Source organism: Cricetulus griseus, chromosome 4 (genome assembly GCF_003668045.3).
Source record: "Cricetulus griseus strain 17A/GY chromosome 4, alternate assembly CriGri-PICRH-1.0, whole genome shotgun sequence".
Taxonomy (NCBI): domain Eukaryota; kingdom Metazoa; phylum Chordata; class Mammalia; order Rodentia; family Cricetidae; genus Cricetulus; species Cricetulus griseus.
Genome location: NC_048597.1, coordinates 556,965 through 684,402, shown reverse-complemented (window position 1 = coordinate 684,402; position 127,438 = coordinate 556,965). Strand labels below are relative to the sequence as shown.

At 46.3% G+C, this 127,438-nt stretch overlaps 2 protein-coding genes and 1 long non-coding RNA gene across 4 annotated transcripts; 1 reads left to right on the top strand and 2 right to left on the bottom strand.

The window, feature by feature from the left end:
• Positions 1 to 15,979: 15,979 nt before the first annotated feature.
• Bace2 (beta-secretase 2) lies at positions 15,980 to 94,795 on the top strand. Of its 2 annotated transcripts, XM_027415710.2 has the most exons (9): positions 15,980 to 16,279; positions 57,874 to 57,962; positions 67,104 to 67,320; positions 71,168 to 71,296; positions 72,427 to 72,561; positions 73,712 to 73,813; positions 80,651 to 80,800; positions 83,207 to 83,375; positions 94,542 to 94,795. In XM_027415710.2, exons 1-9 carry the CDS (start codon positions 15,980 to 15,982, stop codon positions 94,793 to 94,795), a joined length of 1,545 nt encoding a protein of 514 aa, XP_027271511.1. The 2 variants fall into 2 exon arrangements, with proteins under 2 accessions (XP_027271511.1, XP_035300388.1); XM_035444497.1 differs by lacking the exon at positions 80,651 to 80,800.
• Positions 91,362 to 94,321, bottom strand: LOC118238785. The gene is made up of 3 exons (XR_004769910.1): positions 94,276 to 94,321; positions 91,555 to 91,665; positions 91,362 to 91,406 (listed from the first exon to the last, which is right to left on the bottom strand). It is a non-coding gene; the product is annotated as an uncharacterized LOC118238785 (long non-coding RNA).
• An 8,140-nt stretch (positions 94,796 to 102,935) lies between the features above and the next one.
• Positions 102,936 to 118,601, bottom strand: LOC100764653 (interferon-induced GTP-binding protein Mx1-like). The gene is made up of 13 exons (XM_035443432.1): positions 118,569 to 118,601; positions 117,718 to 117,910; positions 115,396 to 115,533; positions 114,469 to 114,623; positions 114,098 to 114,236; positions 112,474 to 112,672; positions 111,657 to 111,735; positions 110,516 to 110,638; positions 110,065 to 110,206; positions 108,548 to 108,706; positions 106,891 to 106,967; positions 105,643 to 105,894; positions 102,936 to 103,343 (listed from the first exon to the last, which is right to left on the bottom strand). Exons 1-13 carry the CDS (start codon positions 118,599 to 118,601, stop codon positions 103,113 to 103,115), a joined length of 1,920 nt encoding a protein of 639 aa, XP_035299323.1. The 3' UTR covers positions 102,936 to 103,112.
• Positions 118,602 to 127,438: the final 8,837 nt, after the last annotated feature.

Here is a 127,438-nt window from a genome sequence, read left to right as displayed (position 1 = left end):
CATTCAAATCTGAGGGAACACTTCACCACATGATCTGTAACAGCTGGAATCACTAGAGAGTGACTGTGAAAAGAGACTGTCACTTGAACAGTCTCTTAAACGTCTTTGTGTGTTGAAGGTTTGGTCCTCATGTTGCACCACTGGGAGATCAGAGGGACTCTCAGGGATTAAGGACTAAGAGGTCTTTAGGTCATTGGGAATGTGCTCTACAAAGGTAGAGTGGAACCTGGAACCTCGACCTACTGTTCTTGTGTGCCCTAGTCATGGATAAGTGGCTTGTCTCCCTCACACACTACCACCATGATGTGCTGCTTCAGCCCTAAAACAATGGGACCAAGGATCCATAGACTGAAGCCTCCACAGAAATGAGCTCAAATGGACATTTTCTCCTTGAAAGTTGATTGCCTTAGTGACAGAAAGTTGACAACAGGACCCAGAAGAAGACCTTGACATCTACAACACTAAGAGGTTGAAAGGAAAAAAGGAACCAACAGTAGAATGTGTGTGTGTGTGTGTGTGTGTGTGAGAGAGAGAGAGAGAGAGAGAGAGAGAGAGAGAGAGAGAGAGAGAGAGAGAGCATGCTGAGGAAAATAAAAACCCAGATGACAGCTAAATCTCATCAACTTTGTGCTAGGGTTAAGAGCAATGTTTCCCATGCCCTTGATTGTCCTTTCTTAGATGATTCAAGCCCAGAGTTTACACTCTATTTCTATCAAGTTTAATGTCAATAGTTGGCACACAGATCCAAGAAAATGAGCATACATATTCACCTTCGAGAACAAAACACCAACTCAAGATCCACAAAGGAAGTTTAAAAAACAAAAGCCCTGCAGCCACTACATTCCCAAGAAAAAGAAAAGCAAGTTCATGGCCAGAACACTACACTCGTGGGCATGAAGCCACCAATTTTCAGGGTGCAATAAGACAAGACTGCTCCTATTTCTCAGAGTGAATGCTGTGTTCTCCAGCCTTAGGATTGATGGGGGATGTCCTTCTGTATGCTGTGAATACATGTTTCTCTTATTGGTTGGTGAATAAATGCTGATTGGCCAGTAGCCAGGCAGGAAGTATAGGTGGGGCTACCAGATGAGGAATGCAGAGAAGAGGAACAGAGAAACAGAGAATTGCTAGGGAGATGCCATGTAGCTGCTGAAGGAGTAACATGCCAGAACACTAAGGGTAAACCACAGCTTTGTGGCAATACATAGTTTAATATAAATGGGTTAATAATTAATAGAGAGCTAGCCGAATAGAGCCATTGGCCAAACAGTTTTTAATTAATAGAAGCCTCTGTGTGTTTGTTTGGGACCTAACTGCTACGGGACCAGGTGGGACAGAAACTCTGTCTTCAGAGGGTGGATAAATGAATGTGGACGCTCTGTTCTCTAGCCTTAGAAAATGTGGACACATGAACCTGGACACCATGTTCTTTAGCCTTACAAAGAGTGGATTTGTGAAAAGGGACATCTTCTCTAGCTGTAGGAAGAATATATACATGGACACCATGTTCTTTAGCCTTACAAAGAGTAGATTCATGACATGATTTTCATTCAAGAGCAGACGAAAGGCTTCTCTGCCAAAAAAAAAAAAAAAATCTAAAAATGACAACAAAGCGAAAACCCAAAGGCCCATGTAACACTCAGATAATCTTCTGGTTACAATGAGATTCATTTCTCTCGTGGTCAGATCAAATGTCTCTACCAGGAGCAGCAAGACCTTTAAGTTCCATTAGTCTCCATAATGTCACTTTAAAATATGGATAAGAATACCCATGTCTTACAATAGCCTAAGAATCTAACGAGATGCACCATAGCTGTCATTGGTGACTCATCAATACTATGACCATTTGGCTCCCCTTCCCAAGAAGACAAATTCTAGTGCTGCCTTTGCCGGATGGGTCTAAAAACAGACTGGCAACACCAGCTCCAACATACAGAATCCCACAGAACTGGGTCAGCCCTGCCCAGCTCTCATGAGTCTCACTGAGACTAGACCAATGGGCTCCAAGACTGCGGAAGAAACACCTTCAGAACTTTCTCTGTCCTCATCATGCTGGGGTTGAGGCTTTTTTGGGAATCTCAAATGGCCAAGAGCGGTAGAGCTAGCTTATGATTCCTATTCTGTGTTTGAGATTTAAAAAGCCAGCATCTGCTGCTGCTACACCCAGGTCTCCCCTCCCAGGTCCAGATACAACCATGTCTCGGGAACATTTATTTGGGGGTAACACTCCTCTGTGGTGAGGTTATATGAACTTTGATGATCACAGATTAAATGGAAGTCAGGAATTGATGCATTTTTTTTAAACATGCTGGTAAGGACTTCAGGAAGGCAGTCATGGCAAAGCCAGGGAGTCTCTGCTGTATGCCTTGAATTCTATCTTATGGCATTCTTAGCTTTGGACTTGGTGGCAGCTAGGAATCTGCTAGGGTAACACACTTCAAAGACTTTTTGTGTGATAGTCAAAGGGATGTTAGTTCAGACACAGAAGTGAGTGATAAGTGGCCCAAAATTAAGGAGACTAAAGGTAGCCAATGATAGTTTTAGACCTTGATCAATAGCACTTTCTCTCTCTCCCTCCCTTTATCCCTCCCTCCCTCGCTCCATTTACTACAATAGGTCAACTATTCTATAGCATCTTTATCATACACAGGAACTCAGTTCACATTTTTTGGGTACTTTTTTGGGGTGCAGGGGCATGGGCCTCCATCCATCTGAGAAAGGCCGTCTCAGTGTCCCAGGAAGTAAAGCAGACACACCTTCCCCTCCAGCCCAACCTAATCAACATGGACATCTATGAGTAGAACCCAGGGTCCAGTCTCATGGCTCATCAAGGATGGGCCCCATCTCCAGAATCCTGGGATCTTCTTTCTACCGGGAGAAGGGCTCTTGATGAGTTTGCTGAAAAGAGTTTAAAAACTATGTTTGAATTCATGATATCATGTCACTGAGACAAACAATAATTATTCATTGAAGCAATATCTTTTGGCTATAATTAAAGCATGGACATTTTGTGTGGGGTGATTGGCATGTTATCACTTAGTATTACAAGTAATCAGTGATGTAGGAAGCTGGCTTTCTCTCCAGTTCTACAGCAGAGGAAGCTAAGCTGTGAGGAAGTGTCACAGTCTATGGGAGAGTATACAGCGAAGGCTCCAGGATTCAGTCCTGACTGTGGCTTGGAGAGTCCCTCCATGCCTCCCATGTGACCTCTGGTCACAATCAACACCCTTACCCAGGAAGGACTGTGGGAGGTAGCTCTGCCCCTTCATTTTTGTTTCCTCATGCTCATGCCCATCCCCTACTTGAAACAATCTGGAATATACTTTGTGTTACTTTATGGTATTTGTTTTTATAGCAAATGTGCTTTACTTCCCTCTACTCTTGCTCACAGGAGAGATAGCTTGACTGGGTAGAATTCCAAGTTGAGTCCCCTTTACTTCTGACCTCCTGTTCTGTCCCTACGATTTGGTCTTCTGGAGAGATGTCCAGACCAGTTGAAATGCACATGGACCTGTGAGTGTGGCGACTTCTCCTTTTTTTCTTTTATAGGAGGTGCTAGGGGTGAAAACCAGGGTTTTGTATGTATATTAGGCAAGAAGTCTACCTCTGACCTACCCTCTAGACCTTGTCTTTGGAATTCTTCTGTGTCTTTTTAAAAATTGTCTGGCATTTGGTGAACCCCAAAGTAAACTTGCCTGGTGGATCCTTGCTTTAACACTGTCATTTCTGTTCTCTCCATGGCCTCCTGTGACAGGAAAGAACAGTCTCTCAGACTCTTTCATCATTTCTATCTCTTTGCCTTTTTGGCCCTGAGCTACAATAATTTCCTGAACTGAATTACATGGAACCACTAATCCATCACAAGAGATTTTACTTCCATCCCTCCTGTCCTTGACAGCCTTACTGGGTTTGTCTTTTATGCTCAGAAAATCATGTTGCTGTTGTTGTTGTTTTTTTTAAATCTCCAATGATGCTTTTGAGCTTCAGTCGCACATTTTACTTTAACAATAAAAAGTCTTATTTCCTTGACACAATAGCTTATCAAATTTCCCTGGGGGAAATATATGGGAATTGTGTGTGAAGTTCTCCACCACCCTCTCAGTCCAGGGTCTTTGTGCAGTCAGCTTTCTTGGTGAGTCTGGGGTTTTTTACAATGTCTACATACGTGGGTAACTGGAAGCTAATATTGATGGATACTGACAGTTAGCGTGAGTATCTGTGTCTCGCACTCAGTGGTCTTTGGGAAAGAATAGGGGTGAATTGGAGAATGGGAGCAGCCCTCACACTGTCCCTGAGGTGTAGTAAAAATGGATGGCTGTGAATCAACTCACAGGCTTCTGGATGCTACTAGGATTCATGAATGGCACTGGGCACATGAGCCTACAGAAGAAGGCTGGACCATGTCTCTCTACTTGAATGACTGAATAGCTGCAGGTTCACCCACCTAGCCTTGAGTCTCTTGTTGCTAGTGGGATATGAGGGACATCTTGGTACAGTCAAGGGATCAGGCAGAGGAGAGCTAAGCATATTCAGGCACACACTGCTGCTTGAGGCCTCCTTTTGTCTTCACTTTTCCCCTATAATATGTTCATCAATCCATACAAAGGATAGTTCCAAACTCCAAGCAGTTCCCACTTAAATAGACTTTCAGAGGTGCCAGAGGAAATTTGTCTTTGGGATTCAACAGGAGAAGGAAGTGCCCTTCCTTTAGACAATGGCATAAATAATTCAGCCCATGAAGGAAGAAGATGCTCTGCTCAGTTAGTCAGTCTGCTGCTCGAAACACACCAAGGACTCCCATCGCTAAGGCTTCTACTTTCTTGCTTAGGTTGGTGATCAGAGTCAATGATGACAATGCTTTCAGAGTTGCCTGGCTCCGTGGAGGATATTCCACTCTCTCACCAGTGAGATCATCATCAAGTGACTCTCTGTCTGAGGAAGGGGAGGAACAGCTGTTGGTGTGATGGGAAGGGTGAGAAAAGAGAGCATTCAGAACAATCCTGGAAAGGAGACAGGAGGAAGAAAAACAACCAAGAGAGGTGCCCACAGCCCACACATATGCAGTCCAAGACCTGGGCTTCAAGCCCGAGACAACTTTTTCAAGGCATGTTGAATGATTTCCCCATGACCTTATTTCACCATCCTTGATGACAGACATATGTGTTCCTCATATCATAGCAGGAAGGTGTGACTATGTAGCCCAGATACTTTGTTTTCTACCCAGGGAAAGGTGATTTTTAGCTCAATTTGACATTTCTGTGACTGAACTCAATCGGTAAATTATTTTTAAATTTAAAAAAATATTTATTTATTTACTTAGAGAGGGGGATGTGTGTGTGTGTGTGTGTGTGTCTGTGTGTGTGTGTGTGTGTGCCACAACATGTATGTGGGCAGGTCAGAGGACAACTTGGAAGAATCAGTTCTCTCCTGTTGTATGGATCCCAGGATGAACTCAAGTCATTAGTATTGGCAGCAAGCCCCTTTACCTACTGAGCCACCTCACAACCCTATTCCTAACCTTGGGAACTGAGTTCTGATCCTGCTTGTCCTTTCTTAGATTTCTATGCATGTCCTCTGGGCAGTCAGACAGAGAGCTGCATGAAGCTCTACAGTAGATGGCATGGAGCTGTGCCTGATGCAGTAACCACCTGTCTCAAGCTTGGTGGCTCGCAAGAGGGGAACGCCGTTATCCTACACTCCCACACTTAGAGGCTTGGCAGGAGTCACTGGGCACCTGTAGAACCAGCACTGCTCTCCTTTCTGGTGGCTCTAGGAAGCCTTTATTTTCTGATTCGTTATCAGTTTCTTGAGCATTCTATGGCTCATAGCCCCCTTCTGCCCCTTCGAAACCAGCAAAGTTGCATCTCCTTTGCCCCCCCCACCCCCGCTGTAGTCATGGCTCCCTCTGATCATATCCTCTGAAGTGGACGACAAATGAAAATGAGGCTCTGAGACCTTCCTGCTGCCCTCTCGACTCAGACCAAGAGCAGCAGCAAACATTTAGAATCTTTGATGGAAATAGCAGCACACACCTCCAGATAAATTTTCCTGAGGGGGCTCAGCTGGTGCCCCTCCCCCATCATATCAGTGCACCCTGAATGTGTATGTGTGTTTTGTAAAGAGGAATATGTCTACATGTATAAAGGATGGCTGATAAAGTGAGGCTAAGGTAAACTCTTACTTCCCCCTATCTGTAAATGTGCCCATTGTGTGTGGGTGGTGTGAGTGAGAGAGAGGTGTGTATGGTATGTGTGTATGTGTGAGAGTGAGAGAGAGGTGTGGTGTGTGTGTGTGTGTGTGTGTGTGTGTGTGTGTGTGTGTGCGCGCGCGCGCGTGCGTGCACATAAGTCTCATGCATTCATGTACACACATGTGGAGGCCAGAGCAAGATGTCAGGTGTCTTCCTCCATCTCGCTCTATTACTTATTGCCCAGGTGTAGGGAGACACCGTAACCAAGACTCCTAAAGGCTGGCTACAGGTGTGCTTGACCACGCCTGTTAGGGTGTGGTCAAGGGGAGTTCAGGATGACTTGGGAGGTTCTTAAGGTGCTGAAGACACGTGGGAGCCCCTTCTCTCTGGCCTCCCTGCCTTGCTGCCTCTGGGCACGCTCTGGCTTGCGCTTGGCTGGTATTTATCTGAATAAAGGTATTTTGAATCTACAAGCCTCTTCCGTTGTCTTCACCCAGGTCTATTGCTGAACATGAGGCTCACCTTTTCTTGACTCGACAAGTTGATCAGCAAACTCTCAGGATCTGCTTGTCTCTACTCCCTTCCCCCAGTGTCCCCAGTGTTGGGGTTACAACCATTCCCAGTAACACCCAGCTGCCTTAGTTTTTTCTGTTGCTGTGACAAACACCATGATCAATAGTAACTTGAGGAGGGAAGAGTTCCGTCTTACACTTCCACATCACAGTCCATCACTGAGGGAAGCCAGAGCAAGAACTAATGCAGAGGCCATGAAGGAACACTGCTTACTGGCCGGTTCCCTGATCTGCATTTCTTCTAGAACCCAGAACCACCTACCTAGGGGTGGTAGAGCCCACAGTGGCTATACCTTCTTACATCAATCGCCAATTAAGACAATTACTCACACAGAGCCACAGGTCAACCTAATCTGGGTAATTCCTCAGTGGAGGTTGCCTCTTCCCAGGTAACTGTAGATCAAATCAAGATGACAACACTAGGTATCACACACCCCGCCCCCGCCCCCGCCCCCGCCCCCGCCCCCCCCGCCCCCGCCCCGCCCCCGCCCCCGCCCTGCCTTGGTGCTAAGGATTCAAACTCAAGTCTTCACAATGGCAGAGTAAGCCTCTTCCCTACTGAGCCATCTCCCTAGTCCTTCAACCTTAGATTTTGGACACAGAGTAGGGTCTCTCTCCAATGCAGCTAGACTGGCTGACAAGCGAGCCACTGCACCCCTTCCCAGGATTTGCTTATCTCTGCCTCCCAGCATTGGTGTTAGAGGTATGTGCTACCTGCCCAGCTTTTCACATGGGTACTAGGGATCCGAACTCAGGTCCTCATGTTTGCATAGCAAGCACATTGTCCTCTGAGCCATCTCCTCAGATTCCCAATTAATCATCATAAGGAGATTGTTAGGAAGAGAGCATTTACTTTGGAAGCCAGCTGCCTGAAGTTCAGGTCCAACTGTCATTACCCATGTGACTTCAATCATCAACCCCATGACCGAATCCTCCTGTGACACTGGTAACTGCATACCCTGTCTCCCATGACTTGAGGACAAAGGAAAGTAGGATTGGTGACCACCACCAGCAAAGTGCAAGCAGAATGGATCTATATATAATACATATGTACACATGGAATTCATGGGAGCTGTTCTAGTTTCATTTTCTTTTTTTTTTTTTTTTTTTTTTTTTTTTTTTTTCGAGACAGGGTTTCTCTGTGTAGCTTTGGAGCCTGTCCTGGAACTCACTCTGGAGACCAGGCTAGCCTCGAACTCACAGAGATCCGCCTGCCTCTGCCTTCCGAGTGCTGGGATTTAAGGCGTGCCCCACCAACGCCCGGCTCTAGTTTCATTTTTGTTGCTAATATAAAATATACTGACAAGAACAACAACTTGGGGTTGGGGCTGGGGAGACAGGGTTTAAGGCTGTGCTCTGCTCTCACAAAGGACCTTGTTTCAGTTCCCAGCACCCAGGCTCCCAACTCCAGCTCTAGATCAAACTCCTTCTTCTGGCCTCTTCAAGCACTTCACTCACATGTACACACAGACACACAGACACACAGACACACACACACACACACACACACACACACACACACCCTACACACATATACATATTGCTTTAAATATATAATTAAAATTTAAAAATGAACTTAGGAGAAATGATTTATTTTAGTGCACAATTCCAGGGTAAAGTCCATGATCATAGGGAAGTCAGGGCAAGAACATAAAACATCGAGGACCAACACATCCCTAGTCAGAAGCAGAAAGAAACACACAGGCATGCCCAAGCATTCACAACCCTTTGCCTAAGGAATGTTGCCACCTACAGTGGACTGTGTCTTCCCACATCAATTAACTTAGACAAACTCCAAAGCCACTCCCACAGGCCAAGATGGTGCAAACAATTTCTCACTGAGACTCTACCCAGGTGACTCTAGGTTCCTTCATGGTGACAATCAAAGTTAGACATCACAGGGGCATACAGGTGGCAATATTCTAGTTGTACCCTTCCTTCTTATATATGTCCATAAAGAGAAGCATGCCGTCATCAGTTATTTGTCTGTTAGGAGGCATAGCTTGTACAGGAGTGAAGAAAACAAAACGTTTGATTCCTGTCTTTTCTTTGCCAGCTTTTAAGTGTAATGAGTTGGGCTCCTGAGCACTCTCCAAAGCTAATCAGTGTACCTTTAAAAAGAACATTCCGAGCACACAGATTTTAGCATAATTGAAGTGTTTGGAGCCACTGCAGTCACTGTTTCTCATGACATTTAAATGTCCCAGCTTCACCCTGCTTGTGATAGGACCTGAGAACTTCTTGATAGCAGCCCTACCTTCTGGTGTGACAGCGTGTTCTAGATTAGCTCATTCACTTTATGAAGTCGGTCTTTTCTGTCTAGTTTCCTCTAGAGGAAGTGCTGCTTAAGAAACTTAATCTCAGTAACAGGAGCTCTCACTTTCTGGAAACTTCCAGTTTGACTGTATTTTGTTTTTTTCAGATTAGAAGACCTTGAGTCTATACCCTGGAATTTGAAATCAATCCAGAACTGCAGTGGACAGTTGCATCTCATTTCTTCCAGGTTCAAACCTCCCTTTCAGCCAGGCTGCTTTAATTCTAACAGTTCTGGATACTGCCCCACTCTGTCCCACCCCACAAACCACCTGAATGGGGTTGTCTGGTGAAGAGCTGAAGGCAAGATCCCTGTCTGGTTCTGATAAACACAAAGTCATAAGGAGTGCACAGTCACCAGAGTGGGGTACTACCCAGGACTGCCTTGTAAGAACATAGGCTGAGAACCACCTAGGGTAACCTACAGGTTGTGGGAGTGGTGCTTGTAAGTTGAAGAGTGATGATAAAATTGTTAATATAATGTATAGGTGTAGTTGGAATTTTCTTTGGCTGCCAACCAGCTCCCAAATAAAGACAAAGAAACGACTTATTAATTATGGATGCTCAGCCTTAGCTTAGGCTTGTCCCACTAGCTCTTTTAACTTAATTTAACCTGTTTCTATTCATCTACTTTTTGCTTCGTGGCTTATTACCCTTCTTTGATTCTGTATGTCCCATTTTTCCGATTCCTCCGTGGCAGGCTAGCTGGCCCTTGGCATCTCCCTGATGTATTTTTCTTTCTTCCCCCACCCTAAATTCCTCCTCCTACATATTCTCCCTGACCAGAAGTCCCACTTATACCTTCTCCTCACTATTGGTCATTCAGCTTTTTACTAGACCAGTCAGGTGCCTTAGGCAGGCAAGGTAAAACAGCAACACATCTTTACATAATTAAACAAATGCAACACATATTCACATAGTTAAACACATATTCTGCAACATATAGGTAAAGAGCTTACCTTGAAAGCAAGACCTGAGTTCTATCCCCAGACCCCACTAAAAATCCTGAGTACAGCAGCCCACACTTGCAATCCTGTCACAGGGGAAGTGGAGACAGGAGTATCCTTGAGACTTACTGGCCTACCAGTTTAACCTCATCAACAAGTTCTAAGTTAAGTGAGGAGAGACGGTCTCAAAAACTATAAGGTAGAGAAAAATTGAAAAAGATGCTAGTATTGTCCTCTTCCCTCCTCACACAGACAGAAACATACACAAAGAACTTGACTTAAAGATAAGGAGATAGAGTATGATCAAGAAATGATTAAATAAGTGAATGATTTAGCTTGTGTATACATGGGTGTGAAGGGACCAGCTTCCCTTTCAGCAGCCATAACAGCCGAACACGTGCTTGCCATAAACCTGCCTTGGTCACTTAGAGGTCAGATGCCTGTCTCGTGACAAGGAACCAATCAGAAGTTAGCTGGTGGCGCTATGCTTTACGACCCTGGGTGTGCTTTACAGACAAGCGCACAGCAATGATGTAGAGAGCATAGCAACCACCCTGGGAGGGCCTATGGGCCATAACAACCAGTTGACCAATCAACACAGGGCAAGCCCTCCAAGCCTGGAGGCACACCAATCGTGAGCCTGTGCGTACCCCTAGGCACTCCCCTTATGCTGCCCTATAAAGATCTGTGCGCAGCGGCTTCAAACGGTCTTTTCTAGCCATCCGCCATGGCAGGTGGGTGGAAGACCCAAGCTTACATGGGGTTAGCTCCTTAAATTACAATAAAGCCTCATGCAGTTTGCAGCAAGCTCTCAAATCCGCCTGGTGATTGGGGTGACCGAGAACGTGGCCTGGGACCCCGGATACTTGAGTTTTGGGGGGTCTAACAGGTGTGGGGGACCAAATATCCCTGTTATGGAATATTCTGGGTTCAGGCCCTGGCTGATATAAATAAACAGTGATGTCGCCAGGAAACTCCGAGTCACCATTGTATTGTTAATTAACACCAGGCTGTAACTTTACCTGGCCTAAGGGTAATATGCCTCTTATTTTGCATCTGTATGGGCCTAAGCATCTGAATAGGCCCTCAGGGCTAGAGATATGTGAGTAATGGATGAGGATGGAAGGAGAGGAACTAAGCGGGCGAGGGCCAGTGGGAGACAGGAGGACAAAGAGAGAAATGGTTGCCTCGTGGTACTAGCATGGTGGTTAAGGAACACCAGAAAAGATGGTTAATAAAGGAATAGCTCTAGTTCCACAACATGGAACTGAGAGCTCTCTAAAGATGACAAGATGCCTGTGTTTGGTCTTTATCGCCGTTGGGTTACTAGAAGCTTCCAAAACCAAACACCCCCACTCAGGTAGAACCTCATGGCTGTCGTGGGTTAAAGCTGAGGCAAGCTGGGCCACAACACATGGGTGGGGATGATCCAAGTGGCAAGTGCAAAGTGGGACTCCAGAAGAAAGCAGAGGTGCAAGCTTGCACTGGGCTGCAGGTGGCTGGGCCACTTTGCAGCCTTCTGGAGCCCCCGTGATAGAGAAGGATGGTGACCCTGGTCCAGGTAGCAGATCCAAAATGTCCAGGTCCTGTTTAGCCTTTTCCTCCAGCTGAGAGCAAAGTCTATGATACATAAGGCCAATTATGTTATGTTGTGTTATGTTGACAATGACACAAGACTCAGTAGATGATGTTGGCCTCAAAACTGTGGGCCCTTTAACTAAAGTTGTTTCATGAAAGCACTAAAATATACTTTACTCTTTTACACTCTGAGTCTCCCAGGAGCTTCAGGATGTGTAAGATGCTGACAGACTAAACGCAGACACAGTAGGGAAGACCTGGCTGTCTTCTATTAATCCAGATATTTTTAAAATGATTTGCACATATAAAATAATCTCAGTGCTTGCAGTAAGTTATTTCCAAATGATGCAGTCTTCCTTAAAATGCTGAGTTGGGGCCAGGGAGACAGTGCAGTGGTTAAATTGCTTGCCACACACATGTGAACACCATATCTTGGGTCTCTAGAACCCAAGTAAATAGTGGGTGTGTGACAACCTGCCTGTAATTCTAGTTTTTGAAGGTAGAGGTATGGCACCTCTAGAGAATGCTGGCTGCCTGGATAAGTATGTAGTCAAACTCTGGGCTTGATTGAGAGAGCCTACCTGAATATATAAGGTAGGTAGATAGTGATCAATAGAGAATGGCTCCCAGCATCCACCTGGGACCTCCACATGTGTGTCACACACTCATCACAAGTGCCCATACATGCAAACATGCATACACATCATGCACCAAAAAGAGAGAGGAAGTTGGTTATTTGTTACTATTCTATTTATTTACTTTGTGTATGTAAAGGTAAATTCATGGAGTATGTGGATGTACACATGTACTTGTGGAGGCCAGAGGTCAACCTTGGGTGATGGTCATCAGGAGTTATTTTAGTTACCGTTCTATTGCTGTGAAAAGACACCATGACAAAGGCAGCTTGTAGGAGAAAGCATTTTAATTAGGGGCTTGCCTACAACTTCAGAGGGTTAGTCCTTGATTATCATGGCAGGAGGTATGCCACCAGGCATGAATGGCTTGGAAGCAATGGCTGAGAGTTTACATATGACCCACAGGCAGCAGGCAAAGTCAGGGAGGGGGCCGGGAGTGGGCTTTTGAGGCCACAAAGCCCACCCCTGTTGTAGAATATTATCTTAGGGTGTGTTACATTTGTTTGTGCTCTGGAACGTTTGTTTATCGATGTAAAGATGTGTTGCTCTTGTTTATGCTGAATTTGCTTAACTCTGTGAAGCTGTGATTTTTTGCCTGTCTAAAACACCTGGTGATCTAATAAAGGGCTGAATGGCCAACAGAGAGGCAGGAGAGAGGATAAGTGGGGCTGGCAGGCAGAGAGGATAAACAGGAGGAGAAATCTGAGGAAGGGGAGAAGAAGGAGCAAGAGAGAACAATGGGAGGACGTCAGGGGCCAGCCAACCAGCAATGGAATAAAAGGAAAGTAGGATTTACAGAAGTAAGAAAAGGTAAATGGTGGATGGGATAATTTAAGAAAAGCTGGCCAGAAACAAGCCAAGTTAGGGGAGGGGGCACTTAAAAGTAATGATAATAGTCCATGCATGATTTATTTGGGAGTTGGGTGGCACCCCCCAAAAAAGACAAAATAATAAGAGTTAAAAAACAAACAACTACGCATGCCGCATGAGACAAACTCATCCAACAAAACCACACCTCCTAATCCTTACCAAACATCTCCAACAATTAGGAACCAAATATTCAAACATATGAGCCCATGGGGGCCATTCTCATTCAAACCACCACAGCACTGTCTACTTTTCTTTTCATTATTTGAGACAGGACTTTCACCAGGACCTGGAACTTGCCAACTAGACTAGACTGACTGGCCAGACAGCCCTAGAGATCTGCCTGTCTCTGCCTCCCCATCCCTGGGGTTACAGGGAAGTGCCACCATACCTTGCTTTTTAAGTGGTTGCCTGGGGTTAAAGTCAAGCATTTTACCAATTGGGACCAGGCCTGTTGTTACTTTGTTAACGTTTCTTATTTTGAACTTGCAGTTTGGTAAATATATTGAGAACAACATATTGAGCTCCCCCAAGTCATTTTTAACAGAGTAATTGGGTCCTTAGACCAGAAGTGGGAGAAGTTCTGGTTGGATGAACAGGCCTAGCCATGTCCTGGGGGTACCAGTGAGGCAGCCCATCCCAAAGGGATGTTGTACATTTAGGGCTCACCTCTTCCTGCCTGGCATTGCTCTGTGGGAAGAAGGCTTTTACCTGGAAGTGCTTCAAGGTTGAAAAGTTAATGAGAGGGAAAACCAACAGTACCTCATGAGGGGACAGCAAATATGGCTTTCCAGAAGACAGCTGGAGGTAAAGCTAATATCTCTCTAATCCAGTGGGCATCTCAGTGAGGATGGACGACTCCAAGGCCACTCAAAATAAAGACAAAGTGTCCAGTGTTGCCGCTTCAGTGCCTGGCCAGTACTTTCTGACAAGATGGTCCTACCACTCATTAAAACTGCATGTGCTCCTGACCCTGTGTCTTCATGCAGTTGTTTATGTGCCTCCGTTTTACCAAGAAAAGCTTGGGGTATTCATGGTGCACGCACGGAACAGAGAGTTTCAAATACAAACTCTAATTAGACTTGAGTTTTACAGATTTCCCTCGTATTTTTATGAACTCTGAGAGAGAGAGCAAATGAATGTCTTTATTATTGACCTTATACCGTATACATCGTATAGCAACTACATCAATGTCTGATAAATTCCGTGTGCTTCCACAAGGTTGCTATCCTTCTGAGAGCTGTCTGGGTGGCTTTCTGTTGTTGTTGTTGTTTGTTTGTTTGTTTTTGAATCCTTCAATACTGGACACCAGGGAGCATAATAATCCTCTCTTTAAAATTGCCCTTCCCTTACATCTTGAATTTGAAACGTGAATATAATTATAGCAGCTCTTGATAACTATGCAGATTTATGGGGAATAACAATTTAGGTTCTATCCTGGGATTCAGCCAGTTCTTCCTTCATGTGGCTGGGGATTCCTTGGAGCTTGGATACAGTTCGGAGGGGGAGGGGGAAAACGCATCTTATAACCAGAGTCATTTAGAAAGCAGTATCGCTGAAGATCTTGGACAGAAAGGCCCCTGGTACAGCAAGATGGGATTCTGCCATTGGAAAGGCGGGAATAAACATGGAAACCAGAATGGAAATATCTGGAAGTTCCAGTCAGGAATTAAGGAAGCGTTATTTATGTTCCCCATTGTTTGAAGATAGGTTTATTTGTTAAAAAACAAAACAAAACAAAACCAAACAACCAGCATAATTCAGCTAGAGGAGACACAAAGATTTCTTCTGTTCCTTGTTTCGGCAGAAATCGATGAGTTTAGCTGGTGTAATTGTCCCCCCTGTGTTCAGTACCTGAAATAAAATAGCCCCCTGAACACATTTTTGCGGCTTATACATCTGTGTCTAAACAGGTTTTAATTAGATAATCCACGGAGAGCTGGTGGGTGGATGAGAGAAGGAGAGGTCTGGTTGGCCGCCGACTCCTCTGCAACCCTCATTTGGGCCCCTGATAGTAATTCACTAACTAGGTGGACTGACTGGATTCCTAGCAGACTGAGCTCAGCTCCTAGGAGAATGGCATCTGCATTAAGCAGAAGAGCAGGGCGTGAACATCAGGGCCAAAGCCACCTCCCCAGCCTGGGTCTTTGGGCTCAAGGGAGGCCAAGCAGGCTGGAGCAGCAGCAGCAACCCAGACCCCTTCTCGGAAATCCAAAAACCTCTCACCTGCCTCCCCTAGCTTCAGCACTCCCAGACTCCATTCGAACTTCATCCTTTCTTAGAGAATCCACTAACTCCCAAGGAGTTGGAAGGGGAGATCCCTGAGTGGGAGCAGCCCTGAGAGGTTCACAGACTCCCCCTCCTACGCCCCCTTGGAGATGCGCATGGCAAGCTGAAAGGGGACTTCTTTCACAGCAACCTGCTCTGTGCTATGACCCGTGCCTGGTCTAGTCAGTCCAGTCTCTGCAAGGCCAGGGAACCCTGCGGACCTCTCGAGCGCATGGCCAGGAAGCCAGTTCGCGCCTTCGCTGCACCTTTAAGGGTTCCCGAAACTTTCCTGCAGCTCTCGGCTGAGCCTCGTCATATCCGTTAGCCGTGGCCTCCCGGGCACGTTCCGAGGAAATTCTGCACTCCAGTTTCCCGGGGAAGAGGTGCGGCCCGAGCCCTGTGCGCCCCGGGCTCCCCGCGCCCATCCTTGACCTTGGCCACGGGGGAGGGGATGGGCCTGCTGGGCGGCGGCCGCCAGAGGGGGCAGCGGCTAAGAACTTGCTCAACTCGGCGCCGCCCTCTTCTGCCTCCTCCCCGTCCGCCCCGCCCCGTCCCGCCCGGCCCCGCAGCCCCGCGCGTTCGCTGACTCGCCGAGCCCCCGCCGCGGGGATGGGCGCGCAGCTCCGAGCGCTTCTGCTCCCGCTGTTGGCGCAGTGGCTCTTGCGCGCAACCACCGCGTTGGCCCCGGCGCCCTTCACGCTACCCCTTCAGGTGTCTGCAGCCACAAGCCTCGTAGCCTCGGCAGTTCCCGGGCTCGGGACCCCTGAGAAGCCCCGTGCAGATGGCCTGGCGCTAGCGCTGGAGCCCTCCGGGGCTGCCGCCAACTTCTTGGCTATGGTGGACAACCTGCAGGGGGACTCTGGCCGCGGCTACTACCTGGAGATGCTGATCGGGACCCCGCCACAGAAGGTAGGACTTGAGGGCAGGGGCTTCTGGGAGCTGTCTCCGAGAGCGGTTTAATGTTGTTGCCCCTAAAGCAGCAGCTTTCCGCTGAGAGAAGAAAGAGCTGTGGGGAGCATGGGTTGAATTGGAAGCTGCGGAGCGCTCTAGGAACGCGCCAGGGAGCGCAGCCTCTGCCCCAGCACAGCTCAGGGGGTGTGAGCAAATGTTTCAGAACTTGGTGGCCCTCCCCGACCCCGTGAGCCTGGTAGCTGAAGGGACCTGTAACGCGCTTCCTCTCCAGGAGCGACGCCTCCTTCCAGCTAGAGCGATAACTCCTAGGTGGGTGGGTGGGTGGTGGGGTGGAGGGGAGTCTTGGAAGAAGGTGCTGTTAGGTGGAGCGAAATCACTGGAGTTGATACCCCCCCCCCATGCTGTCTCATTGCTAAAGAGACTCTTGGCCGGCATCCAAGGCGCAGTACCTTTAAAGAGATTTCTCCATGAGCTCAGCTGAAAGATACCGTGTTCCGAAGTGTCTGTTTGCCCCGCGGAGTCGCCTGCCTTCCTCGGAGTTGGTTTACTGGCTTCCTCGTAGTTGTCCAGCTGCCCAGCCTCTAGGCGCCGAGCATCGCCCAGGCATGCACCCTGTGGGTTGGAGAGTGAATGTCAGTAGCTACTGGGAGACTATACCAGACACATAGCAAGGCGAAGACAAAACAAAACCGCAGCCCAACACAGGTTTCCTCTCCCCCTTGCTCCGATGTTCATTTAACACTTCGTGTAGCGAAGAACACAGACTCCTCCGAAGCACGGAATCTGACGAGGCAAAGAAAAGCCTCCCAAGAAGTGATCCGACCTTCTCTGATCTACCCGCTCAGAGAGTTCAAGTTCTCTCATTTGACTGCACCATATGAAGACATTTTATTTTTATTTTTAACATTGTCGTTGGGGTTTTTTCATGCTGATGTGATTGCCCATAAATAGAACATGCTCATGACTTTTGTATAATTCCAATTAAATTATTCAAGACTTTAAGAAGACACACCATGCTAATTTTTAAAAAGAGAAATTGCAGAACAACTGCTGTAGTTGTTTGGTTTCAAAACAGCCTTAAAGAGTGTTATTAGTCTGCTCAAAACTTTGGTCGTGGTTGCTGTGCAGGATCCCTGTTTGCCCAGCCCAGGAGTGGTTGCAGGGCAGACTGATGTGGGACCTGTGTCAGCTGAGGAAGCTTAGGGGCCCCTGAGCAGTCAGACTGGACCATGTGAGCAGGATCCCAGGGTGGTGGGGATCCTGTGGACTTCCTTCAGCAGAACTGCACGGTACAGAAGGGGCCTCTTCTGTGCCATACAAAACTCTTTCATACAGAGGCCCTGACTGACTCCCCATTTAGGAAACTTCTACCTTTAAGAATGAAATTTTTTGTTGGTTTTAGGGCAGAAGGGAGTTCTCTTTCCTGAAGTGAAGAAGGCTCTGCCAGTTCCAGAGCTGAGAAAGGGGAACCAGAAAAGACTTTGAGAAGGAGAGAACACCTCCCACGAAGCTCTCCTCAGGGTTGCTCGCCCTTGTTGATAATTCAGTGATCTTTGCTTTAAACTCAGTGATGAAGTTTAGTTAATTAAATTAGCCCAGAAACAAACACCCGGGTTTGTATCTTAGCACAGCCAGGGAAGTAGTTCCTCAGATTTATCAGTTAGACTGTAGCATGCTTTTAAAGAAGACTGTTGGGTGACAAACACAAGTATCATTTTTGTGTCCCACAGAAGTGAACTATTCTGTATGATGGCACAATGGAGGGACAAGCTACTTCATGGCAAAATTTGTGTATCTGATAACCCCACTGTAAACGCTAGGTGTTGGTGACCTGCTTTGCAGTCTGCCCTGTAGTGTCTCTGGCACCAGTAGGGTTTTTTGTTTTGTTTTTCTTAGTCTCCATAGTAGTTTAGTTTTTTTAAACTAATTTTCATTTAAATTAAAAACAATCTTATTTTACATACCAATCCCAGGTCCCTCCCATCCTCCCACTTCCCCCCAAACCCCCCCATCCACTCCTCAGGGAGGGTGAGGCCTCCCATGGAGGATCATCAAAGTCTGTCACATCATTTGGGGCAGGACCTAGACCCTCCCACATGTATCCAGGCTGAGAGAGTATCCCTCCATGGGGAATGGGCTCCCAAAGCCCATTCACGCACTAGGGATAAATACTGGTTCCACTGCTAGAGGCTCCAAAGACTGCCTAAACTCCACAGCTGACACCCATATTCAGGAGGTCTGGTTTGGTCCTTGCTGGTTTCCCAGCTGGGGTCCTGTGAGCTCTCATTTGCTCAGGTCAGCTGTTTCTGTGGGTTTCCTCTGCACGGTCTTGACCCACTTGCTCATCACCAGCAGGGGTTTGTAGCTGGCTAGGGAAGGCAGTAGGGAGGTGACCTCTGAACCCCAGAGACAGTTCCTGCTCTAAGAGTGGGCACAGGGTCATGCATGCATGTATTTTCTTTGAATTCTCTAACATGTCACATAAAATTGCCTAGAGAGAGAAGCAATAAATATCAAGACTTACTCAGGTGTTAATAGCTGTAGACAGTGTGTTCGGCCTCCATGTATGATGAGCACCTTGACAGATGTGTCCTCTCTCACACCCACCTCTTATATCCTAAAGGTCTTGTGGGGGTGATTATAGGGATGTGTATGCACATTTGTGTGTGGGGTCCACGCTCGCCTGTGGAAGCCACAAGCTTGTGTGTTATTTCCTGGGAGTCTGTTCACCTTGGTTTTTGAGACAGGCTCTCTTGGTGGGATTAAGCTGGCCTCCTATCTCTGATCCCTGGTGCTGGGATTGCAAACATTCACAAGCCCCAGCTTTTGTGCTAGTATCATTGTATGCCTTGGGGGTGGCAGAGGTGAGGTTTGGAAATATTGAATGACTTGCTCAGGCAATGGGGGAAGAAAGAGGGAGGGTGGGGATGGAGCCCAGGTCATTAGACTGAAGAAACTAAGGTTTGAGCTACAGACAGACTGTGCTCACTCCTACATGTTTCCTGCCTGTCCTACAAAGTGCCCTTTCTAGGCAGTGGTCCCTGACCACCGGGTGTTAGGGACTGTATGCCTGACTGTACCTAAAGTCTTTCCCACACTGTGGTCATGCTGTAAGGAATGGACTGTGTGGGGATTTTGGACGAGAGGCTGGATATAAACCACAGCTCAGCAGGCTTCCTGCTGTCCTATGGGAAGACCAGCCATGGGGAGTGTGCTTACCCCTACCCTGCATGCTTTCATACAAGAACTGGGATCCATTGTCCTGCCCACCAACTCTGTGAGGAGTTACAGGCTTCTGCCCAGCAGTCTGAGAGAGCCTCAGAGCCCTGTACTGGTAGGCAGACCCATGTTGGCATGGAGATGAGAGTCAGGGTTGCACATTGATACCATAATGTGGCTCCTATCTAACAGGAGAACCAACATCCACTGGAACCATGCAATTTGGTCTTATTAATAATAATAAGGATGTTCAAAAGTGATTGTAATTACAGCAGTTTCCATTACTAAAATATACTTTCATGCTAACACAATAAATCCAAATGAAGATAGCAAAGGTCTGCAACTGTATGCTTTTTGGTGGCTCGAAAAGGGCTTTGGGGGCATTTTATTGCAAGATTTCCTGTCATCTGCTTTGGTGAGGATGAAACAGCTGGCTAACTATTTTCACATGTAAGCTTTCAAATGTAAACATTTAACAAAGTACTTTGGCACATGTGCTTGGTTATTGATCAACCTCTTAGCACAGCAATTGAAAGTACAGAATGGGCTTTTCTATGTAATTTAAGAGTTTTCTTTTTCTTTTTTTTAAGAGTAACTCACCTGGGGGTGCCCCAACTACATTAAGCTCACAGTAAGTGAGGCTGAAAAAAGGAAGGCAGCCAGACCAGAGGGAACCAGGTGGGGGACACTAAGACTGTAACTGTTAAAGATGATGGAGAAAGAGAAGACCAGAACTTCTCAGCAAGTTGCCCCTCATTTCTTCAGGTTAGATGTGGAACCCCTGGGCATTAGGAAAGGGGTTCATCAGAGGATGTAAAAGGAAGACAGACAGACAGACAGAACTCAAGGAGACACAGCAGCAGCATCACCTTCCTCTATTTCTTGCATATTCCACGTAGGGTGTCCTGCTAAACATTTGTTCTGTGGGGTATGGGATCAAACCCAAACCAGAAAAGCATTTCACCATTGAGTGTTGTGCCCCCCACCCCCACTGCACTCCTTGGGCTAAGCAGTTTGCTCAGGTCACACTTCATTGGATTTTCATGCCTTCCCGTGGACATCGTACAACCATTTGACTTAATTTTAAGATGGAAACTGTGACTTGTGCTGAGTCAGTCATGTCTCCACAGCCAAGCTGTGAAGGGGCAGGTCTGTCCATCCCATCAGGCTCCATCTGCCTTGTGCCCCTGTCATCTGAGTCCCCCATCTCAGTTGTAGTGGCCCTAGAAAAAAGCCACCTTCCCTTTTCTGAGTGGTTTGATGTTGTTGAGGACACTGAGGTGCTTTTGTGTCATAGATGACCAGGGCCAAGTCCCCCAGGGCTGATGTTCTGCTACTTCTGCATTAGTTTCTTCATTTTCCTAACAAACCTCCATAGCCCAGAGACTTAAAACAGTTGAAATCTATTCCTTCATGGTTCTAGAGGCCAGAAGCCCAAAACTAGGGTGTCAGTGACAGGAACATCCTACGTCTGGGAGTTCCAGGGGAGAATGCTTCATTTCCTAGTCTTAGCATCTTTGTCCTTCACTTGTAGCTGTAATTGGTCCAGCCTCTGCCTCCATCTTTGCTGACTTTGTTCCTTCTGTGTGTGTCTGCATACAGTATAGTCATTATAAAGACTCCAGTCATTGCAGTGCCTTACTTGATCTTGACTTCTGTGAATCTGCAAAAACTCACATTACTGACAAGGTTCTGGGCCTAGGTTTCCAACTCGTACAGTCATGCTCCACATAACAAAATTTCCATCAGCACTGGACTGCACAGACAATGCTTTCATACAAGAACTGGGATCCATTGCTCCCATAAAACTGCATGGTCTATGATGCTACAGCCATCTGTCTTAGTCACTTTTCCTGTTGCTGTGATTGAAGACTAATAAAAAGCAAATTAAAGGAGAAAGGGTTGATTCTGTCTCACAGTTCAAGGACAAGTCAGTCCATCATGGTGGGAAAGCCAAGGCAGCAGATGCTCGAAGAAGTCGATCATTGCTTTTACAACCAGAATGAAGCAAACAAGGAATGCATGATGCTGCTTGGCTCCCCTTATCCATTTTGTATAGTACCCCATTCAGGGAATGTTACCAGCCACAGTGGGTGGGTCTTTCCACCTCAATTAACACAATCAAGGCAATCCTTCACAGGCTTGTTCATTGGCCCATCTCCCAGGTGATTCTAGATTCTGTTAAGTAGATAGTTAACACTAGCAATCACACCATCTAAGTGTGTCTCATACTCTGTGATCTTTAAACAATGACAAAATTGCCTGTCAAGTCTCAGAACACATCCCAATCCACGAATAGTACTTATGTCTACTGGGGGGGGGCACACGATTTTATTTTCAAGTTCTATCTACACTTATAATTTCATAGATCTTACTTGTCAATAATTCCAAGTTGGAGTTCAGATGCAACATTCCTTAAAATTGATGAGCAGATGGTAATTTGGGTTGTATTAGTCAGGGGCCTATGGTAAGACAGTGAACTGGAGAGGGGTCAGTGGGAGGGGGTTTCTGATGCTCTTCTGGATTCTTGTGGTGGTTTCCCCACTAGAGAATGGTCATGTAAGTGTTTAGCATGTCCCTTGTCAGGTGCCTAGTTCTAGAATGGCTGAAATTGTATGTATTGGTTGAAGCCACCCAATGTCTGCAAGGTCAGATCAACAGTATTTAAACACTCTTGTTGGAGTTTCTGTTGTAAAGACTTCAAGAATCAGGATGTGTTTGATAGGGAGTCTGTCCAAGGATTCTTTCCTGACACGCCTTGAGTATCTGCTTTCCTTGAGTCAGAGGTGGACCAGCCTAACCTGTTGTTTGAGGTTAGCTGCCTGGTCTTCCTGTTTCCTTCAGGATGCTTGCAGTTCTCACTAACTAAACAGCAAAAGAGAAAGAGTAAGATTAGCCAGCCATTGCTATCTTTGTTTGCTTTCTGTTGATAGTAACAAAATACCACAGATTGGGTAAGTTATGGAGTTTATTTTGGCTTGTGTTTCCGGTCCAAAGTTGAAGGACTGTGTCTGGGGCTGTCTCCTTATTGGCAGAGTCCCAGGGAGGCATCACATGGAGAGTGCTAACCAAACTGGCTTTTGGATCTGGCCCACCCTCAAGGTACCTTTATACCAGTCATTCTTTTACCACCAGAATGGATTCATACACTCAAAACAACACAGCCTAGATCAACTCCTAAACGCCATGCCTCTTCCTGTGTCATAGTAGAGAGTACATGTGAACATTAAGGTTGAAGGTGACCCACCATGTCAAACCATTATTATCATTTTACATACTAGCTTAGCTCTGGGTGCTCCGATCTGATGTATTTCTCCATCTCTGTAAGGTCTGGTCACATGCTATATGTGACTTATTTTCCATCTTAGCTTTTGGCTTCTGCAGTCAAGCCTTTGACTTTGGGTGCAGAGTCCACCCAGGCTTGGAACTGCTAATGCCTGCCTCCTCACCATGCAGAGTCCAGCAAGAGCAGGATGTCCCTGTATATGGATGAGAAAGATGTCTCCCCATCCCACCTAAGTCTTGCTTTTAAATTTCTTGTTACATTTATGTATTTATTGTAGGAGGGTCATGGATGTGCCACAGAACACTTGTGGAGGTCAGAGGACAACCTGTCAGAGTCAATTCTTTCCTTCTGTAGTGTGGGTCCCAGGGTTCAAACTCAAGTCATCAGGCTTGAGGACAAATACCGTTAGTCCCTGCAGAGCCATCTCTCTAACCCACATCTCTTTTTTGAACAACAGTGGGATTTCTGCCTCTTTGGAGGTCTTGCTGTCTGCTTGACTCCCTTCTGGTCACCCTGCTCTGCTGTTCGGCACTGGCCAGTCAATGGTTAAGTTGTGGATACAGACAGATTGCTTCTGTGAGAGGAAATGGCTTCTCTGGACTTTTCTAACTTCTGGCTGTGAAGACAGAGTTGTGGGTGGAGTGTGGGGAAGGTTGAGTATTGCATATTCTGTCTCTTTTCTGACCCTGGGAGTCTACGTGCATGAGACACAGGTGAACTGGACATCAGTCAGCTCCTCTTAGTTCATGCTTGATACTATTGCTACTGAACAAAAATGGTCATGTTTTAGAATTTCCCGAAGAAGAAAAAAAATGCCTGGTCATGCTGACATGCCAGGCTGGGAGTAAAAGCAGTGCTTTTGAGTTAATGACTGGCCATCCAACGCAGGTCCCTGGGTGGATGTTGGGGTTGTATTACCTGGTACATTGTATTCCTGTGCCTGAAAACACACAGCGTCAATGCTGCTGTGTTAGGAGGATGGAGAGACTGTCTGGGGTGGGGAATCAGGGCGTGTCCTGCATCAGCTCCATTGTTCTGGGGAACCACAACTGCAGTAGGGAAAAGCATCTCTTTCCATCTTACTCTAGCTTCAGAGTGTGGAGGAGCTCAGCACAGTCTCTTGGTCCCACTGCAAATCACCTCTAGCTCCAGAAATGGCTTTGGCAATGGGAAGGAAACAAGTTCTGTGTGTCAATCATGCTCACCCCCCACCAGAAGCCAAAGTCATAAGACGCTAAGTCCTTTGTGTGAATGTGTTAGGACAGTCTGTGACAACCCTGAAGTCACTGGGTTCTGACCCTGATAACAGTGACTTGTTGCTAGATACAAAGTTGCATCTCACTGAAGGCGGACAGGGATTCCGGATGTTTCTGGGGAACATTAGAACCTTTCTACCCTTTTCTCCTTGGGAGTCCCTCTGGGCAGCAAGTGTGCCTCTGTGATGTGGTATGCCTAACATTTTGAGTGCTGAACCCAGATCTGTTATTTGCTGGATATTGGGTGCTGGGAGGAAGTTAATTAACTTGGCTAAGCCTCAGTTTCCCGACTTACAAATTAGGGAATTGTACCCAGTGATCTGAGGTTTCATGGAAGTTTGGACCCTCCTCAATTGTGATCTGTTCTAATGTCCAGAACCTTTGATGAGACATTTGGGGGAGCTGCAGAAAGGCAGGATCCAGTGTCCCAGTCAGCAGTGAGCCCTAGTTATCTCTCCTGTCTCCACCTCTCCCAACTCTGGATTTATAAACATGTTCCACCATGCCTGGCCTTTTTTTTCACATGGGCTCTGGAGACTGAACTCTGGCCCATATGCAACTATGGTGGGGTCACAATCTGAGCTCCCCAATCTCTCAGTGAAACTGCTTATCGTGCTAAAGTAGAAAGGGGGTCCTGCTGACTGTTGGGCTCTGTTGTACTCTCCAGAGCTGTCCTCTGGGAAAATTGAGATCCTCCCCACCCCATACACACTTTGTCTTTATCTGTATTTCTCTTAAGATTCATTTTTAATCTTTCGTGTTTGTGTGTGTGTGTGTGTGTGTGTGTGTGTGTGTGTGTGTGTGTGTGTGTGTGTGTGTGTGTGTACATGTATGTATGATCATGTGGATACTGGTAAAGTCCAGAAGATGGCAGCAGGTCCCATGGAGCTGGAGTTAATAGGCATTATGAGTCCCCTGATGAGTTCTGGGGCCTGAACTCCAGTCTTCTAAGAGCAATATGTGATCTTGACCACTGAATCATCTCTCCAGCCTCCCAGATTCCTTTATTTTATTTTATTACTTATTTGCTTTTTTTGAGATGGGATTTCTCTTCCAGTATAGCCAGAAACTCTCTCTGTAGACCAGGCTGGCCTTGAACTCACAGAGATCCATCTGCCTCTTTTGTCCCACTCACAACTTTCTTTAAATAAGCTGTTCTGGGCTGGAGAATAGCTAGATGGATCACTGCCACCCTGTCACTCATGGCTTTAGTGCCACCTGTGTTAGACACTATGGGAAATGGCAGGAAATCTAGATGACAAAACAGCTGTCCCAAACATCTGTGTTCTAAATTGTACCTGTCTTTACTGATGGGTCAGGACACTCTACCAGTAAGCTTCAGGTTAGTAAGAGTCTATGCTAATCAGTTTTCATCCAGTTGATACTTTGGAAAAAGAGAACCTTAACTGAGAAAATGACTCCAAAAGATTGACCTATAGGGCAAGTATGTGTGGTGTTTCCTTGATTAATGATTGATCTGGGAAGTGCCACCCCTGGGCAGGTGGTCCTGGGTTCTGTAAGAAAGCAGGCTGAGCCAGCCATGAGGAGCAAGCCAGTAAGTAGTGTTCCTCTGTGGTCTCTGCCTCAGCTCTTGCCTCCAGGTTCCTGCCCTGATTGAGTTCCTGTGCCACCTTTCCTCAATGATGGATTGTGATACGGTGTGTAAGTCAAACTAGCCCTTTCCTCTCCCAAGTTGCTTTTGATCTTGGTGTTTATCACAGTGATGGAAAGTAAACTAATACAGAGATCATCTCAAAAAAAAAAAAGTGACAACACCTGAGGAATAACACACACAATAATTACATTACATGTGTAACACACACACACACACACACACACACACACACACACACACACACACACACCTGATATGTGACAGCATGGACAGAGGAGAGATGCCCTCATCCCTTCACCCACAGCCATTAACACCTCAGACAGGTGGAGGAGCTGGCCCTGGGGTTATAAGGGTGGGAGGACTACCCCTGCCTCTCACCAGCTGTAGCACTGGGGAGGGTGGCGCCTGCGCCTTGCCTGGGTGACACAGTAGAGCTGATGGTGTAGGTGTGGGAGAGCTGACCTGAGGGCATGAAAACAGAACTGGTCCCACCTCTTGCCCATTGCTGCAAGGGGTGAACTTGCCAGGGCAATTCTGGTGGTGAGGACAGTGGAGAACTGGTGAGCAAACCAACTTTGCAGCTACCCAGGCCCAGAACCAGGGTTATGACTGGTCCGCCCCAACATCCACCCCATCTATGATCTGCTGGAGCATGTGAAGGGGCCAGTCCTGCAGACCCAAAGCTGCAGGACCACCATGATACAAGGCAACAACAGGATGTCCAAGAAGAGTCCTAGTGAGGGCCCAGCATCCATAGTGTAGTAGAAACCAGAGACCTCAAACTAGACCAATGACTTTGCAATGAGCACTTGCAAGTAAAGATACATGGACAAAGGGGTTTACTGCCTGACTCACTGTGTCTCATTGCAGCTTCCATGATGAGATTTTACCACCCCTTCTTTTTCCCTTTTAAATTTTGTTTTATTTGGGGGAAAGTTCAGGGGTGGAGGGGAGATGTGAAGGTATGGGGAAATGAATGTGATCAAGATATGTGATGTAAAAGACATAGAATAAATTTGTAAAAAGTTAAAAAAAAAGGACACACTCACTTACACCCCACACTCATAAACATGCACACAAACTCAAGGGAAATAATTCACTACTAATGCATGTCCAGGAAGACAGGGACAGTGCAGATAAAGCAAGTATTTTCTGTTCATTGTGAGAAGCAGCTGTGGCCAGATGTTCTGGGATCTGAGTGCAGCATCAGACATGGGATAAGAGTTCTAGAAATTTGAGTTCTAGTGAGCAGAGGGAACACTACACAAAACAAAACAAAGGGAGCTAGAAGCCTAACAAAGTGGGTCTGTATCCCAAAGGAATCTGAGCCCTGTTCTCCCACCCAGAGCCAGGGCTTCTGTCAGCAGGGCAGCGCTTTGCTCTCCATCTCCAGAGGAGGTAGAAAGGGTACTACCCTAGAGGGTCAAATAGGCACATAAAGGAGAGTTCTGCTCAGGGGATGTTGAGGGTGTTGGGGTTGAGCTAGTGCCACTGGTCTCTACTAGGTGAGGTCAGATGTTGGCTAGCATCGTACAATACACAGGATGGCCGCCTCCTTTAGAAGAGACCAAGGTAGGCTGGTATGCTGTGACTCAAAGGCTGGTCTGGAGCAGTTGCCCAGAGCAGTGGGAGAAATGTATAGGCTCAGGGGAACATGACAGAGGGTCTCCATGCCTGCCCATCGTTGATGCCATCTTTTAGTGTTCCTGGAATTGGGCTTATCACAGACACAGTAAGCCATTAGAAAGGTTGAAAGTCACTTCTGCCCAAACTGATAGGTGTCAAAGAGAGAAAGGAATGTTGGGCTAGACTCAAGAAGATGGGTGTTGTTCAGCTGTGCATATTTATTAAGCCCCTCCTGTGCACTAAGCCTGTTCTAAGCCCTGGGATTGACAGTTAACTACACAGAGAAGGCCCTTGTTTTTACACATGTAGTGCTCATCTTAGGAAGACAGATTGTAAAGAGAGCAAACAGTGTTTTTGAGAATGCTGTGCCAAGGTGCAGCCTGGGAACCCATGTGGGGGAACGAAGACTGCCAACAAAGGCTCAGGGAAAGACACTACTGAACAGGTGCGGATGGAGCTAAACTGGCATGCTGAGAGCAACAAGCCTGGAGAAGATGGGGCAAGTGCTCCAGGGTAAGCCAGGAGGTACAGGTGGCTGTACGTATGTTTGGGGAAGGCATTACATGTCTCTCTCTCTCTCTCTCTCTCTCTCTCTCTCTCTCTCTCTCTCTCTCTCTGTGTGTGTGTGTGTGTGTGTGTGTCTGTGTGTGTCTGTGTGTGTGCATGCCCATGTGCACACATGTGCATGAGTGTGTGTGCCTTTGTGTGTTTGTGTGTACATACGCTCATGTGTGTGTGCATGTGTTCCCAGGCCCTGCTTCAGCAGGCAGGAGATCCGCTTTCATCTACTTTATAAACATGCTTTGGGGTTTGGTTTATAAAGAGAAAAAATGCCTTACATTAATGGTTTAAAACATACATTACATCATACCACTTATGGTCACTGTGCATGTGTAGGGACTAAGTTGTGAAGGGGACAGTTAAATACAGATGGCCCAAGTAGTTTCTGAATTACAAAGGAAAATTAAACTCTGAGTGCCAGAGAGGCAATACGGTAGAGACTATTTATCCCATTGTGTGTGATATTTGGCAATCTCTTCATTAGGGGCCCCCAGGACAGGCTTGGGATGAGGGAATGAGTGTTCCTGGTGTCCTTGGGAATTGATCCCAGGAGATCCTGGGAAAGCTGTGTGTGCAGGAGACAGTACCAAGAGTGGATAGCTGGAGCCCCTCCCCTGGTGGGAGGTGTGTTAGTTACTTCTCTGTTGGGTCATAGAGCACCATGGCCAAGGCAGCTTATAACAGGAAGGGTTTATTTGGGCTTGTGACTCCTAAGAATAGGAGTCTTATCACCATCACTGTAGGGAGGCATGGCAGCAGACAGGTATGTCGGCTGGAGCCCACAAGTGGAGAGAGCACATCATTACTGTAAGCAGAAAGAGCAAACTGGAAATGCTGAGACTCTTTAAACTCTCAGGGGCCACCTTCATTGACACATCTCCCTTACAAAGGCTGCTCCTCCTAAACCTCCCCAAACAGTCCACCAACTGGGGTTGGAGAGCTCAGATCCATGAACTAAGGGGGATGTTCTCATTCAGACTACCACAGGGGATCTCGGGAAGATAATGTCAAGTAAGCACACCAGGCTGGGCTAAGGACAAGGGTGCCAGTGGTGCCACCACCCACTCCCGTCACTCATGTGCTGGGACTTATATTACCTGCCACCAAATGCACAGAGTATAATTCAGCCCACTGTCCCCCGTCACCTGGAATCTAGTTCTGAATGCCTCTGTGAGTCAGACTGCAGTGGGTGCTAGGTCAGGCTTCGCTTTGAATTTTTTTTCTGGAAGATGACAGTATGTTGTGTGAGGTACTGAGCAAGAAAGGGTGGCTGGGGTGAAGGGAGATTATGTTTGAGGCTAAAAACAACCACAAACCCACCTTTGAAAGATGAGCATTCTGCAAGTAAAGACATTCAGAGGCTTTGGAATAGTGGGTGCCTCACACTGCAGAATAGTGGCACAGGAAAAGCTTGGGACACTAAAGGTGTCTAATCCACTGACTTCCTGTGACCCATGACCACATTTAGCAAAAGACATTTCTAGTAGCTTCTGCACAGAGAAAGATCTAGCATGCCACAGTTTTATTGTACTCAACACAAATTCTTAAGTATAGACAGACCACACATACAGAGGTGATCTCCTAGAACATGATGGGGTTAAGCAAGTATGATTGCCTTGATGCTGCAGGCATTGTGGGATCCCAGCACAAGGCATTGCTAACATAAGCAAACTGTGTACCACCCCTTGTAAAGGTGCAGCAGTGCAGTTAGGAAAAGTAAATCTTACTTGAGAAGTGCAATGGAAAACACTCATACTGGTTTATCGGTGTACTTACTATGTTCCTACTTTTATTTGGAGGGTGCCTATTTCTACCTATAATAGAAAGGTAATGATACTCAGCCTCAGGCTGCCTCTTCAGCTGGGAAGCCAGAAGAAAGCATACCATCTTGATGTGGTAACTCTCTCAGGCTCTTCTAAAGGAACCTGTTTTAGGAGCAAGGTTGTGATAATGAACTTGACCCTGTAGAAGCCTAGCTTAGTCCATCTATTTATGTCTTAGTTTTTAACAGAAAGACTTACAAGGTTTTTGTATTTTAGTCTAAAAACAGGACAAGGGAGACTGCTCAGTGGTTAAAATTTCACATAAGTTCTGGGTGGGCATGGCCTCCTGCCTGTAATTCCAGCCTTGAAGGTGAGGCAGAGGATTCACAGAGCATGCTGGCTAAAGGTGTATTGAATGAGCTCTGGGTTTTATTGAGAGGCCCTGCCTCAGTGAATACAGTGGAGGAGCAATTAAGAGATGGTTTCCTATATCAACCTTGGGCCTCCATATTGCGCATGCACACAGGAGCACACAAATATGCATACCACATACACAAAGAATCTCAAAAGTGAAAAACATGTAAATTAAGGATTCGATGAAGGAAATATTTTGGATAGCAACACACTGTTTTACTAGAAGAGGGTAAAACCAGATGATTTGTTACTGAAGAAAGAAAAAAAGTTGCCTATAAATGTAGATTGTATGTGTGGTGTCTTTAAAGATCTCCAGTAATGGTAATTAAAACAGTTAACTGAAGCAATATTCTAGAGCAGTTTACTGAAGATGTTCCCTGAGTTCATTGAAGCGGCACACCTTGCTGGTCCACCAAGGTGTTTCTCTAAGTGGTTCATGGATGTGGTACTATGAAGCTGTTCTCTGAGGTGACGGTGGACTGAAGAGGTACACTCAAGAGGTACATTAATGGAGTTTCTTGAGGTGGTACATGGTGGACCTTCATGCCTGCTTGCTCCTCACTCTCTGACTCATCCACAGACACGCTGGTTCTACAAACTCAACTCATGGGAAGTGCCCTTGTTTATCGACTGTGCTGTGTTTTTACACTGCTATCCCTAGGTATGGGTAGATTTACAAATCTTGGTACAGTGCTCAAAACAGAAATAGGCTCATATAGATTTGTACCCAGGACCGATGGCTACATCAAGAAACCTAGGTATGTAGTATGCTGTGTTGTGTGGGTTTGTGTAGATACATGCTGTGATGTTCTCACAACACACAATCACATAACACATTCTTATTGTTAGGTTATGTGACTATATGCACATGTCAAGGTGTGTACTATTTTTAGTAAATACCTACACATTTTGGCTTAACTATACTACTTTCCATAGAGACAACCTCTCTTGTCCCTCTTTCTGGTTTCTCTCTATCCCAATGGTAGACCCCACAATCCTGCTTGGATTAGTCAGGTTGCAGGCAATGTACTAGACTGTATTTATAGAAAGCAGCTTCACCTTGCACCAAGAACGACCTTCCTCTTTCTCTCCATATATGAGCTGGTGCATCACTGGGGACCTTCCTGTGTCAGCGCAGACACGATTTTCACTGTCCTGAGCTTATGAATCATGAAGCCGGCTGCCTGGTCTGAAGATCCTAATCTTTGTATCAGATGTAGTGAGTCAGGCCTGCAGACCTCCAACTGTAAGCTTCCTTGTTCTCCAACCCAGCACTCCCAGGACTCTCTGGGGAGGTGGAGCTCGTGGGTTACAGGGTTTTGTTCTTTCCCATTTCTCCTCAAATCTGTAAGCACCTCAGCTCTCCGCTCTATGGAAGAGTGGTTGGATTGTATGGGCCCAGAGTCTGCACCTACTCTGGCCAAATGACATCTGGATTTGAAGCTCCTCTTACATGGTCTAGACTCATGCTGTGGACGATCATGATGCATTCATGATTCCTGGGTCTTTGTACATGAGCTGCCTTTTTACCTTCTGGAAGCTTCTGAGGAAGCCTTGTATTCATGATAGTGTGAGTGACTGGTTAATAGTATTAAGCTGAGAGAATCTTGATTCACCTAGGAAGCAAGCCTCTGGGCATGCCTGTGAGGGAATTCGTAGGTTAGGTTAATTGAACTGGGAAAACTCGGCTTAAGTGTGAGCACCTCAGTCCCATGGGCCAGAGCCCGAGGATAAAAAGGAAAAAGTGAACTGAGCATCACTGTTCATCTCCCTCTGTCTCCTAATTATCATTCCTGATTAGTGATATCTAAATCCTCTTACCAAAGAAAAGGTCTAGGCCCCTTATCCTATTGGGGTCTACATTGAGTCTGTTCAGCATCTCCACAGAGAAGAGAGAGAGTGATATCCTGCTTGTCCCTGCTTATATTCTAATCTCCCTGCTATGTCACTTCCTGCCTGGGTCACATGGTGACTTCTCTTTATTACATTTCCCAGAATTCTCCTTGTCGCCTAGTCCTATCTTGCTTCCCTATTGGCCCACAGTGTTTTATTCATCAACCAATAACAGAAACATATGTACAGAAGACTCCATACTCCATCAGACTTCCCCATCAAGTGTGTGGGTGTGGTGTGTGCCATAGTCAGCAAGTGAATGGAGGTCTGAACTTTCAGAAGTTGGTTCTCCCCTTTGCCATGTGAGGCCTGGGGACTGAATATAGGTCTTCAGGCTTGGTGGCCAGGGCCCTTTCCTGCCAAGCCATCTCACCATCTCAGCCCTTCTGCCTTTCGTGAAAGTACAAGACTGTTATCAAAGACAGCCAAGGTCCAACCTATAGACCAAAAACACCAGGAATTTTGAGGTGGACATATCTCTGAGAAAGTGACCCATTCTAGCTGTCTCTGGAAGCTTTTCCACATGAAGAAAAATTAATTCCCACTTGCTTAAATCACTCCAAACCTAGTTTTATGTTTACTTTCAACTAAAAATATTCCAAAAAGTTCACCCTCATCACTTTTTAGAAAAGCAGGAAAATCCCCATTCTTTTCCACTTCCACCAAATGGCCAAAGTTTGGTGTGTGTGTATGTGTGTGGTGTGTTCCACTAAGGATGGCATGGGTCCTGTTGAGAATCTAGACTGTGGACACCATGAGAAGCTTGCCCAGGATTTTCAAATGATGTATACCTGAGGTACAAAATAGTATCCATGGGCAGATCTTGCCCATGGCCTGATTTTATAAAGGTTTATTAGAACATAGACATGTTTGTTTTCTTGTGCATTGTCTGAGGTTGTGTGTTAGTTCATGAGCTATAACTGGATTCTATGGGCTGGGTAATTTGTGGAGGATAGGGTTTTGTGTAGCCTGTGGTTCTGGACTCCTAGAAATCCCAAGTCAAGGTGCTGGCATCTCATGAAGATCTATCTCTGTGGCATGACACAGCAGAGGGTACGGCATGTAGCTACAGGGCAGGTATGTCAGCCAAAATCTCTTCTTATCATAAAGCCACCCTGAAGGCTGATAACCTCATGTTATTCTGATTGCTTCCCAACTCCGAACACCATTAACACATAAAGGTTTGAGATTAAGTTTCTAACATCTGAATTTCCAGGGCCATATCCAACTCCAGCGGGCTGTGGAGTGAAGAGGCTGCAGCAGGTGTCTTACGACCAAGCCTAAAATATTTTTGAGCTGGAATGATGCAGGAAGCATTTGTCAGTTGCTGGTGACCAAAGGAGGGAGTAGTAAGGAGCTACCTGGCCAAGAATGCTTCATCCCCAAAAGAAAGCTTCAGACGGGAGGCAGCCAGCAGTGAGTGTTGGGGAGGAGGAAACTAACTATGAAGAACCCAGAGCACCCCACAGAGGAAGGAAGCCACACCCAGGACACAGGATACAGCCCATGCGAATCTCATAAAGGCTTCCCCCACCCTGTACCTCCATTCTCCCCCGTTTCAGGGCTGGAGACACCAGTGCAGAGTCCTAAGCAAAGTGGAGAAGTAGTAGAAACCCAGCTGTACCACCTCCCTGCTGTAGACTGCAGAGTGTAAATCAGGCCCATTTCATTAGAAGCCTGTCACTCTCTGGCCTGCCCTCAGAAGATCGTGTGGTGGAAGCTGGCTCCCAGTGTCTTCAAAGATAAGTCTTATCGGGCTGTGACTGGACTGGGACTGACCCTTATGAAGGGACTGGTGTTTGTCCCACTGGGTGAGGTGGGTCCCCCAGCAGTGGATTAACTCCTGGGAGGGTGAGCAGGTCCTCAGAAAAGAGCATCCCATGGAGGAAGAAAGAGGCAGCTACACACCTGCTTCCCTTTCCACCAAGTTGTCAGGAAGCCAGGTGTTGGCATCATTAGTTAGGGATGTCCAGCCTTCAGAACCATGACCACAGTGAACCTCTTTTCTTTCCATATCACTCAGCCTCCAGGATTCTATTATAGGAACACAGAGTGGCTGAGTCAACACCAATCAGAAGCTTTCACAGTAGACAGGTCGAACTTGTAATGCCTAAACTTAGTGTGTTTCTATAAAGCTCGTGGGAGGAGGGGAGCATGTAAGTCCTGTAGAAGATCTTATAGTGCAATTTTGAAGACAGATGCATGGTAAAAAGAAACTTCTGGCCTGGTGTTGGTGGTGCACGCCTTTAATCCCAGCATTTGGGAGGCAGAGGCAGGCGGATCTCTGTGAGTTCAAGGCCAGCCTTGTCTACAGAGTGAGTTCCAGGACAGCCTCCAAAACAATACAGAGAAACCCTGTCTCAAAAAAAAAAAAAAACTTCTTTTGCAACATCCCGTCATGCAAACTCCGTGGAAACGTAGCTGGGAAGTGTCTAGAAAACTTGCATATGTATTTGCCTCTGAATAGATCCTCAGACATCTATTTCTGGGACTTTTATGCAAAGGTTATTCCAGGAGAAAACATGAAAATCAACTCATGGGGTTCCGGTGTTGAGCCAGTGGCAATGACAAGTGATAAGAGTCTCACATTCATCATGATGGGACCCACTTAGCCATCTGTGCATTACTGATAACACCAGTACTTCATGGGATTGAGCAAGAAAGTATGTGAGTGCTGAGGAAGAAAATCCAGAACAACCTATTACCGCTCCTCAGATAGCAGCACCTAGCAGGGACAGGAGCCTCATTCAAGAAATTGTCCAGGATAGTGGTCTCCAAAATTGTAATGGACACAGTCCAGGGAGCTTGTGGTGACCCTTTGGGGGACAGGAAGTAAGTTAGAGAAGGCTTGCCTTGGTTTTTACCTGGGAGAATGAGGAATGGGGCTTTGCTTAGTTGTGACAAACTCAGATATGGTCACCTGCCAGCTGTACAGGTCACTGATGACTGTGGTCCACCAAGGCCTGAAGCTCATTGCTGGCCTTAGAGAACAGTCATCCTTGTACAATTGATCTGTTGTTTTGTTTTTTCAAAAATAAACTCTTTAAAGAAAGATGAGTTCTGTGTTTTTCCTCCTAGAAAATCAGGGTTGTAGATTTGCTGCCTGTTCTTGTCAACAGCACTGTTCTATTTAGAAATTGCTGGAAGGACTCATAAACACAATTAAGTCAGGTGCCTCTAAGCTGGTATTTTAACACCTTGAGAAGCTACTTTTGTAAAAACCTCGTGCTGTGGGCTGTCTTGAGCCATTACCTGTAAATGTTTCCATTATTACAAAATGATGTCAGTTTACTATCTATCAAAACACTTTTAAAACCTTGAACTAGAAACAGAATTTTCTACATACATAAAAAAAAAACTCCCAAGGACATTGGTTGTTTAAAAAAAAAAAAAAAAAAAAGACACTAGAAAGCCAGTGAGACAGTTAGTGAGCAAGGGCACAAAATGTCAAGCCCGATGACCTGAGTTTGATCCCTGGCACCCACAAGGTAGAAAGAGAAACCAATCCCTGCAAGTTGTTTTCTGGCCTCCATACATGCATGTGCACAGACACACTCACTAAGTAAATGTGATGAAACAGTAATACTAGAAAAAACATTACCTTTTGCTATGTGACTACTGTGATGGATTGTCCTTAGTGAATGACAACTTCCTAGTCACCATCTCCACTGTGCATATAAGGAAACTGAGGCACCAACTGGTTGCCTTGCTGAGGTGATGGATTCATGATGGTAACAAAAAGAGTTCAAAACAGGTTAACTGGTCCCAGAGTGTGTGCTCTGGACCAATGTGTGTAGGGGACAGTGTAAGCCATGCCTGCTAGAAGCTGGCTACAGGTGTGCCTTACACTGTCCCCTACAATTCCCCTTTTATGTGCCAGATGATACGACATGATTCGTAGCCTGTAAGGTTAAGATATCTTTATTTGGATGAACACCAGCCAAACGCAAGCCAGAGCGTGACAGGAGCAGCAAGGCAGGGAGGCCAGAGAGAAGGGGCTCCCATTTGCCTTGCAGCCCCTTAAAACCCTATCACGGGTCATCCTGACCTCACCTTGACCACGCCCTGACAGGCATGGTCAGGCACACCTGTAGCCAGTTTCTAGCAGGCATGGCTTACACTGTCCCCTACAAATGTGCTGTTACATATTTGGTGAATTTCACACCTGGGCCAGCATAATTCAGAGGAAGGACACACATGAGTCACAGGTGCACACACAGAGGAGTTGAATATGCAAAATTGTTTTCATTAAGGTACGTTTCCAAAGTCTCTCATCTGTGAGGGCTCTGGAGGCCTCCTTTAGAGAAGGATGGGCCTCATCTGATTAAAGTCAAAGTGCCAGTGGACTACTCTCAGAGTCAACTGTGTCTTGGTTCTCAGTCGTGGTGCTAAGCCAAGTTAAGGATACTCAGTAAATATTTATTCATGAGCTCTTGGACCAATGAGGTTCAAGGCATGGCCCTTGGGGGACACACCTGCTTCTTCTTGAGTGACATCCTCTACCAATCAGTCCCAGAGCAAACCAAGCAATCTTCGAAAGCCTTTCTGCTGTAGAAATACCTGCTTCTAGAAGTGATCCCCATGTGGAACATTGAAGCAGTATAGTTTATCCCTTTCCAATTAGAGGTGATGAATCAAGCTTCCTTGACTTTAAGCAGTGCCCGCTGCCTCAGGAAGTCTCTAGGACAGCGAAGTATGACTGAGACTGCTCAGCTATCCCTGCTAATGGGAGAGCTGAGCTTACCTCCCCCACCCACTAATTCATCTCCTTCCCAAGGCAGCCTTGCCTGCCTTCCTTAACCTCTGTCTACCAGAAGCCAGGTGAGAGGGTGGCTAGGAGGAGCTGTGAATGCTGCCAGCAGCTGTTGGCAAGTCCAGCAAGTAGAGTTCAGGTCTCCACCTCACACCTGGACTGAGGCATCTTATTCTGACACCTGGACAGAAATGACACCCTCATTGGCCTCCATCTGTGACTGTCTCCGGAGACAGTTTCCTTCCCATCTGGACCACTGAAGCTACATTCTAAAAACTTCCCCTAGGTCCCAAAGGAGGAGTCTAGGGTACCTTTTCTTTATGGCCTCTGATTGGGCTCAGCAGTGTGAGAGAGAAGCTTGTGTGTCGTAGATTCCAGTTGCCTTCCTTCCTGGCTTCATTCATAGCCTACACTTCATTCCATGAGGATAGGTTTGCTCCATTCTCTGAACTTTCACATTTGCCCAGCAAGACCCTGTACACTCTGCCCCCTTGATGCTGGGCTAAGATGGTCCCAACCTCAGCAGGTCCCTGGTGTTCCTCTGGTGCAGACTTCCATACACTGTCTACACCTTCTTGAATATCCCTTCCCTTAAAATAGCTACCCAGGAAGCCTCTGGTGGAATTCCCTCTGTCCTATAACAATGAGAATAAACTTCATTCAGCTTCTAAGTTAATCTAAGATTTGGAGTCACATAAGTTTAAATCTCAGAAGCTCCAAAAGACTCAGACAAGCCAAGAACTCAAAAGGTTTTGTATCCACTCCCCTCATGGCCACCATCTCCTATTGCATTTTTGGCTGTCTGTGTACATGTATATTTGAGGTCTTGGATTGATTGAAATCATGCTGTTTGCCAGACCTTAGGGTCTGTATATCTCTGTGCTGTTTTAGCTACCACCCCAACCTATGGGGATTTTTTTTTTTTGTGGCCCCTAACTTCAGAAGTCCTAATTAGCACTTACTTAGAATATCACTGATGAGAGAGACAGGGTCTTTAAAGAGGTGATTAAGGAAAAGGAAGTCAAACACCAGGCCCTGATCTTGTCTGCCTGGTGTCCTTATCAGGAATAATCAGGACACCACACTGACATGTGCATACAGAGGTCAGCCATGTACAAGCCAAAGGGAGTCATCGGCTCACTCCTTGGCTTTGGGTTTCAACTCCCAGGGTGCATACATAGCACTGCTATGGTGTGAGCCCTGGTCTGTGGCATCTTGTTACAGCAGCACCAGCAGACTCACACCCACTTCTGTCCCAGTTCTTGGTTCCATGGTGACCCCTCTAACTCTGTCCCCATTCTTGTACCCTTACACCCTCCACAGGAGGAGCCACCCAGTTCCCAGTGTTACCCATCACACCATTTCACCTTGACAGGAGTAGGAGGGGACATCTCCCACTACCTTAGGACCCATATTCCTTATGTTCTGGCCTTCCCCTAGCCTGCCTTTCTGTGCTATGAGAAAGTCTTTGTTCTGCATGTTAAACATCATGGAAACTTACCCATCAGGCACCAGGCACCAGAAGCCATTTAGCTCCCACCACACCAGGCAAAGTTTTAAGAGAAACTTAATAGAGTTAAAGTTATTTGTTTTTTATGAATCAAGATACATCCACTTGGGGCAAAATCGTGACATTCTGGTGAATCTGAAATTTATGGGTTCTTTTATAGCCAATCATCCAGGAGCCGGGGCTGTCTGGCTGCCTGAGCTCTGAGCACTTGAAACAAAAAGGATTGGAGTGTTTGGTACAAAACCCGGCACTTAAAAAGCATCAAGCTTTCAGATGTGATGTTCCCAATGTCGCCTGCATCTTAGCAGCTCATTGATCTCCAAGCCCAGCAGCCTCCTCCAGGAAGAGAAGATTTACAAGGATAGGGCAGCCAGCTCAGATCTTCACTTTGTCCAAGAGCTGAAAGGCATAAGGAGTGGGCTGGCTAGGAGCATCCCCCCACCTGCAGCCTGCGAGGTTCTTCTGTGTATAAATCAGAGTGCAGAAAATTGGGTGGCTGAATCTTATTCTCCAAGTCTGCACTTAAGACCTTTTCCAAAAAGAAATCTGTTTGGCAGAGGAGGAGATAAAGTTTGAGTCAATTTTGGTCATGTCAAACAGTAACCAATATTTTTCAAGCTAGCAGCCACAGAGATTTTTTTTTTGAGGTAATTAGCAATGCTTAAAACTAAACTTCAGTTAGTTTTTTAAGTCTCTAGGTGAATGCTGACTCCTGGCAGCTCTGGATGGAATGGGGTAGAGGTATTGGAGTGCTAAGCAATTGTGTGTGTGTGTGTGTGTGTGTGTGTGTGTGTGTGTGTGTGTGTGGTGGTGGGGTGAGTATGCAGGTACACTTGCATGTAGAGGCCACAGGACAACCTTGGGTGTCACCACAAAGACCCTTTCCACCTTTTCGTTTTGTTGTTTGTTTGTTGAGACAGGGTCTCTAAATGGTTTGGAACTTACCAAATAGGCTGAGCTGACTGGCCAACAAGCCCCAGGGGCCCACCTGCCTCTGCCTCTCTAGTTCTGGAATTATAAGAGCACAGAACTACACCCAGCCTTTTTTTTTTAAATGAGTTCTGGGGATTGAACTCACACCTTTCTACTTGCAGTGAGCAGTTTACTGATGGAGCCTTCTTCCAAGACCTTTGTGCTAATAAAAGTTTAAGAGGAAATCCCATCTTTGTCTGACATGAGCTTTTATAAAAATGTCAATGTTTTTAGGAAATTATAAAACACAGTCTTCACAATGAGTGATTTAAAGCCTTCATGATGATTAGCCATGACTTTGATGGATATTTGTCATAGTATGGATCAAGTTTGGCTAACATGTACATAAATCAGTAGCATCATGTGTCACTTAACAGTGGGGATATGTTCTGAGAAATTTATCCCTTGCTGCTTAGTGAATATACTCTGTTACTGAGGATGTCAGCAGAAGCATAGTGGGACCATGGGTAGTAACAGTTGCTAGGCAATTTCATCCTTGTATGAACATGCAATAGTGTCCTCATGGTGTATGTCAGTTTCCTGAGGTGAGCATTAGATGCATGAAGCTGCTGTTGACATGACAAAAGCAGGTTGTTGTTATAAAGGAGTACACTCTGAAACAATGGTGTAAAAAATGGAGCTCGGGGATGGCTCAGTAGTTGAGAGCATTAGCTGCTCTTGCAGAGGATCCAAGTTCAGTTCCCAGCACCCATATCATGTGGCTCAAAATCACCTACAACTCCAGTTCCACAGGTTCCAACACCCTCTTCTGGCTTTCATAAGGGGAGGTGAGCGGAAGTTCTGCCTTCCTGGAGCTTACCTGTCAGTGGGGAGAGATGGACACAACAGCCCTCCTGTAGTTGAAGGCTGGGAGCTGACTCCAAAGGGGAACTTGAGTTAATTATTCTTCCTGTTGTTGTATTAAAGTGTCCTGACAAGGGCAACCTAAGAGAGGAAGAATTTATTTTGGCTTCCAGGTTAAGGGTACAGTCCAAGGTTAGAGAAGTCATAGCAACAGGGGCAAGAGGCAGCTGGTGACATTGCATTTGTATTCAGGAAGCAGGGGGGAAATAAATGCTTGTATTCAGCTCACATTATCCTTTCTATACAATCCAGGATTCTGGCCCAGGGAGTGTTGCCACCCACCATAGATGGATGTTCCCATTCAACTCACCTAATCAAGATAATCCTTTGTAGGTATACTCAGAGGCCATCTACCAGGTAGTTCTAGACCTTGTCAAGTCGACAGTTGAGATTAAACATCTCAGACTGAGCCAGAACCAAGGTGGTAAAAGGGCGAGAATCTGTGTCACACATCCAATACCTGGTCACTCTGGGCAGTGTGTAACTTGCCCCTCTCAATCCCAGAAGTAGAGACTCTGGTGCCACAAGCTGCCAAGCAAATGAGTGAATCACTGTAGGTCATCTGGAGAGTAGTCAGAGTTATGACATAGCTAACTAAATTTCCTGGGGACAGACTCTGGGTCCTTCTTATCAACTATTTGCCCCAGGATGAGAAGGCTCCTGCCATAGAGTGAACTAAACTGATTGTGAGACTGGTGTGCTGAATACACTCAGATGCTGAGGATATCAGCAGAAACATGGTTGGACCATCAGTGGTAACTGACAGCAGTGCTGCATTGTGGGAGCTGGCCCCATCAGGGGTATCCACACCTGGCTGCCCATTGTTCACCTGGGAACCTATTAGTAGCCCAGAAGGCAGCTATGTTCTCTGTGTTGGATATTCCATACCTCTCTTGTAAAATCCTGGGGTTATCATAGTGATTGGCAGGACAAAATGATAACCCTCTAATATTCCTTCCAAGTCTTTGACTTTCATTCTTAATAAACTCTAATTAAATTGAGCCAGGCAGTTACTGTGACACCCCATGTGAACAAATATAGTCAACAAATATCCAGTATGCACTTGGCATTGCCGTGGCCTGTGCAGGGGAGGTGAGCGGAAGTTCTGCCTTCCTGGAGCTTACCTGTCAGTGGGGAGAGATGGACACAACAGCCTTTTCTAGACTTACTGTGTAAAGGTGATGGTGGAGGCTCTGAGAGAAGTAGAGATGTATCACACTTTGTACAGATGCACCAGCAAGATGCTGTCCAGTGTGAGTCCCTGGAGTCAGGCCTGAAGAAAATGGTAGAGACATAAGCAGAAGGAACAGCTTGTGAGAAGGGCCATAGGCTTACATGTCAGAGGATTTGAATAAGGCCCATGAAGCTCGTGGTGAGTGAATTACTGGGGAGAAGGTTGGAGAAAGGGGACATGACCACTGTGGGTAGTTTTAGAAATGCAAAACTGAGGTGCTTCATGAAGCACTTCAGAGTCTATGGGCAGCTGAATCTGTTTCTGGGCCTCAAACAAAATGCCCCAGACAGACATTTCTGTTCAGGCATTCTCTGTCTAGAGATGTGTACACATACACATTCCACCATGGAACAAACCTAGACAGAAAGGAAATGGGGGCATATTGTGGTGCCTGGGACCCCCCCCCCCCAAGCACAGATGTGGTGGTGGTGAGGTGAGATCACCATAGGCCCAGAGAAGGAACAGTCAGAGGAAAACCAGAGTATCACAGTGTCCTGGAAGCAGAGAGAAAGAAGGGGCTCTTGGAGATGCCAATCTCATGGTGGAAGAGGGAGAGAGTCCTGTGGCTAGTGTGACACTCCAAGGGTCATTGTTGGTGGAAATAGCTGTTCTCGTGGTGGTATTGGGCTCAAGAGAGTGGACAGGGAGAGGATCTGGAGCCTAGGAGCCCAGTCAGCTCTCTCCAGAGAATTGCTGTCAAGGAGAGCAGAGAAATGGGGCCAGGGCCGGAAATCAATGTCAGGGGGAGAAAACATGTTATCATGGGAAATATTTCACTCTTCTTATGAGCAGTTAAGACTTGTCCTGTCTGGGGAATGGGGATGAAGATGAAGAGGAGGATGGAAGGCAAGAGGGATGGACCAGCATCCAAGAGAAGTCTTGGAGCTGGGGTGCAGCTGGGAACTGTCAGTGGCTCCTCAGACCAATGACGTAGGAGTTCTCTAGGGTATGTGGTTGAGAGTCTGCCAATGTTTGTATGTTGTAATGTTTTCTCTTTGTTTCTTCTATTTTATAATGTTCTAGAAGATCTCCATGTAATTTTTCTTTACCATAATTAGGAAGATATCTGTATTTAACCTGTGTGAATGTGAAAGAGGGGGGCACATCTGTTGTTTCTCTTCTGGGTTTGTGTTCTTTCAAAGTATCTCGATGCCATAAAGATATGTAGATGCCTATGGGACCATCATGCCTATCCTGAAAAGAATTTACTTGGAAGGTCTTTTAAAAAAGAAAAACAGCTCTCTGAGCAGAAAAATGGCATCTTTGATCACCATATGCCCATTAAATTTTTCTTTTCTTTTCTTGTGAGCTTAACAAAAAAGAAAGAAAAGTCTTTTATGAACCACATAGAAAGTCTGTTTCTTAAGTAGCTGCTTAGAGTTGGCAGAGGGAGCAGATTGCAAAGAGTGGCCTATCTGTGTTACTCATTCCAAGTCTGGCTGAGCAGAGAGGCGTGAGGAAAGATGGATGGGGGCGCGGCGGGGGGGGGGGCAGGTGTGCTTTGAAGACTCCACTGTAAACAGGGTCAGCAGTCCCCATGCAGAGGAGCCTGGGTTTGGGACTAACAGCCACCATTAACATTCTGGAATAAATCAGCAGTGCAGCAAGAGGTGTCTGCTCATTTGTGACACTTAGAACCTGAAGCCATTCTGGGATTTTAAGGCACTTAGAGACAGTCCAAATTTTTACATGTATTTTCATAGATAAAATCAAATTCCAAAAGGCCGACCCTTGAGGCCAGTCAGCAGGTTAGTCATAAATATAAGAGGAAATAACAGAAGAGGCAGGCCATGGTGGTGCATACCTAGAGTCCTAACTCCGGGGAGCATACACAAGAGGACCCTTGTGACTCACCAGCCAGTCAGTCTAGCCAACTTGGCAATATCCAGGCCAGTGAGAGACCCTGTCTCAAAACAAAAACAGCAATGTGAACAATGTCTATGGAATGATAGCCAAGGTTGTCCTCTGATTTACACACCACACACACAGATACACACAAATATACACGCACACACACACATGCACACATACAGAGAGAGAGAGAGAGAGAGAGAGAGAGAGAGAGAGAGAGAGAGGAGAGTAGGCTGGCAGAGGAAAGAGCTTGTACATTATACCTGTATAATATGTAGTGAAGTGTGTTTGGGTTCTTCCCCTTCCCATAGCTAATTCAAAATTTACTGAAAAAAAAGATTGGCCCTCTGCATGTTAGGTGGTGACTCCTTGGACGAGGGCCCCAGATCCCCATCATCACTGTGGTGTGAGGACCTGGTAGCTTGCTCACTATTTTACTGAACAATTGAGCCTCCACCAGAGTTGAAAGTGAGGTCTCCGAGAGTTATTTACATAATCCATGTCCACAGTGGTATCTTTTGCGGTAGCAAAAGGGTGGAAGTCATTCAGATTTCCACTAACAGATGGATGAGTGGATTGAAAAGTGTCTATCAGTGTGTCTTGGATCAGTCTGCTGTAACAAAATGCTACAGACTGAGTTTCTTATTAAAAGTAAATTCAGGTCTCAATGTTCTGGAGGCTCGGATCCAAGATCAAGGTGCCAGTTCGGTCAGGCTCTGATGAGTTTTCTTTCAGGTCATTGCCTGCTAACTTCTCACACCCTTGAGTGGCAGGAAGAAGGCAAGAGAGCCCTCTCCGGGGTTTTCTATAAGGAAGATGATCTCATCATGGATTATTACTGCCCACAGGTGCCCCCCCTCCTCACAACGTTCATTGTGAGGGCTAACATTTCAACACAGCAACACAGGTACTCAGCCACAACAACATATGAAGGTCACCAAACTGAACATAAGGAATTCTGACACTTGCTACACCACAGGTGAATAGGTGAGCCCCAAGCCTCAAGGACATTGTGCTGAGTAAAGTCAGCTGGTCTCCAAAGGCAATCCATTCATATGTGTATTTCCTAGAACAGCAGGCCCATAAAGATAAAATTTAAAGATGGCTACTGGCAGGAGTGGGGTGGGTGGGAGGTGGCTTAATGAAGGTGGAACTTCAGTTTTGCATGATTAAGCCTTCTGTTCTGGAGAGTGCCAGAACGGTTGCTCACATATATCACAGTGTGGAAATGCCCCATGGCACTGGGCTGGACACTTTGTTCTCTGTGTTTCACTGTAATAAAAACAAGTCCCTAAAAATTTCAAGGTGTAATATTTTTAAAGGAACTTGAAATCTGCCGCTGCAGAGGGAGGCATGTGTACTCTCTTTTGTGACATTTTCTGAAAACCGTGACAATATTTGAATGTTGGGAACTGCAGAAAGTTAACTGTGTCCTTCTAGGGAAAGTTCGTCTCCCCAGTGACTTACTCACCAGCTCTGAAGTGAAAGAAATACCTGGGAAACAAAGAGATCATAGTGTGGAGGCAAGCCTGTGTAAGCCCCTGGAAAGTGGACAGAGAGGGTCATTTCTAGGCATAAATGGCATCTCCTAAACCCCTGGAAATGTCTGATAGGTTCTTGAAGGCTTGGGAGGTGCTGGTTTGTCTTCTTGGAAAGAAAAGGCTCAAAAAACAAAAACAAAAAAACACTGTGTCTGTTCCCTGTGCCACCAAACTGAGGACAAGAGTGTCTTTTGTCTTTCTTTACAGTGGTGTGGTGAGGACTTCCTTATCTTTGGGAAATGGATCCTTGCTTTTGTTGGCAGTGGTGAATGGAGTTCAGCCTTGTGACAGGTTCGTGACTGGCAATCTGTCTGCATTCTTTTTTTTACTAGTAGGCTCATACCCTGCAAAGGAGGCCGAGTGTAACTTCAGAGGCTCAGAGATACTTTGCAGCTCCAGGGGGTCCTCTGGAGAGAGGGCCCTTTGTTTTCTTCAGCAGAGCCTGTCCTCCCTCCACAGAGAAGGTTGTCTAAGACCAGAAGGGACAGACCAAACAGAGGGCCACATCCATCCCCATTCATTCCATCACACCAGGGTTATGAGAAGCTAGGTGGACATGAGGGAGGCTGCTTGTAAAACCTCCTTTTCCAGTCCATGCTTCCTTTCTGTGTCCAGGAGGCAGAGTGGCATTGATGAAAAGACCTTTGGACCTAGCCTGCCTAGCATTCATTGCCTGTCCTTGGTTGTCAGGCAGAAATGAGCTGCCATGGCATGTTCCTGGGACCTCGGGAGCTTGCTTGTTGCAAACGGAACCTGTGGCCATTGTCTTCATTCTCAGCTGAGTGGAGCCTTTGGGTACCTTTAAGGACAGTAGGCTGAGAGGACTGCCATCTATTTCTTTGCATAGTCAAGGCTGTCACAGTCTCTACCTAGGCATTTCTGGATAGCCTATACAAAAGCCATCTCTGAGGATGGAAAGTTTCAAGTCCTGTTGATCTTTCCTAGTTTGCTCCTCTGGTGTTGTGATAAAACACTTAGCAAAAGCAACTTGTGGAGGGAAAGTTTTATTTCATCTTACAGGTTACAACCCATTAGAGCAGTGAGTGTTTCTCAACCTGTGGGTCATGACTCACACAGGGGTTACATATCAGATATCCTTAATCTCAGATATTTGCATTACACATGACAGCAGCAAAATTATAGTTGTGAAGTAGCAACACATAATTTTATGGTTGGAGGTCACCACAACATAAGGAACTGTATTAAAGGGTCTCAGCATTAGGAAGGTTGAGAACCACTGCATTAGAAGGAAGTCAGGCAGGACCTCAAGTAAGCACAGGCATAGGAACAATGGAGGGAGATGCTTATTGGCTGGTTCCCCCTGGCTTGTTCAACTGTCTTCCTATATAGCTCAGGCCTACCTGCGGAGGGATGGTGCCACTCACAGTGACTCACCTACATTAATTATGAAGTGTCCCGTAGAAATCCACAGGCCATTATAATGGAAGCAATTCTCTAATTGAGGTTTCCCTTTCCTAGTTGTGTCAAGTTGGCAGCCAAAATTAGCTATCATGGGTTCTCTAAAGCAGGGGTGGGGCTTATGTAATTTGCCATCTATGGGAAATGAATCTACTCTGCTCCCACTCATGGGAGAGAGTTTTCATAGGTTCCAGTCATTCAGTGGACCCGGATGCCTCCCAGCAGAGAGGAGGCTTTTAAACTTACTTTTCACTTATTTTGTGTTTTTAATTTATATATTTTATATTTTAAAAACCAATTTGAGATGAAATTTACAAATTATTCAACATATCCATTTAAATGTACTCTCCAGTGGTGTTTAGTTTATAGATACCGCTGTATAGTTGCCAACTCAGCTTTAAAACAGTTTTATCCCTCAGAAAATAAATTCCACAGCTATTAGTAGTGACTCCTCACTTTCCCAAGAAGAGCCAACCTGGTGGGTGTGCTGAGGCCTGAGGCAGATAAGAGATACACAGTGGGTAGGCTAGGAGGGAGTTATGACCACAGGTGGGGTGCAGGTGGCAGTGAGGCTGTTAAGGGTTGTGTATCCTGCCACCCTACCCTACATACCCCCCTAGTCACCTACCATCAGAGGGGTGGGCTCCATTCCCAAGCAAAACCCAGCAGGGGATAGCCACAGGTTCTGTGTGAAGCAAGTAGGAACTCAATGGGAGAAGCACACCAAATCAGAAAATCATTGTGGCTGCAAGACCCCAGAGTTCACCAAAACCATGGGAGGGTATCCAGCCTGGGACATGCCTGGACCTATAGTTCAAACTCATTAGCCTTGAGTCTCTTGGGCAGGATGGCCTCAGAGAGGAGGTTACCACCCATCTTTCCTTCTATGCATCCACCAATTTACCCATCCTTTTATTCATTCATCCACCCATTCCTCCATCCATCCATCCACTCACCCGTCCTCCATCCTTCATTATATACTACTGTGTGTTTGCTGTGTCCAGAGCTCAGGATAGAAAGATGCTATTTGGTACTTAGTGGGGAGAAGGAGGAAGACAAGAGGTGCTCTCACAGTGGTGTTAGGATTACAATAGAGCAGACACCTGGGCTTAACAGAAGTGTTGGCTGAGAGAGAGAACAGATTGAAGGAGCTAGAGTAGCAAAGAATTTTGGTGACAGGGGACCCTGGCCAGGGTAGAGAAGGAAGAGCAGACATTGTGACCACAGTCTTCCTAGTCCTTAGACAGATGTTCTTGAAGCAACTCAGCTGTGGTCCAGCCATGGACAAGTGTTCCCCTCACACAGGTCACTCCCAGAGGTTCCAAGCAGTGGTCCTACCCATTCCAGGACTGTCTGCCACAGGATCAGACCCTATGTCACATGGGAAAACTGCTGAGTATACCAGTCACATCCAGCCCAGGACTTTTAGCTGCCCCAGCCTCACAACAGGTAAGAGGGTGAGGTGTGATGGATACCCTGATACAGTCAGTTTGGGCAGTGAGATCAGTTCTGTAGGAATTCCTTATACCATTATGTAATGACTTTAAGAAACCAAAGTTCAACAAGGTTACTTCTATAAATGTGACATTCATGTGAACTTTAGATGATTTTTGTATACCAAGGCTTGGGGAGGCTGGTAAGACCTCAAAGATTACACAGTGAGTAGCAGACTCTGCTGGGTTCAAATCCAGGCCCAGTAGCTCCAAAATCAATGGGTTTTTTGTTTGTTTGTTTGTTTGTTTTAAGAGAGCAAGGTATGCATTGAGTCCAGAGCTGTACAGTGAACTTGAATCTGTCAATCAGTGGATCCTTCAAAACAGACTCATTGCCAACATGTTCGTGGGCATTGGCTGAGGGTTTGGTATAGACTCTTTCTCCACCCTTGAAATTCGTCTTTTGTACTCTGAATAACCAGGATGCATTGTTCCCAACATTTCCAGACTCCCATAGCTCCCAGTGGGGAAGAGGGTGTGGAGGTCTCTGCTCCTCTGCAAGGCCAGCAGCAGCTCCAGGGCCAGGATAGGCCTTGGGGTTCAGGAGTTGGATGACTTCTTGGGGTTCTGAGAGCAAGTGCCTTCTGCACAGAGTGCTGAGTTCAGTTCCAGCCTTTTCATCCGGCCTTCACCTGTTGATACTAGACATTCCTGGGGCAAGTGGGACCCAGATAAAGATGCTGCAGCTGAGCCCCCACCATATGGCAGTTGGTGGCAGCTGGGGACCTGCATGTCCCTTAACATGTGTCTTTCTAGTAGGGACCTGGTGCTACAATAGCAAAATCCAAGCATGTGTGACACAGCCAGAATAAATTGTGTCACCAGCCTCCTCTCCGCCAAGTTCAGCAACATCTGTTTGTGTTAAGTGATGCTCTTTGAAAATGATCTTTTTTTCCCTTGTTTATTAAAAATAATAATAATGATCTGGGGTTGTGACAAAATGGTACATGACAATTATTTTTGCTTTCTTTATAATGATGTGTTTAAGTCTATGGGATTCATTTCTAGAAACCTTGGAAGAACCCAATTAAGGAAATCATCACCTTATAATCCCCCCTCCCCATAAGTGAATGTGGGCAAAACAGCCCCAGTGGCAGGGCAGGAAGGCCAGGTGGGTGCTGTGGGCTGGGCTTGCTGGCAGACTCCAGCAGATGGGCTAGTAATACAATTAGGAACTGTTGTGTTAAATGAGCCATTATTTAAATTATCTGCTGCTTTTCTGTATCTATTAACCTGCTGGGGAAGAGACAGTGGTATCTGAGAAATCTTGGGCTCATCACTAATTGGATGAATCACCCAGTTTTTTCCCTTTAATGCCACATTTTACCTTATTGCAGCAATTAGCAAATGGCTCTCTGTGGGGTTATTGCCCAATGCATCACTGAAGATTAGGAGGGGTGCAGGCAGGAAGATACATGCTGGTTTGCAGCAGGAGGCAGGCCTGTGGCTCATCACATGGTTCTCATAACTGTCCTTATTTTTTTTCCTTCTGGTCTCCTGATTAAGGGGCATTTGTTCTCATCTGAGGCTACAATAACAAATACCTGCGCCGGGTGCTTCTTAGTGGCATGCATTCATTTCTTACATTCTGGAAGTTCAACCAAGGTCAAGGTGTCTGGTTATTGTTTACAGAGACTTTACCTTCTTGAGGCAACAGAAGAAGGGGAGACTGAGTACTTTTTAACAACACTAATCCCATTTGTGAGGCTCCCTTTTGTGGACTCACCACTCACCTACCCAACTACTTACTCACTCACTCACCTCCTGAAGGCCTTGTTCCTAATGCAAACATACCAGGGGCTAAGTTTGAACACTTAAAATGGAGAAGAGGTCCAAACTGGAATGGAAGGTGAAGTTTGTTTGAGTTGATCTCCTGCTTGCTTCTCCTGGCCCTCACATGGGCCTCATGTCAGGGAAGGTACCCTATACTGGGTCTGTCACCTATAAAAATTAGACTTCAGTGCAGTAACAGGGGCCAAGAATCCTCACCATGAAATGACAGGGTAAGGGATACCTGTGATGGACAGGCAGGATGACAGTGGAACATTTCTGAAGCATCAAGGGTTTGGGTGCTGTCTGGAGGTCACATGAGCAAAGGGTTCACAGTGTGCATTAGTTTGGAGCTGTGAGGTATTGGTGGACTTTTCCGCTGTGTGTGCCCAGCAGAAAGGCCTGGAGCCTGGAGTAGCTTGGTCCATGTTGGTGGTGTTGGCGGGATCATGTGGCAGTCACACACATGACAGTGGAAGCGGAAAGCTCAAGCCAGAAGTTGGGCTGTGCCATAAACTCTCAAGACCTCCATTGGCCTAGGTCACCCAGTGAGGGACTGATCTTCCCAACATAGTGCCACCAGATGGGTTCCAAGATTTAGACACGTGAGCCTATGGGGGGTACATTTTACATTCAAAACGTAATACTTAACTATTTTGGGCAATCTCTCTTCTCCTGCAGCATGCTCTAGGAATAAGCACTAGGGGAGGGGTTGCTTGTGGGACCCTACCTCTGAAGTGAGCGGACTTGTGCTAAACTTTCTGGGGAAACACAGTAGCACAGAAGGCCTGGGCAGCAGTAAGAAATGGTTGGAGTCACACAAGTTTTTGTTTGGGTTGGTTTCCTCTATACTTATATTCTCAGTTCCTGCAGAGGGAGGACAGAGAGCAGAGGGGCAGAAGCAGGGATGGGGACTATGAAAGAGCCGTGTTCATGGCAGCCAGCGGAGGCTAGGAGGAATTCCTGACCCTGGAGAGAGGGTGGAATGGCAACTGAGAAGTCCCCATCACTGGGACCATTGTGTGGAAGACAATGATCTTGCTGCTGTCCTCCCTGGGCCTGCAGGAGTAGTCAGGGTGAACATGGAATGCCAGGCTGCCTGGCAGCACACAGTAAGAGCAGCACTCTGGGCCAGGCTGGCATTTCACAGGCTTCCTGCCTGCTGTCGGGTGCATGGTTGCCAGTGAGACCCCAGAGACATTTGGGCTGTGGCCTAACAATGGCCGTGGGAGACAGCCATTTGTGTTCAAGAATCTGTGGGTTTTATTGTCTATAACTTTTAATGATCTGGTTACTGTTTTTAGGTGATGTGTCTTTGGCCTGACAGCCTCTCCTCTTCCAGAAGTATGATATTTCTTGGTTGTCTCAGAAGACAATCCCAAGTGCTCAGGGGCTCTTTTGCTTTTTCTCAGCCCTTCAGCTCTCTGTCCCTTCTTCTACCCAAGCAACTTCAAGCATCATCTCCTGCCCAGCAACCAGGAGCACTTAGTTCTGTTGGCTACATGTATCAGCTGGGGCAGAGCTGATGGTGTCTGCTGGTCAGTCAGACTGAGGGACTTAAAACAGATCCCTGATGGGCAACCAGAGAGGGAGAGCAGCTAAAAATAGAAATAAAAATGACAAACTTGTGGCCTCTTCCTCGTTCTTTTGGCCGGAAACAAAGGCCTGACGGAGGGCTTATTCTCATACCAGTAGAGCCCCTCTGCCAATGGACGCCTCTGACAAGGCTAGATTGGAACACGCTTACCTCAAAGTTGTGATCCTATCAGCCTTCTGTCTTTGTTCAAACTGACCAACTCTAAATTAGGAGAGAAAGACTTCCCTGCCCCCACCAACCCTCAAGGAAAAAAATATTCTGGGCTCCCAAGCCCTCCCCCACTCTCTATAGAGAGTCACTCTGTGTTTCTTCATCCCTAATAAAAGCCTTTCTTTACCAACTGATTCTGTCTGCTGTGTCTGAGGTTTCCCCAACTGCTACCTATTGTGCTAGAGATTTTCGCTGCCTTTAAATTTCTTAACTGATAGAGCAAAACCAAGTCAAGGCCCCTAGACAGTAATAAGTAGTCTTGGTGTTGGGTAGGCTTCATTTCAAAGCCCCTTCCCAAAATGGGCCTCTCGTCTTCCACATGCACCGTGCACTTGACCTTTGCTCCAGTTTTACCCTTAAGCTGGCAGAGAGTGGATCTACTCTCAAGCAGCCACCTTGAAGATAGACAATGTGATCTAGTGGCAGGTGTCTAAAGCAAGTCGTGCAACTTACAACAAAGTGAATGGGAGACCTGGAACACATTTTCCTAACAGCCTGAGGTTTGGGGGTACTGAGCAGAGGCCAAAGAGGCAGGAATGGCCCTTCTCAGGAGAGCTTCTCTCTCAGAGAAGGAAGGTCTGCCTACACCTGACTTTGGTTGTCTGGATTCCAGCACTGTAAGAATGAGCATACACTGTTTCATGCCACCAGTTTCTGGGAAGTTGTTATGGCTGCTGGTGGAAATTTAAGCCCCATGACTTAGGAAAATTGAACCAAACCTGACTGTATTAAGATGCATCAATAATGCTATAGAGCTTTGCAGCCCGAGGGAAGAATTTTTCAGGTATCCAAAGAGGAAGAGAAAACCACTGTGTAATGAGGGAAAGTAAGAGGGGCCTTGGATTTCTCATCAGATGCTGGGTGTTGAAAGACACTGGAAAGAAATCCATTAAGTGAGAATTCCATAAAAGTCACCAAGGTCTACAAAATTCAGGCAAACCATTGTTCCAGTGTGAAGACCTCAGTGAGGCATCTGGGAATGTGGAAGTGCCTGGAGAAGATGATGTCCATCCTGGGGTACAGGCTGAGCTCCCCTGAGAGGATCTCAGGACATAGCATAGAGTTGGGTGAACAGAGTTTGGACCCAGGGCTGGCAGGAGGTGATGAACTTACTACCTTATAGGATGCCTCAGCCATTGTGGGAAATACAGTTCTGGAAAGCAAACCCCCAGCCAGTAAGATGACTCTGCACTGGTAATAGTTCCTGTTGCCAAGCATGAGAACCTGAATTCAATCCCTGGTATCCACATGATGGGAGAAGAGAAGCAAACCTCACAAGGAAGAGAGTCTTGGTCAACACTCTGTTGCTGTGAAGAGACACATGACCACAGCAACTCTTTTGGTTTTTTGAGACAGGGTTTCTCTGTGTAGCTTTGGAGCCTATCCTGGCACTCACTCTGGAGACCAGGCTGGCCTCGAACTCACAGAGATCCGCCTGCCTCTGCCTCCCAAGTGCTGGGATTAAAGGTGTGCACCACCAATGCCCGGCAACCACAGTAACTCTTATAGAAGAAAGCATTTAATTAGGGCTGGCTTATAGTTCAGAGGTTCAGTCCATTGTCATTGAGGAAGAAAGCATGGTTGCCTGCAGGCAGACATGGTGCTAGAGAGTAGCTGAGAGCTCTGCATCTGGATCCACAGGCAGCAGGCAATGAGAGAAAGAGAGACGAGGCCTGGCTTGAGCATTTGAAACCCCAAAGTCCACCCCCAGTGACACACTTCCTCCAACAAGGCCACAACTACTCTAACAAGGTCATGCCTCCTAATCCCTGTCAATTAGCACCACTTCCTAATAGCCAGTCCTTCAAATCTATAAACTTACAGGGGCCATTCCTATTCAAACCAACACAAAATGTATGTGTACACACACACACACACACACACACACACACACGAGCATATGATAGATTTATATGGCTAGAGATATATGGCATGATATACTACTGGCTTTGAAGTTAAGAGTGCTCACTACTCATCCAGAGGACCTAAATTTAGTTCCTAGCACCCATGTCAGGTAGCTCGCAACAGCTCCAGGGGATCCAATACCATGTGGGTACCTACACACATGTATACATGCATACACACACACACACACACACACACACACACACACACACACACAATTATTTTTTAATGCAGGACTAAGGAGATGGCTAGGTTGATAAAGTCCCATGCAGACATGAGGACCTAAGTTTGGATCTGTCACACCCACATAAAATTCTGGGCACAGTAGTGCACATTTATAACTCCAGCCCTTGGAAGGTGGGTAGTGGAAACAGGCAATCCCTGGAGCTGATTACTCAGTCAGCCTAGCTAAATCAAGGCACTCCAGATTCAGTGAGAGACCCTGTCCCAAAAACTAAAGCAGAAAACAATTGAGGAAGGCGCAAAAGATCAACCTCTGGTCTACACACACACACACACACACACACACACACACACACGTTCACATATATATGTTGGGTTGACCACACACAGACTTGTCATTATTCCACAAACAATATACCTATTTTCATAGGATTTACATTGTGCTAGATACTTCAAATAAGCCAGAGGTCATTTGAAGTATTTGTGGTCAGGTGTGGTGGTGGATGCCTTTTTATCTCAGCATTCAGGAGGCAGAGGCAGGTGGATTTCTATGAGTTTGGAACCAACCTGGTTTACATCGTGAGTGAGTTCCAGGCCAGTCAGGGCTACAAAGTAAGACCCTGTTTCTAAATAAATAAATAATAAATGAACAAATGTAAACAAAGTATATGGGATTATGTATGTAGGTCACAGGCCAGTTATACAGCATTTTATTTCAAGATTTGAACCTTTGTGAACTTTTGATACCTACAGAGGGTCTTGAACCACGTGCCTCAGATGCCAGGGACTGACTGTAGATGGATATTTATTTGGTGGCCATTGTATGTTTATGAGACACTCAGATACAATCCATATTGTAGCTTCAGAACTTGGGGCTGGCGAACACCAGCTTTTGGCTTGAATTGGATTTCATGAGCACACATCTATTTCATATTCTTTTCGATCTGAAGTCAATCCAAACAATCCTGTAGAGCTGAGAGAAAGAAACCAGCATCCCCAAAGCCATCCCTGCAGAGTTTGAGCTCGACAGCTTTCTATGCTTAGACTATTTCCATGGCCTGTGTGCTTATTTTTCTGTCTATGTCACCTCTGTACCAAGGGCAAAGTTAGTGTCTTCAGCTGAGAGTAAATTAACTGTCTATTCAGTGACTACTTTGTGCCTGGCTCTTTTCTGTGCATTGGAAACATAATGTGTGTGTGTGTGGGGGCCAAAAGTCCTTGTCATTGAGAGAAAGCCCTGAGAGGAAAGGCCAATGAGAATGTCAGGATGGAGTGAGTCACAGAGCTAGAGAGAAGCTGATTGGGTAAGAGCACATTTGGGGTCACACTGGCTGGCCTCTAACATTGATTCTGCTACTACCCTCATATAACTGAGAAGGGCAGCCTCTCTGTACCTCAGTTTCCCCGTCTGTGGCATGAGGGTGATGATGGCACAGTCCCCAGAGGGTGAACATGTTATTGTAGTGCACTGGATACTCGGTGGATATTATGGAACATCTTTGCATCTCTATCAGGGTAGAAGTGACCAGTAGTGCCACAGGAGCAGGAATGGGGAAAAGGAACAGGTGGTGCTTGCAGGGACAGGGATGGAAGCTCAAAGGGTGGTCAGGGCCACATCATTAAAAAGGTGTCAGCAACATGTCTTGGGAGAAGCAGTGTGATGTCACACGCATAACACAGGACCCTGGTTTCCCAGGACAACCGGTGGTCAGAAGGGCTCGAGTGGCACGAGGTAAGGTTTACTGAAGACCAGATTGGTATTCATCATGGGACTTACATTGAAGAAAGATGGAAGAGCAGAGAACTGACAAGCTCTGACTGAACAGGCCAGAGGTCATCTTGCTGGGAGCAGACTGAGGAAGAAGGTGGGGAGATCAGTTAGGAAAAGGCAAGAGGTGTCAATGACATGGGCCCCCATGTTCTCCATGGAGGTGGTACAAAGTGGGCAGAGGTGCCATGTGGAACCAGAAGGTGGATCCAATAGGACCTGGTGATGGGTGGAATGTGGGGAGGGAGAATTGAAGGGTTTGCCCTGAGCAAATGTTATAGGACTATGTTAACTGAGATGGCAAAGTCCTATGAATCTTGTAGATTCTTTTCTGGTTGAATATTTTTCTTTCCTGGATTCTACCACACAGTACCACAACTATGTGGCTTAAAACACCAGGAGTTTGTTCTGAGTTCAAGAGATTAGAAATCTGAGATGAAGTTGTTGTTGACAAGGCCACTGGTTCTGAGGTTAAGGACAGATCTGCTTTGCCTCTTCTAGCTCCTGGTCTACCCTGCCTCTGTTGTCACATGGCAGCCCCTGTGCCGCTGTCTTCATGAGAGTTTTCCTCTCACAGAGAATGCCGATCAGGCTGCTTTAGGTCCCTACCTAATGATTTCCTCTTAACTTGATCACCTCTGACCCATTTATAAACATTGTTCCTCTCACAGGGACAGGGGTTTAGACCTAACAGCAGTGGATGAGAGAAATCCAGGTAGATATGTTGGACAGGTAAACCCCAAGCCCAGGGGCAGGTAAGCCTGGGGTCATCAGCACACTGCAAGCAGGTGACAATTCTTCATGGTCCCTGAGGGCCATTGCCAGCAGACTTGGAAGAATGCCAGACAGTGAAGCAGAGAGAGGGGCAGTAGGAGGAAAACCCAGCAAGGGTGGCATCCTGGGGTCCAGAGATAGAATGTTCTGGGCCTCGCCAAGCTGAGGGTTCTGGCAGAAGTAAAATTGTTGATGAGTGGTCTTGGATTAAACACTCACCGGCTTGGCCAGTCGGTGGTGGCACACACCTTTAATCCCAGCACTTGGGAGGCAGAGGCAGGCGGATCTCTGTGAGTTCGAGCCCGGCCTGGTTTACAGACCGAGTGCCAGGACAGGCTCCAAAGCAATACAGAGAAACCTGTCTCGAAAAGCCAAACAAACAAACAAACAAAAAAACAGAACAAAACAACGACAAAAATACCTCACCTGCCTAATAGCACTTTCTGTAGTTTAACTCCAGTGTTCAAACCTTTAAGACTTTAACTACTTATTTCATGCTTGTTTCTAAAGTCTGTGTTTAATCATTAAACAGCTGGTCCATGTCTGCACAGAGGATAGATGCTAGGTGTGAAAGGGTGTATAATATACTCCACCCCCTGGGGACCCATGTTTACTGGACAGATGAGTCAAACAATGGATTTACAGGGCAACAGCTGCATGTCATTAGCCACCGGGTAATTGCCAATTAGATAGCATCCCACACCCACTAGATGGCTGAAACAAAAAAGACCAGGACCATCAACTTTTACAGGGACATGGAGAACATGAGCCCAGTGGACCATGTCTCAGTGCCATGGGGGTACAGATCCTGCATCTAGGCTTAGGAACTATTCCCATGGCTTTTTTTTTTTTTTTAGTTAAAGGCATCTACCTTTGACCCAGCAGGTTTCATTCCCAAGAGAAATAGAAACACATTCACAAAAAGACAGGAATGTCCAGGCAGCCTTATCTAATAGCCTGAAGCTAGAGGTACGCCAACTGTCCATCAGGAGAAGCAGAGGCAAGTGATGGTATGCAGCCTGGTGGTAGAAAGAAAAGAGCAGATAGTCCACAACATGTATGGATCTCAAAAGCAGCTCAGCCAAAAGAGAAGAAAACCACGTGATTATCGAATGTCGAAGAACAGATGAAACCCACCTGTTCCAATAGAAGACAGAGAGTGGCATCTCCCAAGAAGAGGGAAAGGAGAACAAATGGGACTTGTAGGGATAATTAGAGTTTTAGGGATATCTTGGGTTGAGTGTAGATCCTGCCCAAACCCACCGTTAGACCTTTGGCTTGAGATTTTGTTTGTTAGAGACGGGGTCTCACTGTGTAGTCCAGGCTAGCTTCCAACCCACCATCCTCCCTCTCTGACCTCTGTAGTGCTGGGATTGCAGACATCCACCACCACTGCCTCTTCATTTCTCCAATTGATTTACTAAAGCTGAAAAAGAGATACTTGTTCACTAGAGCCAAAGCTCAGTGGCTAACAGAACTGGCTGCTCTTGCAGAGAACCCAGGTTCAGTTCCCAGCACTGACCATGTAGTTCCCAACCATCTGTAACTCCAGTTCCAGGGCCTCTGATGCCTCTTCTTCCACCAGCATGTTTGCCAACATACATGCAGGCAAAGCAACCATGAAATGAAAATAGATTCTAGTAAGGAGATACTGTGATGAGTGTCTTTGGGGACTCAGCAGGGAGAGGATGGAGGAAAGACCAATAGTGAGGGAGGTCCCTGGGGAACAGAGACCATGGTGAATCTGATACTCCAAGAAATATTTGGAAAAGCAAGTATTTCCCAGCTAGGGATGAACCTGAGCAAAATCCCATGGGAGACTAAGGAACTGGCTGTGTTAGCAAGCATTAGTGACTCGAAATCTCTCCACCCCTTGTTTAACAGACCTGTTTGGAACAGGCTCCTGTGTATCTGAGGCAAATTCCACTTGGCTCCGCTGTGGCAGCATCCTCTGAGCTGTGTCGGGTTTTTCAGATCATATTATATGTCATTTTCTAACATTTCTCCCTCAGTCAGTGGGGAGATTGGTTTTTGCCAATCAATAAAGGGTTGTGCTTGGTGTGTCTTCAAATAACTTGAAACTTTCCATTTCTTTTCTCCTTAAAAAACAAAAGCTACAGATTCTTGTGGACACTGGAAGCAGTAACTTCGCTGTGGCCGGTGCCCCACATTCCTACGTAGACTCCTACTTTGACTCAGAGAGGTGAGTGGTTTATCCTCAGTTTCAGTGGCTGGCCTTGGGGGTGTGTCTTGGATTGCATCTTTGAGAATGTATTAGAATGAAACAGCCAGAAGACCATTCTCATTTCAAGGGAGCTGTGCACATGGTTGCATATTTGTGTATTTGTACATGTGTGTGTGTTTGCATGCACTTGTGTGCTCGTATGTGTAAATGAATGCACACAATACATGCACTTCTTGTCCCGGGGAATCTGTATCAGGTTCCCCCTGATAACCTTGGGGAAATTTCCTTGTGGAATTTCAAGTGTAATATGTTCCTTGGTTATACAAGAGCTGCATTTCACAGTGTGGGAAAGTAGTGCAGAGTGAGCCCACCCACATGTATCCCACCCATAGCATATCAGGCTCTACTCAGGTGCTGGGAATATCAGTGTCTCCTGTTTGCACAGCTAGAGAGGGCAGTGACAACCTGTGCTGGGTGGCACCTCATAGCACCTTAGTATAATACTGCCAGTCCCTCCCTCAAGAAACATAGAGCCTCTGTATGACTCTACATAGTGATAAAATATCAGATTGACATTCAGGCACAACACCTGGCCAGTGATTATTTTGGACTGAAGACATGCCCAAAAGTTATTGTTATACTGTGAGCATGTGTGTGGAGTGGGTGGAGTATCTGTGTGTGTGCCAGTGGGGTTGGGTTATGTGTGTGCCAGCAGGTTGGGTTCTGGAAGTTTTGCTGTTTTGTCCTGGTCCCACTAGTGGTTCACCCAGGCCTCTGTCTCTATACAGCCCCCACCCACTCCCATCATACCCTCTGGACTGCTGCCCTGGAGTAGGATAGACCTCTCATGTTTAAGCCTATAACCTGGGAGATGAAGGAGCAAGGAGTCTTCTGAATTCCAGCTTCCAGAACTTAGCCCTTGCAACAAATGCCTTGTAATGTTCCTACATGAAATCAAAGACCTTATAGCTACCACATGCATAATTCTTACGAGGCTAAGATAGTGCAGGTGCTACATATTTGATCCAAAACATGAAATACTCCCAAGTATGAAATGCTTTGAATACCCACATGATCCTGCAAGGAGCAAGTTCCACTACTGACCTCAGGCCAGTCACAACATACATATTCCAAAACTACTGTATTCAGTGACCTTCAGGCCATGTTTGTAATGTGTGTGTGTGTGTGTGTGTGTGTGTGTGACACAAATGTACCAAAACTACTGTATACAGTGACCTTCAGGCCACCTTTGTAAAGTGTGTGTGTGTGTGTGTGTGTGTGTGTGTGAGAGAGAGAGAGAGAGAGAGAGAGAGAGAGAGAGAGAGAGAGAGAGAGAGAGAGAGATATGAAGCTTTCATTTACGTTCAGGTCTTCTTCCCCAAGTATCTCATTATAAATATTTAAACATTTCAGAAAAACTTAATTTGAAATATTAATTACTTCTGGTCTCAAGTATTGGAGGGACACTCCACCAAGCCTGAGGGGCAGGAATGCATGCAGTGGAATGAGTAAAGTACTCAGGACATCCTATGAGCATATCCAGTGAGAGGAACACAGAGGACGCTGGAGGCTGTACACCAGTGTGGATGTGGGCCCAATGTGAGACAGACCCAGTGTAGGCCATCGAGGCAACTGGCTTAGGCCAGTTACCTGCTTATCTTGGGTAGTTGATGGGATTTTCTAAAATGAAGAAGAACCTTCATGAGCTGAAAACTACAGTGTCAACTGCCTTCCATTAGTGCATTGGTTAATGTTCCGATACATGTTAACCCTGCCTATGATACATACTTAGGCTGAAATGATAAAGGGAGGTTCCCCTGTCTCATACAAATAGCTTTCCACCCACATGCATATAGGGAGCTTGAGGAAGCTCTGTGGCAGGTGGATGGCTCTGGATTTTTTAAAGAGATGTGCTGCCTCTTCTAGGATTGTACCATTCTTGGCACTGACCTGCCAGTAGTCCAAAACAGAGCATATCCATTCCCCTTGCAGACCAGGAAGTCCCAGCTCACAAATCTGAAACAGGTAAGCCCTCCCAGCAGTGTGGTAATTCTTTCCTTATCTCACATCGGATGGTGTAAGATCCACAGGAAGGAAGCTGTAAAGCTGGGACTAGCATGAGTCAGGATGATATGGACATATAGGTGCATATGGTACCTGTAAAGGCAATGTCCAGCCCGGAGGCAACTATCTGGCATCCCCTTGGCAGCCTCATTCTCGGCTCCATCAGGGCCAAAGTGCACCCAGGCATCTTTTGACAAGACCATGCAGTTTTGGAAATGTTCCACGGTAAATAAAAGTCACTGTTGCTGATGCTGTGTTCTCTACCACTCAGTGTTAATTAGTCAACTTTAGATAGCTTTCTCACCGACCTCCTACTGTGTTTGTTGTTAGGATGAACCCTGGTTCTCAGGCTCCAATAGGTCTCAATCTCTCTCTCTCTCTCTCTCTCTCTCTCTCTCTCTCTCTCTCTCTCTCTCTCTCTCTCTTTCTCTTTCTCTCTGCTTTGCGTTCCTCCTTCAGGTGAACTTTGTGCCTCTAGCCAGGTGTGTGGGAGGTGGCCCAAAATTTCCCTTTATCCTGTGCAGTAAGCTGGGCTTCTCAGGCCTGCCTTCATCTGAGTCAATAGGAACTCCTGGGCTTTCCACTGTTGCTGTGACCCTTCAGCCTTCCTTCCTGCTAAGCCCACAAAAGAACAGAGACACCCCCTCAGCCCTGCCACCTCAGATCTATTTCCCCTGCTTTTAAGTAAATAAAAGAGGAACAGCAGAACACACCCAGGTCTAGGAAAGCAAGACTTCCCTCTGTGCTCGTCTTTGCCATTTCTGCCTTCTCCTTGGCGAGGACTGTTGAGATTGGAGGAAACTTGTTTGTGCTTAGAGTCAGCGGAGACATAATTATTATAAAGAATATTTGCTCTCCATGTAAATTATCATTTGTCTAGTACTTTTGCTGATGTTGGCCATGGTAAGGTTTTTCAACTGTTGTATCTGATGGAAGCCAGACAACAGTCTCTTTCCTTCTGGATCTCTGACAAAGGTGCCTTTGTGGAGAGGTGGGCCCCTGCCCTACAATGTTTGAGTATCGACTTGGCCCTCTGATTTCTTTGTTATAATAAGGCTTCTGGTTGTGCATGGAAGCCTCTGATTCAAGCCCCCAGTCTTTCAGATGTTCAGGTTTTGTACTTCCTGAAGCATTGTGCAATAATTGGAGATTTGGCTCCAGGTTCTTTGAGAAGATCTCTTTGATTTATGGAAGATGATGGACCACTGTGAGTCATTTGTGTGACTTGTCCCCATCATGAGCCCTCTTTGCCATTGCTGAATGCCCTGGTGTCTAACTATGCAGCAAGAGGGAAAGGGCTACATTTTTTTTTCAAATGCATTTTCTTTTCAGCCAATAAAATGGCCTCTGTCAGTCTGGCTTGGAGAAAGATGGAATATGCACCTCATTTAACCCTCTGTCATTCAGGAGTCTAAGCATGCTTGTCTATTAATGTTACCATGCTCCTGCACTTGCTCCATCTGGGACAAAACCCACAGAAACACTTAAGTGATGAACCAATTCATTTTATTCAAGGATGCCTATACGTGAGATTAGGGAGCAAAAGGGCTACCTGGTAATGTCTTTAAGGAGGTCAGAGACACACAGATGTCTCTCCATGCTGTAGGCAACAGTTCTTTTTCTTGGTTGCTCAGATAACTTTTCAAGACTGTCTGTAGTTGACTTGTCCATCAGGAGCTGGCTTCCTTGGAGCCTGAGGGCTTGAACCAGCAGGACAGGCTCAAGGTTCCCATCCATTCAGCTCTGGTCACTTCTGAAATCATTGACAAGTCACAAGGTCCAAATCACTAAGCCCACTGATGCCAAACTCAGCAGTGTGCACTGAAGTCTTGTGAAGAAGCCTGTAGGATCCTTGGCATTCCCTGGGTGGGGTGACTTGGTAGAGCCAGAGCTGACCCAAGGACTTGCCCTTGAATTCAGCAATTCCACCTCTCTGTGTTGTCTAGAAACAATGGTGGCTTTCTCTTGAAACACGATGGCCTGAAGTTCCATTCTTGGCTTCAACTGATCTTTCTTTTAGTCCTGCTTTCCCTGGACTCTCTGATCAGAGGCAGAATGTCTTCCAAATCTTGTTCAAATTGTTTTTATTGCTGTGAGCAGACTCATTCCTGGCCACCCACATCCCTGACTGTTTGCCATGCCTGAGCATCTGGATTGGAGGCCTTGCAAATGAGAAGCCCATCCAGGGTTTTCCCTTGATGTGATTAATGTGAAAAGCAAGTGAGAGCAGAAATCCAGAGTCAGAAAAGTAGGATGTTAGCAAATCAAGATGAGGAGATCACTTTAAAGTGAGGTGCTCAAGGTGATATGCTAATAACCTTCGGGCTGCTCATGGTGCTTCCCAGGCCTCCTCCTACTCTTTCAGATTCCCTAAAGGAGCCCCAAGAGGGAGCGCTTACAATTAGAGTTTTCCTACATCCTCTCGGAAAATGTTTTCTACAGGGGTGGTCACTGATCATGTGGAGCTGTTTAAATTAATTAGTGCTAAATGAAAGGAAATAAAAGTTCAGCATTCTGGCACCATCACATTCCAGTAGCCACATGTGGCTTCCATAATGGGCGAGAGAGACGCGGAACAGCACCATCATCAGAGCAGGTTCTGGTGGACAGTGCCAGTCCAGATCATAGCACTGGACTGTGTAGAAGCCTGCTGACCAGGGACCTAAAACAAGACCTTGTGCCTCTTCCTCCACAGTCGAGTTACCCACATCAGGAATTGTTACCCCCCCTTTTGAGAGGCAGTCAGACTTTAAGTTTAGGGTACTCAGTGGTGCCATCCTATAGGTGTATTTTCTAGAACAACCTTGAGTTTTCTACTGGTAGCTCGTAGATTGGAGAAAGCCAGGAAGCCCTTTGATAATTACACTAATTGTGGCTGTTTGTTGCACACTGGTTGGAAGCCAGGATTTTGTTCTAAATTTGTCACAGATTAACCTTTCCAGTCTGCATAGGTAGTCTCAGGAGGTACAGTTCTGGCTTATCCTGGAATATTAGGGAACTGAAGCAGACAATTCAATAGCTTGTACCAAAATAATACAGCTAGTGAGTGAGTGAGCTCGTATGTGGAGTGTGGTACTGTGAGTCCTACTGCCTTTTTGTTCTCTGCAAATGGCATGGTATGGTCCAGACCTATCCATGTAAGGCATAACAGGAAACCCAAAAACGTGTCATGTGGTATGGTGTGGCTCAGGTTCTTATTCTAAGGAACATGCTGAGCCTAGATGAGATGAAAATAAAATGTCATTCAAAGCCCAGCTTGGGGAAGTGACCGGGGAAAATAGCTGATCTGCTAGTTAGCTCAAAGGGTCCACAACTGTAGACAGTGGGCCAAATTAACTGAATGCTGGTTTTATAAATAAAGTTTTATTGGGGCACAGCCACATACATTTGCTTCTATATAGTCTATGGCCATTCTCTTGATACAGCACCACAGCCCGGCACCTGCTGCAGTGATTATAAGGTGAGCAAATCTGAGGACATGCCTTTGTAGACCCCTCATAGAAAAGGTGTGGTGACTCCAGTGTTCAGTCGTTCTGCCATTGTTTCTGAACTTGACCTGTTTGTCAAATGATTTAAGACTTCAGCCTTTGTTTTCCTTGCTGCCTTTCACCACAGACGTGTTTGTTTCCTCCTGTGTGCCTGAGCTTGCATCAGCACTATACTTGCCATTTGGTCCGCCCTCAAAAACTCATGCCCCAAAGGTCTTACTGAGAACACCACATAGGCAAGTATTGGGGTGTTACCAGGGTCTCAGCCTGCCCGTGTCTACGACCATTTTTCTTTCCCTGTCTGCCCATTCTTGGGAGGTTTGTATTACTTTTCTCATGACTATGGCAAAATGCCTGACAGTACTAAAAGAAGGAAGGCGTTAGGAAGACTTCAACCACTACTGACTGCACTGGGTGCAAACTGCAGTTCTCAAAACCGTATACTTCTATTCTTCCTTTAGTCAGTTTGTCATGGTGATGGAGCCATGCTGCTGGCTGATTCACACCAGGATGGATGGTTTCCTCTCGGGGAAGAGGTCAGTAAGAGGCTCCCAACCATGTTGAAGTTAACATGATGAACAGAATGCAAACAAACTAGATCTGGAAGAAATAAAGCCCCTTGTAGATGTAGACTTAAGATGAGAGTGGAGAAGGCATGGGTGACTGGCAGTGCATTCCAAAGGCCAGGTTAATATCTTCAGCTTGGTCATTTTTTTTTTTTTTTTTGCTTCATTCATACCAGAGGGGCCTCCCCAAGTTGCTAATCAGACCTGAAACACTGTGCATGCTGCAAAGGAGGCTCTGACTTTAGAAAAGCAGCTTAAATAACAGTGCAATTTAAAAAAGAAAATGTGTAACTTTCTTTTGATGACCATGTAAAGATGTCTTTTCTTGAAGTTTCTCATGCCTATGAATATTTTAAGCACAAATGGACTACTAAGCAAAGCATGTGATTTTTTTTTTTAAGATCCTAACAACCTGGTATAACAATGCTGGTTTTTCAGTTATGTGTAGTGCACCAAGGAGAATGACTGTGTTTCATTTTTTTTTTAAATAGCTTCTGTACCTTTAAATTTTCATAGCTAGACAGCCAGTGCTTCAGTCTGTATTTGGAATACATATATATTTTTTCTGTGAATTATCCTGAAAGTTTTAAACATAAATGACCTCATAGTTGTTTTTTTTTTAAAGAAGTTTATTTACCTAAAATGTGCTAGTAGCTTCTTGCCCACACGCAAAGCAATGAAATTCTCAAAAACTTTAATGTTGACATTTGACTAAAGGATGGAAACTCTCTATTTTAAGGACACATGCGCCATCAGTTGGAAATAGTACAATAAAAGAAAGGAGAGAGCATTGAAAATATTTGCTATTGTAGTACTTTTATAAAATATGGTAGAAATTGCTCCCTGTAATTTTTTTAAATTAAAGAGTCAATTATGATTCTAGAAAAAAGGAAGATTTATTTTGTATCACAATGTGAGAATATAGTCTGCTTTACTGTCTTTAATTTGCTGGGATGAAATCTGTGGACAAAAGCAACTTGAAGGAGGGAGAAAGGGTTTTTTAGTTCACAGTCACCGTAGGAAGGTTAGGCGGCAGGTAGGAAGGTTAGGCGGCAGGTAGGAAGGTTAGGCGGCAGGAGCGTGAAGTAACTGGTCACACACATCCTATCCACAGTCAGAAAGAGAACAATACATGCTTGCTTCACCTTCTCAATCTGTATAATCCAAGATTCCCCTGTTCAAGGACTGGCCTCACCCACAATGGGTGTGTCTTCCCACCTCAGTTAATTTAAAGTAATCAATCTACTTATAGGCATTCAGAGAGGTCCGCCTCCCATGTGTGATTCTAGATCTGTCAAGTTGACAGTTGACACCCACCATCACATAATCCATCCTGGTGGGGAAGCCAGGGCAGCAGGAACATGAGGCAGCTGGTCACATTGCAACTGTAGGCGGGAAGCAGAGACAGATGAATGCTGGTGTTCATGTTTCTTCCGTAATCCTTTTTATTCTCTGGGACCCCCAGCCCATGGGATAGCGTCACCCACATTTGGAGTGTTTTTTCCAGCCTCGATTACACCTCTTTAGAAAACATCTCACAGATGGAGCTGTGTGTCCTAGGTGATCCCAAGCCTGGCCCTATGGACAGTGCAGATTAACGGACACAGTTGTGTACACAGTGTTTACTTCATTTCTCTCTCTTGTTACATTCTTTCCTTGATTATAAAAGGTATTTGTGCAGATAACAGAGATGTATTAACTTGAGGTTCTGTTGCAGAGTTAATGTTAAATTTCAGTGGAAATTTAGGCAAACAGGAGTCTTAGGAAATGCTTGGTGATTTGTCACTCCATTAGGAATTTGTGGGAACCTGGTTTGAATGCTCACCATCTTCCTTGGGTCTCTTCCCATACCCTACAGAATTTCCAGACTAATACAGTGTAAGAATGACCTTTCATGGTTAGAGATTCCAGAGCCTGGCACCGGGGTCCTCTCTCAGACAGCCTTTTAGTCCATTGTCTCCACTAAGAGCTCCAGCAGGTGGCTACCTATCAGAGATCCTCTCCACCATCAAGTTGCTTGCTCCGACCTCACTCTGCCTTATTCCCCGGCTGTTCTGACTCACTCATTGTGGCCTGATATTTCATGTCCTCACATGTGGTCTCTCCTCACGGAGCACCTGGAGAGGGAGCACTCCCACCCACCTCTCCATTGCCTGACTGTGCTTCTGTGATCCTAACTCAGTACCTCTTACTCTCAGGGCTACACACATGCAAGGCTCTAGGTTACACCACAGCATGCCATCAGTTTTGCTGACTGTATTATGATAGCAGTATCAACTTTGAGGCATTGGGGAAGGGCTGTGAGACTAGGGTACTCAGAAGAGCCTGGGCTTAGTCTTCGTCACTTCACATGGGTTACATGAATCTCAGTCCCATACTGTGAGACAAGCTAATGAAGCCTCCTGCTCTATGTTGCAGAGTGCAAGCCCAGTGACCCTGCAAAGTCAGATGGCCCAGGGTGTTCCCAGATCTGGGGTCCTTCAGAAAATGAGGTGGCTAGATGAAGCACCTGACTCAGGGGTTTGACTTAAGCATGGGAGAAGAATTCAACTCCAGGGTTACATGCCAACCCCATGACATCCCTTCCATGTGGCCTGGCAACAGTTCCCAAGTTGTCCATGCTTATGTCTTGTGAATAATGGTGCCTTGGTCAACGTGAACACCTCTTTCTACTGAGCATCACTTCCTTTAGACTGTAAAGGATCACTGTAAAACATGATGACCTATAGTGAGAAATTACCAATACAGAGTCAGGTAGAAATATAAGGGTATTTAATAGGGGAAAGCCTTACAGAGCAACCTAGCAGGCCGGCACAGCAGCAGTCTGTCCAGCCAGTACCAAAGTGAAACCGAAAGAGAAAACGCAGTCACTCTACTTCACCCTGACCACGCCCTTGCAAGCGTGGTCAGGCACACCTGTAGCCAGCCCCTAAGTAGGCATGGCTACAGCTTCCCCTACAATGACCAGCTGTACCACAGTGGTGGTTCAAAGAGCACAGGCCTATAGACAGAATACCACAAATGTTTCTTTTCTTCTGCAGATCCAGCACATACCACCCTAAGGGCTTTGATGTCACTGTGAAGTACACACAGGGAAGCTGGACTGGCATCGTTGGTGAGGATATTGTCACCATCCCCAAAGGCTTCAACAGCTCTTTCCTGGTCAACATTGCCACTATTTTTGAGTCTGAGAATTTCTTTTTGCCTGGGATTAAGTGGAATGGAATTCTCGGACTTGCTTATGCTGCCTTGGCCAAGGTAAGGCAGATATGCCTGTTCAAGTTAATCAGATGAGGTGATGAGGCTGTGAAAACTAGTCATTAAAGGTACCAGCACAGGGATCCAGGGTTATCCTGGATAACAGCCGCCTAAGAATCACATAGCTAATGAGATGAGTGTTCACACAATGAAGTTTCTAGGTATGTTTGCAGCTTAGAGTAACTTCCTTTAAGATACAATGTTAGTTTTTTGTTTGTTTATTTTGTTTTGTGTGTATACATATGTGTATATGTGTTGGGGGCTGAGCATCACACAAATGAATAGAGACCAGAGGTTGGTATTAAGTGTCTTCCTCAGTTATTCTTCACCTTATTTTTTTTTAAGACTGTCTCTCAGTGAACCTGAAACTCACCAATTCAGTTAGGCTGACTAGCCAGCAAACTCCAGGAACCCCCTGTCTCTGCCTCCCTGGTGCTGGGATTATAGGCGTGTGCCACTATATCTGGCTTTTTACTTGAGTTCTGGCTAATCAACCTCAGGGCCTCATGCTCCTGCCCTTTACCAACTGGACCATAGTTCCAGCTCGGTTTTGTTACTGTTTTGTTTATTTAATTTCTGTTTGGCTTTTTGGTTTTTTTTCTTTTTTCAGAATGTGAGTCCTGTAGATTGTGGAGTTTGCTTAGAAATGTTGATGAGGGTGGCATTAAAGGAAAACATATACATATAATTAATCTCTCGGGATCATATGAAGAAGAGGTCTATGGGTTACACTAAACCTTCAAAATGGTAGAGGTGCTCACCCAGCGCTGAGAGCACTGCTATCCTGTCACCCCAGGTGACTTCTTGGGGAGACATTATCAACTGGCATGTAATCAAATGCTCTGTGGACAGCCAGCCCCTGCAGGAATGACCAGGAGAAAATGCTGGAATGCTGAGCTTACAAAATCAGAGCCTTCCCAAGACAGGATTGGGTCATGTCCTGTGTGTGTGTTTGGATCAATCCAAAGAAATATTGGTGTGCTAGAAGAGGGTAGGCAGGGAGGATGTACCTGGGGCAGCTGCCAGAGGCAGGCAGATTCACAGAAGGGCTGTATCTGGGAGACAGGCAGGTATTATGAACTTTAGCAAAGCAGAAGGGGTCACCTGTGCTGGCCCTGCTACTGGGCACTGCTCCCTAGTTCAGTGGCTTAGGCCCAAACTAGAGTGCACCCACAGGATCCATGGACCTGTCTGGCCCAGGACAATCCAGAAAAGACTGTTCACCAGCCTGGAGAATATGTGCTCAGCTCCAGTCTGTTAACAATGGTGTGTCGGGGCAACAAAGTGGGAATTCCAAGCCCTTAAAGTCTCCTGGATAAACAGGGGTTACCAAGTGCCTGTCAGATCCTGGTCAGAGGACATCACAAGATAGCCATTCATGCAGCTTATGTCCTGTGAGGCAGACCCTGTGAGGCCCTTGTGTTCCATTTACATTTGTGGTTGCTTCAATGAAGAGGTTTAGCATCGATTGAAACACTAGCCCCAGGCCACTCTCACTCTGTTGCAGAGCCAGGACTGGCTCAAGAGCCCCTTTGTCCTTGGCACTGTGGACAGACTTCATAGATGTGAAGACTGGCATGGGACAAGGGTTCCCAAGTCCCTTCTGCTGATCGTGTGACCTTGGGTAAATCATACCTTTGATTGGAAATGAAGGATGAGATGATTTTAATGCTAATTATTCTGAAGAACAATCCTAAATTAAATGTAATTAATGATGTGTAAAGCTTCATGAGAACAGACTACTTTGGGGTTTCTGGGGAGGCATCCAGACTCTCCACATGACCCTTTTATCTTTTCATCCATGAAATCCCCAGATTACTAATGGTTAGTTTCAGGCTAGCCATTGGAGGACCTAGTAGTAGTCTCTGTAAGGAGGGAGTGGGCTGCATCTAGAAGGACCAGTCGGGTTGCCTAGGTCAAATGTCTTATTCCTGAAATAGTGTGGATGGCCAAGGACTGGGTGGTGATCCTAGTGTGGGTACCTGGTGAGTCCCAGGTCATTCTCCAAAGGGCATGCATCACAACCACTAGGGGGCATCTTATCCTGCAGATGCCGAGCTCCACGGCACACAGAAGGTAAGGATCTTGCAGGGTTGGCTGTGAACAACTCTATTTTTTTTTTAGTCCTTGTGAGATTCTGAGGCCCAGGGCCTAAGGAAAAGATGACTCATAGAATAACACCATGTCTGAGATATGCATGTGTCAGGCAGTCACAAGTCTTTCTCTGTCCCACCAGCCAGCTCCCAAATAATGACAGAGACTTCTTATTAATTATGAAAGCTCGGCCTCAGCTTAGGCCTGTTTCTAACTAGCTCTTATAACTTTAACGCATTCCTATTAATCTATGTGCTGCCATGTGGCTTGTGGCTTTTACCTCTCCCCCTGCAAGCCCTGCTTCCTCTGCGTCCAGCTGGCAACTTCCCCTTTCCTGTTTTGAGAGCTCTCTTTGTTGGGAAGTCCCGCCTGTACCTTCTGCCTAGCTATTGGCCATTTAGCTTTTTATTAAACCAATCACAGTGACATTCTTTACACAGTGTAATCAAATATCTTGCAACATCAGGCTCTTTAGATACAAAGACCTTGGGCCTCTTAAACCCCAGAACTGATCTGACAGGCAACTTTGGTCACAGTTGCTAGATAAGGCAACAAAGACCTAGTCAAACTATTCAGGACCAGTCCAAGGACTAGCCAAACATGAACCAAGTGTTCATCCTCTGCTGCCACTCAGGAAGGGGGACCAAGATTAGTCCCCACCATACCCCACCCACCCCTTGGTGAACTTTGTCTTTCAGTCCATCCAGGTATATAGCCTTTCTGCAGAGATCACATGGGGTGATAGTGCTAAGCCAAGGGTAAGGCTATAGGAGTAGAGACAGAAGGAGCAGGTAGCCAAAGGGAAATGGACTGAGCAAGTGAGGAGGCTCCTATCTCATTCATAAAGGAGCTTCAAGTTCTCAGGGCTAGTAAGCAGCTATTCCTTCAGAGTGACCATGGGCACTCGGCTGCCACAGCTGAGCATTACATTTGTCTGAGGAAACTGACAGCCCAACATGGCATGGTGCTGCATGGCCAGTAACCCCAGCTATTCTCAAGGTCAAAGCCTTGAGAGGACTGCTGAGTTGAAGAGCAACCTAGGCAGCATAGTGAAACTCTGTCTCAGATGAAAGCAAAAAACAAAACTCTGGCCACTCATGTTAGCCAGCCCTGGTGTCTCCCAGTTGTGAAAGCCAAAGTCAACTACCTTCCTTCCTAGCCCAAAGCTGTTTACAGAGCATCCTCTCCACCTTGGACACTCTTGTGAAATGGAGTTGTCCTTCAAACATGTAGCTCCATGCAGGAGAGGCACTGAGCAATCCTACAGTGAGTCTGCAATCCTACAGTGGAGAGTATCCTGATTGTTGAAGCCAGTGATGGCTCGAGTACCAGGGGCTGGGATACAGATGCATGGTCCTTGTAGGCCAATGGTTACTTGTACGTTGGATGGCTTTGGAGGTAGGCAGGACTCTTAGAGTGACTGTGTTCTCTTACCCCAAGTACCTAAACCCAGATCAGTAACCCACTACCACAAGTTCACACACCTCCTATACTGAAATGGTGATAAACAGCTTGGCAGCATCCTAATAGCTCCCTGGGATACCACACTTTTGTGGTAGAACCTCAACTGTCAGACAGGAGGAAGCAAGGTGGGAGACTTCTGAGTGATCTCACCTGTTTTCAAGCATATGTGTTGATTAACCATGAAGACTCTTAAGTAGAATACCAAAAGAGAGGAAAGCTGACAACACCAGGTCACCCCTGTCTTCACAGTGGTCACAACGCAGTAACTGTCTTTCCCACCTTTGTGCAGCCATCAAGCTCTCTTGAGACCTTCTTTGATTCCCTGGTGGCCCAAGCGAAGATTCCAGACATTTTCTCCATGCAGATGTGTGGGGCCGGATTGCCAGTAGCCGGATCTGGTACCAACGGAGGTAGTCTTGTGGGTATCTTTTAGTCTTAAAGGGATGAAAAAAAATCACAAAGTTGATGGGTTTTCTGTTTTATTAAAAAACAAATTGGAACTATTAGACACACAATGTAATATAGGTACTGGTCGGGTACCTTATAGGAAACCACCACTAAATATTAGGCACCCTAACAGGATGTAATGATAACTTAATAAACTTCGTCATACAACCTTTAGAAGATGGATAATGGTCCAGCCATTTTTTTTTCTGCTTCTCCAAACCTTACCCCAGTTGCCTTATTTGTCCTTTGAGAATATACAAAACAGCTGGCTTTCTGTGGGAAGATGCACCAGCGTGTAAGGGCAGTAGAGAGTTGCAGCATGTGGTCCCCCTCTAGGCAGGGCATATACACATATGATTTCCATATACTTGATGGGAAACAGCCACTGTCCTGTCTTCCCTCCCCATTCACTCCCTTCCCTTTGTTCCGCCCACACACAGGCACACAGCACCCGAAAAATGTTTAGAATGAAGTGGAATCAGGGCAGTCTATCCCTTAGGGAGGATGCAGACCAACCTTCCTCAAAGTACAGAAGATATGAAGGACCCCTCTTTGGGAGGTGTGTCTAGTCCCTGTTCTCACTGCAGAGGATCAGCACCAGCCATTGCCTTCTGCTAACAGTCCACCTGCCCCATGTACTTCTGTTGTCTCTTTCTGGAGGGACGGAGCAACCCAGGACTGTGGGGTAGCATTGTTTTAAACAATGCCTTGATTAGGAAATCTTGTGGTCTTTTCCCCTCATCTCTGGCTTCTGAGGCAGTAAATCAGTGACAGTCAGGATGATTAACTACTCTACTGCATTTGTTTGAGGGAACTCTCAGTATCATGAAGGTGGAACTGTATGTCTGGGACACCAGTGGAGCATCTTTGTCAGACTAGGGCAAAGTATTGTGGGGCATGCCCAACATTTCCCCACCACCCCGCCAAAGCCTTCTATAAATGGGGAAATTTCAAGCATCACTACTGGCTATAGAGCATCAGAATAAAGTGAAGGTACTGTTTTGAATGGTGTTTTACCCCAAAGAAATGCTTCTCTGTGGAAGCTACTGATGTAGGCACATAGTTTTTACCTCTTACATTTGCAACTGTTTTTCTTCCCAGGTGCTGGGTGGGATTGAACCAAGTTTGTATAAAGGAGACATCTGGTATACCCCCATTAAAGAGGAATGGTACTATCAGATAGAGATCCTGAAATTGGAAATTGGAGGCCAAAGCCTCAACCTGGACTGCAGAGAGGTAAGTATCTTCCATTCCTGTTGGATTCTGCCTGTAGGGAAGACTCAGTATTTAACTGAGATCTGGGCATTCATAAGGTGTGTCATATTACAGGGTAGCTCAGAAGATCCTTACAGGAAGACCTGGTCTTTATCTGTGATGAGTTCAAATCAGTAAATTACATGTGCATTTGTGTGCACGCACACACACTGTAGTATAAGGTGCTGAGTATTGAGGACAGTGTCCAACTTCATTTTTATCTTCCCCAGTCATCTTGGCCAGCTTTATCCTCCTTAAACATCTCCCCCCACACATATACACACACAACTTAATACTCCTAAAGGCTCAGTAGCTTGACAATGCCACTAGGAAGACACACATTTTAGCCACATACCCAGTATCACACTGCATTTGGCTTCTTTTATTTTATGGTATTAAAATTATGACAGTTTGAGGAGGCCTCAGTTCTGTGTGTTGGTTTTAGAATGGCTTCTGGAGCTCACCAATCAATGACTGTATAGCTCCCTATAGCACTTCCCCTCTTGTGGACTCTCACCTGTCTCCACACTGCCCTGAGTTCTCATGATTACAAACACCTGTAAAAAATGTTGGTCTACTCCAGTGCCATAGGGTTGGGTCCCAAGTACACACTCTGTACTGTCAAAGGCCCTTAGTTAGCACTGAAGTCTCCAGGCTTGTATCACATTAAATACAGAGTGTGTGTTATGTGCATGTTGTTGTTAAATTTCCTTCCCAAATGCAAATGTGGGCACCCATCAAGAGTTGTCCTTCTCTTTGTCCACTGGGTAGTGGATTTTGAGCAGTTTTTAGAAGTGGCTTTTAAAAGGGTCATTTTAATCTCTAAAGTCCAGTGGCCCATCCCTCTGCCCGGCATGAGGGAAGGGCAACTTGGGCAGCTCCAAGAAGGCAAAAAGCTCTGCCTGGGAACTCTGGGTTGTGTTCCTGTCCCTTTCTTGTGCCTAAAATCCTTATCTCTAGAGTGAAAACTCTGGCATGGTTGGCCCCTGGAGATAAAGTGACTCATAGTCACCACTGAGCTACTGTGGCTGCATGAAGTTGTCAATGACAGACACAGGTGATGGAAAGGGGGTCACAGTATGTGGATGAGAAATGCAACCATGCTCAGTGCCTTTTCCCTTCCCTGGTTTAGTATAATGCGGACAAGGCCATTGTGGACAGCGGCACCACACTCCTGCGCCTGCCCCAGAAGGTGTTTGATGCGGTGGTGGAAGCTGTGGCCCGCACATCTCTGGTGAGTCCCAAGGTGCTTGGGAATCTTCTAGAACACAGCTGTGTGTTTTAAGTCTCTGGACCATTGCTCAGTATTATGACGATTTCAAAGAGCAGGTTGTTTTGTAAACTGTTGCTCACTTATGAGGTTACCTTTTGATATGAATCTATCCACAAGCAATACCTTCATGTCAACTTCAGAGGGTTTGGTTCTGAGTGTGCAATACTACCTGTGTTTTAACTAATAATTGAGCCAGCACAAGAATTTTTTTAATCTAAGGTAAAAATCATCTGCAGTATGATTATATCATGTGCTTCTTAGTGATAGAAAATATGGTCTGGGAACAGTATCACCAAGTGATGCTCTTGTTATGCAGACATCATGGGAGGTACTTACACAAAACGGGGCAATATGGGCCAATCACCAGACAGAAGGGTGGATACAATGGCTCACTGGGTAAATGTACTGGCCATTCAAGTCTGGAATCCTGAGTTGGAGTCCCAGAACCCATGTAAATGTGGAAAGAAAGAACCTACTCCACAAAGTTGTCATCCACATGGATGCTATGCCAAATATGTTCCCTCCCAAAATAATAATAAATAATAAAGTCTAAAAAATAAATGAAACCTAAAAAGCACAATGTTTGCAGCTTCTGCTGTATAGCAAAGCATATGACTTTGCAGTAAACTTTATAAACAGAGGTACACAAAATAATCATGAAAATCCTGGTATGCCAATGCAAAGCCAATCATGCAGCTATTTGCTGTCACTGTGTCCTGGGGTTGTGTCACTCTGCTTTTACACAGCTGTCAGTGCAGTAGGTATGCTCACACCAGCCTCACCACAGACCTGTGACTGAAGCACTGGGCTGGGATGACACAATAGCTGTGATGTCTCAAGGAGAGAGGAATGGTCCCCCTGCATTATAAGCTTGGGGTACCACTGTTTCCTTGTGCTTTCCATTGATATGAAAACTTACCTAGCACATGACTTGTGCTAAAGTAACAGGAAAGCACAATTGCATTTGTGTTCTTCACAACAAAACTAATAAGCCCCAAATCTGTTCCTTCTTTGGTCTTCATCCAAACTGGAATGGCATGTAGACATTGTATAGAAAACAAGCCAGATGGCCAAAGTAACATTTGTTAGATGGCCACAACCTGAAATATAACATATATCTGGTTGAGAACAGTGTATTAGTCTGGATTCTCTAATGAAACAGAACCGATAGAATGAATATATATGATTTATTAGATTGATTCATAGTTAACCAACAATGGCTGACAGCCCACAGCCAAGACTAGCCATCCAAAACAGCATAGCTTTTGAGGCTTGCCTACTGTTACTTTCCAGTCAGCGCAGACCAATAGTATAGACCAAAAACATCCTTCCAGGGCAGGGGAGATGGCTCAGTTCATAAAACATGGTGACTGGGATTTGGTGCCCTAGAATCCACGTCAGAGCAGGCAAGCATGGTGGCTTCCTGTAATTCTGCACTGTGGAGGCAGAGACAGGATCCTCAGAGCAGGCTGGCCAGCTAGACAATCTGGAATTGGTGAGCTCTGTGTTCAGCAAGAGACCCTGCCTCAATAGAGAAGAGCTACTGAGGAAGGCATTCACATTAACTTCGGGCCTCCACACATATCTTAAGGTTTTTGTTGCTATGATAAAACAGCAAGGCCAAAAGAAACTTGGGGAAGGAAAAGTTTATTTTAGCTTACATCTTTCAGGTTACAATCCATCACTGAGAGAAGTCAGGTCAGGGACTCATGGCAGAAACCTGGAAGCAGGAGCTGATGCAGAGGCCATGGAGAAGTGCTGTTTACTGGCTTGTTCCCCATGGCTTTCTCAGCCTGTTTTGTTATAGCACCCATAATCACCTGCCCTGGGTTGGTCCTTCAGATGGTGGGCTTGGTCCTTCTATGTCAATCATCAATCGAGAAAATGTGCCACAGGCTTGCCCACAGGCCAGACGACTAAGGGTCCTTCTCAGATATGTTTATGTTTGTGTAAAGTTGACATAAAACTAACCAGCACAACACACATGCACACACTTGCAATTATACCTGCCTATATGTACATGCTTTCACTCATTCATATTACATACACACACAAAAAATAATATCAATCTATCCAGCATTGGGTGTCAAAGGGTGTGTATTTATTAGTTACTTGCCCATGGCTAGGACACGGTGCCTTACAGGAGGATTTGTGTTGTTCATGGTTTCAGAGGTGCCAGTCCATCATGGTGAGGAAATTGAAGCAGAGCAGAGAAACTCATATCATGCCATCCATCACACAGATAAAAGGAACACATACCGGAGAGGGCCAGGGCAAGATAAAGCTCTAGACCCTCTCCAGGTGCCCTCTTCCAGCTGGACTGCACCTCCCACCTTAATGACCTCCCCACAATGCCATGATGTTCTGAATCCCTCACGGAAGTAATGTCAGCTAGGTCAGTTCCCAAGTACTGAATCACTTCCCGGAAGTCCAGCAAACAGAGGAATACTCCATATTCAGTATATACCAAGTAAAACTAAGTCCCACCCAGTTTCCTTTAGTTGGTAGCAGGGAACCCTCAGGGAGGCCCCCTGCTTCCATCCATGAGGTTGTTGAGATTGTTTCTCTATATATATTTACATCCGTCATCTATATCTGTTACCTGTGTATATCTCTACCCTTCTCCATCGTGACTTCTCTCATAGCTTGGCTGCTAGGCTGGGTGACTGGTCAAGGGCTACTTGGGAGGCTATGGTACCCAGCACTTCTTTCATGAAGCCATCAGTTTCCTTTCAGCTGACACAGCTTGGCCAACCAACTGCTCAGCTGTCCCTGCTGCCTCTCACTCTGCCACGTCGCTAGCGCTGCCCTCTGCTGCTCTCTCTCCATGTTAGCTTGGCCCACATTTCTAAAAGTAAGCAAAAAAGACCTTCTAGGAAGAGGCCTTTTATTGACACCAAGGCTGCAACACCAGGGAGGCAGCCCCAGAGTGGGTCTCCCAGCTGATTGCCTGTGTAAACCTCAACAGGAACAGCCTACTTGCATAGTTCAAGATGGGGTGTTCAGGCCAATCACAGCATTTGCTTGACCACTTACAGACATTTTCCCTGAACCAATCACAGCCATTTGTTTGGACCAATCACAGCCTTGCCTCTTAGCACCTGTCCAAACAATACCTTTTCTAGACTACCAGGAAAACTATTCCCTGCCTGGCTAAGGTGGAGCGGTTACAGGATCATCTAGAGTTCATCCAGGCTTGTCACAACAAAAAGTCTGGTAGTAAATGCTTCAAACAGCCCTGGCTTAGTGTCTTTAGTAGTGGGCAGTCCCTGCCATCCATGCGTGGTCTGAAGGCATCTGTGGAATGTTCTGCGTGGCTGATACTAGTTAAGGGCAGTCCAACTGGCTGCTAGACTGATAATTGCTTTGCTCAAGACAGGCAGAGCAAGGGGTAGTCCATCAGCTGCTAACTAAGGAGTCCAATTGCTCTGTCCCCAAATCTTTGCTTTTTTTACAGGAAAATGAACATCAGAGGTGTACTTAAAATACAAACTTAATATTGACAGTTTTTGTAACTGGTTTTTACAATGTTAACACCTCCCTGTGCCCAGAGACACATGGGTGCCCCTTGTCTGGCAAGAGGCTGGAGTGAGACCAAAATGGCCAAATCCCAGCCACTGACAGGAAAGCAGGTAATGTCAGATTCCAGCAGAAATTCAGGAATAAGAGGGGCTTCCGTTATTCTGTCCCAAAATCGCAGAAACCTGGGTCCATATGGGAAGAGCATCCAGCAAGAAAGTGTGCACAGGTTTTGGTTTCCAGTATCAGGCAGTGGTCCTGAGCAGCCATGCCCAAATCAGAACAAATCCGTATCTTTGCCAACAGCTGCTGCACCCCAAAAAAATGCCAAGTCAGTCTTTCCATGCTGCAAAGTTAGAATACTTGCTTAAAATCAGACCCTACTTAAAATAAGGAGCATATGCCCAGTGCTTAAATATAAGTATGTCCTCTGAGGGAGTAGTGTGAGCGCCTTCAGGCTTTATATTCTGAGCTCTGAAGGATTTACAAGAGTCACGGGGACCACAGGAGTGTCAGCTGTTCAGGCATCGAGCCACAGCCAGCCCTCACATGAGCCTGGGTAGGTGAGTGGAGGGGTGATGGGTTCCTACCTTGAGTTCATCTCAGTATCTGATGACTTAAATAAACCACGAGGCAGAGGCAAGGAGCTTACGGCATTTGTTTGCTGTGTCTAAAATTATCCCATGATTTCACTCAGCACCTGAATCAGGGAGGAGAGGCAGGAGATTGTCAACCTTGGGTAGGGCATATTCTAGTAGTGTGTATTCTTTGCCTTACAGTGCAGGGCCTCTGGCATTGATACCCTTTACCTACAGGGCTAATGGAAACCCATGATCTTGGCCTGGGTTTTTCCTAATTAAGCAGAGGGCTAGATCTGGACTCGAAGGAACTATAAAGCTGGAGCTCTGTCCCTCTGTTGTGTTGCTCAGGAAGGATGTAGAAAGGAATGGTTTCTAGGTCTGTGTTTTAAAGGAGTCTTCTGGAGCCCCAAGCTCTATCCATCCCAGCTCTGGCATCTCAACTGGGCTCAGCCCAGCACCTCCTTGGCATCTACACAAAGTGTCATCTATACAAAATATCTTCCAACTTGATAACTAACCTGAGGCTGGAATATAGCAACCCCTGGGGAGACTGCTGGGCATATTTTCAGGAGCAGAACATATACCTCTGGATCTCATGCGTGGGATCTCTGGAACTCACTCTTCATTACACAGTGGAGCTGGTCATATGCTTCCCTGGAATACTGGGTACTCCTGAGAGGCCCAGGCACTCTTAACCTCTGTCAAATACAGCAAAATGCTAAGGCCCCCATCCTGATAAGCTCATCAGGGAAAGGGTCCTATGATACCTGTTGGGGATCCATCACTCCTGGAAGAGACAGAAGTATATTAGCACTGGCATTAATGGTTCTACCATTACTGTGTGGGAGGATAAACAGGTGGCTTCCTGCCCCCCAGAGAGTGGGTGGTGGCACCTAGCGTGTGCCATTGTTGCACACAGGACCCACCTGGCGTTTTGGTGTTCGGGGTGTAGGTGTTGCCTGTTTCTCAGGACTGGCTCCTGGCCCTGGCTTCTCCCGATCTCATGATGTCATCCCCCATCACCATCTGCTAATGGTTCCGTCCTTGCCATCCTCTAGAGCTCAGAGAACTCAGGGCACAGATGAGCTGCATGCATGTCCACACAGTCACGCCTGCAGTGCTTGTGAGCGCAGACTTTGACTGTTCCTAAGCAGCACTTGATTCTCCCCTAGCCTCCTCTCACCTCTCTTCCTGCCACTGGCATCCAGTGGGCAGGTTCCTGTCAATACCTTTGCTGTGGCTCTGCCTACCACCTCTCTCTCACTCCCTGTCAGGAGCTTCTTGCTAGGGAAGCTCCACTGGTAACAGTCCACCCCCTTGGCCACATGTCCCCGTAGCTCTATCAGACACATTCCTTCCACCAGCGTGTGTCTCGGGCACAGCCCAGGGCCCGAGGCTGAGATAGCACAAGTCTGAGGAGACTGCTTGTTCAGCTGCAGGTAGAAGTGAGTGGGTGATGACACCTTCCCTGTTCTTGATAGAAGACACAGATGGCCTGCTTTTGATCCTGAGTGTCACTCATTTTTTTTCCACGTTCTTCAGTGTTGTCTGTGTGTAGGTGTTGGGCCCACATAGTGAGACATACACAGGCACAGGCAGGGGACACTGTCCTGAGAAGTTCTAGGTCCAAGTACAGGATCAAATCACCAAGAAGCAAGATTTGTTACCATGAACTTCCCCAGGGATAGGCCAAGTGAGAGAGGGCTGGAACACTGTTTTAGTGTTAAGTCAGGAGTCAGGGAGGCTTCCTGGATGAGTTGGGGTCTGGCCTGAGGTCTTAAGGAGGGATGTTTAGGAAGATTACTGCATTAGGAAGCAACTAGCCTAATGGACCCCTGGAGGCCAGAGGCAGGCAACACCCCAGAAAATCACAGAGACCACTGTGATGGGTAGTTTTAACTGTCATATTGACACAAGGTAGACATAGGAAGAGAATTGCAATTAAATAATTACCTACATCAGGTTGGCCTGTGGGCATGTCTATGAGGATTATCCAGATTGTTTATTGATATGAAACACCCAGCCCACTGTGGGTGGCACCATTCCCTAGCCAGGGCCTGAACTGCGTAAGGGAAGAAAAAACTGGGGGAAGGGAGTCAGGCAGCACAGCACAAGCCAGTTTCTCTCTGCTCTCAACTGTGAATTCAGTGTGACTAGTTGCTTGTTGCTCCTACCATTTTGTTTGCTATGACAAACTGCATCCTGAATTCTAAGAGGAGTAGCTCAGTCTCTTACAATTCAGACAAAAAGCCTAAGTTGCTTTTTGTCTGGGTATTTTATCACAGCAACAGACATGAAACTTCAATGGGTGCTTTTGGAATTTCCTTTCTTCTAAAGGCCTGATGCCCTATGGCCTTGGGGAAGTTGTCACACTTCTCTATGCTGTGGTCCCCTCCCTAGTAATGTGCAAGGGAACATTACCACACAGGTTGGCATGTTGGAAGACTGACATAGTCATTTGCCAAGTGTTTTAGCAGTGCCTAATCCCAGGAAGTGATCTGGGTGTCTTAGCAGTTTTAATAATTATTACTGTGTCATCACCATCACTCTTCCAGAAGACTGATGTCCCTGTCACTCTGTCCAAATGAGATGTTGTTTATCCCCGTGGGTGTCTAGTGCTGGGACCAGGAAAGTAGAGAGCTGTTTCCTGTTATGTACCAGGCTAGTCCCTGCTTCTCACAGGATCTGTTTTGTCTAGATTCCAGAGTTTTCTGATGGCTTCTGGACAGGGGCCCAGCTGGCATGCTGGACAAATTCTGAAACGCCATGGGCATATTTCCCTAAGATCTCTATCTACCTGAGAGATGAGAACTCCAGTCGCTCCTTCCGCATCACTATTCTGCCACAGGTACAAACTTGGATTTGTGCTCTTCTCCTTATTTTCACATGTAACTCACAAAATCAGATTTCATACATGACTAGGTGTCTGTGGCTGCTGCTTGTCCATGACTCTGCAGGTCTGCCTCATAAGGCCCTGGTCAGCAGCGAATAGGCTGGCCTGTCTTGGCTTGCATCTGGAATGTGTTGGGCTCACCACATGTCTGGGGTCACGTTAGTGGCATTTCTGTCATCAGATAGCATGGATGACAGTAGAGTTCTAAGAGGAAAGAGCCCCACACAGCCCTGGTCTTAGCCCTTTTCCCTCCCTGATGTCACCCAAAGGAGCCTGAAGTAGACCTAGATTCTAGGGCTAGGGACACATTCTCCCCCCTCTCAGTGTGGGGAGCCACACAGCCTCAAGGCATAGCCACAGGAGGGCAAAGCCTCTGCCTAAACTTCTCTAAATTTCTCCCTCCCTAAAATCTAGGGAAGTCAGATTCAGGTTCCTGTCACCATAATCTTTGGACAGGGCTTTGGGTGGGCATGCACTCATGTACACACACACACACACACACACACACACACACACACACACACACATTTTTTTTAAATTCAAAACATCCTCTAGCCCAACAGGAAATTCTGAGTTTCTTCATACACCCTTGAGAATGTGCTCTCAGTCAAAATACTGTCTGTTTATGCTACTTTGGTTTAAGGTAGGCAAATATGTTTTCTTTTTTTTTTCTGAGATTCAGCAAGATTAAGAGTTTCACAGGTTGCAAAATGTATGATCTGTAATTCTTTAATATTTATTTGGGGTAGTGTCTCATTGGGCATGCCAGACTAGCCTTATACTCAAGTTTGCCTGCTTTTGTCTCCCAAGCCCCTTATCTGGAGTTCTTCCTGGAAGGGACACACACACAAAAGGACCAACTAAAAGATACAAACACACCCTGGATGGCATCCGACCACTTATTCATGCCTGTCAGTTGTTTCAGATTTGATGCGTAATCTCTCTTCTGTGTAGTTCATTCTTTCAGAGGTGGTGAGAGGTGCATTCTGCACATGCTTGGGCAACCTCCAAAGCCTCGGGTCAAGGTGTTACTGTGGAAACCTTCCCCTGATCTAAGTGGGTCCTCTCTAGAAGTTGTGTGCCCCATTTAACACTGGCCAAGCTTTAGCCCACACATTCAGTTAACACACATTTCCCAAGGCCCTTCTCTAGGACAAGGTCCCCAGACGCCAAGGAAGAGGTAAGTTAACTCCTTGCTTTGAGGCAGTATTTGCTGACAGACTGATAGTGTAAGATAGCTACTACATTCATACACACAAACCCACACTCAGACACATGCACAAATACGCTCAACTGAAATTAAGCATAAAAATTTTTTTAAAAAAGTTTATTGAGAAATGTTTTTCTTCTTTTTTTATTTATTCTGTGTTTTTCACATCATGGACCTTGATCCCATTCATTCCCCGCCCCTTTGTACCTGCCCTCTGCCCCTGCACCACCCCCCAAAATAAAATAACAGAGAGAAAAACAAAAGAAAATAAAGCAAGAAAAAAGGGAAGGAGTTAAAAAATCTCATCATGGAAACTGCGGTGCAAACCAACAAGTCACACTGTATACCCCTTTGCCCATACATCTCTACTTGCAAGTGTTCATTGCAGAGTCATTGGTCTGGTTCCAGGCCCCTGGTCTCCACTACACGTTCTATGCTGGGCCCCCACTAGGATTTCTTCCTGAAAATCCCAAGGCTGCCCTATGTTATGGAGATCCTGCAGCTTTGGTGTGGGTCAGGCCCTTCATGTGCTCCAGCACATCATAGATGGGGTGGATGATGGGGCAGCCAAGTCATAACCCTAGGTATGGGCCTGGGCAGCGGTAGGGTTGGTCTGTTAGATGGGAAATGGAGAAAGCTCTCCCATGGTCAAAATTTCGGGGCTGGCTCATCAATACCTGCGCTAATAGTGTTAGCTCTATTGTGCTGCCTTGGCAAGGTGTAGTGCCTGCTCTCCTGAGTGTTGCAGCTGGTGGGGGTCAGGGCCAGCTCTCCCACTCCTATAACCACAGGGCCAGCTCTACCATGTGCCTCAGGTATTGATGGGCAAGGGGTGGGAAGGTGGGACTCTCCTCTGTCCGTGTTATCACAAGTCAGACAGGTAATAGGGACAGCTGTCCCATGTTCACATTCTTGGGGCTGGCTCAGCCATACCTCCACTAACTGGGTTGGCTCTGTTGTGCTGCCCTGGCAGGGTCTGGGGCCTGCTTTGAGACACTTTTGATCTCATGTCCCAGATGCCTGGGATAGTATCATTGTCTTTGTCTCCCTTGGCCTTTGGGGGGCTCTGAGCAGAGTGGGACCTCCAGTTTTAGGCTCTTGTCTAATCCATACTTTGTCCTGTGTCTTTCCCTGGGTTCTTCAACAAACAGCTCTACATTCAGCCCATGATGGGAGCTGGTCTCAATTATGAATGCTACCGTTTTGGTATCTCCTCTTCCACAAATGCACTGGTGATTGGTGCTACGGTGATGGAGGGCTTCTACGTGGTCTTTGACAGAGCTCGGAAGAGAGTGGGCTTTGCAGCAAGTCCCTGTGCAGGTAAGTGTAGCTTTTGTGGCACAGGAACTCCCTAAAAAGAGACCCTTGATAAATGTGCCCACCTGTAATAGCCAGAGTGGCTTGCCAGGTGCTGGCAAGCCAGCTCATTTCCAGTGACCAGATCCTAACAATGAAATTGTTCTTGGGCTTATTGAATGATGGAATGAGGTGACCCACATAAGTGTGTGTGTGTGTGTGTGTGAGAGAGAGAGGGAGAGGGAGAGGGAGAGGGAGAGGGAGAGGGAGAGGGAGAGGGAGTCTGGGAGTTGAACCCAGGTATGTATACATGATAGGGTAGTACCTACCAGTGAACTATATCTTCAGCCCTTTGCTTCTTAACTTTTTAAAACTGCATCTTCGTAAGTTGTTCAGGCAGGCTTTGAACTTGAGGTCCTTGTGCCTCAGCCTCCCATTGAGCTGAGATTACAGGGGCACCACCAAGCTCAACACACATATAGCTTTTCTAGCTCAGGCACACAGCAGGTTCCTGGAGAGTGCGAGTCATTGTAGTTGCACTGAAATCACTTGCCACACAAGAAATAAAAATGCCTATGAGCCTTGCTGCTGTATTGTATTTTGATTTCATTCTGGGGGTTCTGGGAATGAAACCCAGAGGCTCAAGCAGACAGAGCACATGCCCATCATTAAACTGTGTTCCGAGGCCATGAATTACAATGTTTTGACAGCTGATGCAAAATTAATAAAAGAAAGAATTCGTGAAAATCTGGGTCTTTTTTAGGAAATAAGAAGTAGAGATCTGTGGAAGCTGTTTCTTAGAATCCTAAAATAATAAGACCAAGGAGTAATGGTCTCAGAACACGTTGGGTGGAGTAGTGTGAGAAGCCACAGCAGAGTTACCCTGCCGAGTCCAGCTGAGGCCTGAGTGGAGCTCTGCAAGGAAGCTGCTAAAGTAGGAAAGCCATCTCCAGTAGGGCTCACATAACACCGGGTGCCATCGAAGACTAGGTACTGGTGACAAGCAGTCCAAGCTGCTGAAGAGGCCACTGAAGATATAGGCATGTGATTAAGTTGCTGGAGATAGAGCAGGAGAGCCTGTATCAGGGACAGTAGTCAGGATGACTGCAAGGTTTCAAAATAGTTTTTCAGGGGACTGAGAAAAAGCTTGCAACCTGAGTGTAGTGGGTCATGCCTACAATCCCAGAACTCAGGGTGGCTGAGGCAGGATAATTGCCTTGAGTGAATTTGAGTTAGAACCTGTCTCAGAAAAATCAAAAGTTTGAAGGGTTGAATGTGATATGTAACTCGGGGTAAAGTGCCTGCCTAGGGTACAGGAAGCCCAGGTTCAAGTCCTACCTTGATGTACAGCATAAAATGGATATGACAGCGTGTTTATAGCCTCAGCTCTCAGAAGATAAAGGTAGGAAGATCACAAGCTTAAGGTTACCTTAGCTTTCTTTCCTGTTGCTGTAATAAAGCACCCTGACAAAACCAACTTAAGAAGAAAGGGCTTACTTGGCTCCCTATTCCAGGTTATAGTCCACTATGGAGGGGAAATCAAGGCAGCAGGAGCTTGAAGCAGCTAGTGACATCACAACCACCACAGTCGTGAGTGGAGAGTGATGAATTCATGCACCCATGCAAGTGCACAACTCACTTTCTCCACTCTTGCACAGTTCAGAATCTCCTTTCTAGGCAACTGTGTAACTCACAGTGGGCCTGTTTTCCCATCTCAGTTGAGACCCAGACAGTCTCCCACAGATATGCCTACTGGCCTGGCTGATTTAGGCAATCCCTCAGAGACTCTAGATTGTGACAAGTTGACAAATAAAACAAAGCAGCACATAGTAGGTTTAAGGTAAGCTTCTGTGAGAGCACCAGTACCTCTGAAGGTGTAGTAGACATCTGGATAATGAAAGGTTGGTGTTAAAAGGAAAAACTACATCTGGTCTAAAAGGATAACTGAGTCTACACAGTCACACAGCCCAGACATACATGGTATGTACCATGTGACTTCTTATCCGACTTGGTATGAGATTTGGAATTCATGCCTTGTCTGGTAGTGGTAGTACAGTGGTGTGTGTGTGTGTGTGTGTGTGTGTGGTTGTGTGTTCCTGTGTATACAGGTGCACATATGTCTATGACAGAACCTGTGTACATGTGTGTACATGCATGTGGAGGATAGCTGTCACTCCTCAGGATGCTATCTATCTTGCTTTTTGTGACAGGGTCTCCCATTGACCAGGCATTCAGCAATTTAGCTGGACTGCCTGACCTATAAATCCCTGGACCCAGCTGTTTCTACCCCTCTTGGTGCTAGGATTGCAAGTGCCTGCCACCACACCCATTTTGTTCACATGGGCTTTGAGAGATCAAACCATGTGTGCATAGTGAACACTTTACTCGCTTAGGCTGCTTCCCACCCCTCATGTTTTTAGTCTCACCATGAGTAAGTGTTTAGCTTCGGGGCATCTGTAACCTATCTTGTTCAGTTGCCAGTGAGACCCTTCCCTGTCTCCTGTGTGAGACTGTGGCCTGAGGTGTCATAGGATTCTCAACTCCAGATATTTTACTTATTTTAAGGTAATCTTAAGAACTAAACTATCTTTCCCACAGCTCTTGCTCCTTTATTAAGTGTTGTTAAACTGGGGGCTTCCTTTGCAGCAGCTGGCATTGGGTACACAGAGCCCTGCAGGGGTACCATAGCAGCATGTCGTCTGAAAGGCCCACCACTGGATGTGATTTCATATCGCTTCACAGTGGGGCAGCACAACTGTATTGGTTTCACTCTGAACTGTATTTGATGTTGTAATATAAGTTTTTTTCCTTAATGGTGTTTTAAAAAATATATTTAAGGCCTTGTCACTTACAGACTTGATTTCACCAGCTGTGAGAAGATACCCTGGTATCTGTCTCCTGTTCAACACAAATTATTTAGCTATCAGAGCCAATTCCTTCCCTGGGGGCTTCAGTTACAGCAGCCAAGCTCTGAAGCCCTGTGAGAAATGGACTAGTCATTCTGTCTTTCTTTATCATTTTCATTCTTAATTATATAATACTTTTAAGTTCTAGAAAGCATTCCTTCATTCCCCAGTACCCTTGGGAGATGGGTCTCATGACCCTTCTCAAGTATCAGTATCTATGGATGCTCAGCCCTGTGTATAAAATGGTGCTGTATAGACAGGTAGCCCGTGCTCACCACCCAAATACTTTAAACCATCTCTAAATCTCTAGTAAGATGATTCAGTGCAAATACCATATAAATGAGGACACAGCTGACTGCATCCAGGCACATATTTTCAAATACTTTCCATCTAAGGTTGCTTGAATTCACAGATGTAGGACCCATAGCCCCGGAGGGCCAGCACTGCAGAAGGTGTGCACACTTACAGAAAGTCCGATCTAATAAATTTTCTAGTCATATTTCCTTCAAAAGCTTGTCATAGATGTGGCTAATACCCTTCCCTCAGCTGGTGTGGGTACTTCTTTCCTTTACTGCACATCTATTCCTTCGTCAGACAGGTGCAAGCATGTTGCATTAGACATCTGTTTCCACCTAACAGCCTTCCCAGAACTTGGCTGCTCTTTACTGTAGGTCCTAGTGCAGTTTCTCAAAGTCAGACATGGAGATTGGTTGAACTGACTGGATCTGGCTCTGAGTCTGATCACCACCTGCAGCCACCTTACGTCTGCAGGTGCTGCTTCCAAGCTCACACATGCTGTTGTCAGCAAAAGGCCCCATTTGTCACTATGAGGGCATCACCACAGCTTGCATGAGTGTTCTCAGAATAGTACCTGGCCCCTCTCTGAATGAGAGGGTGCCACAAAACCCTTAAGACATAAGCTGAAGGCTTTCTGTAGCCCAATTTCAGTTATAAGTGCTATTATTTGTGCCATGTTCTGTTGGTTCTGCCATGTAGAAGAAGAGCCTACATGGGCTAAATATCAGGAAATGGGTCTCAAATGGAACAGCATCTTATCTTAAATTCTGTCTACCGTAGAATTGGTGGTGACTCATTTTTATTGTCAACTTGACACAATCTGCAGTCACCAGAGAAGAGAGCATGCACATGAGATTCTCTAGGTCAGGATGGTCTTGGGGCATATCTGTGGGAAATTGTCTTGATTACATTAAGGTGGGAAGTATAGAAAGGGGATTACATACAAATAGACATTCATGAATTTATTCTCTTTCTGCTCTTGACTGTGGACATGATATGACCAGGTGCTTCAAATTTCTGCCTCAACCCCCTAAAATAATGGACTGTGACCCTAAATAGTGGCAGAAGAAACCATTCTTCCATTAAGTTGCTTTTTGTCAGGACAGTTTGTCACAGCAACAGAGGTAAAACTAAAACAGGTTGTATCAAAACACACTTGTTTGTTTGTTTGTTTGTTTTTCAATTTATGTTACTGTTGTGGCAATGTGTGTGTTCCTTGTCAGCTTGATCTCTTTGCTAAATAGTGTTACTGCTCACTGTAACTGCTATGTCATCTCACATTGTCTGAGTATGCCACCCAGATTATCTAATAAGCCTTACAGAAAAATAGCAAAAAATTTGAAAAGAATTACAACTCTATCACTAAACTAGAGTTTGGTTCCCACATAGGGTGACTCACAGTTAACTGTAATTTCAGCTCTGGAGGCTCTAATGTTGTGTTCTGGCTTCCACAGGTGTCTGTACACACACACATTAAAACAACATATCACTGAACAATTACATAATCTTATTAAACTGCCGTCTTTATCCAAGTATACAAACCCAAAAGGAAATGGGTGAACAGCTTATTGCACAGCCGTGTTCTCTCTTCTGTAAACAGTTTCCCTGATAAAAGTCTCAAAGGGTGATTAATTTCTAAAATGCTGTGATTCATGTCTCAGTTTTAAGTTTTTAAAACTTTTCTTGTGGTGCATTTCAACTTAAAAATGTTTCTTGGGATGTTTAAGTCTCTACTGGGTACTCATGAGAACTTCAGGGCCTCTACCCTGATGATGGCGGTTCAGAGTCCAGCCAGGTTTGGTGAAGGTGGAGAACCCTCCTTTTGCTCCCAGCCCTTCCTCAGACCACAGGCATCCAGGTTCCCTTGATGGTCAATTTTTGGACTCTTCACTGATGAGTCAGACTTTCACAGGCACTGTGGCTCTAGGACCCACTTCTTCAGTGTTTGGGGTCAAGTTTTTTGCAGTGTGACTTTCCAGGGGAGACATGAAAATGTCTATGCCAAATAGAGAGGGGATCGATAGACAGACCAAAGCAGTGCCCATCAAGTCCAACATGGTACATTAATGAGTTTATTGGTGTCGCTCACAGAGGCATGGACAACCCATGGGAGTGGCACCATTGAAAAGCTAATGTGGATGGGGAAAACCCCACAGGGCCACAGCCCTAGATGAAGAGTTACAGGAGATTAGTGACTGCCCAGAGGGAGAATCAGTCTTCTCCAGAGACAAGCCCCCTGATAGATTATCCACTCCCAACTGGTCAGCCCTGATACATATGAACAACACTGAACAACACTAAATGAACTCAGCAAGTTGTATTCACACACACACACACACACACACACACACACACACACACACACACACACACATTCATTTATGTATACATGCAACAATATTTTTTTTAAAAAGAGGCCACGGATCTGAAGGAAGACATATGAGGAGTGCCACATGAAAGGTATTGAAGGGAATAGGTGAGGGTGATATAAATCAAAGAAAGAAAAAGAAAGAAAGGAAAAGCCCCAACCCTTGTTGGTCTTTTACCTTGTATATATTTTTGTACTTGCAAGACTGCCTATGGCTGCAGAGAATGAAGTGGGGTTTGAAATCTTGGGGAAAGGTCAGGGGAAGGTTTGGTGAAGATCTTGTGAGGTCCTGTGGTCTCTCCTCCTCACGTGTTAGCAGACTGTGTCCATAGACTTATCTTCCATAGAGGCCAAGGTCTGTCCCCACGGCCACCCTGCATTGCCCAACCTTCATAGGCATGGAGACTCTAGCCCTCGTGTGAACTTTGGGTCAGGGAGTGGCTCTTCTACAGCCTGCTGCATGTTTAAAACCTGGGAGTAAGCTGAGCACACTGGCCCAGACCCATAATCTCTGCTATTTGAAAAGCTGAGGCAGGGGCATCCTTCAAGCCAGGTGTTTGGAGCTAGCCTCCTTGGCATTGCAAAACTGTCTCTTTAAAAAACACAAACAAGACGGACAATATGGCTCAGTGATGTCACGCATGCTTAGCAAATCCGAGGCCTAGTGTTCAATCCTCAGTAACTAACTAGATGAGTAAACAGTGGGAGCTGCGCTTCAGCCTCCTGTCTGTTGGAACAGGGGTAAGTTCCCCACAGAACCAACCAAACTGGTGGAATTAAGACGTAAAGAAGCTTCAACTGTTTCCCAGTGCCTTTGTTTCAGCTTTATAATTTCAGGCAGCTCTTAGTTTATAGGTTTACTGAGGGTTACAGTAGGGGAGCGGTGAGCAGAAGCCCTTTGCCAGAGTCCCTGGGACTCCAAGAGCTTTTCCAAGACTGACTTTGTGGACTTCTGGCTTGTTTTCCTGGAGTACATCAGTGTGGCAATGGTGCAAGGTGATCTGGGGGTAAAGTGCCCAGACAGTCTCCTTTTCTCTTTGTGTGTATGTGGGCTGGAGGTTGTATGTCAGTGTGTGTGGGTGCTGTTGCATATGCACATGGGTCCATGTGCATGGGAGGTCAGAGGTCAACTGCAGGTGTCTTTCTCTGTCACTCTCCATCTTGTTCTTTGAGACAGGGTCTCTTTGGTCTGGAACTCGACAAACAGGTTAGGCTGGCTGTTCAGCAAGCCCCAGGGATCCACCTATCTCTGTCTCCCCAGCACTGGGATTATAATAGCAGGCCACCACACAGGGCATTTTTGTTTCTTTGGTCCTAGGAATCAAATTCAGGTCCTTATGCTTGCTCAGCCAACACTTTTCATCTGAGCCTTTCCCAAGACAGCTTTCTTCTGCTGTCTGTGCCAGTTCTAACCCCCCATCCTGCTGGGAACCCCAACCCAAGAAGAGCCATGCAAATTAGATGCAGACTGTGGGGCAATGTGGAACTGATCCTCCCAAGTCTTTGTCATATCCCTAAACAGATACTCTGGGTACAGGAGCCCCTTTAGCTGTCTCCATGTTGCCTTGTCCAAGCATCTGCAGCTAAACAGATGATAATAATGGTGTTAAATTGACAGCTCTGGTGTCTTAATGCCTCCGGGGCTTCTGAAATACCATCCATCTCTTTTTATAGAATGAGACATTTAGCACCCAAGAGCTATATAGATTGCAACTCATACAACTTGAAACACATCGTAGATTGTGGCAGTCATTCCATGGAATTTTTCTTGGTGCAGGTTGAAAAGTGGATCATCTGGTACAGCTCATGTTTAAAAATAGAGAGAGTAGTGTGAAGATGAGCCTTTAGCGATATGCCTGTGCTTATCTACTTAGAATATTGTCAAAGACACCAAAGCTGAGAACCATAAAGCCATGGGCCAGGCCCCTCAGCTCCACATTGTATAGATGAAAACCCTGAGCCCTGTGGATGGTCTGTGCCTTTCACACCTACTACAGAGAATATTGGCCCAAGGGCTTAGGAGATGGCTCACCCAGTAAAGTGCTTGCCACACAAGCATGAGAATGTGAGTTCAATCCTCAACCCCCATGTGAAAAGCAGATATAGTGGTGTGCACCTGTAATTCCAGCTCTGGGGAGGGGTGGGAAGGACAAGAGAACTCCTGAAGTGTAGTGATCAGCCAGCCCATTGACACTGATAAGCCAAAGATCCCAGTGAGAGGGTAAGATATGGAGGGCTCTTAAGGAGTGACACTTGAGATTGACTTCTGACCCCCCCCCACACACACACACACTGCAGAGTATTCTTCCAATTAAACCAGGCATCTGCACAGAGTGTCTTCCTCACAGATATTCAGTTTGGTGGTGGGCACTTTGTTTCATTTTGTGTCATGGGGGGGAGAAGGAGATCTGACTAGCATACTCATCATCCTTAGTAAAATGATATGTCTTCCCAAGTGTTTATTATCAACCAGGCCGTGGCCTTCTAGGAACAACAGAGAAAACACACGATTAAAATTTTAACCAAAGACACTGATAAAACCATTAAAATAACAACATAGTAACAGCAGCTAGCACCTAACACCAACTTGTACCCCAGGCACCGTGTACACATTTAACATCCATTAACTCACCTATTCTTCCAACACTGTCACTGCCATCTGTGCACTGAGCGGGCTCTCTTCATTCCATGTATGGGCTGGCACATCTCATTTACAAAGTAAATTTGAAGAAAGACAAACGACCTGCTTCGAAAAGACATTCACAACCTAAGAAAGATGTTACTATCAGAAAGGTTTTACTATCTGAAAGGTTTGTGCAAATCCATGAGAACAGAGGAGTGAAAAATGGCCAATGAAATTTTTCCTCTTTTTTTTCTTTCCTTTCCTTTCCTCTTCTTTTCTGTTCTTCCTTCTCTTTTCTCCTGCAATCCTGAGAATTGAATCCAGGGCCTCCTGCATGCCCAGAAAGCATACTACTGACCTGCTTTCTCCAGTCCCTAATAGTTCTCCCGCTCAGAAGTAATGTAGCTTGAAAATCAAAATTAAACATCAGTTGGCATGTCCACAATAAGGCGTTTTTCATAGTCATCAAAATAGTTGGACTTAAGACTTAATGATAATGTGTTTTATCATAGAAAATGGTTACACTCAGCAATATCAGTATTGAGTGTTCTGACCAGTGAATCTATGACTGTTTTGCTTCCCTCTGTTTGCAAGGTTTCTATTGTAAATATGCATTACCTTCCTGCTATGGAGTGGGATCATTTGCCTTTGGATACTATAGGACAGAGTTTGGTACTCCTCCAAAAAGAGGTAGACAGGGAATTCTTTAGCTTTTGCATACCAGATGAGGGGTTGGGTCACCATTCCAGCACTGTAGCCCAACCAAGAGTGATCCAGGACAGTGATGTGGCTGGGTACCAGAAGACACCAACTTTTACAAGGAATTAACAGGTTGACTTTGCCCCTGGGTGTTGTGTGCTGACTGACACCCCTTCCCATCCCTCCCATTGGGGCTTCTGGGGGTGTGGATCAACTGAGGCTGCATCCCACCATGCTTGGGTGTTGGCAGAGCTGTGTTCACTGATTTTTCTTCTCAGGTGCTTTTTTTTTAAAAAAAAAAAAAAAAAGAAAGAAAAAAGAAAAAAGCTGTTATCATGGAGTCTACACAGGCCAGAAAGGGTTAGGGTTAGGAACCACGTCATTTCTTCTTCCTTCGAAGGCATTCTTTGAAGACCATTATCTCACTGTCATTTTGACTGTTTTCCTCCTCAAGTGGAAAAGTTCATATTTGGCAAGATTGGAAGTCTTGGGCTGCGGTCAAAAACTGAGAGTGGTCAGGAGGACCTTCTATTTCACTTTCCTCCGCCCCTAAGTAAAGTCTTAGGATACTAGAGTCCCAGAAGGAGAAGCAAGCCCAGTGCTCCACCTCACCCTTATCTTATGCCTGCTTCCAAAACGCCTTCCAGCTTCTCCCAGGGTGTTGCTGCTCTATTTGGCAGAGTGAATCTGGGAGGGTGGAGCATAGAATGAGGAGGATTAAAGTCTCATGCAGCAGCCAGCTTTATTCTGGGCCTCAATTTGTGTTCTGAGGGTATTCTGAGAATTAAGCAAGGTCATGTGAGCAAAGTTCACTTGAGTTCAGGTTGTATGCAGTCACAAGGGCAGGTCTAATAAGTTTAGACCATACACGGTCACAGGTCATTCTGAATAATGGGTGAAATGGTGGGTAATCTGATGTAAGCCCACCCCTCTTCACACCTGGGAGGGGCAGGAAAGCACGTTCCAAGAACCTCCCATGTTATGGAGGAGCAGAGGTTACTAGACTCTTGTCTAAGTAGAGTTTTCTCAAAAGGTCTCAGAAATATCTTCACATGCCTTTACTCATAAGACTGTGTTCTGACACTAGGATCTTTAGCAAAAACCATTATGGCATTCTGTGCTTCTATGTCACCATTTATACCACAAGCCAGATGTTTGATAATTGATCACTTTGGGCTCATGGTCCTTCAGATATAACATAGGAGGATGGGGAAGTGGACCCTCCTAAGCCAGTGCGAAAGTCTTGGAGCCACTAAGAGTGAGTTGGGCTGGGTGTGGTGATGCACCTGTAATACCAGCAGCACTCAGGAGGCCGAAATGGGGGACTGCCATAAGTTCAAGGGTAGCCTGAACTACATAGCAAGTTCCAGTCTAGCATGGGCTATAGAGTGAGACCCCTGATGGAAGAAAACCAAATGAACAAAATACCAAAAAGACTAGGTTGGTCTCACTAAGTGTTACATGGGGTCAAATTAATGTTACCAAGAGGCCCCTCCCACAACCATCCCAGGCAGCTTCTGCTGAGCTTTCCACTTCTTCGTCTTCTCTCCTGAGGAACACCACAGCCCCAGTGGTACCTCAAGGCACTGGCCAATGTGCTATCACCAATGGAGTGTGAACATTCCTAGGGAGCACCAGCTGTGTTTGCTTCTGCACAGTTCCCCACCTTGCAGGTGCAGCAGAACATACTGAGGAGCCTGAACACCAGAGGGCACACTGCCCCTGGGCCTTCCCTGAGTGCCTGCTCAAAATCCAAGCTGCTGGGGCCTGAGTGTCACCAGCCATGAGTTCAGTGCCCACTGCCAGTGCGGCTTCTTGAGTCACATCTGAGGCCTTTCCCCTTCTGTAATGATAACCCTTTCCGCCAACTGCCTGGGTTCTGCTGCTGCTTTAGGGCCCCCAAATAGCATACAGAGTCTTATATTAGTTACAATGCTGCTGGCCAATGACTAGGATTTCTTATTTGCTAGCTCAGTCTTAATTATAAACCATAACTACTAATCTATATATTTTTATAAGGACTTATCTTACCGAGGGCGATGGCCTTATGTATCCTCTCTTCCTGGGATCACATGGTGACTCTCCTCTTTCCTACATTTCCCAGAATCCTCCTTCTCTCCTAGTCCCGCCTAACTTGCTTCCCTATTGGCCAACAGTGCTTAACTTATCAACCAATAAGACAAACATATACACAGAAGGACCTCCCCCATCATCTCCTCTTTTCTGTCTAAATAAAAAGAAGGGTTTTAACATTAGCTGGCAGAAAGCGTTATCGTTAAACCCTTCTGTCTCCTCAGAGATCGAAGGTACCACAGTGTCAGAAATCTCCGGGCCCTTTTCCACTGAAGATGTAGCCAGCAACTGTGTCCCAGCACCAGCTCTGAATGAGCCCATCTTGTGGATTGTGTCCTATGCCCTGATGAGCGTGTGTGGAGCCATCCTCCTTGTTCTGATCCTCCTGCTGCTGCTCCCGGTGCGCTGCCGACATGCTCCCCGAGACCCTGAGGTCGTTAATGATGAGTCCTCACTGGTCAGACATCGCTGGAAATGAAGAACCTCATCTGAACTCCAGCAGCCTTGAACTCAGCTCTTCCAAGAGGGATGTTTCCAGTGGGCTTCTCTGTCCGATCCTCTGGAATCTGGGCTGTGTATCTCAATGCCTTTTAGACTCACTGTGTCTTGATTACTCTTGATTTCTAAGCTTCCAAATCTTTTCTACTTCAGAAGGAAATGATAATAATAATAAAAAAAAACTCATTGTGAGCCAAAACAGTGCATTGGGCTTCAGGCTTTATGAGACTGGTTATGCCAAACTGCCCAGTATACCACCAAAAATTAAAAAAAAAAAAGACAGAAATGGGCCATCCTTGGTTACTTATCATCCCTTTTTCAACCTCAGGAAAAATGAGTGCATTCAGTTGGTAGTTTTGGTATGACCATATTAGAAGGTATTCGTCAGACTACTGTCTGGTCCAGAACAAATGAAAAGGCTTTCAATATCCTAGCAGGAGGAGCAGCCTTGCACCTGAAGAGAGAATCCCTCAGCCTTCTTCAAAGCTCAACTGCATGCAGGCCCTTGGGTAGGTCTTGGACTTCACACAGGGAATGAGAATTGACACACAGATCACACCCCACACAAGACCTTGCCACGGGGAAGATCTTTTGCCCATCTAGGTAGAGTAGGATGGAGTTTTCATAAAATGCTTGTGGTGTCTCTGGCATGAAGGTAAAGATGTCTCTTGTGTGACTTGGGTGGGGTGCAGGCAGCCTGATTCCCACCATTGCCCTGGCCCATAGGTGAGGCAGAACAGGTGCTGAGCTGCATGCCACTCTTGACATTCTGTCACCAAGCTGGTCATGGTCACATACACTTCTTGGATCTCAAGTTAATTAATTATGCTTTAATGAGGAAAACAAACTCTCCTCTTTCTCTGCCCCTGTAATTGTTTCTTTTCTCCAAATCTTCTCTGAAACTAAGTTGGTAATTACTGATCTGGGAAATGGAGACATGGCCAGATGCCCGTGCTTCTGACCAGCTGTCAGGGAAGGAAGACTCGTGACTTGGAGCTGTTTCACTTTTTTTGAGTCCTTTGAAGCCATGTGCTTCCCTTTGTAAAATGCCTGGGGCCCAAGTGTACCATCCAAGGCAACTTTAAGGCACCTGACTGGCAGATGACCTGTGTGGTTTGGTTCTTCCCTCTGGGGGAGTTAAAGCCTTGGCAATGGGGGATCACCAGTGTCTGTATTTACTGCCGTTTGAGGCCTTTGCCAAAGAAAAGTGAAGCCTGTAACTGCATGCGGCCACTGGTTCACGATGGGACATAATTGCCAGGCAAAGCAAGTCTTGCCCCCAACCAACCCCATTCCTGTGCCAAGTTCAGTGTTCACTTTGTGCTGCCTCTGGGATGGGTTGGATTTAAAAAACATTCCTCCCAGAGTGCTAAGCATCCCCTTCAGCAGGAGCACCTTTGGTGTTGACAACAGACCTTGTGCGGATGTCTCAGCCATCTGTGCCGCTCACCCCGTCACCTCCATATTGAGAAATACATGGCTGTGCCAAGGACATACAGGAGCCATCCAGGCATGTTGCAGTGAACTGGAAAACTCCCAAGTAGCCAGAGGAACCTTCTGTGAGATTCTTGTGGGAGAGGAGTTGAGCTGTTGCAGGAGGAAGTTCAAATAGAAGCAGGGTCAGCACTGTGTTCTCACATGCTTGAGGATGTGTCGGGCCTGCGCTGGCTGATAGTAATTCCAAGATGTGTTGCAGGGTTAGAAATCTCCAGAAGTGGGATTCTGATCTCATGTTGATTTTTTTCCCATTGATTCCTGTCTGCTAGGCAGGTTTTCGTGGAAATGAACCAGGTTCCCCCAGACTCTGCCCCGCTTCCCTGTGCAGTGAGGACTGTGACTCCCTGATACAGACAGAGTTTTCACACTCACAATATCTGATCCTTTGTATTGGGTCCAGGTTCTGAAGTGTGGAAGGTCCCTGCCACACCAGGTTAGTGGGTGCCCATATCACAGTCCAGGACGCCAACAAGCAGGGTGTTCAGGAAGGTGGAAGAGTATTGCTATTTTCTATATTTCATATCAAATGTATCTATCTTTGTATCTGAGATACCACTGGGTGTGACATTTTAATGGGTATACTTAAGTTACAAAAGCCTAGCTTAGCAACCAGAATGAAGTAGACGGTTGAATTTGGGACATTTTCCTGGCATGTACTGCCTTTGAATTCAAAACTGTGGTGACGCCCACCTTCTCCAGTTCTGCAAATTGAGACTTCACTTGGCAGACTTTCAGGAAGGTTTGCCTCAAACAGGAATTGAAGTAGCACCCTTTTGAGAGTCTCAGTTTTACTTCTAATAGGATGAGGAAAACACTGGCAAATAGGGATTCCCCTCCCCCCCAAGATGCAGCTTTGCATCAGTTTGTCCTAAACCTGCCAGCTCTGATGAGAAACGAGGCTTCACTTTGATGTAAACAATTGTTTTAAATAAGTTAATGTTCTCTTCCTGACAAATTATTTAGAAGTATGGAATTAGCTGGGTGGTAATGGTGTATACCCCTTTGATGCCGGCACTCAGGAGGTCTGATCCCTGCCGATCTTTGTGAGTTTGAGGCCAGCTTGATCTGCATTAGTGAGTTCCAGGACAGCCAGGGCTACACAGAGAAACCCTGTCTTGAAAAAACAGAAGTCTGGAAATAAATCCCGCCTTCAGGTAGCTAATGTTATTTTCCAAACAACAGCAAGAAATAAGATGGATCTATCTCCCTGCATTGAGAGCTGCCCGTGATCTGTGTCCAATCTCCTGGTATGAACTGCATTTTCTTGCATCTTTTTTGAGCCAGAAACAAGTGCCTGGACTTAAAGAGACAGATGTGCTGCACATGACTATGGGATGTGTTCTTCCAGGTACATCCCAAGTCTGAGCATTTTTGGAAAGAATTTATCCAGCTGGTCCTGAAACCCAGAGGTTTGGGTTAGAGACACACTTGGGTCAGAAAAGTATGAAAGTCAAGTAATTTCCAGAAAGCAGTAGTAAGGACCCCATGGAGCTTTGAGGACGAGATTTACTAAAGTGGATCCCATTCTCTTAATTAAAAGGTGGGGAGGGACTACTTAATGAGTTAATTAAGAACGGGGATTTGCTAAATTGGTCTGGTGGAACAGCTATGCCTGGTTGGGTTTTGAGTTCCAGCTTCCTCCCCAGGAATAGACCACTATCCAGAAATCTGTTCCACAGCCAAGGATAGTTGAATTTCACAGACCTTATATTTATTAGTAGAAACCAAATAGCTGGACAGCATCCCAGTGTGTTTTCTTTTGCATGAACTTACTAGAATTGATTATTGGCACATTTACAGGGGAAAAAATAATCACTATTTTCTAAGGAAAAGCAACTAAACGCCACACAAAACTGTAGGTATTTACTCCCAGGAAAGTCCACATGAATATGTGGTCTTCGGTAAGTTTTAAGAATTGCAGACCTGAACTTGGCAGCAAAGCAGTTTGAGACGGTTAGATGAGAGAGCCATAATGTGATTAAAACAAGCTCACGGAATAAGGGAAGGTTAAAGCTGTTGAAAAGTGTGTTTCAATTCTAGGTATTCGCTTTCTTTCACCCTCAAAATTGCTTACTCTGTCAGAGGTGTTGTTTCTTTTATGGAGCTACCACCGCCTCCCCCCATCCCCAACCAGTGAGGGATCAAACATTGAAGTCATTCTTGACAAAGAAGGTATGTGGGAGGCCGGTAGCCTGCATGTTGCCTGAGCCAAATATGGGTTGGTCAATTCCATCAGTAAAGAGTTAAGGATGACTGGGAGTTGATAAAGTCTAGACTCTTAGAGGGGGACAAGGACTGAAGGAGTCAGGATAGAGACGTACTCCCATCTCAGTCTGTAGTTCCTGGATGGTCTAGAAAGCTGGCATCTCTCCAGACAATGTGGACAACCCACTGTACACCGGTTTTTCAGCATGGCCTACATTTTAGGAATTTCCAAAAGAAACCGTTCAAGTTGATCATTGGCCACTGAACATTTAACAGAGGGCCATTTATATGTTTAGAAGATGTCTATTCAGAAAGACCAGAAATGCCTGGGTTCCAGAGCAGGACCCTGGCAAGGGAAAGTTACTCAGGCTGCACTGACTTCACCAAGTTATTTTGGGGGACTGTATTTGCAGGAAGGTCTCCTGACAACTGAGGTTGGACAATTCCATAATAGCAAGCACTAATGGGCTACCCACCCACTTTAAAAGCCATCAGATCATGGCCATATTCCTTCAGGGATGGCTTCCATCAGGGGCATAGCCAGAGAGAAGAGCTTGAGTGGACGGAGCTCCCTCCTGCTGTTGTCGGCTTTGTGCCAGGTCTTCAGTGGCCCTGGTCTTTTACAGGAGTAGGTCTCATGGATCTCAGGGTGCAGAAGTACCCAGTCTTATTCAGAGTCTGCGTGGTGAACCTGAGCATCTGCATTACAGTCTGGGCAACCACACTGGGTCAGAGGGAACTGAAGCAGTTGCCAGGCTGCTAAAGATTTTGAAAACCAAGCCAATCCTCCTGGTGACACCCATGTGTCTACAAAGCTCATGAATGAGAAATTCATTAGGGGTGGGTGAGCACTTACAATGTCATCCACAAAGGGCAGTGATTTTTCCTCCTAACCCGCAAAGCTTACTTTGGATTTTGCATCAGTTGTTATAGTCAGATAGCCTATGTTTCTAAATTTAACTGTGCCCTATAGTTTTTACAGTACAGTTACTCTTAAAGAGAAGATGGTAGGTGAAGGCTGGACCATAAATTCAAACCCCTGTCAGGGATTCTGTGTTCCTTGACCAAGCCTTCAATTGTATTAGTATCCCAGTGACAGCCAGAAAGAGGAGGACATTAAGTAATCCATTTAGGAATGGTAGAGTCAGGCACACAGACCACCATTTACAAACGGAGATTTATTTGTGTGACACCAACTGGGATGGTCTAAGCTGTAGCACATGGTGTGCCCCACACATCAGTCAGAGTAGAGCACACAGCCAACATGAGTTTTTACCCATATGCTTCATAACTGCAGCTGATAGAGGCATGGCCAGCCCTCACTTCAGCTGAGCAGTTATGTTCACATCGGTGTCTGTAAAAGGAGACTGACCCAGAGCCCCCTGCACAGCCCCACCTGCTTCAACACTGGAGTCTCTCTGCAGGGTCTTCTTTGGTGGGGTGGGAATTAGATAGTTAGTATTCACAACAGGTGCACAGATCAGAGGAGGGGGCTGGGCTTGCTGTTTTCTGCTCATTGTTCTTTATGGACATTGCTAGAACCTTCTGAGATAAGTAAGCTGTGGCATTCTACCTGGGGAAGAAAACTCACAGGGGCCCCCACATTGCCAGAGTGGGTACTGCTGAATGAAGAATGCAGTGTTAAGAGAGCATTGAGTAACCCCTTTCAGAGATAAAAAGAAAAGAAAAGCAGGCCGGGCATTGGTGGTGCATGTCTTTAATCCCAGCACTCGGGAGACAGAGGCAGGTGGATCTCTGTGAGTTCGAGGCCAGCCTGGTCTCCAGAGAGAGTGCCAGGATAGGCTCCAAAGCTACACAGAGAAACCCTGTCTCGAACCCCCCCCCCAAAAAAAAGAAAGAAAAAAGAAAAAGAAAAGAGAAGAAAAACAACGACAGACATATCTAGGTGGGGTTCTTGAGTTCTAGTGAAAGCTAAAGTTGTGGAGTTTAAAAAGGCTTTTTCCTACTACCTCAGTTCGTCTGCATAGTTTAGTATCCTAAGGTTTAAGATGCACCGAATGGGCCACCCATGTCTCCTAGTTCATGAGCTCTAAGCCATGAACATGGTGGCACATGCCTTTAATCCCAGCACTTGGGAGGCAGAGGCAAGTAGATCTCTGTGAGGTCAATGCCAGCCTAGTGTACACAGTGAGTCCCAGGCCACCCAGAATTACATGGTGAGACCTTGTCTATAAATAAACAAACAAATACATGATCCAAGCCTTCTACTGAATTCTAGAAGGGGCAGGAAATAGTGCTTTGCAAAATGAATTTTATGTAGCTCTCATTTCTTTTTTGCACATTTTCATACAGGGTTCTGGGGTATAAATTGTATTTCTGAAGATGCTTCTGATTGGATGATGGGAATCTCCATTTGTGGTTCTGAGTCTGGGCACTGACTGATTACAAATCAACCTGTGGTTACGATAATGTGTGGAACAGAGAGACATCTGTGCCACTAAGTGGCTTCCTGGCTACTGACAAGCACCCACTTGATGACTGGGCCCTCCAAACCTGGAGTTTTCTAGAATAATCTTATTTTTGTACTTGCCCATCCCACAAAGATGTATATCACTGACAAGGAGTGAGATTGTCTGACTTGGTCTGAATAAACAATGCTTTCCATTTGTTAAGTTCAGAACTGTTTCTTTAACCTCATGCCATGCCTCTTAGGTCTCAGCTCTGGAGTTCCTGCAGGTCACAGCCATTATTTCTACCCCTTCCATACTATGGGTCTCTGGAAAAGACCAATGATACAGTGAGTGGAAGGAGGGCCCATGCCCAGTGATTGAAAGGGAGAGCATGCCAGAATGAGAGGAGAGGTGGCCCCCCAGAACCTGAAAACCCGCTATAAAGATGCAAGGCCACAGTGTTTGCCCTGGTGTGTCCCCTCCCCCCTCCCCTTGATCATCTCTAAAATGCTCCCACATCCTGAGCCACATCGACGTGCATTACCATCTGTATGGTCCAGCCTTGGAGAAGACCCCTCTGAGGAGAAGCTGAAGTACTCAGCAAACCAAACATCTGTGAACTGTGATTTAGTTTCCTAAAACAGGCTCTCCAGGAGCCAGGAAGATAGGTCAGTGGGTGAAGTACTTGCTATGCAAACGTGAGGGCTGAGTTTGAATCTCTAGCACCCATGTAAAAAGCCAGGTGTGAAAATACAAACATCTCTAACCCCAGGGCTGGGGGACTGTGAGGATAGAGACAAGTGGATTCTCTGGGCTCTCTGGCCAGCCTGTTTAACTAGAAGGACAAACTCCAAGTTTGGTAAGAGACTGTCTCACAAAGTAAGGTGGGAGCAATAGAGAAAGATACCTAAAGTTGAGCCCTGGCCCCACAGAGAGGCAAACATAGCTGCCCATATGCACACACATCCATACCCTGTATGTGACATGAGAGGTGCACAATATAGGCTCTTCCATGACTGTACACCCTTATTAACACTGTCCTCAAGAGGAGGAAATGGAAAATTTTTCAAAGCATTCAAACACCATTTAAACTAGTACAGTGGTATGCTTCAGTACTCAACAAGGGAGGCTGTGGCTGTGACAGAAGGATTGTGAGTTCAAAACCAGCTGGGCTACATTGTGAGATCCTATCTCAAAATATAAGCAAAACCTTTCCAGGCATCAGTGAGCCTAGAAACACCCAGGATGCTGTTTTTTAATCGCCAGGGAGACACTTCCCTTCGGGTTTTATTTTGGTGTCTTTGCAGGTGTGATTTCACATGTCTGTCACTAGGTGGAGCTGTTGAGAAGCTTTGTGGACGGACCGATTCTTAGTTATTTTTAAATTTATGTAGCTTTCCCAGACAGCTTTATCAAATGTCTATCCTTCCACTCTGCTGACAGGTCTTGCCCAGACTGTTACAGATTTCTAAATCAAGTTTTATCTTTAAATTCTCTACGTACATTTGTGCTTGACCGTCATGCTAGAAAGAAAATTGGGACCCAGAAGGATGTTCTCAAGTCTCTAGGTTCTCACTTTCAGTGATATGGTCCATAATTTTTTAAAAACACCATTTTTTAGGACTAGAGAGATGGATGAGTGTTACAAACACAGGGACCTGAGTTCAAATACCCAGAACTCACATACAAAGCCAGGCACAGTGACACATATCTGCTATCCCAGTGACAGTGAGATGGGAGGCAGAGACAAGAGATCTGGAGGCTAGGGGTTAGCAAGCAGGGCTGTGTGGGGAAGTTCGAGGCCAGTGAGAGATCCTGCTCAAAAAGCAGATTGACACCCGAGGTTGTTCTTCAACCTACACAACACAGACACACACACGGAGAAACACAGACACACACATATGTGCATGGACAGACACGGACTTATTTTAAGGTTTGTCTCACTGCTAGATCTATTGTCTCAGCCCCATGCAGTGATTGAAGGGGAAAAATGAAAGGGTTTGGGAGGTTTGTTTGTTTGTTTGTTTTTAATTTGCTAACTCTAAATGGTAACAAGTAAAAGGTTCAGACTATACAACATTAAAGGGGTACAACTGATAGAGTGTGGGCTGAGATATTTTTCCCTCAAAGCAACCCTTGGTCCACGCCATGCCACAGATATGCAGGGCAGGCTTGAAAGCTTGATCAGTAGGAGAATTTGGCAAGCTTGTGCCAAGCCTGGTCCAGCCTTGAAAGCCGCCTCTTCAGGAACTTCCTCTTCTCTGTGGTGTCTTTCCGCTCAGCCAAGAGCCGGCTACAGTTAACCTTGTCCTGTAAGAGCTGAAGCATGGCTTTCTCTATCTCTTCCCCAAATCTTTGCAGCATAAAGTACTGGATGATCAGAGGGATCTGTCTCCCGAGGCTCCTTCTGCACTCCTAGAAGCAGGGGCAGGTCGCAGAGGGGTTGAAAGTGGAAATAAAGAGCTGTGAGTGAAAGGTTCAGGCATCATGCTGGCCCGCCCCTGTTACCTGGCAGAATGCACTCAGGCAGTACCGGTCAGCCCAGGTGCAAAGTATCCTTTTAAGAGACAGACAGACAGACAGACAGACAGACAGACAGACACACACACACACACACACACACACACACACACACACACACACACACCAGGCAGGGCACGCACAAGGGCGTGGCCACATCATTGCTACTTCACTCATCATGGGGCTGCCTAAGGTCTCAGTACACATGTTCGAGCTCCCCCTTTTAAGTGAGCATCTCCAGATGGTCGCCCCTCTTTTCCCTTCCTCTTCGTCTCTTCTTCCTCTTCCTCTTACACACTCTCTCTCTTACCTTCCTGTCTCTCTCTTACCCTCTCTCTCTGTCTCTCCCTCTCACGCTCTCCTTCTCCCGCCCTGTAATAAACTAGTTAATGTACTCTGTATGGTTCGTGTTCCATCGTGCCCGGTTTCTATCTCGCAACTTTCTAATTTTTAAATTTAAACAAAAGAACAACAGTGAGTGCCAGAGGGAACCAGGTTTCCAAGGGGGAGACCCTAACAGGTACACAGTACTGGCCTGGTCTCACCCTCTTTAGCATACAAGCAGAGCATGGCCTGGGCAGGTATCAGTTTGTTGGGACTCTGCCCTACCAGCTTCCCTGGCCATCCCATCAAATGGATGTGATGGGGGAAGTCCTACTGTATATATATTCTCTTATTGATTGATGAATAAAACACTGTGTGGCTAGTGGCCAGTAAGGCAGTAAGACAGGCGGGTCTAGGAGATGAGGAGAATTCTGGGAAGTGTAGGCAGAAAGGATTCCTGATGTGATACTGGGAAGAGAGGACTTTACCAGGCACCAGGTGTTCTCTGGTAAAGAGACCACATGAAATACTTAGATTAATAGAAATGGGTTAACAATTCAGACAGAGCCAGGCAATAAGAAGCCCTAGTCACTGGCCAAGAGTTTTATAACTCTTGTCTGGGTGTTCATTTGGAACTGGCGAGGCTGTAGGACCAGGCTGGTGAGAAGAACTCCGCAACATGAATGGACTCAATTGAAAGTGGTAAAATGAGCCCGAAGATGATCCACAGATAGCACAGAGAAACCTCACATTACACATCTGCATCTCCACATGGCAGATCTCTGTAAAGAAAGGCTGATACCTGCAGACAAAGACCCCTCACTTCCTCTACAACATTCAGGGACCTCGACATTATGTTCTGAGAAATAAGCCAAGCAGGAAGGACAGATGCTCTGTGATGTGATTACACTAGAAGGAGGTCCCTGGGAGTGGTCATGCCCCCAGATAGAAAGTAGAAAGGTGGTAGCTGGGGTTTGGGGAGAACTAGAGTCAGTATTTAATGGAGATAATGTTGTTTGTGGCAGATGAAAAGTCCTGGGAGGGCCTGGTGTCAATATAAAGGTATCCAATGTCTAAATTATTACACCTAGCAGTAGTTGAAGTGCATGCTTTACCAGAATTAAAGCAAAGAAGATAAGTAAGCCATGGGGTGCCAAGAGGCCAAACTGCATGGTGCACTAGACACAGGAGCTATGCCAAGGGAACACACTGCCCCTAACATACTGCAGGGCCACCACTGGAGCAGCACAGTGCCTAGGAAACACAGTGTACAGGTCAGAGGGCCTTTCAGAGTAAGGTCCAGAACATCCTCCAAGGACACATGCCAATGCCTGAGCCTGCTTGATGCTGAAGGCTAAGAATCCAGGTATGTCAGAGGTATAATGACATTATGAAGCACTCTGGAGTCTGAGGTGGGAGGGCATTCCACCCTGGGAGTTTGGGGCCACCCTGGACCTTGTGAGCTCTAAAGCAGCCTAGGCTACAAAATGAGATCCCACCTTTAAAAAAATATGTTAATAAATATCTGAAGTGACTTAAGATGCACAAGAAGATCCTAGGAACTTTGCTAGAACCCCAGAAAGACAAAGTCTGTTTAAAATACAACCAATGCAGGGCTGGGAAAATAGCCCTCCCACTACTGAGCTGGGTCTTTCTGGGACTAGTGCCATGGAAGTGGTTTATGGAGACTACCAGCTGAGCCTGGGAGGTAACCCCTTTGTGACTGAGGGCTCTGGGGATCAGCTAAGGTTCCCTGTGAGGAAGGAATCCCTGCTGGTGGATTCTTTACACACATAACCCCTACACAGAAATGTGCACTGAGGAGAGGGCATGACCTGGAAGCCCAACTCTGGGTCATTCCCACACTTACCTCGTAGTAGGCATTCAGGTGCTGGGTCATCTCAGTGGTAGACAGGTCCTTTTGAAGAAGTTCAGAGTTATAGAGAAAGGTAGCTGGTTGAACCTTAGTCTTCTCTTTCTCGGCATCCGTCTCTCTGACCTTCTTCAAGGCTCCTCTGTAAACTTGGTCCTGGCAGTAGACAATCTGTTCCATCTTGAAGTGAAGCCGGATCAGTTCTTCAGCTTCTTTTTCTTGATTTAATCTGATGTCTTCAATTTTGGACTGCAAGGAGAGACAGTACAGAGATGAGGTAATGCCACTTGACAGAACATAGATTAATATAAATGGGTTAATTTAAGCTATAAGAGCTAGTTGGGGAAAAGCCTAAGCGAATGGCCAAGCTTTCATCATTACTCAGTCTCTGTGTCATTATTTGGGGGCTGGCGACCCAAAGATAGTCCAACCAGAACTTGATGGCTTGCTACAACAGCCATCAAGAAACACATGAGGCAGAGTAAGAACACAGGATGCCTGATGTAGCCACAAGCATCAGGCCACCCATCAAGAACAAACACAGGTATCGCTGGGGACAGCCCCTGTAGCTCCTTGCTCAACTCATCCATGCCACCCTACCAGCTGAGGGTGGGAACCAGAGGGAAGCCTGAGCCAGGTGTGGGCTGCTCCCTGCTGTGATGGTCAGCTTGACTGGATTTAGGATCGCTCTGGAGACTGGTCTCTGAGGTGTTTCCAGAGAGGTGGGACGGCACCCTATTGAGGGCAGCACTATCCGTGGTGTGGGGCTCTGGACTGAATGAATGGGAGGAAGGGCTGAGGGCAGCACTCATCCTACCCTGCAAGGGTGGACTGTATCCCCTCAAACTGTAAGCCAAAGCAAGCCCTTTGTCACAGGTAAACATCTGTCAGGGAATGCAGAGAATGGCAGACAGGATCCTCCCATTTTTATTACATTTCCTGTTCCTGTGGGGTATCCAGAGTAGGTTTACTTCCTCTGCATGGAACCATGCTCCTGCCTAACAAGACTCCTTGGGCCTGTGGGTTTCAGTGTCTCGCCTATGAATTCATCCCCCACCTCCCTTCTTTCTCTTCTCATGTCTGCTTTAACCAGAAGAACTGTAGCATTGTCATGAAGACACAAACGTAAACTTGATTCTTCATTTCTCTGAACAGACAAAAGAAAGCAGGAATAATCTCAAACCAAGAAATCATGCTTATTTATTATTCTTAAAAAAAAAAAAAAAAACAGGTAGTTGGATTTACCTTGGCAGCACTGTGGAGGTTAAAAAGTTCACCGAAATTGTTTAACGAAACCCCTGTGAAGGCGATTCGGACCATGTCTGATGAAAAAGGAAAAAGTTAAATATTGGTAAGATCATCTGTACTCTGAATAGAAAAGCTAGATTAATGTGACTAAAACAAAGTTTTCTCCATGGTCCCTCTCTGCCTTCTCTTCTAACCCCTGTGAAGAGGAGGGTGTGCTCTGTAGCTGAGGAACTCTGCAAGTATCTGAAACCTCACTATCTCTTGGCATGGATTATACCCTGGTTCCTAACTAGCTTCAAAGGATACTTCTAGCAAATTACAAATATAGCAATTCCTTGTCCAGAACCTGTTACCTCCATCTCACTCCTGTCTGTGACCCCAAGTGCCCAGTTATCCACATGAAATAAACACAAGAAGCATTTACAGAAGTTGGAATGTTAACTTTAGTTCCTCTACTCTGGAGAAATTACTTCTGCTGGCGAATGTTGTCATATAAGTCACTAAAGCCTAGATGTCATGCAGGACAGAATGTAGACATGATCACCTGACAGAAGTCAGGGCACAATCTCCAGGGTTCAACATAGGCATTGTTCAACATTTTTTTTTTTCATGAAGCAGGGTCTCTACCTAGCCTGGAGCTTGCAAGTAGGACAAGTTGACTAGCTAGTGAGCCTCAGATCCTCCTCCCAATTGCCCCATCTCTGGCTCCACAGTGCTTATTACTCCACTCAGCTTTTTATGTGGGCTCTAGGGATTGGACTCAGGCCCTCATGCTTTCAAGGTGAACGATATACTGACTGAGCTGCCTCTCCAGTCCCTGTGATCTGAGATCGTATGTCATCTTCCCCATTTTTGCCTTAAAACAATAAAAGAAAGAAACTTCCATTTGTCTCAGTTTCCTCACATACATCTAACATTGACTGTAGTGTCAGGTTCTATACTGTACATCTCTGCTAGGAAGGAGGTACACCCCAACCCCACAGTGACAAAGCCTCTGCCTCCTTTGTAATTTCCACATAGCACACAATGTCAGTGAAGCCTGTTCCCAAGTTCTGCGATCACCAAACCTGAAGAGAGGATATCAAGAACTCAGATAGAGTGGGCCAGCCAAGGGAACGGGAGGCCTCTGAGTACTACTGTATTGAAGGACAGGAGTTTGGGACCTGTGGGGTCTGTACCAATCGCAGGTAGTCTGAAGGCAGGAGACGGTTGAGGTTCAACTGGGCCTTCAGCTGGACAGCGGAAGTGAGTTGGCACTGAGCCCAGGAGACAGGGAGCAGAGAGGAGACTGAGGCAGGAGCACTGCAGTGAGTGAGGACCAGCTTCACCTGGCACAAAGGACTCTGGCTGTGCTCCTGAAGAGGTTCAGCAAGGGCCTAGGAGGTTAGGTGACTCTGCCCTCTGACAAGCAAATCCCTGTGCCTGCCCACAGGGTCAGAATGGACTGAATTACCACAGTGGCATCTAAAGCTCAGAAAGCCTGCCACCTGCCTGGATGAGAGCTCTGAGGTGTAAAGCTGCCTTGGATGCTGATACCTCCTGCTCCAGAAATGAAATGGCAAAAGTGCAGGTGGGGGGGTGCTCCTCAGTGACCCCTGTACCACTCACCGGTGACCCTATGCAGCACTCCCCAATGACTCAGGACAGCACTCACCAGTGACCTCGTGTAGCATGACCACGGCAGGCTCTTCTAGGACTTTTATTTGCTTTTTGATAATGTTCTCAAATGTCTTATAGTTCGCAAACCCTGGCAGCTCCCGGCCACGATACTGTTTTTCAAATACTTGGATCTGGCTGTGTATCTCAGCAGAACCTAGGGTTGAAAGAATTGTTGTTACAGAATGCATATTGCATGGCTTTATTAATTAATTAATTGGTTGATTAATTAATTAATCCAACTATTGTCTTTCTAAAAAGATGAGTACCAAAAAAAGCAACCAAACAAACAAACAAAAACATGAAGTGAGTTAAATGTTGACATGTTCCTTTAAAACAATCAGAAAACTGTGTCAAAGGTCACTTCTTTCAAAGTGAAATGCACATATACAGAGGCCACAGCAGAATATAGCAAGAGGAAACCAGAGGAAGATATGACCTCCAAACAACCTTGTGTGTGAGGATTTATGAGTCCATTTGGTTTTGAGCAGAGAAGAAGGGTCAAAACACACCATGGGAGGAGGCAGCAGGGGAAGCAGACAGGCACCTGGAGGGCCCAAGTGTACATGAAATAAAATGCTTAGTTCCTCTCCCTGCTTCCAAAACAACTTCCATCCCATCAGAAGCAGAGCCTTCCGAAGGCTCCCACTGTAGACCTGATGGTGTGCTAGCTATCCCGTCTAGGGAGGGTAAGCAGTCCCATAGGAAATGTCTGTGTTGCCATTTCACATGCAGTAGAACTCATTTACAGTGAGCATGCTTCTAGCATGTCACAGGCCTGTGCTATGATCCAAACTGCCTGTTTCTGACACCTTTCTGTCACCTTGAGGAGCTGTTGCTCTTCTCGAAATCTGTCCTTCACGCTCCTCCCTCTCTCTAGCCCTGTAGTTAGTTGTACCTGTGATTTTTGTCTGCCCAGGCCTCCCCAGACCATACACACCATATCCATCTGCTTTCTGTTCAAGGAGCATAGATTTTTCCAAAAGCCATAATTAGCTAGGGTAATTAACCCACATTTTTCTCTAGATGTACTTATGAATGAGGAACAGGTAGCTTGGGGGTTGCGACTCAAAGTAAATGTGGCTCCTGTGTTCACACTCCAGCCATCCTCACCCACTGCATAATACTTCAAAGTCTCCCCCAAATCACAGGTCAAAGGTGGAGCCCAGAGTCCCTGCTGTGGGAGGAACATGTCCCCCCAGGTCACACGCTGAACTTCATCCCTACTGTACTGGCATTGAAAAGCAGGCCTTTAAGAAGTGACTAGCACATTCTGGCCTCACCCTCACAGAGGGTGTCTGTGTCCTCAGAACAGAAGCCAAAGGAAGCTGGCTGTCACCCTCCACACATGAAGACCGGGCTAGATGGTGCCATCTTGGAAGCAGGTATGGTACCCTCACCAGACACCTCATCTGGTGCCTTGACCTTGAACTTCAGGCAACACCTTCTTTTGGCCATAGCAATTGAATTCAAGTTACCAAAGTATCAAGTACACCAACCCAAATGGACACTCACTTTTTGTGAAATGTTTCTCAATATAATTACTCCAGTCAAGAAACTTATTTCTCAGGTTGGTAAACAGCCGGCTGCCTCCCGCTGATACGGTTTCCTGGGCTTGTACCAAAGCAGTGATATCCTTATTGAAGGCATTAATTTTCTATGAAGGAAATAATTCACATACAAGGATCAGGTGGGTAGAGGACATGCATGCCCTGATGGTTGTTGAGCCATGTGAAATAATAGAGAGAAATGTCTTTGGCATCAGGAAATCCTGCCCCTTCTCCCAGTGCCCCCAGTCCTAACTAGCTCCACCCTACTTTCAACCATTAGTGTTGGTCCCCATTAGTGTTAGTACTATTGGTGGCCAGAATGTGTTTCTGTCCATCTTAGGAAACTGAAGACAGAAGAGATCCCTCTAAGACAGTGATATAGGGATTCTCCCTGGGAAGTCACAAGTGATACCCACATCGATCAGAAAGAAAGCTCTCTCATTATTGTCTTCTGGTATATCTATGCCGAACTTCTGCAGCTCCTCGCTTGTCCTCTGGTGACTCTCCTTTATTTGATTTTCCAGTAGTGGCAGCGATTTCTGAAGTAGACAGAAATGAGTGTGGCATAAACATACAGACTGGGAGTGCCAAGGAGGCCCCAAGATGCTCAGAAGCATGGCGGTGACACAAGCTGTTCATCCCTCACTCACTTCAGACTTCCCATGGCTCCTCAGCCAGTGAGTCTTGGCAGACAGGATTTCCTGCCCATGCCTGTGACATTCTAACAGTCTTTCAAGGCTTCCCTGGTGCACAGTCATGCTTTGGAGGCACCCTTGTCACTCAGGTCTACCCCCACACCTGCCCTGGGCATACAACTCTGTAAAACTGCCCACTACACATGGTTACTGCTTAAAAGAACCACCCAGAGACAGTTCCTTACAGATCAAAACATGACTCTATGCAGAGACACTCTACAGAGCATCTTCTAGAAGCTTCTGAGATGACAGCAGCTGGACTAACATGAGACCCTTCAACTCATGTGTTATTTTCAACAGATCTCTGCAGCTTGCTGTCCCCAGGGCATCTCGGGGCTCAGAGCTCAGCAGAACAGGCCTGCCTCTGTCTGCATCAAGGCAGCTCAGAGAGCCTTAAGATCATGGTGCCCCGAGGTGCCCTGATCTCCACCTGCAGCCTGGGGACTGCATGAAGATCATGAACACAGGAAGAGCCCGGGAGGTGAAGATCACTGCTGAGTATCTTTCCACAGCAGTCCTCAAACAGGTCTGGACACTAAATCCACATATGCTGCGTATTCTCAACTCCCCAGGTGGTTTGAGATGCAGACTCCACAGGTCAGAGAAAGTGAACATGGCTTCTGTCTGAAGAGCCCATCTGAACTCAGGCTCTCGAGATCAGCTCCAGAATGAGGGGCTTTACAGCCATGCCATCCGGACCCTAAGGGTGACAGCAGCAGACACCACACAAAGCCTTCTCTATGCTGGAGTCACTGACTCACAAACACAACATGTCAATGCAAAGAGGTATTGACCAGCTTGTGTGCCCAAGACTATACCAGTCCCAGCTCAGCTTGATGTAGACACAACCATCCCAGCTTACACAGATGTGTGAGATGAGCTCCGTGGTCAGTCTCTCTGCCAGACAGGGCACTGTGGCCTTCCCATCCTCCAGAAGAACTCTGAGGGAACAGGAGAGAGGATCCCATTAGACTTTGTCAGAACACAAGTCTGCTGCCTGCTGTGGGAAGGCCAGGCCCAGTTTGGGTACTATCAATGAGTGGGTGCCTTGAGACTGGTACTCGTGGAGTACCCAGAGATGGTTCTGTACAATGATACAGGGGAACAAGCTAGGATAGCTCCACAATGGGCTGCCACAATCCCCCTCAGCACATTAATGATCAGAGTAAAATCTGTTCTCCCCAGAACATGTACGCAACTACAGATACGTTATCATGGCACAATATCCCATTCTATGTGTGATACACATGAACACTCATGAACACACCTTCTATATGTGACACACACAAGTATATCCTTCTGTATTTGATATGTGAGTACATATACACACGCACAATTGCATGTATAATACACATTTTAGCATACGTATACCCATCCATAATAGTCTACACATATGAGTACATACACTAATGCATAACACACATGAATATACACAAAGCATATAGATGCAGGTCTTCATACATTGGGTAGAGGTGTCTCCCTCCAACTCTTACCACCTGAGTTCAATCCCTGGATCCACCATGGTGGAAGAAAAGAACCAATTCCCACAAACTGTTCTCTGTTCTCCACATGTGCACTGTGGTGCCTGTACATGCCACAAACTACCTCCCCTCACACACACGCACACTCCTCATGTCAAGTCTGCTCTTGACCAGTACGGAACAGCACGGTGGAGGCACCTGAAGTATGGGTGCTCCTTGAAGAAGGCTTGCTCCATCTTTAGGGCCTCAGCCAGGTCCAGCCGCTTCTGGACATCCTGCTGGCCTCTGCACTTGACTATCATGTAGCCCTTCTTCAGGTGGTACACCAGGTTCCGCACCACATCAACGACCTTGTCTTCAGTACCTCTGTCCACCAGATCAGGCTTGGTCAAGATCCCTACGGGACAGGCATTGAGATCAGAGGACACACTGCCCCCAAGCTATCAGGAAGCACAGCTCTCACCAGCCACCAGGAGCCAAGGCCTACTTCCCACATGTGCTGGATAGTTTTAGATCAACTTGACACAAGCTAATGCCATCTGAGAAGAGGGAACCTCAGTTAAGAAAATGCCTCCCACTGGGCATGGTGGTTCATGTGTTTAATCCCAACACTTGGGAGGCAGAGGCAGGCAGATCTCTATGAGGTTAAGGCCAGGCTGGTCTACAACTTGAGTTCCAGGACAGCCAGGGCAGGAGAAACCTCTGTATCAAACAAACAAACAAACAAACAAACAAAAACAAACAAACAAAAGGCAAAAAAAGAAAAGAAATAAAGAGCCTCCATAGATTGGGCTGTAGGAAATCCTTAGGGCATTTTCTTAATTAGTGACTGATAGGGAAGGGCCCAGCCTTCCTATCAGGGTGGTGCCATCCCTGGACTGGTGGTTCTGGGTTCTATAAGTAAGCAGGCTGAGCAAGCAGCACTCCTCCATGGCCTCTGCATCAGCTTTTGCCTTCAGGTTCCTACTGTTTGAGTTCCTGCCCTAACTTCTCTCAGTGATGGACTACATCTTGGTTAGGGTTTTTATTGTTGTGAATAGACACCATGACCACAGCAACTCTTACCAAGAATGCATTTCATTGAGGTGGTGGCTTACAGTTTCAGAGGTTCAGTCCATTATCATCATGATGGGGAGCATGGCAGTGGACAGGCAGACATGGTGCTGGAGCTGAGACTGCTATGTCTTGCATTCAACAGGAAGTCAACTGACAGTCACACTGAGGGAAGCTTGAGCAAAAGAGACCTCAAAGCCCGCCTCAATAGTGACACACTTCCTCCAACAAGGCCACACCTCCTAATAGTGACACTCCTTTTGGGGGCCATTTTCTTTCAAACATTACAGACTGTCACCTGGAAGTGTAAGCTGAAATAAACCCTTTCTTCCCCAACTTGTTTTTGGGCATGGTGTTTCATCATGGAGAAAGCATCCTTTGTGAGGTAGACAAGGTAGCTAGAGAAATCATGTAGAATGTACAGAGATATGTGCAGGTGTCCTTATGAAGACAATGAAGCCCCTCGATTAGCTGCAGGCTCTTTCCTAACACCTCTCCATGGCCACCTCCCAGAGAGACCACAGCTGTGAATCCTTACTCTCTGTGTGGACCTTACCATGGCTCCTAAGCCAGTGAATCTGAGCAAATATGACTGCTCCCCATGCTTGTCCACCTCTGACTTCTCATCTACCAGGGAGATGAGATGAAGGGGGTCACTTGATCCCAACTCAGTGGGACCCTGGGTATGCACTGAGCTTGCTCCAACTGGATCCAGGGGATGTGTCCCCACTGGTACCCACACACCACTGTCATCTCCCACTCTCCTCACCTATGGTCCTGTCCCCTTCAGGGTCCACCTCCTGAGCCATGCTCAGTGCCTCCGTGGTGGCGATGTCCACATTACTGGGGACCACCACCAGGTTGATGGTCTCCTGTTTCTGGATATATGTCTTGATGAGTCTCTTGATCTGTAAGAAATGAGATGGCAACTCCTAGCTATGGAGGCAGGATTGGGAGTAAGATGGTTGTGACCATCCACTTGCTTCAGGTCCTGGATTCCATGGACTGCACCCTCTGTAGTGAATCCTGGCCATCCAGCCTCACTCCCACCTCCACAGGGTCCCTCTTAGACATAGCCATGGACATACTCCAGTGCCCCTTGCATTCCAGTGTGAGTCAGAGTGGAATCTAGAGTCTCACCTGGTATCCAATGTCTGCAGGCTGGTTGCCTACAGCCACCCTGGTGATCCCAGGCAGGTCAATCAAGGTCAGGTCTGGAACATTGGGGGAGCTGACCTCCAGGCTAATGAGCTCATCACTGATCCCCAGCCCTTTCCCAGCAATGAAGTTCTGGGCTGGGAGAAGGAAAAATGAAAGCCCAATGAAGTTTAGGGGGCACATAATATTACAGAGACTTCTGGGGAAACATTTTGTGATATTTTGGATGTGAAATGTTACCTCTAGAATGCTTCTATACTGAAAGATTGGTTTTCTGGTTGTGAAATTATGTTAGAAGATTCCAGAAGCTTGGGAGATGGGATCTAACTAGAAGTAGGAGATCACTATGGACAGGACACTGGTGTTTAATGTATCATTTCTGCCCCTTCCTGTAGTTCTTTCTGCTTCCTATCAGCTAGAAGGTGAGGAAGCTGCTCTCAGCAGAGAGGGACATTCTTCCTTGAACCCTTCTGGCACTGTCAGGGGAGAACCACAAGTGCACAATAGGGACCCCTCAAGCATGAATGGACATCCAGGGAGGCAATGAGCTCATCCTGGACAGGAGGAGGCCTGGATGCAGGTGTCTGTTAGCAGACTTGCCCTTAGTAACAGAATCTAGGATGGTAACCCTTGCATCAAGTTGTTATCTAAATTCGCCCTGCTCGACTCAGCAGTCACAGTGTGTTTGAGATGTTTTCTTCTGATGTGTAACAGGGTTTGTCTTTTCCAATGGCCACATATACTCAATGAGGCCATGACATTAAATGGCAATGCTCTAGAACCCGTGGGCCCAAGTACAGGAAGGCTCCCAATGTGGAAAGGCCCAGAAATTGGAGAGTGTGAACAGTCCTGGGGATTCTCTGTCTACTGCCTGACCAGAATGAGGAGCCAATGTGGGCATGTGCATACCTTTATTGATTTCTCCTTCCACTTCTGTGGGGTCTGAGACCTCAACCTCAGTGTCCTTATAGGTGACCTTGCCTCTCCATTCCTCTCCCTGTCCCAGCTGCTTCAGCTTCAGCACCAGAGGGCACCTGGTAACGATACCTAAGATACAGCAGCCACATCAATCTTGTGCTTTGCCACAGAAAGCCTTTGACAAATGGCCCTCACTATCTCACATACCCATCTGAAAACCTAAACCTTTCTGGTCTCATTCTCGTTACCTGATGCCTTAAATCCAGGCTGACCCCAAGTCTATGCACTGGGAACCAGATAACCATCTGCTTGAGGCTCCTTCTTCCTCATGGTGTGGTGTTGGGGAATGTCCCTTGGTATGTTGAGAATATATGTTTCTCTTATTGGTTTATGAATAAATGCTGATTGGCAGGAAGCATAGGCGGAGCTACCAGACTAGGAGAATTGCAGGAAGAGGGAAGGCAGGGAACAGTTGCCATGTAGCTGTAGCTGCCAAGGAAGGAAGAGTCCTGGGCATCACCAATAAGCCAAGACTATGTGGAGCTACATAGATGAATAGAAATGGCTTAGTAATTAAGAGAGAGCTAGTCAGTAAGAAGCCTGAGCCATCAGCCAAACAGTTTATAATTAATATAAGCCTCTGTGTGTTTATTTGGGCCTAAAGGACTGTGGGACCAGGCAGGACAGAAACTTCTGTCCACAATGTGGTACCTTCTTGTGTTTATTGGGTTGTGGGCTTTTTGTTGTTGTTGTTCATTTATTTTTTTTTTGTCAACTTGAAAACTGGAGCCATCTGGGAAGAGGGAACCTCAATGAGAAAATGCTGTGAGGTCTGTCCTTGGCTAATGGTTGATATGGGGGACCCACCTAACTGTTAGTGATGCCACCCCTAGGCAGGTGGTCCTGGGTTCTATGAGAAAGCAGGCTAAGCAAACCATGAGGAACAAGCTAGTAAGCAGCACCCCTCCGTGGCCTCTGCTTTAGTTACTGCCTCCAGGTTCCTACTTTGAGTTCTTCTCTTGGCTTCCCTCTATAATGGTCTGTGATCTGGACAAGTAAGGCCAACAAACCCCTTACTCCCCATGTGGCTTTTGGTCATTGTCTTTATCAAGCAATGGGAAGCAAGCTGGGTGCCCCAGCTCCAGAGGCATCAGACTATAGTGGAGAAGCATTCATTCACATGCAAACATCTTCTCCTACCCCCTTACACACCCACTCACTAGTCCCTCAGGCAGCTTCAAGCCCCTATTACAAACTTCTGCCAAATTCCTGTCTCCCTGTCACATCTCACCCACATTGATAGAGCCATCACTGACCTCCTAGGTCTTAAAACTCAAACAGCAACCCCAGCCTGAGCACCAACCTTTATGTGCCTAGGGGATGGGCCATTCATGGGAGGGGCTCAGAAAAGAAATTGTGCATATACAGTTCTTGGCATTTAGTCAGATCTTCTACAAACTAAGATTCCACAAATATACAATGGGACCATGTGATGGACTGAAAGCCACCCTAACACCCAGCACATGTGCTCAGCCCCAACACCTACAGTGACTGTTGGATGTTGGGAGCCATACAGCTTGGCATGAACCTTTAGGCCAAACTTGGCAAGCCACACGGTTATAGAAACTGCCTTTTGATTATAAATGGCTTCTAGAAGCATGAGCACCCAGAAGGAACAACATGACCCAGACATCAATCCTTTGTTCCAACCACAAGACCACTCACCTAAGCAAACCTCCCGAATCCCACCACTCACCTAGGTAACCCTCCCTCTCCCCACCACCCATGAAATTTTTACCCTGCCAACATCCTCTTTCTATAGTTTTCTAACATCCTGCTTAAACTAACACCTGGCTCTTGGCCTCTTCTCTGCCTCCTCTTTACCCCATACTACTGACTATATAAGCTAGCCTGAAAAAAATAAATTTTGCCACTTGATCAGAATCCTGTCTTGTGGTCATTCTCTTGCGTCTCTTGTCTCCATTCCCCTCCCAGGACTTCTTTGCTCTAGGTTGCTGTCCTGCGGGTCGGGACAACCACAGTTGGATACAGAGCCCTAAAGGAGGTAACTTGGGCAGATGGAGGCCTTGAGAAGTTGCATGGATGGAGCCCTAACCACTCACTGAGACTGGTGCCCTTGTGAGATGAGAAGGAAAATGCAAGGCTGTATAGAAGAAAGGCTGCCCACAAGCCAAGAAGGAAGACCATCTTAACCTTCATTGTGCTGTGAGCCCAAACTGGGAGGGAATCTGTTTCTATATTTTGAGTCCCAAGCCCCACAGCCTAGCTAGGCAATAAGCACTGAGCTCTCACCACTGCCTCTGGGGAGGGCCACTCCTGACAGTGCTTCCAGCACAGAGCTCTTCCCTGAGCTCTGGTCCCCGATGACTGCAATGGCAGGCAGGGCCAGGTCCTGCTCCACACCCAGGGCCCGCAGGGAGTCGATGAGGTCAATGCAGGGCCGTACCTTCTCCTCATACTGCCTGCAGAGGTTGTTCACAGAGTCCTAGATGAGGGTAAAGCAAAAGTAAGGGCACACTCCTCAGAAATGCTCCATCAAAGACTGCTGAGTTCAAGGACTCTTATATACAGTGTCAGAACCCTCATGACAATGGTAAATGAGCAGAAAATATTTGAAGAAACAATAAATATGAATTTCTCGATCTTAATGACAACCATAAAGATCAAAGAAAATCAACAAAACTCAGACATGGGACACTCAAAATAAACTCCCAGGCCCATTAGATCAAATTGTTCCAAATTAATCATAACAAAGGGTATTTTTAAACTAGCCAGAAAGGGACTGAAGAAATGGCTCAGAGGTTAAGAGCGCTTTCTATGTTTGCAGAGGACCCAGGTTCATTTCTAGGCACATCAGGTGGCTCAGAACTGCCTGTAACTCAAGTTTTAGGGAATCCAATGCCTTCTTCTGGCCTCTTCGGGTATCATATACATGTGGTACACAGACAAACATGCAGGTGCACACATATGCACATAAAACAAAAGTAAATTTTTTAAGTAGTTAGAGGAGCTAGAGAGATGGCTCAGCATTTAGAGCACTTGCTGCTCTGGTAGAGGGTGTGGCTTTGGTTCCCACTACCCACAGGGTGGCTCACACCCAATTGTTCCTCAAATCACAAGAGATAAAAGCTCCCTCCTGTGACCTCACAGGTATCCAGCATGTACACGATGCCCATATACACATGCAGACAAAATGCACACAAACAAAAATACATATTTTTTAAAATTTTTAGACTGAGAGGAACAAAGACCAGCTTAACAGCTATTTTTTGTTTGTTGGTTTGTTAGCTTTATCAGAAAGAAAGCAAGTGTGCAGACAATGGGGGTGACTTTTTCTTTATTGTTTTAGTGCTGGGAATTGAACCCAGGTTATCATTCATACTAATCACATGCTGTGCCGATGGTTCAACCCACCAAGACCTGCTACATGAACACCAGCTCAGACAGTGCCTGCTTTCCCTCAGGACCAGCCCAGCTCTGTGCTGCACTTTCTGCTCCAACAGTCTGACCTCCTCTCAGCTGAACACAGCCTAGACAAGCCTTCCCTTTTCACTGGGCCACTCCAGCTGCACCTGGATTTCCATAAGCTGTGTCAGTGGCAGCTGGTCCCCTCTGCTTCTTACTTACCCCAACCTCAGACCCTGTCACCTCCCTCTTTCCATTGGTTTGTTCCCTTCGGGTCTCCTTGTGCTGTGAGCCTCTGATTTGCCCTGGTTGAAGATGAACAGAAATGGTGGCCTCCTGTGGGACTCTTATGTTTGTGCATACTGGCACCTCCCAGGAGCTAACATTGTCTCACAGGAGTCACTGCCCCCTCCCAACTCCCTTAGGTTAGCTGGGTCTCTGACAACCGGCCCCCACAGACTGCTGTGATGAAAGAGTATCAGTCTTTACCCCAACTGCAGCTTAGGGGGTCCCATGGCCTGGATGGAACCAAACCCTTATTGTGTAAGGGAAGGAGGGGACTGAAGTCCCTTTGCTATGCAGAGCAATCCCATGCAGGGAAGGCCAGAGAAAAACCATCCCAGGAATCATTGAGGAACCCTGCCAGTCTCCCTTGTGACAGCAGGTCCTGAGGGTTGAACACACTGCTCCTGCAGGGCTGGTGAAGGTGACAGGTGCTGGCCCTCATGAAGACAGGCCCATATGACCTTGTCCTACTCTTCAGAGAAGACCCCTGCTCTGCCAAGAACTTCCCCCAGCTCAGGAAGTAAGCACCTCTCCTCAGAGCCCAGGGAATTGCTTGATGCAGGTCTTTTCTGAGCTGCCTGCCCAGGGAACTGGCAGGACAGATACCAAGCTCCTCTTTTGTCCTCTAAGGAGCAGAGTCCTGTCACAGGGTTTTGACCTCTGCCTCCAGGCTGAGGGTGGGGTTTGTGGCCAGCACCCTGTCCATGCTGGTGGCTCTTGCAGGGGAATCAAATGTGGTTTCTGTGGATCGAGAAGGTATGGTGGATAGGTAAGGCAGATTCAGTGCCCTCAGATGTCTCCCAGTGGTGTGCTGTTGTTTTACACGCCCTTCATCCCTCCCCCTTCCTCTTCTCCCCTTCCCTCTTGCATTTCCCAGTCACTGCAGGCTCTGGTTTCAGTTTCCTTTCTCTTTGGCTCCTAGTGATTCGATTCAGTCTGTGCTGAGAAACAGAAAGTCATGCAGGGCTCAGACTCAAAAAATGAGCTGGGGGAAATGTCTGAGATCAGTGGGCTGAGGAAGGTGGCAATGCCTAGAGTAAGGGGCGGATGAGTGGGCAGTGAGCAGTGCTGTGAGGAGACTGGGAGGTAGGATGGCAGGAAAAGGAACCCTGTTCATAGATAGGGTAAAGATCTGAGCTGGACTAGGATCAGTGGGTGGCCATGGGGTTGACAGGATAAGGACCTGCCTAGGCTGCCAGTCCCCCTGCACTCTGACTGACACCCTTGCAGAAGCCTGCAAGCAGTTGTGCCTGGCCTGAAATCACTACAGAGTAGCCCCAGTCCCCACCTCAAAAGCTCAGTCCTTAGCCTGTGCTGAGGTGTCCTGGTATTAGCAGCAAGACCGCAAGGAGACCCCCCACCTAACCCCTATCTCCAGGGTAAGAGACCACAGAGGAAAGTCAGGATCCAAGTCGTAGCTAGTGATGTCACAAGAATGCAGGCTGGGCAAATAATGGGGCTGGAATTCATAATATAGTTCAGGATGACTTCAAACTCATTGCCATCTTCTGGCCTAAGCTTCCTAGTTGGAGCATTCTCTCTCTCTCTCTCTCTCTCTCTCTCTCTCTCTTTCTCTCTCTCTCTCTCTCTGCCTCATGATTATGAATAAAGCCATGAGCTCTCGGAGGGGTTCCTTTACTCTGCCATCACGGACTGAAACCATAAACCAAACACTTTCTTTTATAAATTGCCTTGGTCATAGTGTGTTAGCACAGCAACAGAAAAGTAACCAAGACTGCTGGCTTAGACTGTATGTCCCAGGCTTTAAACTGAATCTCCAGCTCTCTCTACCTGCACTTGATCTTACTCTCTTCCAGGGCCATGCAGAGTATCAAGTTACATAGTTCCCTGCTGAGCCTGGCAGTCAGGCATTGCCAGGATGAAAGAAAACCCAACTCCTCAGAAGGAGGAAGTGGTGTGAGGGTCTCAGCTGAACCTTCCACAGCAGCAGCAGCCACCTTTAAAACCATCTGTCCCTTACTCAGGCAGATCTACATGTGGCTGGCAAGCAATCCCAGTACTCTAGGGACACATGCTCACCTGCCTGTCATCTTCATCTGCTTGCGCTCCAACGTCATATGCACAGTGCCTATTGACAGGTGCACAGTAGCAGCTGGTAAATATAAACTGTGTGCTTGTATCTTAGTTTTGCATGAAGATGTATGCGTATTAAAATCTAGTTATTAGTCCCTCATCATTCAAAAATTTGGGGCACTCAGCTCTAAGTGGGACGTCTCTATCACACCTTTCCACAAGTCCCAGTGATTATCTCAGAAGATGTGACAGAAAGACTGTAGGAGCCAGAGGTAGTAGAGGATTGCAGAGAACTGCACTCATGAACTCAAAACAGCAGTGGCTATATGCACGAACGAGATCAAGCCAGCCAAAATCCAGCACAAATCAGGGAGGGGCTCATTAAGTCCCACCCTTATCTGGGGATCAACTAGCAATTGATGGTCGCTATAGAGGGAGAGTCAGTTTCTTCATGGATAGCTCTAAAAGGCTATCCATGTCTCACTGGATGGTCCTATACCCACAAACATGCAGGTAGTACTAAGTGTGACTCAGTGGGGGTTTTTTGGCAGGGGGAAGCCAAAGTAGCTGATTTTATACTATTATTATACTATTATTTATACTATTATTAAAACAAACAACAAAAAAGCAGGTTAGAAAGTCTACATTTATTTTTTTATAAAATACAACTGTAGTCTTATGCTATTTTACAACATTCTTTTATTCATAATAGGCTATTGATTCTATGTCTTTAAGACCAGTGTTTATAAAGCAAAACTTCGAACTAATTCATATATATATATATATATATATATATATATATATATAATCACTGCCATTCAAAACTGAAAGAGAAAACATTTAAAAAGAACAAGCTTCTCAGTGGGATTTTTTTTAAATAAAGTTGGGATCAAAAATTGGTGGGAGCATTGGGGGAGGAACTGGAGGGGAGGGAATGAGGTGAATTTACTCAGAACACGACATGTCCATATATGAAATTCTTAGACAATAAATAGATAAATATGTTGAGCACTGTGTCCCTGAGACACACATAACTCAAAAGACAAGGGTCCCCAGGAACTTCCATCTCAGAGGGTCCTATCACCGCAGAATTTAACTGCAAATCTAATTCTAGGTGAGGGAGCCCTCAGTACCGGGGGGCATTTAAAAGCTTCCTTTTGTGTGGACCCCTGTATCTAGAACCCTAATACATGAGCAAGCACAAACTGAAACTATATTGTCTCTCTCCTACTCAATGTGTTATAAAATGGACCCATCCCCAAAGCACAGGTGCCACCTGGCTCTTCCAGGCCAAGAATTGGCCACGGTGGGAGTATTTTCACCAAGAAGTGTGGGCCAGGATGTCACTGTGCCCATGTCACTGAACTATGGACATTACAGAACAGGGACTAGGCTTCAGAGTGTGAGGCTCCCTGTCCAGCTCCAGGCTCTTTGACAGTAAACAATGACTGGGTAGCAAGACGCAGAACAAGGGCCACTCTGTCCCCAACTCGCCTAAGAAGTTAGCCATTGAATGAATGAAAAGCCGGCTGGCAGCCAGAGCCTTGCCGTGGTTCACTGGTGGCTTGGCACCAGGCAAGGTAACCAGGCAGAGTTCAGGCTACTGGAGAAGCTGGCCTGATTCATCTGCTGATTTTCAGGTGTCCTCCTTCAGGAGCTGCTTCTCCTGAGCACTTGGAGGATGGGACCAGGCCATGCTTTCTTTACACCTTCCACTTTGCCTCTGTCTAGTATGTGAACCCCATCACCAAAAAAACAGTAAGAATGAACCTCAAGGTTCTGGCTGCAGCAACATAGCTGAGTCATCAGCCTGTCCTGGGATGACTACCAGGGAGGTCTGTGACAACAGCAGCCTCTGGGGTTCCATCCCAATGTGCTGAGTGACCAGATGCTCAGGGCACTGTCCACCTTCTGGGCCCTTCCTGGCTTCCCTGTTAGTTATCATTATTCTCCAAAGCAGCATTTCATACTTTTGTAAACACTTCTTTATTCTGTTCGGAGACAAAGTCTCCTGGTGTACACCAGGCTGGCCTTGAACTTAGTCATCCTCCTGCCTCCATTTCCCAAGTACTAGAATAGCAGGTGTGCATTTCAACGCCCAGCTATAAACACCATTTTAAAGCTGTTTCATACTCAGGGCAAAATTTAGCAGAAGGTACAGAATTGTATATGCCACCTCTTCCTCCAAGTGCATAGCCTCCCATTTCCAGTGTCTTCAGCAGGGAACCCTATGTCACAGTGGATGAACCTACAATGGGACACTGTCACCCAGTGGTCACAGTCAACATTTCTACATTGCAGTCCAGTGTCAAGGACTGCAACTACAGTGTCACCTCTGTGCACCATTACTACCCCAAGCCCTAGGACAAGGTCCACCAAGACAGTGTTACTCAGCATATCATCATGGACCCTTCCTGCCCCTGCCCTTGGTGGTCCCTGAGCACTCTCCTGTCCCCATCACTGTGCCTTTTTCAGGAATGTTACGGAATTCACTCAGCAGCTTTGTGGTAACCATGCCAGTTTGGGCTTTATGACTATCTCTGCCTGGTCTTGCATCCCAGAATTGACCCAGAACTGAGGACAATCAGAGGCTGATGGCTGAGGCCCACAGCCGAGAATAACCCTTGAACTGGAATTCTCTAGGTAAGGTAAATTTTGCCTTTGCAGAAAGGTGTGTTATACTCTGACCCACTTTCTGTCACTACAACAAACCCCGGAGCTGATGAGCTTACAGAACAAAGGCTCATGTTGGCTCAAAGTTCTGGAGATGCTGGTCTGTTACCCACTGACCCTGTGATAAGGCCCTGTTTCACAGGGGTGTAGGGGAGACTGTGGCAGAGCAAAACCACTCACCTCAAGGCCAGGAAGTGACAAGCAGGAGGAAAGTGGACTGGACTGGGGTCCCACAGTCCCCTCCAAAGGCAACTCCCCAAATCCTGAATACCTTTTGCTAGGCCCGCCTCTTAAGAGTTCCATAAACCCGCAGTAGTGTCACTGTAAGATCAAGTCTCCACTACTGGAACCTTTGGGAGATGTTTAAGATGTTTAAGACGATAGAAGCTGCTAAAATGTGCTGCATGTATTTCCAAGCCAAGGCCAGTAAGTCCAGGCCTCAAATGGAAAAACAAACAAAAGCACAGGAGATTCTGTGCTGTCTACAGCTCTCAATTTTAGTTAGTAGAATAAAAAGAAAGTGTAAGCACCAGACATAAACTTGAAAGGAATCTAGCCAAGGCTATACCCAAAGGTATGGCCCTGTTCTTTATCCTCTGGAGGGTTCCAAGCTCACCAGGTGAGAAGCAGAAACAATGTGGTGAGAGCAGGTGCTCTGAGCCCTAAAAAGTCACATGACCCTTCTCAGTGCTGGGGCACTGGCATTCATTACAACACAGATGCAGCTGAGAGCAGGGCACCAACTTGATCTAACATGAGTGAAGCTGAGTTTCCTCCTGTACAGCGAGGTCTGTAGGGGCGACAGAGCGCCAGGCAGTGAGCTGCCATGAAGTGGGTTAAAGGGCTGGGTGCCCTGAGCCTGTCCCCTTACAATCGGAGGTGTCAACATGCCATATCAGAAGATACGATAGAAATGCATTCTCTCCTTTCTATCCCTGAAGGTATATGGGTACGGTAATAACAATGATTGCCAGTTTGATTAGACCTAGAAGACAAGCCTGTGGACATGCCTGTGAGGGAGTGTCTAGAGTAAGTTGAGAAGGGACGGCACACCTAGAATATGGCTGATACCATTCCCTGGGCTAGTATTTCAGACTGAATAAAAAAGACAGAAACACTAGTGGCCATCTCTTTGCTTCCTGACTATGGATGCCATATGGCTAGCTGCCTCAACCTCCAACTGTCCCGACTTCCTTTCCATGATCTACTGTATTCCTAGACCTGAAATCCAAACTCTTACGTTGCTTTTGTTAGTTATTTTGTCACAACAATGAGACAAGCCACTAATACAGGTACCAAGAAATTTTTAAGTCCAAAGGTGTCTGTCCAGTTATGCTTGGACATACATATGCTTATCTGAGCCCAAGAGATTGGTGATCTAACAGGAAGATGCATCAGGCCCAAGACTGAGGGCAACAGAGCTGCATTCTCACTAAGATCCCGAGGCTAGAATCGGGCCCAGGGCTCCCCCATCTAGCAGTCACTGGCACACACAGGCATCCCCTGCTTGAAGAAGCATCACTGGACTTCTGCCTGTCTTTACATGGTATTCACCACACAGGTTTATGCCCAAACTGTCCCTGCTTATGAGGTCAGCAGCCATGAAGGAAGGACAGGCCCTACTCCAGCAGATCCAAGTCCTAACCAGTTATATCTATTGTAGTCCTGCTTGTAGGAATACCATTTTCTGAGGCACTGGGCATCACAGGAATTTGTGGGAAACCAACTGTGCCTATCTATAGTCAAGCCTAGGTCAGAATCCTATCTGTGATCTGCAAGGGTCACTACAGAGATTGGACTTCCTGAGGAGCCTGTGCTCTGAGGCCTTGTACTTTTTTCTGGGCCAGAGGACTGCTTGATGCCCAGTGGTCACTGGGTCATTGTAGTTCCTAAATACTCATCAGTCTCTGTGCTAATGGAGGCTCATCTCCCTGCCATGACCATGTGGCTTACTGTGTCCTTACAGAGGAGCTGGTGTATGCTGGCCTGATATGTCTGGGGGCGGGGGGATGAAAAGGATGAGGGCAACACATGTCCAGGCAGGCGCAGAGCAGAAAGCTTCTGAATTGGATAGGAAGGGTCCAGGCAGCTAGATGCTGGTGTCATGAATCCCAGGAAGAAATCAATGCACCGTGTACCAAGAGACTGGGATGAATTGGTACATCAAGGATGCGGGTTTTCAGGGTACCAGGTGTTCTCAATTATATTTATTGTTTTGTGTGTGTGTGTGCATGTGTGTGCATGTCCATGCATATGTATTGCATACTGTGGTGAGGCCAGAGGTCAAAGTCAGGTAGCTTCTTCCAACACTCTTAACCCAATTTATTCACGTTTATAGCTATGCATTTGTGTTTATAGGTATATTCACCTATACATGCATTGTGGAGGTCAGAAGTTGAAGAAGGGTGTCTTTCTCTATAACTCTACCTGATTTTTTTTTTTTTTTTTGAGAAAGTGTCTCACACTGGCATGAAGCTCCCTGGTTCAGTTAGTCTAGATGGCCAACAACTCGTCAGTCTCTGCCTGCCCACCAGCACTGGTGTTACAGGGGCATGCCACCATAACTGGCCTTTGCATGGTCCTGGGGATCTGAACACATGTTCTTGTGCTTACACAGGAAGCATTTCCCCAACTCAGCCATCTGCCAAGCTCCATATAAGGACAAGGTTTCTTACTGAGCCTAAAGCTCGCTTCTACACTTGCTGGCTTGTGAATCCCTGGGATATTCCTGTCCCTTCCTCCTCTGTGGGGTTTACAGGTGTGTGCCATCATGCCCAGCTTTTTACATGACAGTTTGGGTTCCAATTCAGTTCTCACATTTGTGCCGCAAGCATTTTCGTCCACTAGGTATTTTCCCAAGTCTGGCTGCCTGGTTTTGAAATCATTCTGCTGATGTGTGAAACCCTTGGTCCTGACTCCCTTGCTTGGAGCTGAGATCCCATTGGCCAAAGAATCACTCACACTGGCATGCAGGCTAGTGGCTTCTCTGGTGTCTTTCTCAGAAAGGAGCTCTGAGCAGATTCTAGTTAGTGACATCTGTCCCAGTGAACTTCATTCTTTACCTGTCCACACCTGTCCTGCTGACTGTATCCTAGAAAGGAGTCTCTCAGAGTCTCCTCTATGTGGCTGTCCTCCTAAGAGCAGACTCATGGCTGAGGCACAATGCCAGCCTCCCTCCTTGCCAACCAGTGCCTAACCCAGGCAGAGCTGATAGCAAATAAATCCATACCCTATGGGGAAGTTTAAGAGCCAAATTGGAGGTGACCAGGGATGATGGCTAAGGCCTGGTTCATTCCCAGAAGATAAATGTTGGGAACAAGGGTGTTCGTAGTGACAGTGGAATAAAGGCATTCTGAAGAGCTGTGGGACCACACAGCGGCCTGACTCAGACATGAGTGTAACACTACTCTGTAGCCAACAAGCAGTTTTGCTTCGTTCCACTCTCCATCCATGTTTTCCCCTCAGTGATTCCCTTCTGGTTGCTCTCCTGGCTTGAGAATACCTCCACTGTACAAACAGCAAAATGATAACATCAGCTGGTAAGAACCACTAACTAGGGGCTGGAAAGATGGCTCAGAGGTTAAGAGCACCAACTACTCTTCCAGAGGTCCTGAGT

What these genes read in the sequence shown, in the direction of transcription:
- Bace2 (XM_027415710.2), top strand. Translation starts at nt 15,980, where the DNA reads ATGGGCGCGCAGCTCCGAGCGCTTCTGCTCCCGCTGTTGGCGCAGTGG. An exon ending in CTTATGCTGCCTTGGCCAAG is followed by an intron (nt 67,321 to 71,167) that starts GTAAGGCAGATA and finishes ACCTTTGTGCAG; the next exon opens with CCATCAAGCTCTCTTGAGAC. An exon ending in GCATCACTATTCTGCCACAG is followed by an intron (nt 80,801 to 83,206) that starts GTACAAACTTGG and finishes TTCAACAAACAG; the next exon opens with CTCTACATTCAGCCCATGAT.
- LOC100764653 (XM_035443432.1), bottom strand. Translation starts at nt 118,601, where the DNA reads ATGGGCATCGTGTACATGCTGGATACCTGTGAG. An exon ending in ACATGCTGGATACCTGTGAG is followed by an intron (nt 117,911 to 118,568) that starts GTCACAGGAGGG and finishes ACCCTCATCTAG; the next exon opens with GACTCTGTGAACAACCTCTG. An exon ending in GGCCCTCCCCAGAGGCAGTG is followed by an intron (nt 115,534 to 117,717) that starts GTGAGAGCTCAG and finishes GCTGTATCTTAG; the next exon opens with GTATCGTTACCAGGTGCCCT.